The sequence below is a fragment of the Stenella coeruleoalba genome, assembly GCF_951394435.1.
Source record: "Stenella coeruleoalba genome assembly, chromosome: 2".
NCBI lineage: Eukaryota > Metazoa > Chordata > Mammalia > Artiodactyla > Delphinidae > Stenella > Stenella coeruleoalba.
Window position 1 is genome coordinate 2,163,915 of NC_137147.1, and position 144,179 is coordinate 2,308,093.

At 48.9% G+C, this 144,179-nt stretch overlaps 1 protein-coding gene across 8 annotated transcripts; it reads right to left on the bottom strand.

Moving 5' to 3' along the window:
* Nucleotides 1-2,992: 2,992 nt before the first annotated feature.
* On the bottom strand, nt 2,993-118,983 carry TRAF3 (TNF receptor associated factor 3). 8 transcript variants are annotated; one of them, XM_079913538.1, is made up of 14 exons: nt 118,767-118,983; nt 76,798-76,921; nt 76,435-76,526; nt 58,086-58,209; nt 36,602-36,847; nt 34,886-34,937; nt 31,952-32,056; nt 31,167-31,334; nt 24,036-24,116; nt 21,326-21,400; nt 19,603-19,695; nt 15,242-15,382; nt 9,243-9,417; nt 2,993-8,479 (listed from the first exon to the last, which is right to left on the bottom strand). In XM_079913538.1, the coding sequence occupies exons 4-14, from the start codon at nt 58,094-58,096 to the stop codon at nt 7,908-7,910; spliced, it is 1,719 nt and encodes a 572-aa protein (XP_079769664.1). In that variant the 5' UTR covers nt 58,097-58,209; nt 76,435-76,526; nt 76,798-76,921; nt 118,767-118,983; the 3' UTR covers nt 2,993-7,907. The 8 variants fall into 8 exon arrangements, with proteins under 8 accessions (XP_079769664.1, XP_079769666.1, XP_079769663.1 ...); XM_079913540.1 differs by lacking the exon at nt 76,435-76,526 and having other exon boundaries at nt 76,868-76,921; XM_079913537.1 differs by lacking the exon at nt 76,435-76,526.
* Nucleotides 118,984-144,179: the final 25,196 nt, after the last annotated feature.

Genomic DNA, 144,179 nt, shown 5'->3' on the forward strand with positions numbered 1-144,179 from the left:
CCTCACAGGGCACCAGGAGATGCTCAGCCCCGGACACTCCATCTCTTTTCTGTCTGCCGACGCTGGGAAAAGGAGGACATCGGGGGAGACTGACCTGGGAGCTGCCCCCGGCACGTCACTAAGCCCCCACCTTGGGGAGGGGTCCCGCAAGGGTCCAGCCCAGGCCTGCGCTGTCCTGCCTGCCCCCCCTGCCCCCTCTCCCGGTGTCGGGGGGACTCGTCACCGCCCCACAGCCTTTGTTTGGGGGGAAGTTTGTCGGGAACTTCGCAGGCCTCTGGGCCCAGAGGAGCCACAGCTGGAGGTCAGAGACCTCCCGACCCCTCTCCCCTGCCCTGGGATCGGCTGGGCGAGGACAAATGAGTGGACGAGACGGGACACACAGGGCCGAGTCTGAGGGCCGCCACAAGGGGAGCGGACCCACGGAGGCTGCGTCAACTAGGTGTTCGCGCCCCAGACTCGGCAGGCGTTGGGAGAAGGGGGAGCCTCTGGAGCCCAGGGCCACGGCCACCGCGTGGTCCCTGACTCCCGGGGTGCCTGTCTGTGGCTGGAGACCTCTCAGCTGAATGACCAGAGGCCAAGTCCAGGGCCGGCCCGCCCTGCCCAGCAGGCCGAGGTCACCTCAAGGTGCTCTGTCCAGGTGTGTCGGCACCACTGGCTGAGCACATGTTCCCCCCACCCCAGGGCACCTTCCACCCGGCCTCACGCGAGCAGAGGCGCTGCTATCCCCATTTTACCCACAAGGAAACAGAGAGGTGCTCGGTGCAGGGGGTGGGGGGGCTCTGCCTGCAGCCCTGCATCCCCCCAACTCCCGGGCCAGCCTTCTGGTCCTCAGATTCCAGCCCACCCCCCGGGGCCTGGCGGGGGCAATGGCTGCCTGGGCCTCTGGGGTCTGGCCTCCGCCCTCCGAGGCCTCCCTTGGGGTCCAAGGGTCACCTGGGAGCAAGGCCGGGGCCCGGAGCTTGGTTCACTCAAAGTCTCTGACTTCTGATCTTGTGGCCGGGCTCAGGACGCCTCCTCCAAGCAGCCGGAGCTCTGCAGGGACACACGTCCTGGGCCTCTGCGGGGTCAGCGTTGGCGCCGCTTCCCCTGGGGTGTGGGGGTGGGGGGGTTAAGAGGCCGCCGACGCCGATTTCGATCCCACAGCTGGAAACGACCCCGTGAGGTCCCAGCGGTCCCCAAACAGGCCGGCCACACTCGAGACAGCAAAGCGCAGGGTGGCTCCGGGGCCGCGCCCCCTCCTCTCCAGGCCTCGCTCTTCTTACTTAAAACAGACCCTGCAGAGCACGGGCGTCCGGGGCACGTGCGGGGGGCCGGGGCTCCGGGCACACTTCTCGGGACGGCTCGGTCCCGGGAGCATAGCAGCGTTTCTGCCCCGGCTGCTGAGGGGACAGCGGCAGCGAGTCCCCAGCTTCCCGCTAGTCCCCCTTCATCGCAGGGCTCAGAACAGGCAGCCCACCCCGCGTCCGGGGCTGAGGGAGGCGGCGAGGGTCCCTCCGCAGGCGGGGACCGGGCCGCACCCGGGCCGACTGCGGGGACCGAGGTGGGGCGGGGCCAGGCCCCGGGGAGCCGCCGGGAGGCCCCGCCCCCAGCAGCCCTGCGGCCGACCGGCGCCCGGGTCTGCGGCCTCGGCCCAGGGGCAACCCCGGGGCGGGCCCTTCATCCTGGGAGTTGTTGCCGATTCTTGCCCCGTAAGACGCAGGAGAAAAAACTCCAGAAGGGGGAAAGGATCCGGCTTCCGAAATCCCAGCTGAGCGGCCCCTCCGGGGGTGCTGGAGACCCCACGGACACGGCTCCGCGCGCTGCCCGCCCGCGGCGCCGTCCACACAGCGCGCTGCCACCCGCCAGGGGCTCCAGCTTCAGGGCTGAGGGCCCCCCAGGGGCCTCACTCAGCACCCGTGGTGGCATCAGGTCCGAGGTGGGGCGCCAGGCCTGAGCGCCCAGGGAGGAGGGTGGAGCGCAAGGGGTGCGTGGACTTGGGACGCCCCCCAGACGGAGGGACTGAATGTGGTCCCCTCTGGCAGCTCCTGTGTGTGGGGACCCCGTGTAGGAAGAGCTGGGGGCCACGGGCTCCCCTGCAGGGCTCCGGGTGCGGGGTGGGCAGGAACACTTGAGCCCCTGGGGCCCGGGCAGCACCCCTAGGCCAGGCCCTGAGCCCCTGGGTGGGAGCAGCCTTGGGGGCTGGTTCCTGCGCTGCCCCTTCCAGCTGCCCGGTGGGCGCACGGGGAGGCCCGGGCCGCAAGCCGTGACTTAGAGAAGGGGTGAGGCCGAGCACGGGCTTCGGGGGCTGCGGCGGCGACACGTGGAGGACCAGGGCAAGTGGGGGAAGGGCTGAGCGGTCCCCAGGGCCTTCGCGCTGCCTCGCGGTGCTGGAAAGCAGCCCGCGCACCTGGTGATTCGGGGGAACACCGTGGGAGACGCAAGGCTTCCTGCTCCGGGGCCTGACCGCCCGGGGAGACCGGCCCGCTAGTCCTGAGCCGGGCAGGCGCCTGCTGGCCCTGTGCCCCCAGTGTCCCCACTGCGGGTGGCTGCGTGGAAGGCGCCGCCTGGAGGCCCCACAACCACCCGCGGTGTCAGCACTGGCGGGGCTCACAGCCAGCCCCCTGGTTTCAGAAAGGAGGCAGACGCTGTCTTTCCCCTGACACGCGAGGAAACCGAGGCTCAAAGAGCTCGAAGTCCCATAGCTGATAAAGTGGCGGAAATGGGACAGGATCTCCGGGAGGATGAGGGCCCCCTGGCTTGCTCTGGACCAAGCCATGGACTTGAGCACGGCTGCTGGGTGCAAAGGCCCCGGGGACCCCCCTCAAGGTAAAGCCACCGCCTGAAGGGAAGGCCAGGAAGCCACGGCAGGACCGGTGGCACCCTCTGCAGGGGCCGGTGCAGAAAACGTATACGCAGAGCCCAGGACAGTGACCGCAGGAGGGAGGGGCCCCCTCACGGGGCCCTGGGCCGCGCCTGGGCCTACGAGTCAGTGTGAGAGAAACCAAGACTCCTAGTCAGATTTATTTGCCTCTAATCAGACAGTTTAGCATTTCAAAGTTTTGCATTCTACACCCTTACAAACTTTAGTTATTAGCATCAGAAACACAAAAACCTTGCAAGACCTCCAAACACAAATAAATACCAAATAAAACCACACACAGTATACAGTAAACAAAAATATCAAACATAATAATGCTACCAGGAAGTCAGCCATGTTGCTAACCCACAGTAACAACATGATTATTGCTGGGCAATAACTTACACTGTCCTTTTGTGTTTTTTTCTTAGAAGAGCAGAAGAACACGGGACGTGAATCACTGGTCACAATCACTTGGACTGTCGAGATGGGTCCTCACAGCGAGCGGTTATACAGATGCAATTTTTTAAAACAGGCAGGTTAAAAATAGAGAGTCAAATGAGAGATTGGCCTTCTTTGGTCTTTGTTTTGGGTAAGAGAACTGAACGCAGAGGGTGCCGTCAGAGAAAGAATCGATTCTGGAAATGCGACACAACTGTCTGCGTGGATTTACACACTTCCTTTACCACAGACGTTATTCTACAGAGAATTCTTATAGAAATCCTTGAGAATCATGCCAGCTTTTGTGTTTACCGATTAAGTCGTTGAGTTTGCTGTGGAAGTTATCTCACTGGTCTAAGGGGACTGAGTTACGACCCGATCACCACGAACCGCAGGAGTGGTGCAGCCGTCCTGGACTCCACCTCCCTCGTCGTGAGTTCACAAGACAGACTCTAGACACAGCAGCAGTGGCAGAAATGAAATGCGAGCACTGCTTGGTGCCACTCGGGCCTCCGCAAACGGCACCAGCCACCTGTGGCCTGGGTCACCCGAGGCCAGCAGAAAACGCCCCGGACGCTTCCAGGTCTGCGCCCTGCCCCCGCTGCCCCGGGGCCCTGGTGACGAGCAGCACCGCCCGACAGACAGCAGAGACGAACAACCGGGTCACCTGCCCTCACTGGAGCCTCACGCCGACCTTGTCTGACCCGACCCTAGTGGACACGTTGTACTTTGGAAAAAACACAACTATCAAGATTTGCAAACAGAAGGCAGAGCCATGGTCTTGGGCTGAGGAGATTGGGTGACAGACCCCCCCTTCATGTCACAGATGCAAAGGAACTCCCGGAATTCCCCGCAGCTCTCCTCGGCGGCCCGATCAGTAAAGATCTAGACTAGAAGTTAGAAAACAGTATTCTACGGCTCCGCCTGAGCCCTTTCCAGCACTGATAATCACTGCAAGCGAGGGATACGTTTTGGAGAGCGGAGGTGTGGGCAAGAGGCCCCACGAGGAATCTCATCTCCTGCCCAAGCCCGTGAAGACAGGCAGGGATGCTGGGGCCGGAGAGGTCTGTGTCCGGCACGGGACGATGGGCACTCCTCCACGTGCAGGCGGGAAGAAGGTGCGGGCCTGGACGGCTGGAGGGGCCAGCGCACCCCCCAGGGTGCACTCGGGGTCCTGCCTCTCCCCCCACCCCCTCGGGGCCCTGCTGTGCCTAAGGGTTCGTCCAGCCGCCCTTTCCTCTGCCTGAAGTTGCCCACGGGCTGCAGGATGCCGGGCCCACCGCGGGCGACCACCCCCATGACGCGGAGGGTCAACAGGGACGCGCGGCCCTGGGCGGCTGGGGACGCTGCAGGAGACGAGCTGCTGGGGAGAGGCTGTGCCGTCCTGGCCGGCGTCTGAGGGGCCTGGTGGAGTCGGCCACCAGGACAGGGAGGTGACAGGCGGGGGCAGGAGGGCCGCCTGGCCAAGAGCCTGGGCTCAGCTGGCGGCTGCGTTCTGGGGCGGGGCCGGGGTGGCGGGGCCGGTGGCCCTCCTCGACGGCCGCTCGGTGACCGCGCCTGACTCACTCTTGGGGGCTGGTGCCACCCTCTCGTGTGACAGGTCTTGGAGCAATTTACCCGTCTCCTCTGCGTCACCACGAACCTGGGAAACTGAGAACCCCAACCTGTAAAAAGAGGCCCAGGTGAGCCGCCCGGGCTGCTCCAGCCCCAGAGCCAGAGCCTGGCATTCGCTGGCCCCGCCGGCCTGACACCCTGGCCCCCCACCCCTGACCAGAGACCTGCAGGCAGGCAGACCCGGCCGGTCTTCATTTCCAGGACAGGCGACGACGCGGAAGCAGGGGCGCTAACCCTGCACGGGACTCGGCGTCGGTTCCTCTATGGCACTGGGGCGGTTTTGTTCTGTGCGGAATTTGTCACTCTCGGTACACGGGAAAAGTGCGTCCACACGCCGTGTCCGACACCATCACTTGTCGCTGCGGCCCTGGTGGCGGGAAGGCCCGCGGGCACCAGGGAGGCGTGCGACCCGCTACCACCAACCGTCACCGAGCCACGGCCTGAAGCTCCCGCCGCGTCCCAGCGTCCCAGCCTCCCGCCGGGGGACAGTGAAGCTGACTCCCTTGGGCTCCTGGGTGGCGGCCAGTGGCCTGGCGTCTCCCACCGGGAGGAGCTGCTGGAAAAGTCCCCCCACCAAGGGACGGATGCTCCTGGGGCGCTGCCAGCGGCCCGCCCCCAACAGGATTCCAACCCAGGGGAGGGAAAGAATTTTTTTTTAACCAGACCGAGATGTTGCTTATCCTGAATTTGTTAACAACGCCCATACTTTCCGTGAAGGGGAGGAAGTCCCTGTTGGTAACCCCTGGCCTCGGGAGAGCCATCTGAGGCCGGGTGGGGCCTGCCGGGCAGCCTCCCTCCCCTGGGTCTCCAGGGCAGAACCGGGCCCAGGCCTGGAGGAGGTCTGGGCACTTGGGGGGAACAGTGGTCCCACAGCACCTGCAGGAGGGCCCTCCTCTGTGAGCGGGGACACACGACTCCTTACTGGGCAGGACCGATGACACTGATTCGCCCTCAAAGCAATTCTGGGGTCAGAGGATGGGAAAGAAAAAGAGACGAAGACAACTGAACATCTTAACTGCCGAAGGGCAGGGCAGGTGCTTGGAACCCATGAGGTCACTTATGGAAGCCTGGGACGGCGGTGGCCAGGAGGTGCTTCCAGCAGGCACTGGGGCGAAGGCACACCCAGGGCGGAGGGCAGCACCAGAGACACGGGGGCCACCGGGCACCACCCCGCCGTCCCCCGCGTGGCCGTGGCCACGGGGAGCCCGGAGGCAGGCAGTCTGAGGTGCGCGGCCCAGCTGGCCAATTCGTGGGCGCGTCTTTTGGATGAGTGGCACAGATGCGGCGGTTCACACACATTGGTTTTGCCTAAGAAGCACCCGTCACGTGTAGCACCCATCAGTGGTAAGAGCACCCGTGGAGCATGGTGCATAGCAGGGGGCACAGGAGCAGGGCCCCGCTCTGTCACAGTTGGACCATTGAGAGAAGGTAAACGGGGGTGAGAAATGCCGCCCGGACAGGCGCAGGCTGGGGCCAAAGACCCCAGGGCCACCCTTCCCAAGAGAGGGGCGGGTCCCAGGACGCCTGTGGATCAGCCTGGGCGGCCCCCGGGGACCAGTCTCTGGAATGCTCAGAGGGCCCCGCGGCGGGTGGTGGAAGCGCCCGCAGCCCGGGGACGCAGAGGCGCAGCTCCTGCCCTGTCCCTGCCTGCGTGTGGACTGCGCAGCTCGCTTTTGGGGCCTAGAGATTTGGAATCTGTGATTAATGAAGCAGTGGAGGCTCCAGAAGCCGACGAGGGGGCCCGGCTTCCTCAGCAGGGACAGGGCTGTCTGAGGGCCCTCGAAGAGGCAAAAGGTCTAGTGATCAAGAGAAAGGTCTGGCTGAACGATCGCCTTCTGGAATTACAGCGAACACAAAGCTGGGGTCGAGAAGCAGCATGTCACATCTAAGGCACATGTACAGTATGCCACCATCTCTACGCAAACGCTGTTAACAAATGCAGCAATACGACAGGATGAAGAAACACATCTGCTGTGGCCTCCTTCAAGCACGAGTCACCTGCCCACCCCCGGACACTGGACACGGAAGGTCGGTGTTGTCAGCAATAGAGAGCTTGTCTGAACACGTGGGGCAGAATTTTAAAAACCTACAGGATTTTGTTTAGAACTCCAAAGTTCAACTAATGCCCTATTTTAGGGTGAAAACAATTATAAATCTGAAATGATGCACAGCATCTATGAGCAATTTTCCTTTCATAGTGATTTTGAAGTAGCGTCATTAACTACGACAGATATCGGAGGCTCACATTTCTAACGAGAAATAACAGCAGGTGGAATATTCTCTTTCCTATCACAAGTGATAACCAGGGTTTGATATTTTACATTTTCTTCCAAGAAATATCAGTCTATCGACGTTTTAAAATGAAATGTTTGAAGTAACAATTATCTTAGAACTTTAAATTAAAAAACGATTCTGAATTTAGAGACTTTCAAAAAAGACCTAGGTGCACTTCAGGGTCTTCTGACAGAGTATTGAAGCAGAGACCGGATGAGGCCTTAAAACAGACAACAGGCTACGTTGGAAACAGGACTGCACTCTTGAATCTTAGAATGAATATAGCAGAACTGCATATGATTTCATAAATTCTCCTTTTACTTAACATGCTGACATGTCCAGCTATCCCCAGGTATGTGCGTGTGTGTGTGTGTGTGTGTGTGTGTGTGTGTGTTCTTTTTTTGGTGTTTAAGGAAGAAAAATCATGGTTCTTTTCTTTAGCATATATGTTTTCCACCTTAATTAACTAGATCTTTAAAAATGAAAACGAAAACCTTCTCTGACAGCAGTATTTCTCTCGTCGAAGGATAAATAATTCTTCCAAGTGAAGTATTTCTAGTCTATTAGAAAACGTGTTGTGTGTGTCCTGACGCGTGGCTCCTCCCGCCGGCCCGCGGCCACCTTCTGCCGCTTCCTCCGTTCCACAAGGTCCTTTTCTGGGCGTGAGGACCTCGGTGGAGACGGCCGGTTCAAACCCCCCAGAGGAGTTGCCTTCTGCTCAATCCGCCTCCCCAGAGACTCGTCAGGGGTCTGGCAGGTCCGAAGTATCCACTATGACTTTGATAAAAATGGTATCATCTTTAATGTACGTCCCGTTTTCCAGCACAGTCTGCGCCACGAAGACTGGGCAGCCGGAAGCGATGTTCATCTCGCCGGTGGGCTTCTTGAAGCTGCTGCTGTTGGGGTCCGGCTTGAAAGCGTCCCCCAAGTGTCGCCGGGAGGACCCCTGGTCCATCAGCATGAGCGTCACCTTCTGCTTGAACGGCCAGGGAAGGAGGGCGTCGTATTCTCCGCGCATGATGACGAAGAACAGCGACAGGTGCGTCCCCTTGCCCATGCCATCCCCGTTCAGGTAGACCCTGGCGCACATCTTGTAGCCGAAATAGCCGGTGTAGAAAGGCTGGCTGTAGAGGGACAGGGTCTTCCCCATGACGGCCTCCTGCTTCCGCCGCTTGTAATCACGGATCTTCCAGATCAGCACACCGTTGTAGCTGGCGGTCTCCAGGACCTGGAACCGCAGGTCCATGTCGGCCAGGCGGATGTCGTGGACACTCAGCATCTGGTCGTGCCGGCTCAGCTGGGACTCCAGCAGGCCTGCGGCGGGCGGGAGAGATGGGCGCGGAGACACGTGACTATCACAGGGGCTGGAGAAGCCGATCCCCACCAGCATCTGAGCAGAAGAGCCCAAACTCGCTGTGGCTGCTGGGGGGTGGTGCGTGCCCCGTGGAGGACCGGAAACGCAGGCCTCGGGATCCACAGCCTGCTGAGGCGACAGCCTGGGCTGCCTGCCCTCTGGCTCACGGCCCCTGCCTCCAGCCCCCACGCTCCGGGTCAGCTGCGCCCTGTCAGGGCTTAAGCTGCTCCTCCCCCCACCCCACTCCACGTCCTTGGCTGGCTGAATCCAGCCCCACACGCATCACAGTAATCCTTGTTCTTTCCCCCATTAATCCTTCTCGTGCAGATATTCAGAATACTCGCTCGGCCCTTGAAGCAGCGGCCCCGGTGGCTTCTAGGTATCGGACACGCTGCTGGGCTCGCCGGGTCCCCTGCTGCCTCTGGTCACCTTCTGTCCCCCAGGCCTTCAGGAGCGGGTCTGGAGCACCCGACCCGCAGGCCGCCCCGCGCCCACTCTGCCACGCAGGCCTCCTGCACGGAGGGGAGCGTCTGGGCCCCTGCTGTGGGCATCTCGGCAGGAAGCCAGCTGCCCCGGCAGGCGGCGCATCAGAAGCACCGGCCGTGACTGGACGGCGCCGGCCTAAGGCAGCACGCGCCTCGCCTACCCCAGCTCTGGCCTGGGGCCCCGGGACCCGGCCAGGCTCCCCTGTCCCGGGGCCTCCCGGACCCGCACGGCTCTCACCTGTGTTCCGAGCCGCCTGCCCCGCACTCTTGTCCACACTCTCCAGCTCGGTCACCCGGCTCTGGAGCGACTCCACGCTGCTCTTCATGCTGCCTGCCTCCTCCCAGCTCTGCCGGAAGGGGCGGATCTCTTTGTCGAGCTCCTTCAGTTTCTCTGCTTGGCTGTCTATTACTCGCTTCCACATCAAAGGTGTGAAAAAGGCAAGATACAGTTAGAGCTCGCTGCCAGCGCTGCGCCGCTACCAGCAGACGCCCGCTGGTCAGGCACAGGGAGCCCACATCAGCCCGCACAGGGCATCTTACCTTAGACCCACGGGCATCTCGGGGGACACAGGGACCCAGGCCCCTAGTTCCAGGAGGGGACCGAGGCCTCGACCACCAAGTGCAGGGCACGCGGCTCCCACATCCCTCTGTCCTAGCGTCTCAGCTCAGGACTTGGAGTCACACTCATCGGCCCCGTCTGGAGGCCTCCATCCCCTGCAGGGTCGAGCGACCAGCAGAGGCCAAACTATATGGCCTCCAGGGCTAGAGGGGCTGCCCTGTTTCTGGGGCACAAAGAGTGCTCAGAACCCCGCCTGGGTCCCAGAAGAGAGAGCTGCCACCACACTGCCACCTGGCTCCAGAGACCTGGCTGCCAGCACAGGGCTGGCAGCAGGACAGGGCCCTGGAGGCAGGTCCTCGGGGCCCCGGGTGAAGCCAAGGGGCCAGTGCCTATTGGCGGGGTGGGTGGGGGTCTGTTCCCACTGGGGCAGAGCAACCCTGCTGACAAACACGTGGCTGTCGACAGCGAGGCTTGACTTAAATAATTCAGAAACCCCCGTTTCCAGAAGCACATGACCAGCACGTCTGTAACAGTAACTGGAGGGGTGGGCCTGGCGTGCCAGCCATGGCGGCCCAGTTTGTCTGCAGGACTGGCCTGCCCACTTGTTAGGTGAAGCCAGGGACCCAGCGAGTTTTCACTTCTAAAAAGAATTTGCATTTTTGAAATAAAGCTCCCAAAGGCTGGGTGGTTCAGCCCCTGAAGCTGTGGAGCGGCTGGGCCGCCCTTGAGGCTGAGCCACACAGGGGAGAGCCCCGGGGACCCGCCGAGCTCACTTCTCCTTTGGGAGACTATTTTTAAACATCGAGGTTTCAGCACCTTTGCTGGCTCGTAATAACCGTGAAGGAACAAACATGTAGGCTTGGGTTACTTTTTCTGGGTAAAAATACAGTGTTAATCTTCTTCTTTCCAAGAAACCCTGACATTGGCTAACATTTAAAAAGTAAAGACGATTTCTCTAAAGAACACTTCTTTCTACACCGATACTACTTTATTTTAAAATATATACGGTGAGAAGCATAGTTAGTTCACAAAGTCTATTTTCTGGGGACAATCCTATTGACATGAATGAACGCCCATACCCATAATGAACAGCTGTAATTTTTCTCCTGTCCTCTACCTACTCAAGTGACAAAATGACAAACTAGGCTGATGTAGGTACTAGTGAGAATAAGAGGGGAGTTAATGGAAACCTAAACGATCAGTGGCAGTTCCTTGGTGGACCTCGTTGTAAACCACGAGGACAAGCTGCTCATCACTTCCAAGCCCCCCTCCCCAGCCCCGGGACTGGTGGCGCACACAGGACAGTGGCACGAACGCATGAGGCGCTCTCGAGAGGGAGCAGAACCGTGGAGTCTGAAATGACAGCAAGGCCCCCAGCTACAAGCCAGGAACATGGAGCCAGCAGGCGGGTGGCGGGCAGGAGGGAACATGGGAGCGAGCACACGCGTACACACACACACACACAGAGACAAGGCCCAACCACTGTTTAAAAGGCACTCCTCACACAGCAAGGGAAAATGTGCTATTTTCAAACAGACCCTTCATTTGCAGAAAGGGTATGAGGTCAAAGCAGAATGCTGACCTAAATTAAGCTTTCTCTGTAAGATGCAGCAAACATGATGTCATTCTTGAAGAGCAGTCTACACTCAGCCCCTGCAGTGTTTCTATAAAAAACAAATCTTAAATGCAGGTGAGGATTTTACTAGAAAAAAGGATTCAGGAGCTGAGAGAAACAGCACAGATCACACACTATGTGAATAAACCCTGATCAGGAGACCTGCTCACAGAGCATCAGTCTATCAGTCTCATGCTCGTGCACTTAGGGCTTAAATCGCCGTCTGTCACTTGGCACCATCTGGTCACCGAGCCGATGTGGGTGGGACTCCTGGGCCCAGCAAGGGGCCCGTGGACAGAGCGCTCTCGCTCCAGCCCGGCAGAGCCACTGACTGTGGGGGCGCCCGGGAGTGCAGCTCCTGCCAACAATGCAACACAGGAATGAAGCTCACATCTAGTCACATCTAGGCTGTCTTTTTTTTTTTTCATTTTTTTTAAGTTTATTTTTTTTACTTATTTATTTTTGGCTGCATTGGGTCTTTGTTGCTGCGTGCAGGTTTTCTCTAGTTGCGGCGTGCGGGGTCTACTCTTCGTTGTGGTGCGCGGGCTTCTCATTGTGGTGTCTTCTTTTTTTTTTTTTCCTTTTTGCGGTACGCGGGCCTCTCACTGTTGTGGCCTCTCCCGTTGCGGAGCACAGGCTCCGGACGCGCAGGCTCAGCGGCCATGGCTCATGGGCCCAGCCACTCCGCGGCATGCGGGATCCTCCCGGACCGGGGCACGAACCCACGTTCCCTGCATCGGCAGGCGGACTCCCAACCACTGCACCACCAGGGAAGCTCAGTGGTGTCTTCTTTTTTAAAAAATAAATAAATTAATTTATTTTTGGCTGTGTTGGGTCTTCACTGCTGCACGCGGGCTTTCTCTAGCTGCGGCGAGTGGGGTCTACTCTTCGTTGCAGTGCACGGGCTTCTCATTGCGGTGGCTTCTCTTGTTGCGGAGCGTGGGCTCTAGGCACGTGGGCTCAGCAGTTGTGGCTCACGGGCTTAGTTACTCCGCGGCATGTGGGATCTTCCCGGACCAGGGCTCGAACCCGTGTCCCCTGCATTGGCAGGAGGATTCTTAACCACTTCACCACCAGGGAAGCCCTAGGCTGTCTTTTTAAATTGAGAAAAAAGGGACTTCCCTGGTGGTCCAGTGGTTAAGACTCCGTGCTTCCACCGCAGGGGGCACAGGTTCAATCCCTGGTCGGGGAACTAAGATCCCACATGCTGCACGGCATGGCCAAAAAAAAAAAAGTTCTTTACAAAGTAAAATAGTAAGAAACTACCCTTCCACGGCTGGCAAAAGCTAACCCACTCTTAAGTTCCACTTCCTTTGCACAACTCTGACTGCATCCCATCCGCCCTATCTGGGGCCGTCAGGAGCTCTGTGTGGACTCCTGTACAAGCCTGTCTTCAGGATTTAGGGTCGACTGGAGACTCAGACAAGGGAGGAGATGACACAGAGAGGGATAGGTCTGTCACCATCCAGGGGGTCCAGTGCACAGGGTGGGGAAGGCTCCCTGGAGAAGGTGGCATTTACAGTGCCATCTGAGGTGCCTGAGGAAAGGAAGTGGGGAGGGAAGGTCCACTCTGCCGCGGAGAGAGTGGCAAAGGTGGCAGCGAGGAACAGCGGCCAGTCACGGTGGTCCCGAACCACTGTATGGCGCTCAGGTAAACTGTCCTCCAGCAGCTGGAATTTCTAGGGTGAGGACCGAGGGGCAGGTCTGAGCCAGGCTCTGCTGAAATGGGGGGTTGGCGGGGGGAGGTCGGGAGGGACGGGAGGGAGAGCGCCACCCAGAGCCGGCATCTCCAGCCCCAGTCCGCAGGGCTGCCATCAATGTTCACTCAGAGGAGGATGGTCCAGGCCGCCTCTCAGCGCTGGCAACCATGGTGACGAACATTACCGACCCTGAGATCATGCAGGGGACGCGGTTCCATGTAGACCATCGGGAAATGGTCAGCCGTCCGGAGGGGTTTCCAGCCCGTCAGCCCCTGCTCCTGACCTCTGTCCCTCTCTTGGAATGCAGCCTACTTTCCTCCGTGCCTGCCTTCCAAGGAGGAGGAGAAGAACGCCGGCGCGGGTCACCGCCACCTGCAGACATGGCACCGCTCAGCCTTCCCCTCCCCGGGCTCCGCAGCTTGGAGCTGGATCTCTCTGACTTAGATCTCAGTGGTTCTTCAATCGTGGAAGTTTTAAAACGTGAATCACGCACAGTGGAATGATTAAATTAAATTCCAACTTTTCATGCTGGAAGTGGGGAATGGAGGAGAGGAACGCATATAAGATCTCCAAGGTGTCAGGCGAGTGCATCCATGACCTCATTATGGACACTCTCATTTTTTTTGGTTATAAATGAACCCACTACTACATATATACAATGGAATACTACTCAGCCATAAAAAAGAATGAAATAATGCCACTTGTAGCAACATGGATGCAACTAGAGATTATCATACTAAGTGAAGTCAGAAAGAGAAAGACAAATACCATATGATACCACTTATATGTGGAATCTAAAATATGACACAAACGAACATATCTACGAAACAGAAACAGACTCACAGACAGAGAGAGCAGACTGGTGGTTGCCAAGGGGGAGGGGATGGGGGAGGGATGGAGTGGGAGGTTGGGGTTAGTAGTTGCAAACCACTGTATATAGAATGGATAAACAAGGTCCTACTGTGTAGCACAGGGAACTATATTCAGTATCCTATGATAAACCATGATGGAAAAGAATATGAAGAAGAATGTGTGCGTGTATAACTGAGTCACTTTGCTGTACAGCAGCAGTTGACACAACACTGTAAATCAACTCTACTTCAATAAAAAAAACCTTTGGAAACCACTACATTAAAATAAGAATTAAATATAAGAAAAAACAACCACCCATACTCATTCTTCCTTCTGCTTTCAGTATGCCTTAACAAGTGGTTCTCTAGCATAACAGCATTTCCTGGCCTTTCCACGCACCCCTCTGAGCCCTGGCCGCCCTGCGCACAGCTGGACCTGCCTACCGGCTGGCAGCACAGGCCTCTGTCTGGACACGCTGACCAGCACCTCCGAGGCCTCGGCAAAACGCCACAGACTTCCCGGAGGAGGCTTGTGGTGTTTTACGCGACACTGTACTTTTCTGACTTGATTCAATACTTATGACTTGTATCTTTTCTACTACAACCTCATGGTTCATTGTGTTTTTCCTTGTCTCGGGACCACCACAGAGTTTAATACAAATGAAGTTAATTTAATAAATCCCTATTCAATTCAAGGCACTATAACTAATCTCAACATTAAAATGGGAGGAAAGACAATCTCAAAGATGCTGTGACTCTGAGCTATTAGAAATATTTTCTCTTCCAGATAATTTAGGGAAACACTGTAAGTACAAGCACTGAAAGACCCTTTCGGCAACATGTGATTCTCCCACGGGTGTGTGTGATGCACCCCAGAATTACCATCACCAAGGTACACTCTGAGTAAGCGGATGTGAAGACAGCGTCTAGAAGGATAATCTGTAACAAGCACCTAATGGAAGCCTGTGTCGGTAACAGAAATGAGGAGCCACATCGTAATCAGCCTTATTTATACACCACCTTTTTCGGGTGCAGCAAAGGTTTATGTGTTTATTTTGGAGGTACCTGTGGTTCACGGTGGTGAAATAAGGTGACTGTGTACGTGCATCGCTAGAAGGTTCAGAACAAAATAGTCTGGCTTCAGTTCCCTTTAGGAAGTGAAACTTTACACATAACTACTCACGAACAATATGAAATCTTAAATAATAATAATAAAACAGCTAACTTTTAGAAACGCGGGCTTTGAGTCTCATTTCACCAACAATGAACCAAGGGCACAGAGGAGAGGTGACGGGGCTGGCCCCCGGGAAAAGGCGAGAGGCGAGGGGCCTACAGTCTCCCAGGGCGGCCCGCAAACCCAGGCCACCTTCCCTGAGTTTCACTTAAGCAAGAGAAACAAGTTGCCTTGTTCGACAAAGGTCAGGGCTTTTGCTCAAATATCTCCCTGAGAAAGTCTTGGAGGGAAACGCAGATGTGTTCCCTTTTATCCAGACATAATCTTAAACTTCTTACCTGTAAATGAAGTATTTTGGATTCATTATTTCGAAGCATTTCCTTTTGTCTCTCAATTTCAATTTCAAAGCTGCATATCTGGTTGTGCAAACTCTGTATGCTCTTGTTTTTTTCTACACTTTCATTCTGCAGCAAGGAAACCTGAAAAAGAAAGTCTTCAATTAAGCAAACAAACAGTGAGTTTAATACCAATTTATAACAATTATAATAGTGGTAATTAAATGTTTACAATACAGGCCTTCTATCAGCTCAGTGAAGGAGTTCCAGGAAAAAAAAATCCCTTCACACAGGAAATGGGAGTCCTGGTAGTTTAACAGGGATCCTACAACTGCATTTCTCAGAATCTCTCCAAGAATCAAATAAGATGAGGCAAAGTGCAGCAAGGACTGAATTTCAGAATGGATGCTTTTTCAAGTTTTTGCTGAAAACTAATAAATCTTTTATCAGAGTGGCTTTCAAACTTGGACAAGGAAACATAATAGGAAACACATCCTTACACCCCACCTCTTGTGCACAGACACTTGTGTACGTGTGCATATCCCTAAAAACAGGGATCTCAAAACCACATCTGCCCTGATCACAGTGCACCCGGATACTTTCTCTTTTACTCTATTTTACTTTTGAAAATGCTAGCTGCAACCCACTAAATTATTTCACGTCCACCAGTGGGCCATACACGCCCTTTGAAAAGCTCTCTCAACGGAACGAGGGAGCACGATGGGAACAGTCTCGCGCGCTGCAGTGAGTCCTGGGGCCAGCCTCCCAGCCTCCCCGCCCCCGCCACAGAGGAGCTGCCGACGGGGGGTGCCAGGAAGGGTCTGCTGGGGGGGCGCCATTCCCAGCAGGGAACCCACCTTTGAGTCTTTCAAAGTTCCTTTCTGAAAAATAATTGGCTCCCAAGAGCCAATTTACACTGGTCTTACAAGCCCCAGGGTGAGGAGTTCAAGGGCGATCCCACCAGGCTTCTTTCTCACAGTGTTTCTACGAGGGGCATTTTGGCCCCTGGAAAGGTTCCCTCCGCCAACAGCTGTGTCCACGCGCAGATGCGGCCGCCATCCTGGAAGACGCGGAGCTCCGAGATGGATCGGAACAGCTCTACTCGCAGGTGCCTCTCTAACACCTCCAGCACCTGAGGACGGTCTGGCCGTGGGGATGGCCCACGGGCATCTCAGGACACATCTGGGTTCCTGACCTTGTCCCCTCTGAAGAACAACGAGCCTGAAGTGAGGCGTCCTTACGTTACTCAGTCTGCTCGGCAGGCAGCACCTCTGGGCGCTGTCTCAGTCTATTTTATTTATAACCAAGGTATTTATGAAGGAATACAGAACTTGCAAGATATACTTCGCTCTCCTAGGATTTCACTCAGCACAAACAGACTTTCCTCCCTAAACTACGCTGTCTCCCAGGCCCACGACCTCCTCCACGTGATCAGCCTGCAGCGCCCAGGCTGGGGCACGGGTAGCAGGCAGCGGCATTTTTGTTTTTTCTGAAATTACAATTCACTCACTCCCATCTGTCAAAGATGGACACAATTCCCAGGCTCCTTATTCTCACACCCCAAAAAAGAAATATCATGCACACGGGCCAACCTTTCTGATAAAAATCTCAGTAATATCTCCAAAACCAATGGTGATTTTTTCTGCAGCAAATCAAGCTACCTGAGGATGACGGAAATATCTCACACTGATGATCACACACCGTGCCGCATCCGACTCTTAACTTCTTAATTTAGGGACTGCCCTTAGACTGACGTTTTATTTATTTACACATTTTAATCAAGGATCCCAGCCCCTGGGTGCCTGCAGACCCCTGCTTTCACCAGTCTACCAGGTATAGGAAAGTCTACCTGGCAGGTGTGTTTCCAAGAAGCACAGTGTGACATCCACACAGCAGATGAAAACAGGGGCCCCCTCATCCCTCCTGAGACCCTCCTCACCAGGAACATCCCCCACCCCAGCCTGTTTTGGTGGGCACTCCACACTTCCCTTTGATTTAAGCTTTCCTAAAACATAAGATGGGTGTTTTTAAGCCTGGATTTTACAAAAAGTTTTTCTTTAGTTTGACTGTGAATATAATAATCAGTGTTTCTGAATCAACTCAGACGTTCTATTTTCTAGTATAGATGAACAAAATAACTCAGGAGATTCCAACTGAATAATTCTATGATGAGAAATAAATGCCCATTTTAAGAAAATACAAGTATCTGCATTCATTGTCCAGGTTTTGCTCTTGGGCCCAGTGAAGAGAAGCCAGCTCCTCATGAACACAAGCAAGGATGCGCAGGGCGGAGGCCCGGATGACCTGAGCAGTGGGCACGGAGTCAGGGAGAGGCTCACGCTCCAGCAAAACCAAGAGGACAGACGTTTCAAATGTATCAGCAGCAACTCGGCCCCCTCTCGGCCGGTGTACAGAGGGAGAAGCTCTGGGGAGGGGTGCTGGCTGTGCGGCTGTGTCCCAGAGCTTCCAGCGATGCAATGCGGATGCTTTGAGGAGGACAAGTGTGGAGGTAGCAGGGAAGGAGGACGCAAGTGACAGGATGACCCCCGCGTGCCCCACGGCGATGGCCCTGAGGACGACCGTCCTGAGAGCTGAGCGCTCGGCAGCCCAGCCCCGCTCAGTGGTTATGTAACTAGCACAGCTGGAATAACCAATTCACTTTACATGAAAGGAAGAACCTTTTAGATAAATGAGGAGCCGTATCTGGGAGAGACCAAAAGCCCTGAGATCTATGCCTATAATTAAAAAAGGCAGAAACAATGCATTCTTCAAAAAGAGGGGAAAAAAAGATTCATAGGTAAATCGTCACTGAACTCAGAGCAAATATGTGCTCCTGGGAAAGTCACAAATGATTCAGGTAACAGATTTTATTTCACTGATAAACAGAAGGCTTCTCCTGCCCCACGTGTGTACACACAGCACGCAAATCCTTTCATTGGTTCTCATCTCCAGCTTAAGCATTTATATTAAAAAAACTATTTTATGTCAGATTTAATAAACATCTTTTGATTTAAAACTTTAGACTCTTTTAAGTACATTTACATTTTAAATTGCTTGGATTTAATACTCAAAACAAGATATCCAAATCTTTACAAACCTTTAGAAAGCAAACATCAACACCCTGGCTGCATCCTAGTGTCCTCCCACCGCAAGCTCTCAACACGTTGAATATCAAATTAATTTCTTATCTGTGTACATAAGCCACAAGCCACAGCGGGAGATCCTATAACCTCCTTCTCTATCAAGTCTTGGAGGTTTTCATCTTTTCCTCAGGTAAGAAGGCCCAGAGAGCTGAGCACCACAGGACACACTCCCCAGGAAGGAGTGCTACATGGGCGGGGGCCTGCTGAGGAGTCCAGACCCCACAGCTGGGGCCCCTCGAGGAGACACCCAGGAGAGCAGGTGTGTCCGGGAAGGAGCCGCGTGGTCCCCCAACACCCATGGTCAACAGTCACACTCGCGATGTGCAACTGTCCTCTCCTCGTCTCCAGGAAGACAGAGGATGGTAAAGCAGGTGACACTGGTGACCTTCCAGATCGGGGGTCGGCAGGCTTTTTCTGTAAAGAGCCAGAGAACAGTTTTGGGGGCTGTGCGGGCCGTACAGTTTCTATCTCTGCTCATCCATGCTGCCGTCCTGGTGCAAAGCAGCCACGGATAATACGAAAATGAGTGTGTGTGGCTGTGTTCCAAAAAAGCTTTATTTACAAAAAGATGGGGTGCGGGGTGGACGGGGGTTGGAAGTGACAATCCCTGTCCTAGATCAATTCTAAGAGAAGCACAATGTGATTTTTTTTTTTTAAAAAAAAAGCACTTCATAGCTGCTTGGCAATTAAAAAACAAACAGCAAGGACTTCCCTGGTGGCACAGTAGTTGAGAATCTGCCTGCCTATGCAGGGAACACAGGTTCGAGCCCTGATCCGGGAGGATCCCACATGCTGTGGAGCAACTAAGCCCGTGCGCTACAACTACTGAGTCTGTGCTCTGGAGCCCGCGAGCCACAACTACTGAGCCCACGTGCCACAACTACTGAAGCCCACGCACCTAGAGCCCGTGCTCCCCAACAAGAGAAACCACCGCAATGAGAAGCCTGCTCACAGCAATGAAGACCCAATGCGGCCAAAACTAAAAATAAGTAAGTAAATAAATTTATAAACAAATAAAAAAAACCCCAAAGAGCAAGCTAACAAAACCACACAGCTTCATTTATAAACTCAGGATCACTTGAAGAGAATTTACTTTTTTGACAGTCTTGATGCTGTTTCTTTTATGCAAAATCCATTACTCACTATAAACAAGGTTTTCTTCTTTAAATAATTTGAAGAAAGTATTAAAAACCAACAAAAGCAGGAGGCGGTGCGTCGTACCTTTTTCTCTAGAGAGTTGCTCCATTCTTTGAGTAAGTTGACATGCTGCACCGCGGAGCTGGCCTCGTGGGCCTTAATCTGCTGGTTTGTCCCCTGCGAGAGTAAAGAGGCAACACGTTACCCAACCTCACTCCGCCGAAGTCAGAGAGACTCGTAGCCGACCTCAATCCAGCACTACACGAGGCGGGGGTGACTTATTCATGGACGGTTCACAGGGGATGTCCAGCCTCAGGAGGGCTCAGTGGCCCCTGATCTACTGTGTGCAGGTGAGGAGGCTGTTTCGAGAAGAACGGAGCAGCTCAAAGCCGAGACACTGCGAGTTCTACAACAACTATCTCGAGGCCGTGAGCTTCGCTCCTCAAGCTTCTTATCAAGGGCCTTCTTACCTACGTTTCATACTGGTAACAGCAAGAAACTAAATTTTAGATATATCATTTTTGTTCCCTAAAATTTTTTTGCGTTAAAATATAAATGGAAAATGTTTAGACACCTGCAAGTCATAGCTAGAAGCTGCTATAATAATCTAGCGAATATGTAATCAAAGTAAGATTCTAAATGATTTATTAAAGTATTAACTTACCAGTGAAATACACTGTATTACTGTTCCTAACTATCCTATGTATACTTAGAAAGTTACATACAGAACATAAACAATCTACAGAGTACATAAGATGCAGACCATCTCAGAGTCAGTAACAAGTGTGGGAAACAGTTCTTCATATATTTAACAAAGTAATTGGTGTAAGAATATAATTTGTTTTGAAACTGGAATATTTAAAAGCCAGAGAAAGCATTTTAATGATCTCCAAAACATATACTCTGTACATAGAATAGTCATATATATATGTTGATACAAGTATTGCTATATATAAACATATATATATACATACACAGAATGAATGATATATATGTACATACGACATAACAGTGGTGAGGGCTCAGTCTCATAAGAGACTGAAGCAAAGGGAAAGCTATAGTCATTCTTACTCTCAGGCTTTTTACTTTCTAAGAAAATACTGAGATGCCAATATCTCTGTATTGATTTCACAATAATGTACTGATAATACATAAAAATCAAACACAAAATACTTTAATTAGAGTATATACTGCCCTTTGATAGTTCTAAGGTCAAGATATACATTTAAATGAAAACTAATTCAAATTCACTAGCCATCTCCGATGTGTTAAAAAAACAGAAACAAAAACAAAAACCCAGGACCAGCTTTCTCACGGCCCAGGTGTGGCAGTGGCAGAGACCTCCTCTCCACATGGCCCTCCGGGCACGTGCCTGTGGCATGCACTCTGGACACACGCACGTGCGATCCTCACAACTGTGCACGGATGCACACACTGCCGAAACCACGTCCAGTTTGCCAGTGACTTACATTCAAGTAACAGCTCAAATTCCATAACTATCTACCTAGAAACCCCACCGAATGTCAGTTCTGCTTGTCCCATTCACTAACTGGCTTTGAATGTAATCGTTCTCCTAATGCATTAACTCCCCCTCAGCACAGGTGTCTACCTCAAGTCTCACGACACCCCCGGCCTGGAAAGCGAGCACCCACATCCGCTGCACGTGGCTCTCGTCACCCGTGCAGCAGGTGACTCAGTTCCATGGCAAAACTGAAAGCCCAGAGCTTGCATGTTAAAATGTTAATAGAATAACTTTCTCTCATGGTGGAATGTCAGTGACTGGGAAGGACAAATGTCGGATACTGACCTGAAAAACGCAGCCATAGCGCTTAAAACTACAGGTGCTGGGGGCATTGACACACTCTGACAAGTGTGCACTCAACTGCAACAGGAAAGAGACGTGAGTTGTGGCACGAACGTCTGCATGAAAATGTTCAAACATATCAAGGGCACAGACAGCATCTGGGCTGTACTATTACGAATGGTGTTTATCAGCTACAGGTGTGTATATAGCATCTGCTTCCTAGACTTACATGCAGTAAATATACAGTATCATCACGTGTATACACATATATACACCAATATACAGAAATACATTTACTATAACATTTCTTAAACTTGCAGTTTCTTTAGAACAAGTTGTTTTGCGACATGCTGTCTGCAGTGCCAGAATTTTAAAAAGAAAGGGAAAAAAACATAAACTGAAATGCACATTTAAAGACTATAAACAAAAACTGCATGAAACACAAAAAATAGGAAGCATTCAGGATGCAGCTGGGTCACACACCTGATATACAGCACACGAAATAGATACCTTTCCAAAGCAAGCGTACACAAGGTCTCATCACTCTCAGTACTTCTGAATGGCCAGAGATTCAAGTAGCTTTTCAAAGACCTCTAAGGTCATTCTAACAACATGAATCTTATGATGGTTACCTCCAGTTCATGGAGGACGATTAGGAGGGGCTGGGAGAGGGTAACTCCCCTTGCAAGGAAAAACCCCTGTGTTCAGCTTAAATGTCAGCAAATCATCAAATAAAGACCACCTACGGTGCCCCCTCAGGAGTAAAGGGAATTGAAATACCTACATTTTAAAGACACAGTGTTTTGTGTTAGGCTAATGCAATTTAAGGATAAGTTCTTTCCTTACTGAAGAGATTCTCATCGGGAAACTCGAGGGATAGATCTTCTTTATAGAAAGCCATCAGACCCTGAATTGGGAGAGTGGCCAGTGAGCGTGGCGCATGGTGGCCCCGGGAACGCGCTTCCCCGCGAGCCAGCGCACACGCACTCCCGGAGGCTCGAGGGATGTGTCACTCCGGTGGGTGCAGGCGGCTTCTCCACCTTCTCCTCCTGTCCTCCAGGACAAAGACATTCCTCTCCCTTCAGGTCAGTATTGAGGACAAGAGTGAGCGGCTCACAGGACGGCCCTCCCGCCTGAGGGACCCACCTGACCATGGCCAAGGCCAGCCCTGCAGAAGGTCTGAGCCAGGGTGGGGTCGTGGTGGCCGCAGAGGCTCTGGCCTGCAACTGGAGGAAAGCACCCCAAGGGTACATTGCAGGTGACGGGCGCAGAAACCCGAAAGGACACCGTGTGCGTAGTAACATCAGTTTGAAAATTTTAAAACATATTCTTTCAGCGCCATCAGTACAATCGTGAATCTGACCAGTTAACACTCCTGAGGTTAAAATCAGGGTCATGTCGAGGTTGACGCTGTTTTCAGTGCACTAACTGAAAGGGCTGTACTTTTTTCAAACTGGCTTTATCATCATTAATCTCAGAGCCCTACAGAATTTACCAGAGCTTGGGGATAAAAGCAAGAATCATCTGTAAACCAATAGCACCTTTCACCAGAAACCCAAGATAAATGCAGGTTTAAAGTTTTGTGGTTTTTTTAGGTTTAAAGATTTTTAAAAATAAAAATAACTTAGAGGCAAAATGGAGGCAGCTTTTGCCCCGAATATAGACAGTCCTGAGTGAGTAAAAGTTTAGGAAGGTACATAAAACCCAGGAAATTATTTCAACAATACAGACTCTTCGTACATTCACTTTAACAGAGGGACTTTCCAGCTGTGGAAATAATCTACGTGCGTTTCCCTGCCGCTCCCAGAGGCACATTCAGGGGCCCAGAGACCACCGTCGCCAGTCCAGACCCTGCCCTTGCCCAGCAGAGTCAACGTCCAGGGAGGGTGCACCTCAGTGAGAGTGGCCGTCGGCCCACACGGGTCCTCTCGCTGTCATGGACGTGAGAGACTGAGCTCCCCTCCCCCATATCCAGGTGTTAAATTCCAGGCTGTTGAAAAGGCTGAGGTGAGCAGGCTCCTCAGATCAGAGAACCCAGGACCAAGAGAATCGGGCGTGGGGACCGGGGGGTGGGGCACGCACCCACCGAGCCCATAGGAGCCCCAGACGGTTCCCGGAACACCAACCAGAGGGGGTCCAGGTCAGGATCAGATGCGAATCCTTGGAATTGTTCCTTCCGGATATATCCTGATCAAAATGAGGTTACTGCAAAATCCACCTGCCTTAAAGCAAGTGTGCCCGAGGGCAGCGTGACGTGCACAGCCTCTGGGGAAGGCTGCCCAGGTGCCTTCCCAGCGGCCCCTGAAGTGTGGGCACCACCCCTGCACCCACTTGCCCCCCGGCACAGGTCCTGTACAGCACGTGTGGCCTAAGTGGTTCAGGAGTATTTCTAAGTTAACTGATTTCCTTGAGATAATCTTAGAGTGATTCCTAGTTTACAGATTTAAACCTAAAAAGTGTCACCTTTGCTTGCATTGTAAATATTCCCATTTTCTCAATTCTTAATATTTTGCTCTGAATTTACCACTCTGTAGCTTTTAATTGTTTGTTTCTGAAATATCTGACTTCCCAAAACAGCATGAGGGTTTTCATTGTTTTTGTACTGTAAGTTATCACTATCACAATCTGTGAAAACCTCTGACCTCAGCCTTAAGGGAAGAGCGGGGCCCTGAAGGATCCCCAGCTCCTGCACAGGCCCGGCCACGGCCCTTACCTCGCTCCTCAGAAGGGTCTGGACACTGCACTTATGAGGGCAGGACACCACCACGCAGGGACACTCGGTGTCTTCGTGTTTCTGAAGGAGAAAGAGAGAGTGTTGCCAACTCTGAAACACAATCCACCTTCCCTCAGATCCCACCAGCGTTCCCAGCGTCCCCACAATGACCCAAGGGAAGCCCTCTGCTCACGGTCATGTCCTTGAGTAACAAGACTCACATCACACTTGGACGGGTCGCTATGTTACACAAGTTTGAGTGCTCAAAAGAATGCCTCTCACGAGAGCTACTCAGATATGACTGGTCGGGGCCACTCATGGGAGCACAGCCCACCGGAGGGGCATCCTCACGGCAGCTTCCCTCTAGCTGTGTCCCCTCTGCTGATGCTTCCCTGACACCTGCGCCCAGGTAGGCTGGGCCTTGGCCTCCCTCACACAGCAGGTGGATGGCAGGGCCCAGCCTCTGCTGGTTGGAGAGAAGGACAGTTCTCCTCTGGCTTCTCAGTTTGGGGTCTGGAAATGATGCTTCTCAAGAGCCTGAAAACAATGTGATCTCCTGGGTGTTTAAATTACTGTCCTGATCTCTGATCTTCCTCTAGTGCGTGGTAAACGTGCATACATTTTGGTGTAGCCCTTCTCTGGAGGGTACAGATTTCAGCACAGAGCCTGGATGATGGTGACTGTTCAACTCGGTGCCCCAGGCCCCTGCTGGGCACCTGTCCGGTACACCTGTCCACAAGTGAAGGGCAGGCAAGAGCTCCCACGAGGAGAGCAAACCCAAGGCTCTGGAGAGCACCTCCAGACACATGACAAAGGGCCGCTGCAGGGAGGCCGACGCAGGCAGAGCCAGACCTGCCACGTCACACAACCGTGGGAGGCCAGGCTCCCGGAGGTGGCATCCCTCGGCAAGAAGAGAATGTGGCGGGTTTTCCTCTGAGGCCCCGGGACACTCCCAGTTCTCCTGGCTGGGCCTCCAGTTAGGCCGCTGTTGAGGTGTATCTGGGGCCGCGCTGGCTGCCGGGCCGTCTGACCCAGCAGGCGTGCAGGTCAAGAACACGGCGCCCGAGAGGACACTCCTCTCCTCCGGGGAGGCCTGGAGCCAGGTGCAACACCATCTGAAGTCCCTCGTCTGGACCAGCACCCTGCGGGCTGTGCAGCGCGGAGAGGACACCTGGACGCGGCCGCTCTGCTCCGGGGCCTGGTCCCCAGAGGCCTGCAGGGCCCACGGTGGGCGAGCCCACAGCTGTCCCGAACTCAGCAAAAATCACCTGACTGGACTGAGCCTGACCAGCACCTCCCAAGAGGGGACCCCCGGCGGATGCCTGGCCGCGCTCAGAATCCCTAAGAGTTCCCAGGTGCCATCGCGCCTTTCAGGGGGAAACCTCGGGCCAAACAGCTTCTCTCTGCCTCACCTGTAAGAGGGGGCATGACCAGCCCTCCCTGAGGGCATCTGTGAGGACAGAATCCGTCACGGCCCGGAGAACTAACGTGGCCGACACTCCACGGACGCCACGCCTCCCTCCTGCGCCTGCCCTCGACCCCGCCTTCATTCACCAAGCCAGGCCTGCCCTGGGTGTCAGGGGTGGCCTGACCAGGACAAACAGATGATCACCACTGCGGCAGGGGGGCTGGGAGCGAGCAGCGGGGGTGGTGGCCTGGGAGGGCGCTCTGAGGAAGAACCAGGGGTGGGGGCAGCGTACCGGGGCGGGCAGAGCAGGGGGCAGCAGGAGGTGAGGCTGGCGGCCCGCAGGCCATTCCCATCAATAGCTTTGTGTATCTTGGCAGATCTGTGCAAGGACGTCCAAACGATGAATGTCTAGAAATGGGCTTCTTTGCCCTTCTTTCAAAGGGTAGAGCATTTAAAATGGGATTTGGGGGCTTCCCTGGTGGTGCAGTGGTTGAGAGTCCGCCTGCCGATGCAGGGGACATGGGTTCGTGCCCCGGTCTGGGAAGATCCCACATGCCGTGGAGCGGCTGGGCCCGTGAGCCATGGCCGCTGAGCCTGCGCGTCGGGAGCCTGTGCTCCGCAACGGGAGAGGCCACAACAGTGAGAGACCCGCGTACCGCAAAAAAAAAAACAACAAAAAAAGGGATTTGGAGGGGTGTTGCCAGACTACCCTGCAATCAGCCTACACAAGCCCACCCTCACTGCAGTGAGAACGCACGGCCCCAACTGAATTCTATCAAACTTTCCCATCTCTGACAGTGACCGGTGAAAAACAATGAGTATGATTTGCAATTCTTTAATGATGTGTAGTTATTAGTATCTTTTTTATGTTAACCATTTATATTTCCCGTGAACTGCCTTTCATAGCTTTTGTCCACTGCAGTGGGTTGAACAGTGACCCCTGAAGTTCATGTCTCCCTGGAACCTCAGAATGTGACCCCGGTTTAGGAAAGAGGGTCTCTGCAGATGTAACGAGTTAAGAGGCCACCCTGGATTAGGCTGGGCCCTGAACCTAGTGACACTGTCCATGTAAGAGGAGAAGACGTACAGCAGGAAGACTGCCATAAGGACATGCAGGCAGAGGTTGGAACGGTGCAGCTGCAAGTCTGGGAGCCCAAGGACCGCAACCCCCAGGAGGTGGGGAGGTGAGGGAGGGGTCTTCTCTAGAGCCTCCAGAGGGGCATGGCCCTGAGGCAGCCCTGGATCCAGACTTCTGCTTCTAGGACTGTGAGGGAACAAATTTCTGTTGTTCTAGGCCACCAGCTTTGTGGTACTTTGTTATGACAGCCAAAGGGATACACCCGTTTTCCAAAAAACAAAAAAACCTGTCAATCTGTCGATATGTAAGAACTCTCCACATATTAATGAAATCTGTCCTGCCTGTCAAAGCAAGAGTGACTTTGATACACACACAGAACGATATCACGCGTGTGTGGGCCACAAAGCATAAGTGCATAGTGAGCGCCCACCAGGGACAAGGGTGTAACCAACGCCCATCACCTGCAGGCTCCTCTCCTGCCTCGCCCCCGCCTTCTCCGACTAAAACCACAAGGCTGAACCTGCGCTTCTACTTCCTTTGCTTAAAAAAAGGTCTCCTTACACGTGTATGTGTAACAGGTAAGATACTGTTTCGTCTTGGCTGCTTTTGAATTTTGTTAACACGGAATTCCGCCTTTCAACTCTTCTGCGACCTGGCTCAACGTCACGCTCCTCAGGCGGGCGAATCCACGAGTCGCATGAGTGGACTCGTGGATTCCACTGTCACCGCTGTCATACAACCTTCCCTGCTGTGCACACTGTCCACGGGGTCCGCTACAAGTGACGTGTCTGTTCTCCAACAGATGGACGTTTGGATCGTTCCCAGATCTCTCTGCTCCTCTGGTTATGCCTGACATACCCTCTGCAGTGCATGTGCGACAGTTTCTCTTAAACATCTAGGAGAGGGACTGCTAGTTGAGAACATGCGTTTTCAACCTAATAAAATACTGCCACGTGTTTGCCAAAGTGGCTGTACCTGTACGTTACAGTACACAGTTGACCCTTGAACCTGGGTATGAACTGCGTGAGCCGACGTACACGTGGATTTTCTTCACTAGGTGTGCACTGCGGCACTACCCGACCCACGGTCGGCTGACGCTGTGGGTGCGCGACCTCGGCTAGGGGGGCTGACTGTAACGTTATACTTGTGTTCGAGACTGCTCGGAGAGTCTGCGCCCAGCCCCTGTGTCATCCAAGGGCCAAATGTATACACGTTCCCATAAAACGAGATCTTTACAATTCTTGACTTTTCACAAATTAACAGAACTGTTTAAAGAGAATAATATTCGATAATTTCTGGGCTAAATGGAAAAGAAGAGATTTTTTTCTGACACTTTAAATTCTGCTATTAGATTAAAAAAAAACAACTTGAAAATAGCTGCCGGTACCATGGTTTAAAGATAGAAAAGAAATGCTCACGTGAACTGCAATGGTCCAGACAGTCAGTGCGCTTTTTGATTTTTTTGATGGGGACCATTTTTAAAGTCTGTGTTGAATTTTTTTTTTAATTTATTTATTTTTGGCTGCATTGGGTCTTCATTGCTGCATGTGGGCTTTCTCTAGTTGCGGTGAGCAAGGGCTACACTTCATTGCGGTGCAAGGGCTTCTCACTGCGGCGGCTTCCCTTGTTGCGGAGCACGGGCTCTAGGTGCACGGGCTTCAGTAGTTGTGGCTCTCGGGCTCTAGAGCTCAGGCTCAGTAGTTGTGGCGCACGGGCTTAGTTGCTCCGTGGCATGTGGGATCTTCCCGGACCAGGGCTTGACCCCGTGTCCCCTGCATTAGCAGGCGGATTCTTAACCACTGTGCCACCAGGGAAGCCCTCTGTGTTGAATTTTGCCACAGCATTGCCTCTGTCTTCTGCTCTGGCCCCTTGGCCGCGAGGCCTGCGGGATCCTAGTTCCCCAACCAGGGACTGAACCGCACCTCCTGTGCTGGAAGGCGAAGTCCCTGGAGCCTCGGCACTTTATCAACCTGTATTTTATCAACATTGATGTATCTGTCACACCACAAAATGCAGGACAGGGAGGAAAGTCAGGATGAACTGGGGCTTCAGGCCTAGGTTAAGCAACGGCTCTTTTTAAAAATAACCTTAAGGCCTGAGAGGATGAGACTGTGAGGGTTGAAAGAACAAGACTTGGGAGCCAGATCCCACCACTGCTAACAGGGCGAGGGCCCGGGGGGAGTCTTGGCCGCTTCCAGGTGGGTGAGCAAGGGTGGATGGGTGTGGCCGCCTGCCAGCGACGAGGGCCCCAGGAGCCGGCGGCTGGCGCACAAGCAGCGAGCCCACGCAGGGCGCCTCTCACAGTTATCACAGGTGGACAGAAAGTAACATCTGCCCCAAGACACGCTGCAGCACCAACACTGATAAAACAGTTTTAAAAGTTTTCATCACAAAAGCATAGTAAGATTTAATTTAATTTAATTTGCACAACTCAGGTCCCAAACTGGTAATTACCACTTTGTGCCTCTGCACCTGCTGTGTCTCTCTCTCCTGTCTGCAGTCAACAGATTGAAGACCCAGATCAGAGCAAACGCCACCTCCTCTCCAAAGCCCTCCTGGACCCTACCAGGCCATGTTTAACTGTCTCTTCCCATACCACCATGTACATAATTGTGTATCTGACTGTCTCCCCTACCAGACCGTGAAAGGAAGGGGAGAGACTGCAATCTACTCTTGTGTGTCCTGAGCAACTAGCTCAGGGTCTGGCGCCCAAGAGCAGTCAACAAACGTTTCATGACTCCATGTGTGATGCCGTTATTCCAAAACCAATCTCTTTTAAGCCTCGGCTGGAGCCCAGAGCTGGTTACTCATAGGCTGTTTAACTGACATGCTTACACTTCTTTCTCAGATGAAAATTAATTCCTGGATTCTATCCTGCAAATAAAGGTAATTGATTTGGGGCCAGAAGCAAAGTGTAACTTTGATAGCAACATAGTAACGTGTAAGGTCAGGGGTATTGCTCATTGGGTACACCGTCTCATTCACTTGAATTTAATTCCTGAAGAAATCAGAAACACTACTGCTATTTTTCAAAGGGGAGGGCACAGTTGTTCAAGGTTATTAATAACTGGAAACGACAAGAGAATCATACAGGAAACAGATTTCACAATGGAAGAAGCCCAGGCACAGGAAAGTTATGCAAGGTAAGGTAAAATGGAGGTCGTAGTACACGTCTCATTTCATACAGAATAACCGAGAAAACTCTTCCTAAATTTGCGTCAAAGTACTCCCGAAGATCCACCAGGAATTTGACGGTGGCCCTCACGCCTGGCTGCTCTTCCACGGTCCCCTCCCACCTGGTGACCCACCAGTCGCCATCCTGCCCGGCCAGAAGCCAATTCCCAGCCCCTCCAGGCCCAGCCTCTCAGCAGCACCTGCGCCACACACCCTGCAGCTCCGCCTGCCTCTGGGACGTCACTCTCCCGACCCTTCCACGCCGGCCACGCCTTTGCTGGGCGACCTCCTCCTCTTAGTATGCTGTAAGCATCATGTGCCCCAGTCCTCTGTCCTCCGACTCTGGCCCTTCTCTCTACTCGCTCCAGTCCCAGGGCTGCAAGTACCACCTATTTACACATACCTACGGCCCAGACCACTCCCTATCCCCCCGAAAGCCTCCTCTCTTCCCCTGAGCCCCACTTCAGTAGGACGCTCCGGTTGGTCCAGCTGCTCTAGTTACAAACGCTGGGCATCCTCCAAGCCCATACTCCATAACTCGAGCCATCGGCTAATCCCACTGGCTCTGCGTTAACTGTGACCGCATCTGTCCCTTGCTCAAGGCTGCCCCCCGTCAACTTCGCACCTCGCCTCTGCTCTGTGCAAGGGGAAATCTGCCTGCTGAGTCTGTTCCATCTTGGAGCCTGAGCCCCCCGCTGCTGCTCCCTCTGCCCCAGTGCTCTTCCTGCATCGTCCTGACTGCCTCAGAAGGGCCCGCCCTGATCACCCCTCCTCCCCTGTTACCAGTTTGTCTTCACAGTACTTATGATCTCTCCCCACTGGAAGATGAGGGTCACCACTGAGACTGCAGCTCCCAGAACAGTGCCCAGCACACAGTAGGTATGCAGTAAATACGCATTCAACAAACAGACAAATACCTGAGGGGCTCTACACCACTGACTCTTTTTAAAGTTTGTCCTCCATCCCAACACCTGTTTCTCTTTGATTTACATATAAGTGATCAGATTCTAACATGCGCACAATATAAAACTGTGCCAAGATAACGGAGGCATGAAAACATTTTAAATTCTCATCTCTCTCCAGGAGAGACCGCTGCACCTCAATACTGCAGGATAAATTACCCTGTTGAAGTGATGGTTCTGTCACAGAGCTGTAAAATGATTAAGCAATCCAACAAGATTTTAGAGGCTATTCCCTGGCACAAGAGAAAAATTCTACCTTTTTTGAATAATCGGTCTTCATTTTTTGGGCACCCCAAATGGCAGTCAATCTAGGCAATGGAAAATTAATTGCATAAATCAAAATGGGCAAAACAAATGAAGCTTAACTCTGAAATAAAGTCAGATGAAAATTGCTATTTACCCCTATCTTGTCTCTTTATTTCTGTTAGAATAGTCATTTAACAAGCTATCCTGCGGACAAACGACATCTGGATGGAGTAGAAGGTGGGTGAGACAAGAAAACACCGCACCTGCAGCGTTATCATTGGGACCTGGCTTCTGCAGTGGCCGCACGTGGCCTCACGGTATTTACAGGCCTTGTCCACGTGGTCACGCAGGTCCTTCCTCAGCACCTTCTCTTTGCAGTCGGCACGGACACACAAAAGTTCCTCAAACTGGCAATCATTCTTCAAATGCACCTGTGAGACGAACAATTCAAAGTTCTTAATTGGCAAAACTCCAATCTGAAATACCAAATTCTAGCCTCTATGCAATTAAATCCCAAAAAAATGTTTCTATCTGCTGCGAGATCAGCTTTTCACAGAGAAGAGTGACAAATGTATCAAGAGACACTGAATTTCATGTTCCATTTAATGATTCCTCAAACTATATTGCTTTTGAAGAATTGAGTCAATTAACTTTTCTTCCTGGATAAATAAATGGTTATCTGCTAAGAACTTTGTTTTATTCCAATTCAAATATCTTTCCAGGATAAAATATGATACTAATCAAAAAAACATAAGAAGTTACGTGGAATTTCATGGTTATAAAAAGGAGAAGGTTTTAATGGGCCTTCCACAGTCAAAATTCAATTCAGATTTTTCTACTCTAAATAGGGTGGGGTGTTCAAAAACCAACGGACAGTTCTGCCTATGATGTCATTAAAAATAATATTTCATACCTAAATGGCTCTGACTGCTTTCATAGTTGGTTGTGTCTGAAAGATTAATGCAAACATGATCTTAAGGGGCCACATCGTACCGACCAGGGACGCGTATTTCTGGATGTAAAGCCGACACCTCACATCCCCACTTACCAGCAGGTGCCCCAGTGCTAACTGCTCTACACAGCCTCTGCCTTCGTTCCTACAGTATATCTGAAGGGCCAGAATCTCTCTCTTGCAGCAATTATCCTTAAACACCTGAAATTGAAAGTTAGCTATTTTAGAGGATTAATATTTCTCAATCTCCACATGCTGCTACTTTAGACAAGGCAAAACCACTGTAAAAATACCATGGGAACATCACTTAAGTGGGCCTCAGAAAGCATTAAGAACTATTTTAATCTAAGTAGAATGAAGGAGCCACCCCCACTAAGAGACACAATTTAAATAATAAAACCTTAACTACCGCCTTTTATTAAATAAACCAAAAGTAAGCAAGCTATACGGAACAACTGAAGATCACTTTGGAGCAGCACACATTCTGGATTAACTCTGACACGCTCAGGACGAGGACACACCAGGACCAAGTTCACACCTGGATCCTGGAGATTTCAGGCACCAGCACTGCCACAGGTGGGACCTCCCACCAAGGGACCAGGGCAGAGCCCGCTACAACTTGATGCCTTTGTAGATCCTTGCCAGAGAAAGAGAGAAACTACTGTAAAAGATAATATTTTGCAGATGGTTTGTAAAACATTTATTTTGGTTCTTGCTCCTAAGGTTATGTCACTAATAACTCATTTTTCACCAAGAAGAAAGCATTAGCCTGCTACGTAAGAAACTTTTTTAAAATTTTTATTTATTTATTTATTATTTATGGCTGTGTTGGGTCTTCGTTTCTGTGCAAGGGCTTTCTCTAGTTGTGGCAAGCAGGGGCCAGTCTTCATTGTGGTGCACGGGCCTCTCGCTATCGCGGCCTCTCTTGTTGCGGAGCACAGGCTCCAGACGCACAGGCTCAGTAATTGTGGCTCACGGGTCCAGTTGCTCCGGGGCATGTGGGATCCTCCCAGACCAGGGCTCGAACCCGTGTCCCCTGCATTTGCAGGCGGACTCTCAACCACTGCGCCACCAACGAAGCCCAAGAAACTTTTAAAAATATATGTTGCAAAGACTGCGGTTAATCCAATAATGAAAATGTTTCCCTTTGAAAATGAAAACCTCCCTTTAATTTCATTTTTCCCTTGGAAAACAAATACTCTCACTCCTTCTAACAACACAAGCTACACCGTCCTCATCCTCAGGCATTTCTAAGAAACGCCCACACGCTGACACGGTAACAGGGGGAACGCTCAATATGCCCTTCTAGACTCCACAAGAAAAGAAATAGAAACAACAGCTGTTAAGGGTTAAAAATAAACTAATTTGGAGTCAAATCTAATCCTTTGTAAACATGACTTTTTAAAAAAGGTCATAATTTTAGATATTAAAGTAAACAGAACAGGTATTTTTAACCAGTAATAAATAAGCTTCCTTTCTGTGCCATTAAGTTCCTTTCCTTTTTTTTTTTTTCCTCCTTTGGCTATGCCTCACAGCTTGTGGGATCTTAGTTCCCCGACCAGGGATCGAACCTGGGTCCACGGCAGTGAAAGCACCAAGTCTTAACCAATGGACTGCCAGGGAATTCCCTAAGTTTCTTAAATTATTTACCTTTAGGGAGAAAAAACATAGAATGAAAATATCAGAATAATAAAAGTACAGAATTTTAGAGCTGGAAAAGATCTAGTATCATTACTACAACTGTCCCATTTTACAGATGGGGAAGTGGAGGCCCCACGGTGGCCACTATCCTCAGTGACCCGCCGAGGGGTTGATCTCGGTCTCCCGGGGCCCAACCAACCCCACATTTTCCCACGAGGATCCATGGCTTCAGTCAGTCTCATTTATGATTCTTCAACAAATCTAGTAACTCTTCTTCAGCTGTCAATGCCATTGAAAAATAAGGATAGTAACTCCGCATAATGAAATCAGACACTAAAAAATTCATCTTAGCCCATTGTTTCAACCTTTTCTCCTGGTCACATTGGTTAGATACATGTTAACAGGTTAACAGGTTGCCATGTTAAGACAAGAGGTAGAACTGAGTGATTTGTTTTTCTTAAAAACAATCCCTTCCAAGCTCAGTGAAGTCTTTAGTGGCAGGTAAATGCTAAGGAAGAACAGGTGCATGGACGTTCGGCCAATTCTGTCTCTGAACCGCCCAGAGCAGGTGACACCGGATGCCCCGTCCTGGCAGCCCACGGGCACCTGTCACCAGCAACCCTCAAATCACCACACTCACCTGTGCTGCTTAACAACAAAGCCATGGGAAAACCCCGGAGTGAGAATTTTACTGTACAATTTAATGACCTACATTTAAAAAATTGTTCGGTTCATTCATCAAAATTTCAGAACCACATATTTTTATTGATATTTTAAGTACTTCAAGAACGAGTCGTTTCAAACTAGAAGTGTGCCTGGCAGGGTCTGGATGGCCACAGGGATGGGTGACAAGGGCTCAGGGCCCACGGGGGAAGCTGGTGGGCGCCCAGGGCCCCTGTGTGCTCATCTGCAGGACACGTGAGCTTTTCCTGGCATTCTCAACCACGTGGGGGAGGGAAGGGCTGAACTCTCACACGTGTCTTAATGACTTCGAGACGCTGCCTGGGGGCAGGGAGAGAGCAAATCCAATGGAACCCCTCAGACTAGCACTGCTTGAAGGTAGAGCGCAGGCATCTGGGATAAAGACCCGAGACGACAGTGCACATCTCTGCACTTTACTTACTCCTCACCCACCTGGGGGTCTTGGGAAGTGAACCCATTACTGACACAGGTGAGGAGACAGGCTCCGGGGTCACACGGCTGGGGACCTGCCCAGCGGATCTGCCCCGTCCGTCCCAGTGTTTACATGACACAGTCCCCTGTCTCGACCCTGCTCCATCAGCTGTCAACTCAGAGAAACTCGGAACCAGGGCACTGGATGCAAACTACGTAGGAGGCACTACCCAGCGCAAAACAGTGACAAAACAATTTATTAAAAACCAAGAATACCTTGTCTTTGCTGATGCCTTCTCGACACGCAGTGCATTTCGGGCTGGAGGAGCTGAGGGGAAACACACAGTAAACGTGTTAGAGTGAAAGCCACCTTCTCATCTGAACCCACTGGATACGGTGAACCGTTCACTTTAGGGTCATGTCTGCCGTGCGAAGCTCAGAGCAACCACCAGAGCTTCAGGATGCCCCGGTGAATCTGGTTTAAATACGGTTTAAATAGGAGAAAAGGGTTAAAATTCTTCTCTTAATAGTAATTTTTCATAAGGAAGTTTTTAAGCAGAACAGCTTAGATCAGTCCCTCTTGGAAAGTCCCTTTCAATTAAAGGTGAGATTTTACTTCAGAAACCAAAAGCAGCTCTCCGTGAAGGGCTCTTCAGCGTGAGTGTCCACAGCCATCGGGAAAGCCTCTGAACGGTTCTGCTCTATAAGCAGTCAGGGCTTTCTCCACAGGCTATTTCCTTCACAGTGTATTGAAAGGAAGATGCAAGTCCGTGGACGTGAACAGTGTGGGGACTTAAAGCTGACCCTGTCTAAAGAAACCACTCGTCTCCTACATTATTCTTGTCCCCAAACTCAGGACACCAGCCACTGCTCCCACACTGCCCTGTTTTGGACTTGATTCTCACCCCATCCCGGGCCTGGAAACCACCTCCTAGAGATTAAAAATAAAAACTAATTTTGAGCGCTCCCTACTGCCAGGGCCCCTGCCCTAGACAGCCTAAAGGCGCCAGGAGTCCAGGCCAGGGAGCGGCAGCAGAGGCTTCAGGAGCAGGGGGCAGGTGGGCACGCGTGCACTGGGGCCCTGCGGAGGGGCAGGAGGGCGAGGGTCGGTGCGGGAGGAAATCAACGCGTTTTAAAATAAAAGCTCACTCATTCAGCCTACGTTAATATGGAGCTTGTGCCAAACTGTTTTAATCATGGGGATCTTTTCACACCCTTAGACCCCGGGGCTGAGTGGCATCTGGGCGGGATCCCCTGACACCTGCAGAACACAGAACAGGAGGAGCTCAAGAAGCAAAGAAGGGCCGAAACCAGCAGAGCAACAGCCCCCGGCCGCTTCCGCGGCGCCAGAGTGCAGGGAAATCAGGTGCTCTGAGCCTGCTCTGCCATCACTAAGCTCCAACCAAGAGTTATTTTACCCACAAGTTGGCGAAGCTGAGTTCACTGTTGGGGACGAGTGGATAAGAGCACGGCGGGAAGTACCCAAAGGAGGGTGCCGGGAGGGAGGCTGCGCTCAGCGGCGGGTCTAGAGGAGCAGCGGGCAGCCTTGTCGGCCCTTGTCCGCTGCTGGGGACCCAGGCTGAGCACAGTGCCTGGCACCCCACTCAGGAAATAACTGTGGGATGAACGAAGGTGCTCTCTCAGCCAACGTTAGCTCTGCTGTAAAACTCCAGCCTCTCTGACACCCGTGATTCTAAATGGCATCAATGCCCAGCTGACACCCATGAGGGCTGCTGCGGATTCCCTGACGCTCACTGGATTCTCCTCAGCTTCGGCCTGGCCCACCCCTCCCATCACCCTGTCCCCCAGTCCCAGCCTCCAGGCGCTTGCCCCAAAGGGCCCCACCGTCATTTGCAGATGGGACGTCTCCTCCCCATACTTGGCCACGCAGATGGAGACCGGGCACCGGGGCCGAGACCTCGCTGGAGAAGCTGGGCAGGGGCCCCCTGAGTCTGCGGGCCGGGCCCCGGTCCCCTGCGTTGGGGCACCCACCTGAGCAGGGCGCCCATGCAGGTCTCGCAGAAGCGGTGTCCGCACTCGGTCTGCTTGGGGTTGCAGAGCACCAGGCGGCACTTCTCGCACTTGTACTTGTCCTCCACGGCCTTCACGAAGCGCTCCTTGTAGCCCCCCTGCTCGGGGACCAGGACGGCAGGCCCGGCGCCACGGTCGGGGTGCAGCTTCAGTGGGGGGTTGGCTGGCAGGGTGCCGGCTGCGTCCAGCTTTTTACTCGGCTCCATCCTGCGGGGGGCGGGGGGGGGGCGTCCATCAGAGACACACGCCGGGAGGCACAGGGTGCTGACGGGAGGCCCGGGAGAGCCAGTACGTGCGCTCTCCTTCAGCCTCGAGGACACACGGGTGCCCTTCCAGCCTCCAGCACCTGACGGAGCAGGACGCCGCCATCAGACACACCTCCCACCCAAGGACCTGCTACAAGGTGCAAACTGCATTATCAAGGCTCTTTAACTTAAAATACAGATGATACTCTGCCGTAACTTTAAATTCTATGCATCATTCTGATGTCCTGGCTGGAGCCGCAGCTGCTCTCAGCTGATTTCATTTCCTTGTGAGCCTCGCTGCGCTGCCAGGTGATGCGACCCAACCCAGGGCAGTGTCACCGCGGAGCCCAAGGCCGGACCCGCTCCTCTCACCAGCGATGGCGCCTCCCTCGGGGTCCTTCGCACTCTGCCCGCCCAAGGGCCCCTGCACTGAGCCCATGCCCTGCAGTCTTGGGAGGTGCTTCCTGGGTTTGTGGGGACCCCGTGCCCGGCGTGGGCCGGTGGAGGGGACGCCGGGCTGGGTCTCCGCGCCCTCTGCCTTCTGGGAGCGCACAGGTGGCTGGTCCCCACCTGCGAGTCCCCATCGCCAGTCAAAGTAGGGGGTGCCTGGAGACCAGCCACAAAGGCCCCAGGCTCAGCAGCCTCGGCAGCAGCGCACCTGGTGGCCCTGCAGAGAAGGTTCTTTCACAGCTCACCAGGCCTCTCAAGACTGCGCTGTGCTTCTGCTCAATTCATCTATTTCTGCTGCTGACAAAAATAAGGGCCAAATTCTTTCTCCTCACAAGGTTGCGGGCATCCGCCCGCGTCCCCACCCTGCCCTCCTCAGCCTGAGGCTCCTCGCCAGCCGGGCCCGGCCAGGCCGCAGACTCGGGTTCTGCGGGAACCAGGGCGCACCCCACCCTAGACCCCAGGGTGCCCGGGCGGGCTGCGGGCAGAGCCCAGCTCCCCCAGCCTCATTCCTCACGCCACCTCTTCCTGCCTCTCCATGGGGCTGAGGGAACGAACGTTTCGTAGCTGGGATGTGTAGGAACCACACAGGCAGCAGTACATGTGACACGTAAATGACCTGGTGTTCCAGCCACACTTGGGTTCCTTTTAACAAAATAGCACATTATCGTGCAAAGTGTGGGAGCCTCCTATGAAATCTATTTGTGAAACCAAAACAAAGAAGATTTCAAAATGACCCCAAAAGGCCAGCAACCCTTTGCTCACCAACTTGTTGATTAGAATCCTGTTCATCAAGATGCTAAGTAGGAAGGTGCCCGTCAGGGAAAAGGGTCAACCAGGAGCCGACCTGCTGCCACTGGCCGCCCCCCTGCCCTTCTGCAGAGGCTGACCCTGGCTCCACAGCTCCCCGCCGGGAACGCCCCTCCCACCTCCTCAGGGAGGCCCACCCTGGTCAGCCCCCACACCCCACCCCTTGGTCCGTCCTCCTAAGACTGCTCGTTTATGGTTGAGTCACTGCCTATCTCCCTGTGGCAGGACGCAAGCTCCCCAGCAACGCGGGTTTGGATCTGTTCTGCTGACGGACAAACACCAGGCACCTGGAATCACTAGTGTCTGATGGGTACAAGGTTCTCATCTTATCTCAACTCAAAAATACACATTTGTTGAGTTAACAGATAGAGGGAAAGGTGAGGTCTGAGCCACTCATACCAAACTGTTTCTGTGAAACCAGAAAAAAAAAAAAAACAGGAAAAGAAAACTCTTCAGATTTCACAGCTGATCTCGTAGCTTCATACCTTGCTTAGATCATAAGCTACTTGCAACGTTGGTTTAGTACTTTATCCTATAGTGCGCAAAGAAGCCGTGTGTGCAATAAAGTTTTTAGTGAGCAATGTTTGATTCGTTGGAGGTGAATTCCTAGTGCAAATATGAGAGACAATTACCTCAAGATCAAGTGAATGACAAATAATAAATGTTCCTTTACCTGTAACATGTCACACTCTGTATAGACAAATGAAGAATATAGTTTTAGATCCTTGGTTTTATAGGCTGCTTAAGATAAGCGAACGGATGCAAGCATCCCAAGAACATAAGGAGAACGTCACAGCAGCCTGTCCTGAACGGCAGAGCACAGCCTGCGGCCAGCAGGTGTGCCAGGACTCACCTGGAATGTGAGGCGCTGACGTGGGTAGCTCTGCAGCGGGCCCCAGGGGCCTCTCACAGTCCTGCTCAGGGTCCCGCATCCTGGCCCACGCACGGCCCACTCCTGAGCTAAGCTGCTGGCTGGAGAACGAGCCTTTGGGGAAGGAGGGAAAGAGGCCCTACAGTGCTCAGACAGCACGAACAAGAAAAATACCAGACCTCCTTTACCTAATATTCACAAGTAAGGACGGAGAACACTATCTAAACGGGAAATGTCCAGAACAGGCAAATCCACAGAGACACAGAGTAGATGCTCGGTTGCCAGGGGCTGGGGGAGTCAGTGCATCCACGAATGGGAACAGGGCTTCTCGGGGTGATCAAAGTGTTCCGGAATTGGATACTGGGGACGACGGCACCTTCTGTGAATATACTAGAAACCACTGAACTGGACACTTTAAAGGGGTGAATGTTATGGTATGTGAATTATATTTCAATTTAAAATCTAACCAAGAATATTACCAAGTAACTGTTTAAGATGGTTGGTTCCACTTGGGTTTGGTTAATTCGTGACATTTATACATAGTGTCATACACTTTAAAATGGAAGACTAAAACCAAAAGTGGAGGGTTTCCCTGGTGGCGCGGTGGTTGGGAGTCCGCCTGCCGATGCAGGGGACACAGGTTCATGCCCCGGTCCGGGAAGATCCCACATGCCGCAGAGCGGCTGGGCCCGTGAGCCATGGCCGCTGAGCCTGCGCGTCCAGAGCCTGTGCTCCGCAGCGGGAGAGGCCACAGCAGTGAGAGGCCCGCGTACCGAGAAAAAAAAAACAAAAAAAACACCAAAAGTGGATATGCCTGATGCTGTGGGCAGTGCCTGACACATGAGGGGACAGTAAGATTTCTTTGTAACAACAGCACCCGCTCACAGAGAAAACAACAACTAGACACGGGGGTAACGTGTAAAGAGTAAGTACCAGATTCCGGGACTGCAACCACCCAGAGGCAGACGCTCCCCTGGGTGCTCAGTGCGACTGTGCAGGTGTCCAAAAACAGCGAATGCACACAGAGGAAAACGTGTCTCTCACCAGCTGTGCTGTACACGCAAACTAACCTACAGCTCTTCCCTCAGCACCTACAGTGTATCCTGGGCACTTTTCCACATCAGCAGGTAAAGATGCACCTCGTTACCGTGAAGGGCTGCACAGCACTCCACTGCGTGGTTTACCAGCTCTACTCACGGCGAGCTAGGCTGGGTTTGCTTTATATTATAAACAAACTGCAGTGAGCACTCCTGAATGCATCTTTGTACATCTAGCCAAGCACACAGCAACCCAACTGCTGGGTCAAAGATGATGTGCATTTTAAAATACATAATCACTGCTCGGGATTTCCCTGGTGGTGCAGTGGTTAAGAATCCGCCTGCAGAATCCGCCTGCAGGGAACACGGGTTTGAGTCCTGGTCCGGGAAGATCCCGCATGCCACAGAGCAACAAAGTCCGTGCGCCACAACTACTGAGCCTGTGCTCTAGAGCCTGCGAACCACAACTACTGAGCCTGCATGCTGCAACTACTGAAGCCCGCGTGCCTAGAGCCCGTGCTCTGCAACGAGAGAAGCCACCGCAATGAGAAGCCTGTTCGCCGCAACTAGAGAAAGCCCGTGCACAGCAACAAAGACCCAACGCAGCCAAAAATAAATTAATAAAAGAGTGTGTGTGTATATATATATATATATAATCACTACCAAACATCTTTCTAAAAAGGTTGTCCATTGTATACTTCCTCCAATGGCTAGTAAACTAATAAACATTATTTTAGAGGACAGTAGCTCCTTTCACTCAAGCACTGGTGCTCCCGACTTTGTTTCGGCCACAGCCGGGTGTTCTGGAGGGCGCTGCTGGCCTTGTTGGTGAGCACGTCTCAGGTTCTTCTGCAGAGCTGTCGGCAGGCACCGCCACGCCACGCTGGAGGGCACAGCCGCCGGCCTCCTCCACGAGTGGGAAAGCCCTTCTTCAGGTGAGCAACTCTGCAGAGGTTTGCCAAAGCAACCACATTTTATTTCAACAGATAGCCGGGCACCTACAACGTACACAGCTCTGTGCCTCGTGTGCAGGGCACGGGGATGAAGGAGACTGTCCCACCCTTAGGGGCCTCTGCGGGAGTCGTGAGGAAGGTGAGCACTCCAGGGTTAAAAGGTACGAGCGGCGGCAGACGCCGAGAAACGCCACCTGAGAGGTTACAAAGGGCTGCGGACCTTCAAAACAGGAGGCTAGCACCTCTGTTTGGGGGAGATGGGGGGTTTCCTGAGTGGAATTTGTGGTATGATTCCAATTCTAGCAGAGGAGGAGAGAAGGAGGGCAGGCAGACACAGCACCGTTAGCTGGTTGTGGAGGGGAACCGGGAACGGGGGGCTCTGGGGAAGGAGCCGGACAGGCAGGGCATCCGGCCCTGAGGAGTCTGGGTGGGAAGGACGGCCTGGTGCCCCTTCCCTGAGGCAGGTCCTTGGGCACAGCTTTTGTCCTCTGGGCCTCACTTTTTCTGTCCCCGTGAAAAAGTGAAAAAGAATTACTACCCCTAATTCTCATGGCATTACCAGGCGTCACTGATATATTATACAGAGGATCCCTCTACAAACTCTGCAGCACTATACAGAGAAGATACACTCTCCACCAGCTGGGGTCAGAAGTCTGATGGGATCGCACTGTTTCCTCATCTCAGACAGCTCAAAGCCTCTTTGAAAAGCCCCTTCTCAGCAATTAGGCAAGAAAAAAAGAAATAAATGGCATCCAGATTGGAAAGGAAGAAGTAAAACTATTTCTATTTTCAGATGACATAATCTTGTGTATAGAACATACTAAGGAATCAACTAAAAACAAGCCGAACTAATATACTTGTTCAGCAAGGCCGCAGAATACAGGGTCAATATATAAAAACCAGCTGTACCGCTAGACACTAGCAATGAACAATCCAAAAATAAAATAAAGAAAATCCATTTAAAAGAGCACCAAAAAGAATAAAATATCTAGGAATAAACGTGACCAAAGAAGAGCACGATGTGTACTCTGGAAATCATAAAACGTGTTGAAGACATTAAAGATGTAAATAACGGAAAGATACCCCATGTTTACGGACTGGAAGACTTAACATACTACTCACACTGATCTACAGATTCATCTCAACCCCTATCAAAATCCTAGCTGGTTTTTCTTTTCTTGCAGAAATTAATAAGCTAAACCTAAAATTCATATGGAAGTACAAGAGACCCAGAACAGAAAAAACAGTCTTGAAAAAGAAGAACAAATTTGGAGGACTCACACTTCCTTATTTCAAAACTTACTACAAATTAATCAGGATACTATGGTACTGGAAGTTAAGGACAGATATATGGCCAATGAAACAGAACCGAGAGTCTAGAGAGAAACGCTTACACTTATGGTCAACTGATTTCTGAGCAGGGTGCCGAGGCCATCGACGGGGAAGGAACAGGATGCACTCAGGGTCGGCGATCTCACTACTGTCACAGAACAAAGGAGGCTCCACTCCTAGCTGTCCTCTCACAGCTCTTTCAGTCTGTGCTGGTGGCCACCGCCCATCAGCTGCGGAGACACCTCCCTCTTCCCTCCCAGGTGGTCAACTCAGCAGAACTCGGGGACAGAAAGTACCGCTTCATGGAGAACAGGTTGGGGGGATCTAAGACCTCCCTGGCTGATATCCTTCCCTGCCTTTCAAAAAATGTACTATGTGATATTTGACACATAAAAGAGATTATGTGCAGTATACATGCAAGGTAAGAATACAACAACAGAACCCCAGAACCCACTGCCCATTTGACAGTCACCGTCTACCTGTGTGCTCCTCCCTCAGCTATCCTCCTGCCTCTCTCCAAACGTAAATATCAGCCTGAACTTCGTATTTATAATTTTCTTACTAGCATATATTTTTCTTCTTAAACAATATACTTTTGCCCGTTTTTAACCTCATAAAAATGATATACCATATGTAGTCCTCTGCCATCAGTATTACATCTACCCATGTTTGCTGTGTATAGTAGACATACTTCATTCATTTTCACTGCAGTATAATATTCCACGATGTACTTATCTATTTTCTTACCACACTGCTTCCGGTTTTTGCTATTATGGACAGTGTGTTCTGAGGCTCTCATCTCATCTAAGTTTCTCTAGACCAGGGGATTGGGGTTCAGCAACTATAACCTATGGGTCAAAGATAGTCAGTAGCCTATTTTTGTTAGGCCCTTGAGCTTAAAATGCTTTTTAGATTTTTAAAGAGTCGAACAAACAAATGAAACAAAGGCAGCTGTGTGACAAGACTGTGCGCTGCCCACAAAGCCTAGAACGTTTACCACCTTGCCCTTTACAGAAGGAATCTGCCAGTCTCTGCCCCGAACTCTACGTCTAGAGTGCAGAGGAACGGCTGGTTAGCAAGGTGCAGGCGCGGCCAATTTACAAGCTTCTCTTAACCCACACCCTCCCTCACCAACACTGGGTATCATCAGACATCTTAATTTCTGCCAACCTAGCAGGTACGATGGTCCCTTTTCTTCCTTACTCTGATTAACTAAATAGGTTTAGCATCTTTTTGTACACTCATGGGCCACTTGTGATTTCCCTTCTGTTGAAATGCCTGATTGCGTCTCTTTTGCACTATTTAATTGGGTTATCGGTCTTTTAAAATATTGATTTGTAGGTGTTATTCATATGTTCTGACTGCTAATCTTTTGTTAGTTATATGTTTTTCCCCTAGGTTGTGTCTTGACTTCATTTATGTATTTTAATGAAGAGAAATTCTTAATTTTAATGTAGTCAAAGGTATCCTTTTAAAGGATAATCTTTATCTGTATCTCGGCCTTTTAAAAATATTCAGATTAGCTCATGGATGAGGTGATGCTGATGAAAAGGGGACGACCTAGTATATAGGAAACCAAAATAGAAAACAGCTCTGATTCCACCACAGAATTATTTTCAAAAGAAGGATATTCTGCTCAAATAAAAGTAGCAAATGTGCCACCAACTATGTCAAACAGACTCATATCGCTCGAGGAAAATATTCTTCCTAAACAAAAGATTATTCAAGACAGAGATGGACCCCGAGCAGGGCCCAGTGGGCAGGCCTGGGCCCACGCCCTTCTGTATCAGTGAGACGCTGATGTGGGCCTTAGCTGGACCGAGGCAAGCAGGGGCTTGACTCCTTGGTAGGTGCCAGGACTGGTGGACGAATGAACACTCTCAGGTTTACCGACAATCCCAGACTCTGCCAGCGATCAAGGTCACTACAAGAAGTCAGTTCTGATTTGAAGTGTAAGAATCACCTAATCACCTCCTAAAACAACTATGGCGACAGGAACGATGTCTTAAAATAAGACAATTACCCACCTATTGTGTCCTGAGGAAAAGGGAGTTCTGGATTTAGGAAAACCACCTTTGGAGGCGAATTTTTCACAATCAGCTCAGAGGCAACAACAGTGAGCACTGCTATAGTCGGATGATGATGGGTGTATCACCTTAAGACCACATACAAAGTCATGCAGAAGGACGACCACTGAGCTGAACCTGCTTCAGATGTCCTCCCATCTGTGCAACAGGGAGGGTGAAAACCTCAAGATCAGCAAAGGAAACAAAATTTCTATCTGCAGGACCAAAGTTTTCAACATCAACCAGGGAGGACACAATTTTTACTAGAATGCCCTCCAACCAACAGGCACACAAACATTAATAATAATTTATTTTATCTTTCATACTGTTTACCTTTGTAAGCCATCGTAATTCCTTTTAGAAATCAGGTGGGGTGTACATAAATTAGGCAAACTCAAAATTGGTCACAACGTTAAGAACAGACTAGTGGACTTCCCTGGTGGCGCAGTGGTTAAGAATCCGCCTGCCAATGCAGGGGACATGGGTTCAAGCCCTAGTCTGGGAAGATCCCACATGCTGTGGAGCAACTAAGCCCGCGAGCCACAGCTACTGAGCCCACGTGCCACAACTACTGAAGCCTGTGCGCCTAGAGCCCGTGCTCCATAACAAGGGAAGCCACCGCAATGAGAAGCCAGTGCACTGCAATAAAGAGTAGCCCCTGCTCGCCACAACTAGAGAAAGCCCGCGTGCAGCAATGAAGACCCAATACAGCCAAAAAATAAATTAAAAAAAAAAGAACAGACTAGTGAGTGATGTCAGTGAAAAGGGCTCAGTAAGGAATTCCAAAAGTCCATCCTTCAATAAAAGCAAGAAAAAAGCTGGCAAACTCTGTCAGAAACAACTTTTGTGGAACTCTAAAGACTAACCAAAAGCTTGCAACATTCAGAGGAACACTTAATCAAGCGAAGTCTTGGCAAGAACAAGTGAGCTCTGTGGCATTTTACCTTACTCTGGTCCCATCCTCCAAGAGGTAGTGGCCTGGAAGATAGAAGTCTGCAATCCCAGTACAGGTACTTGGTGGGGGGCTGGGGGTGGGTGGGTGGAGCAGAACAGATCTCATTTGCAAAGGATTTCAGTAGTAGGTTATGACCTATCTGGTGGCTCCCAAGAAGACCAGCTCAAATGGCTTGCCTTTACTTCACCGAACTCAGGACTCTCCCAGCGCTGAGGCAGCTACTGGTAGGGGGCAAGGGGTGTATACTGAAAACCTCTACAGACAAATGTATTAGTTGCTGATGCCTGGGGCAACCAGTCACAGCTGAGGCAAATGATAGAGAAACCAACAGGCTGACAGGAAATGCTGGGAAATAAGGGCTTTGAGAAGCACCAGCATGTTCCTGGGGTTCTAGAAGGCCAAGCACATGCCCAGGGCTGTGTGCACACTCAGGGAAGGCCTGAGAAGACTCTAAGGTCTCACCCCTGGCTGACCTTCAGGTTCCACACAAGCAGGAAGTGAATGCTAAGGCAAAGCTGTCCACTGCCTGGCCGAGCGCTGAAAACATACCCCAATACTCATACAGACCCTGTCTGAAGAGACTCCGAGATAATTCTGGTTCCAGGCACTTAAGGAAATCTCTGTCTGATTACTAGCTGACTACTATACTATTACAAAATTAGCTCACAGAAGTTATTACGCAAACAATAACTATAACAAGCAGCAACAAATACTGGGGAGAATCTGATTTCCAGATTTGCCATATTATACTATTCAACATGTCCATTTTCAACAAGAAAACTACAAGTCAGGCAAAGAAATAAGGAAGTGTGGCCCAGGAAAAAAAGCAAGTAACAGAAACTGTCTAGGAGGAAACCCAGACATTAGACTTACAAAGACTTTGAATCATTGATTTTATGTGAGTTCAAAGAGATAAAGGAAACTTTGTCCAAAGAAGTAAAAGAAATCATCAGGGACTTCCCTGGTGGCGCAATGGATAAGACTCTGCACTCCCAATACAGGGGGCCCAGGTTTGACCCCACATGCATGCTGTAACTAAGAGTCTGCATGCCACAACTAAGGAGCCCACAAGCTGCAACGAAGGAGCCCACGTGCTGCAACTAAGGAGCTGGTGAGCTGCAACTAACGGGCTCACCTGCCACTATGAAGACCTGGCACAACCAAATAAATAAATAAATATTTTTTTAGAAATTAAAAAAAAAAAAGAAACCCATCAGAACAATGTCTTATGAAATAGAAAATATCAATAAAGAGAACCAAGGAACCAAATGGAGATTCTAGAGTTGAAAAGCACAATAAAAGAAATGAAAAATTCAATAAAGGGGCTCAACAGGAGAACCAAGCAGGCAGAAGAAAGAATTAGAGAACCTGAAGCAGGTCAATTGAGATTTGAAGATAAGACAGTTGAGTTTATCCAGTCTAAGTAACAGAAGGAAAAAATAATAAAGAAAAATGAGGGCTTCCCTGCTGGCACAGTGGTTGAGAGTCCACCTGCCGATGCAGGGGACACAGGTTCGTGCCCCGGTCCGGGAAGATCCCACATGCCGCGGAGCGGCTGGGCCCGTGAGCCATGGCCGCTGAGCCTGCGCGTCCGGAGCCTGTGCTCCGCAACGGGAGAGGCCACAGCATTGAGAGAGGCCCGCGTACCGCCAAAAAAAAAAAGAAAAATGAAAGGAGCTTTAAGACCTGTGGGGCAACATCAATCATACCAACATATACATTATGGTAGTCCCAGAAAGGAGAGGAGGGAGAGAAAAAGGTGGAAAGAATACTTTAAAAGGTAATGGACAAAAATTTCCCATATTTGATGAAAAATATTAATCTGCACATCCAGGAAGCTCAACAAACTCCACGCAGGATAAACTCAAAGAGATCTACACTAATACACATTATAATTGAATGGATGGAAGACAGAAAGAATTCTGAAAGCAGCAAGAGAAGTGACTCCTTACATAAAAGAATTTCCTCAGTAAGATTAACAGTTGATACCTTATCAGAAACCATGGAGGACAGAAGACAATGGGATGATATATTTGAAGGGCTGAAAGAAAAAAATATCAATTAAGGATCCTCTATCCAACAAAACTATGTTTCAGAAATGAAGGAGAGGGCTTCCCTGGTGGTGCAGTGGTTGAGAGTCCGCCTGCCGATGCAGGGGACACGGGTTCGTGCCCGGTCCGGGAAGATCCCACATGCCGCAGAGCAGCTGGGCCCGTAAGCCATGGCCGCTGAGCCTGCGCGTCCGGAGCCTGTGCTCCGCAACGGGAGAGGCCCCAACAGTGAGAGGCAAGTGTACCACAAAAAAAAAAAAAAAAAATGAAGGAGACTCTCAACAAAATACTAGAAAACTAAACCCCAAAGCATATTAAATGTATTATACACCACAACCAAGTGAGATTTGTCCAGGGAAGCAAGAGTGGTTTAATATAAGAAAAATCAATCAATGTCATATTCCACAGAAATAGAGCAAGGGGAAAAAACTACATGATCATCTCAATTGGCGTAGAAAAAACATTTGACAAAACCAAACTCCCTTTCATTATAAAAACCCTTAGAAAACTAGGAATAAAAAGGAACTTCCTTGACATGATAAAGGATATCTATGAAAAACCCACCACATTTAATGGTGAAAGACTGAAGGCTTTTGCACTAAGATCAGGAAGAAGGGAAGGATGCATGCTTTCACCACTGCTATTTAATATTATACTCTGAAAGTTCTATCCAGAGCAATTAGGCAAGAAAAATAAATAAAGTCATCCAAATTAGAAAGAAGGAAATAAAACCATCTCTGTTCATGGATGATATGATCCTATATTTAGAAAATCCCAAAGAATTCTCAAGAAAAGCAACTAGAACTAATAAGTGAATTCATCAAAGTTGCAGGGTACAAAGACCAACAAAGAAACATCATTTGTGTTTCTATACAACAGGAACAAACAATCTGAAAAGTAAAGTTAAAAAGCAATTCCATATACAATAGCATCCAAACGAATAAATTACCTAGGAATAAATTTAACCAACAAGGGGAAATATGTGTTCACAACTGCTGAAAGAAATTAAAGAACACACCATTAAATGGCAAGATACTTGTTTGTTCCAAAACAAATCTATGTACACGGATTGGAAGATAATATTATTATGACGGCAATACTACTTGTGATGGTTAATTTTTTATGTCAACTTCTCTGGGCCACAGGGTGCCTAGATATTTGGTCAAACATTATTCTGGATGTTTCTGTGAGAGTGTTGGATGAGATTAACATTTAAATTAGTAGACTAAGTAAAGCAGATTGCCCTCCCTAATGTGGGTGAGCCTCCTATTCAGTCAAAGGCCTGAATAGGAACAGAACAAAAAGGCTGACCCTCTCTCAATTAAGGAAGATTCTTTCTTCCTGTCTTCAAACTGAGACACTGGCTTTTTTCCTGCCTTCAAACTCAAACTGATGTCAGCTCTTCCTGGATCTTGAGCCTGGCTTTTGGATAGGAACTATGCCTTTGCCTCGCCTGGTTTCAGGCCTTCAGACTCAGACTGGAACTAAGCCACTGGGTCTCCTAGTTGCCAACTTACTCTGCATATCTTGGGACTTGCCTGTCTCCATAATTGTGTGAGACCCAATTCCTTATAATAAATATCTCTACACACACACACACATACACACACACACACACACACACACACACACACCCCTTATTGGTTCTGTTTCTCTGGAGAATGCTAACTAATATAGTACACAAAGCCATCTACAGATTCAGTGCAATCCCTATTAAAATTCCAGTGGCCTTCCTTTTACAGAAATGAAAAACCTGATCCTAAAATTCACAAGGAACTGCAAAAGAGCAAAACCGTATTGAAAAAGAAAAAGAAAGTTGAACGACTCACACTTCTCAAACTTACTGCTTCAAAACTGCCTACAAAATGACAGTAATCAAAACAGCGTAATATTAGCATAAGGACAGGCATGTGGACCAATGGAATAGAACTGAGAGCCCAGAAGTAAACCCATACATCTGTGGCCAAATGATTTCTGACAAGGATGTCAAGACCATTTAGTTGGAAAAAAATAGTCTTTGAAACAACTGGGTAACCGGGCAGAAGAATGAACTTGGACCCTATCTCACTCCATACACACAAACTAACTCAAAATGGATAAACAACTAAAATGTAAGAGCTAACACCATAAAACTCTTAGAAGAAAGCATAGGGGTAAATTTTAATGATGCTGAATTTGGCAAAGGATTTTTAGATATGACACCAAAAGCACAAGCAACAGAGAAAAAGTAAGATAAAAGTGGCCTCACCAAATCTGAAAACTTTTGTACATAAAAGGACACTATTAAGAATGAGAAAAGGGGCTTCCCTCATGGCACAGCAGTTAAGAATCCGCCTGCCAATGCAGGGGACATAGGTTCGATCCCTGGTCTGGGAAGACCCCACTGCCATGGAGCAGCTAAGCCCGAGCACCACAACTACTGAGCCTGCGCTCTAGAGACCATGAGCCACAACTACCGAAACCACGAGCCTCAGCTACTGAAGCCCGCGTGCCTAGAGCCCGTGCTCCGCAAGAAGAGAAGCCACGACAATGAGAAGCCCGCGCACCAAAATGAAGAGTAGCCCCCGCTCACTGCAACTGGAGAAAGCCCATGCGCAGCAACGAAGACCCAATGTAGCCAAAAATAAATAAATAAATAAAACAAATTAAAAAAAAATTTTTAAGAATGAGAAAAGACAACCAAAAAAATGGGAGAAAATCTCTGCAAATTACATATCTGATAGGGGTCTAGTGGCCAGAAATACACAAAGAACTCTGACAGCTCAACAACAATTAAAAAATGGGCAAATGATGTGAATAAACATTTCTCCAAGGAAAACACAGAAATAGCCAATAAGCACACGAAAAGATGTTTAACGTCATCCGTCACTCGGGAAATACAAATCAAAACCACGGTGAGTTACCACTTCAAACCCACCAGGATGGGTATAATTTTTTTTAAAAAAGGTAAAATAACAAGAATTGGTGAGGATGTGGAGAAACTGGAACCTTATATATTGCTGGTGGAAACAAAATGGTTCAGTTTTTGTGGAAAACATTTTTGCAGTTCTTCAAAAAGTTAAACATGAAATTACCATGACCCAGCAATTCCACTCTTAGGTATATACCCAAAAGAACTGAAAACAGGTACTCAAACCATACCCACACACATGGTTACAGTAGTACCATTCACAGTACTCAAAAGACAGAAACAACCCAAATGTCCATCAACAGATGAATGGGTAAACAAAATATGAGATAAATATTACTCGCCATAAAAAGAAATGACGTGATGATAGAGGCTCTAACATGGATGAACGTGGAAAACATTATGCTAAGTGAAAGATGTCAGAAACAAAAGGACACATACTGTATGACTGCATTTATCTGCAATATACAGAATAGGTAAATCCACAGAGACAGAAAGCAGCTTGGCGGCTGTCCAGGGGATAAGGAGAAGGACAATGAGGACTGCCTGCTCAATGGGGAAGGGGTTTCCTTTCGAGGAATGAGAACGTTTGGCACCATAGAGAGGTTGTGATTATACAACACTGTGAATGTACTATATGCCACTGAATTGTTCACTCTGAAATGGTTAATTTGGGACTTCCCTGGCAGTCCAGTGGTTAAGACTTTGCCTTCCAATGCAGGGGGTGAGGGTTCGATCCCCCTGGTCGGGGAGCTAAGACCCCACATCACTCATGGCCAAAAAACCAGAACGTAAAACAGAAGTAATACTGTAACAAATTCAATAAAGACTTTTTAAAAATGGTCCACATCAAAAAATCTTTAAAATGGTTAATTTTATGTTCTGTCAATTTTATGTCAATTTAAAAATTATTAAAAAAACTGACCATCATGAGATACTACTTCACAGCTATCAGGATGGCTGTGATTTAAAAAAATGGAAAATTACATGCTGGTGAGGATATGAAGAAATTGGAACCCTCAAACATTTCTGAACATAAAATGGTTCATCATCCACAGAAAACACTTTGGCAGTTCCTCAGAAAGCTAAACACAGAGTTACCACATGACCCAGCAATTCTCCTCTTGCGTATAAACCCAAGAGAAGTGAAAACATATGTTTACACGAAGACTTGTACATGAATGTTCATAGCAGCAATATTCGTAATAGACAAAAAATATTAACATTCCAAATGTCCATCAAGAGATAGCTGGATAAACAAAAGTTATAAGTATCTATACATTGTACTATTATTTAGCCATAAAAAAATGAAGTCCTGATACATCTTACAACATGAATGAACCTTGAAAACTGTTATGCTAAGTAACAAAAGTCAGAAACAAAAGGCCACACATCATGTAAGTCCATATGTGTGAAATGTCCAGAACAAGCAAATCCACAGAGACGAGAAGTAAATAAGTGGTTGTCAGAGGCTGGGGCGAGGGGAGGATCATACAGAGTGACTGTGTGGAGTTTCGTTTGGGGCGATGAAAATGTTCTAGAATTAGACAGTGGTGACGGCTGTATAGCACTGTGAATATACACTAAATAAAAACCGCTGAACTGTACATTTTGAATGGTTTAAATAGTGAATTTTTTCATAATAAAAAATTGTAAAAAATTTTTAATGAAAAATAAAATGTCTAAGGAGCTTAGACACTCCAATCTCTTTCTTCATCACAGAGCCTGATAACCACTCCTCACTAACCCCAGCCAAAAAATAATAATAGCAGTAACAACATAAAAACATGGCGAGCACATTTAAACGTGATGTCATATAATTCTGTTCATATTTAGATCCAAAGAATTTGACATCATCGCACGTATTTTAATAGAAAAATTAGAAGTGGAAAGGAGTAAAACTATTAGAAGGCAATGAAAAGCTAATTAGTGGCCAAAGGAAAACTGCAAACACCAAACATGGACCCCACTGAATGCCAGTGTAGACGGTAAATGAGTGTCCACTGGAGTCAGCCACCTCTCGATCCTCGGCCGGAACAACAATATCTGCTATACGTGCAGTCACAAGAGCTAATACCATGTTCAAAGACCCCCAAACTAAAAACCACTGTTAAAAAAAAAAAGTTCCTTGGTTCTTATTATAATTCTCTAAAACAAACATATAAAATTAAAATGCTAATTTTTCCTAAAAAACCTGTGATGGTTACTTCTAATCTACAACTGCATCTGGTCATTCACACCAACCTGGAGGTGGGCCAGGAATCACACGTGTGCCCCACACGGAGGCCGATTGCCAGAAGGGGCGGTAAATAAGCAAAGTCACATCTTTGGAAGCTTCCAAAATGGGGGACTGTGGAAACCTTTGACTAGATTGCTTGATTAAAATATAAATACCTTTATTTCACTTATTTATATGTGGGTATAAAAATAGTTAAATTCTACCTTAATCCTAAAGTTTACATGTAACAATTATAGGTTAATGAAATTCTATAATATTTATAATAATGATTGTGTTGATGAAGAAAAACTATGTGAACTCAGTCAAATGCCTTAAGGAGATGGTGGAGGGGGCAACTTTTAGGGACCTACAACAGACTAAATGTTTAACAGCCTGACTGCAGAAGCAGCTCAGAGGTTACAGCACCCACAGACTGGACACACATGCCTCTGGTTAGCACCCCGGGCCACTGCCAATACCTCACTTTCCCACCCTCATTCTAGCATCAGGTTTGGAAAGAGGATGTCTGCTTCCACACACATAAAAAAAAATGTTCTGCTGAATAGTAACAACAGATACACTAGGCAAAGAGAGTGCAAAGGAAGCTACAGTGAAGGGAAAGTATGCGACCAAGGATTCCAGTAGAGTAATTACTCTATTATTATATTATTTACTGTTTGCTACATGTTTAGGTATGGATTTACTGTATTTTGAGGCCACATTTTTACCCAAATGAAAAAAGTCTCTATTTGAGAAATTCGTTTCATAAAATTCTAGTTTCTAGCCAGCTACTCAGGAAGTCCTTCTCTCACAGTTGAGGCATATCTGTACTTGGAAATACAGCAAAGAATTGGACTAGATTCCTTTCACTTTCCTCTATGCCTTCATTACCCTAATGATTTATTTTACGTTCCCTACTTTTGTGATTTAAGTTGAGCTACATTTTACTTGGAGATTAGAAACTGGAAACAAATGTACATCTGCTGACAAAAGGGTGTTCCAAGAACTGGAAAGCCCGGGGAAAACCAAAAAAGGGAAGCATCAGATAAACAAAGAAAATGGCTCCTGCCAGCAAGAAAGTACTAAACACAACAAAGATGCAGAAGAACAAGCTCAACATCAAGCCCAGGAGGGAAATTAAAAACATCATCCAAGCGATGCCAATAAAGGGAGAAGGGAGAAAACGACAGACAGACAGGTGTGCCCTGCTGATAAAAAAAGTGTTCTGGCAGTCCATATTTCTGCAAACATTTCAGCACACTGGCTCTTCTCGTGATACCTGATGCCAAACACTCTGCCGAGGGAGCGAGCGCGTGGCTAACTCGCTGGGAAAGCAAAGACAAGGGGAGACTAGATGCTTATCCAAACAAATAGGCATCTCATAATCACAGATGAAAAGCCCCACATCGGAGACAGAGAGAGGGAGAGAGACAGACGGACACAGGCATGCAGCTGGAAAAGAAGCTGATTAAAACCACAGTATAAAACTTGGTCTTTCCTTTAGGAAAACAATAGCTATTTGAGGCCCAACACTGCCAACAGCGCTTGGTTCAAATGACTTAGGATTTTCAAAACATCATTCATTCAACTCTGACTATGTGCAAAAAGGCTGTGCCTCTCCTGGCCAAGGGCCAGAGTCCTGCCATCAGGAAGGCAGGAGAAGAGCTGAGGGCTCCGTCCACCTGACAAGCAACTAAGACGGGTCCCGCACCTTTCCAAGTGGATGCTGCCCTGAGGCCACGCCCGGCCTGGAGGCTCCTGGGCTGCAGGTTGTGTGATAAGGTTCATTTTCCTGGAGCATTGACTTTACTGGGAAATACGAGTGAAAAGCATAAAACATGGCCACATTTAGGAGTGGATTACAATATTTAAACCACTTTTAGAATACAACACGGGAATTAAAAAATCAGTGGCTCTTGGCTCTGTGCTCCTTCTCCATCTCTTTCGCAGACTCTCCCATTCCTACCTGTGGTTGAAAGGCAGGAGCTGTTCAGGTGCTGATCTAGATCCCCTTCTTTCTCCTGCTGGGCAATCAGACCTGCACAGATGAGCCTCTGGCTCTGATCCCCACACTCACTGAGCTTTGAGACGACCCCTCTAACTTTGTCGCACTGCACAGGCGCCTCATGGTCAACACAGCCCAGATGGAATTTGTCATCTTCAGTGCTTCCCATTCCTGTCCAACTCACCTCTCTACCTACTCAGAAACAACCTGCTCCCATCTCAGGGAGTGACACCATTACCTGGTCAGCTGCCTAAGGCAGAACTGTCCCCACCTCCCTGATTCTGACACTCAACCATTCATCAAGACCTGTCGATTCCATGGCCTCCAACCTAATTCCCCATCGCCACCGTGGCCTTGGTTACGGGGTGGTCATTCTGTCGCTAGTGAGATGCTCTCAGGTTCATTTTACTCATCTGCAGTCTCTGCCAGCTAAAATAGTCCATCTTGAGCTTCTAGTCCAAGTCTCTCATTTTACACATAAGGAAAACCAGGCCAAGACAAGTGATGCACTTGCAAGGAAGGTCCCAAAATTACTGAGAAATCTGAAATTGGATAAAAAGCAAAACTGATGACATTTATATGCAGGAGAAACATATACTGATTAATGCCAACATATTTTTTAAAGTTAATTTTTTCCTATAGTACAGCCAACATGATGGAATACTATACAGCTGTAAAAAGGATGAGGAGAATCTCTATTTACTGCTATGCTGTGAGCTCATGATATGTTGTTAAATTAAAAAAAAAAAAAAAGGTGGAGAGGGACTTCCCTGGTGGTCCAGTGGGTAAGACTTCGCACTCCCAATGCAGGGGCCCTCGGTTCAACCCCTGGTCAGGAACTAGATCCCGCATGCATAGCGCAACTAAGAGTTTGCATACCACAACTAAGAAGTCCGCATGCTGCAACTAAAGATCCCACGTGCCGCAACTAAGACCTGGCACAGCCTAAATAAATAAATAAAATTTTTTTTTAAAAGATGGAGAAGAGCTTGTACTGTATACTACCATTTTCTAAGAAAGAGGGCTGTAGGTATACACACACACACACACACACACACACACACACACATACTTATATTACAAATAGACAAACTAAAAACAAAAAAAAAATTTAACTGTGGAGGAGGGAAGAAACAGGGTACAAAAAGATCAGGAATGAAAGCTAGATTTCTGAAAATACTTTATTTTGACTTGTAACCATGAAAATATTTTTTATAAACGTCTAACGCAAGATTTAAAAAGAAGCTATTCCTTAAAATAAAAATAAAATAAATGAATCTAACTGTGTAGCAAGTTGGTGGCGCACTGAGGAACTGGCTCAGGTGACACTAAAACTTAACAATTCGGCAGAACATCCCTAGGGACCCACCCTGAGGACAGAAAGAACTGCAGAAAATCTCAGACAGTTTTCAATAATCGTACACTGGTTGGTAATATGTTGGTGTTATTATTTTAAAACTATCACGTTTATTTTATAGGTTAAAACAAGTAAGTAATGATGTGAATGTTGTTAGGAACCAAGATTTTCAGCATAAGAGAAAAGACACATCAATACAGAATCAAAGAAGTAAAAACCATATAATCCTGAATTTGAAACAAAAATATCAGTATCAACTCATGATTAAAAAGTGTATTTCCTGGCTGTCCACCAAAAAGGCCCGGGACAATAACCAGCCTTATAGCAACGAGTATCCCTAGTGCCCAGTCTGTGGTCTCAAGGTACCGTTTTCTACAAGAGGGAACCAGAGCTGCTTAGAGAAATAGCCAATTCCAGGTCTGGGGTGAAAAAGTACAAAACGAATCCGAAACATCTTACCATTTCAGAGACCAAGGAAAGGAAGGCTACGGGTCACGTCAAAGGACAAGAAGTCAACTTAAAGAGGCTCCACTGGCAAAAGTGGCACAATCCTAGCATCCGTGAGAGTAATAACTGCAATGGATTAAACACACCACATACATTTAAATTCAGGAGTTTACACTGATACTTAATCCCTGGTCACTTTTGGAGCGGCTATGAGACCATCTCATTATTTTGAGAACCCATAAAGAGAAAGAATCAGGCATTTGTCCTACCTTTCCTATTTGAACTGTCCCTTAGGTTAACCAAACAGTTAGTATTTCAGTGAATCAAGGCAGGGAATTCCCTGGTGGCACAGTGGTTAAGAATCCGCTTGCCAATGCAGGGGACACAGGTTCAAGCCCTGGTCTGGGAAGATCCCACATGCCGCAGAGCAACTAAGCCCATGCGCCACATCTACTGAGCCTGCGCTCTAGAGCCCGTGAGTCACAACTACTAAGCCCGTGCGCTCTAGGGCCCGCGTGCCACAACTACTGAGCCCACATGCTGCAACTACTGAGCCCGAGCTCCTAGAGCCTGCGCACTGCAACGAAGAGTAGCCCCCACTTGCCGCAACTAGAAAAAGCCCGCACGCAGCAACAAAGACCCAACGCAGCCAAATTAAAAAAACAAAACAAAAAAAAAAAGGGTAGAGTAAAGGATGAAACTTATCATCATTTACAACCCCTAATGACCGTGAATCCAAGTGCCTCCTGGTGAGGGGACACACCACCACCTCCGAGTGCACGTGCTCAAAGGCTGAGCCAGTCGAACTTCTAGATCTACCTACCACCTCCCAGGAAATAACGGGATAGAAGAATGTGTTCAATGGAAATGGCAAAAGTCAAAACAGGGACACCCCCGACTACAGAACAACCAGCATGGATTTTCCAAAAAAAAAAATGCAAGGAAGAAAAGGGATAGGGTGGAGCAGTCAATTGATTAACAGAGACTTAAGAGACAGATCAGCTAAATGCAATTGTTTCGACCCTGCTTCAAACAAGCTAAAAAAAATCGAGACTACTGGGGGAAATTGAATGGTACTGTGATTATGAATAAAATTTTAAATACCAGTTTTCTTGATACTTATGAATTTATCAAAAATAGCTAGGTATTAAATCTTACTTTGCATGCAAACATTTCAAACCCGTTTCATATTCATTTTTATGTTCTAACATATTAAAGAGTTCTTAATTTCAAGTATAAAATGCCACTCAATCACAAATTAGAGATTAAAACACAGGGTATTTTGTTTCCTTTCAAACTCCTAGAGAAAGACGGTTAAGGAGCAAGCAAAAGATGCAATACTCAGCTGGGCAGGCCTCCAGCCTCAAGCCACTGGCACCTTTACTGCAGCGGCATCCTCCGAGGGAAGGCTGGGCCTCAGGGCTTTCAGAGGGCAGGCAGAGATGCATGCCGCTAACCTTGGTTTTCAAACTCATTATCGTTACTAAGACATCAGGTGTAATGTCTATCACTTGCAAAGTTTAATGCTGGTTTTAAAAAAAGAAAAAGTCAGATGCACACCAAAATACAGTGCCGTGTAAGCAGAAGACAGTCCAATACACCTGTTATAGAATGAAACTGCTAAAGCCAAAAGTGAGGAAGTTCAGGATGTTTTTGAATTTAATTACTTCACTGTCATGCAAAGCAAACAAGTAACAGCTGAAGAAGGAAATCCACACAAATTAAAATTTTCTAGTGACATACCTGTGTGTCATATGCTGTAAGAAGATGTGTCTAAGCTTGATCAGGCGGGAAGAGATTTCAATAAAGAAAAAGCAAAGCAGCGTCAGCCTTATCCTTCTTCAGATAATGTAGTGGAGTCCCTTACCTAGGAAGTAAGATACGTGGTTAACTCACATGTGGAAAATTTTAAAAACAGAATTTCAAAAATGGAAATTTCTAAAAAATTATAAAGTAAGAAGTTTAGGAGAAAACTTTTTTAACCATCTATATAAACATGTGCTTTGAATTTTCTGCATTTTTTGAGTTGAACATAAATTACAAAGTCTGGATAACTTCGGATTATCTACACATAGAAAAGCACAAGAAACATGTATGTACAGTTTCACAAGGTTATTATGAAAACACTAGTCCAACTACCACCAGACCAAGGAATGGTATACTGTTGCAACCAAAAAAAAGTTGGGTGCCTCTCTCTGATCCCAAACCCTTTCCTCCGCCTCTAAGTAACAACCACCCTAACTGTGGTTATCATTTCGTTGCTTTTCTTTAGAGTTATCACCTAGGCACGTAGCTCTGACAGTTTATTTTTGCCAGCTTCTGAATTTTACATAAACACAATCATACAGTGTGTCTTCTTCTGTCTTGCTTTGTTTTTGCTCCATTGTTGTTGCTGGCTCTGTTGTTTGTTTTCATTGCTGTATAATATTCCATCATGCAATATACCACAATTTACTTATCCATTCCCCTGTCCCCTGGGTAATTTCTGCTTTGGAGCAAATATTAGCACTACTGAGATCTTTCTGGCACAGCTATCTTAAGCATATAGGCATATATTCCTCTAGTGTATACACCTACAAGTGTGACTGCTAGATTACTGGGTAAGTGTATATTCAACTCGGCTACATAAGGCCAAACAAACTACTTCCCCAGGCGGTTGTAACAATTTACACTCCCACAAGAAGGTATGAGAGAGTTTCTGTTGCTCAACGTTTTCAAAATTTGTCACACTATTTTTAATTCTTGCTAACTGAATGGCTATGCAGTGGTGTCCTAAGAATCCTTTATTATGTAAAATTTTATAATTATTTAGGAGAAAAGCTCATGAAATTTGACAACTGCTCATGAAATTTGACATCTGACAATTGCTGCAATGGAGATTTAATTCTGCAACCAAGCATTCGTTCACTTTTCCGATGGTTACTGCACTCCCATTTCTCACCAGGTGTAACCCCCCCACTCTCAGTCCACCAGCTTCCAGAGACACTGGTTCCAACACCCAGGCACAAGGGGACAGGTGTCAGGGTGGGGGTGGGGGGCTGGCCAGTAAGAGCAGCCTATTCCCGGCCAGAGTTGTTTCATCTGTGAGCATACAACCCAAGTCAAAATGAATCGAGTCTTTTCTTCCTCCTCTGGGACTTAAAGAGATTTTCATTCTTTCCCAAAGAATCTGAACATGAGCACATGGGAGTGAAGAGGCTTTCTGAGAATAGAGCAAAAATGGAGGAAGATGCTGGGGAAGAAGCTGACTCAACTGCAGCCAGCCCTGAGGCTTTTCAATTAGGTGATCAATAAATCCCCCTTTGCTTGTAACAGCTAAGGTCCAGGGACATCAGAAATAGCCCTCACTGACATCACTCATTATAAAACATGTGTTGTTTTGTTTTGTTTTGCGGTACGCAGGCCTCTCACTGTTGTGGCCTCTCCCGTTGCGGAGCACAGGCTCCACACGTGCAGGCTCAGCGGCCATGGCTCAGGGCCCAGCCGCTCCGCGGCATGTGGGATCTTCCCAGACCGGGGCACGAACCCGTGTCCCCTGCACCGGCAGGCGGACTCTCAACCACTGCGCCACCAGGGAAGCCCGATACATGTGTTTTAATCTACTCAGTAAGCCGCAGAGATCAATTAAGGTAACACACGATGATACACACACACACACACACACGCACACACACACACACGCACACACACAAACACACACACACACACACACACACACACACACACGGCCTCAATGTTATTTCAATCACATTTTGTAAGTCAAAACAGTTTATCACCCAAACTTGAACTACAGTTCTTGCCAAATGTTAACTCTGAATGTTTCTTTGGCAAGAGAATGAAAAATCAATAGCTGTAATTTATTTGTCCTTGTCTGCTATAAACACTTCACTAATTATATTATCCCTATTGGGTTTTAGTAACAAAGTTATGATAACCTCATAAAATAAATTAGGTGTTCCCTGGTTTATTCTGAGGAAGTATTTGGATAAGATTGGAATTATTTCTTCCTTGAAAGTCTGGTGGAATTTAACAATGAAGCCATCTGTGCCTAAAAAATTTTAATTACTGATTCTATTTTTTTGATGGTTATAGGACTAGTGAAGGTTTCTATTTTTTCTGCAGCTACTTTTAGAAAGTTACATTTTTCAAGAAATTTGTTTATTTCATCTAAATTTCCAAATTTACTGACATGATGCTATTTCTAATAATGTTTTATGATTTTTTATAGTCTACTGAATCCAAAGTAGCTTCTCTTTTTTCCTTTCTTTTCATTGATTGTGCCTCCTCTTTTTTTCTCCCTTATCTCACCAGACGTTTGTCACTTTTACTAGACTATTCAAAGAACCAATCTGGGTGCTTTGTTGTTCTTTTCTACTGTAAAATTTCCATTTGCTGAATTCTGCTCTGATTTTCTTCCTTTGGGCTTTTTGGGGTTTTTTTGGCTATTCTTTTTCCAATTTTTAATTAGAGTGATACTTAGCCTACTAATTTTCAGCTTTTCTACCTTTCTAAAGCTATAAAATCTCTCTCCATGGACAGAGAGATTTGGCTGCGTTCTACAAGTTTTGATGTATAGTATGTTCATTTTCAGCCAGTTAAAAGCATGTTCTAACTTCCATTATGTCATCTTCTTAGAATATTTTAAAAATATTCCTTTATTTTTAAGCTCTTAGGGATTTTATAATTATCTTTTTGTTACTGATCTATAGCTCAGTTCCACTGAGGTCAGAGATTATAATCTGTATTATTATAATCTTTGAAACGTATTGCACTATGGCCTAGTATTGGTCAATTTTTAGAAATTTCTTCTATGTGCCTGAAAATAAAGTATACGTTGCAGGTTTTGGAGGGAATGTTATTTATACGTACATCAGACCAAGGGTATTGATCCTATGCAAAACATCTGTGCTTACAGAATTTTTAAAATTTTTGGCCTACTTATTCTATCAGTTACTGAGACGTGTGTTGGAATCTCCACGGTAACTGTAAATTTCTCAATTTTTTCCTTGTACTTATGCAAATTCTAGTTTGGATACTCTGAAGTCATATTATTAGGCTTCTCCACATTGAGAATTATGATGACTCTCTTTTGAATTGAACCTTTTACCATTACAAACCGTGACAGAGACGACAGGTTGACCGAACTTCCTTCTTCTACTTCCTGGGCACAAAGCTAGATTGTTATTTCCCAGCCTCCCCTGCAGTTTGGTTCTTACCAAGGTTTGGTTATACGACCTGGGCTCCCCCTAACAGAACGTGATCGTAATGTACCCCACCCTCAGGCCTAGCCCGTGAATACTGGTGTGAGTGTCCATACTCCCCCGAACGCAGAGGCTCCTGCAGAGTATTCCAAGTCCTAAGAGATGGCAGAGTCACAGGCAGAAGCAGCTGAATCCCCAGATGACCATCTGGAAAGCAATCTGCCAAACAGGACTGTCGGTACTGGACTTTGTGTAAGAAACGAATTTGCTTATAATAAACTACTGAATGTTTTGTTATAGGAACTAGTTGCCAACTCTATTGAGTGAAATGACACTCATCTCTAGTACTGTTTTTTTTGCCTTAAACTGTATTTTTTCTGACACTATACAATCTTGCTTTTGGCTAGTGTTTGCATAGTTTATTTTTTTCATCATTTTTCTTTCAACATCTCTTAATCCTCATGTTTTAGGTGGGTCTCTTATGAACAGTATACAGTTGGATTTTTAAAACATCTTACTTGATACCCTTGTCTTTTAATTGGAACACTTAGCTATTTACACTGGAAGCAACTACTCACATTTAGGTTTAATTCTGTTATTTTACCAGGGGCTTCTATTTGCTCCTTTTGGATTACTTGTTATCATTCTAGTCCCCACTCCCCAGTAATCTGGAAATTACACATTGTTTCTATTCTTTTAGTAATTGCTTTAGAAATTATAATGTACAGGTTCTTACCGAAGTCCAATGTTAATCAATATATTTACCCTTCCCTTGGACAGCAAGGGCCTCAAAATATTAACTCCATTCACCATCTTTCCAACTTATATTCTACTGTTGTGTGTGTATGCATGTGTATACCTTTCTGTCATTATTGTTTTACACAATATTCATTCATTTTTCTAAAAAAGGTACAGGATTCTTTCTTCTAGTGTACTGAAGCTGTTACCCCGAGTCTTTTTGGCTTTCGCTGCCTGTGTTGAGAAGTCTATTACTGCTCCTTTATGGGTAATCGTGTGTTTCACTGTGTGTCTGGGTGGATTTCTTCTTGCCTGTCCTGCCAGTCATTTGTTGAGCATCTTGGATCTGTGGTTTGGCTTCTTTCAGAATCTGTGGAAAATTTTCAGCCATTATCTCTTCGAATACTGCTTCTGCACCATCCTCTCTCCTCAGAACCAATTATACATGTGCCAGAGCTCACTGTTTCCAGTCTCCGGCCTTCCCTTTGTGTTTTCCACATTCCCATCTCCGTGTTTCACTCTCGTTTTTCTTCTTTTGATCTGTTACTGTGGTGGATTACATTGATTGATTTTCCAATGTTAAGCCCATCTTTCATTCTTGAGATAAATCTGATCATTATGTAACATCCTTTTTATATGCAGCCTAGCGGATTCTATTTGCTAAAATTTATGGAGGATGCTGTGTATATCACAAATACTGCTTGGTGGTTTTTCCTTTATTATAATGTCTCTGTCTGGTTTTGCTTTCAGGATAAGGCTGGCCTTACAGAATGAGACAGGAAGCATTCACTTCTCTTCTATTTTCTGAAAAAGTTTTTGTCAGATTCAGTATTCTCTCTTCTTTAAGTGTTTAATATTTATCAGTGAAGCTATCTGCGCCTGAAGATTTCTTTGAGGTAAGGATTTTAACTACAAATTCTTCAATAAATATATAGTTATGCTATACATTTGTTCTTGAGTGAGCTTTGGTGGTTTATGTTTTTCAAGGAGTTTGTTCATTTTATTTAGGTTGTCAAATTTATTGGCATAAAATTCTTCACAATATTCCTTATTGCCCATTTAACGTCTGTAGGATCTGTAATAATGTCCTTTTACATCCCTGATACTGGCAATTAATGTTTCTTTTTTCCCCACTGATGAGAGATTTAGATATAATATACATCTGCAACTCATCACAGCTTACCTTCAAATAATATTATACCACTTGAGACACAGTAATACTGTACTTCCATTTCTCCCCTCCCAACCTTTGTGCTATTGTTATTTACTTACCTCTACAAGTATTATAAATCCCAAAATACATTGTTATTTTTGCTTTAAATAATCAATTTTAAAAAGATTAAAAGCGTGAATATCTGCCAATTATTGACCATTTTTGGTTCTTTTCATTCCTTTGTGTAAAAATTTCCATCTGGTATCATACTGCTTCTACTTGAGCTTCCTTTAAAATTTCTTGTAGTTGTAGTTCTGCTGGCAATAAATTCTGTCAGCATTTCTTGGCCTAGAAGTTTTGACTTCACTTTCGTTTCTGAAAGATATTTTCACTGGGTACAGAATTCTAAATTAACAGGTTTCTTCCTTTCACTGCTTTCAAAACAGCACTGTTGTCTCCTGACTTACACAGGTTCTGGCCAGAAGTCTTCTCACGTTAATTTGGTTCCTCTGTAACATGTCCTCTTTTCTTCTTGCTGCTTTTTAAGATTTTTTTCTCTTCATCACTGGTTTTTCAGCAATTGGATCACGTGGCACCTTGGTATGATTTTCCCTGTTTGCTCTATTCGGGGTTTGTGAGCATCATGGTTTGCAGTCTTCAAAAAATCTGGACATTTTTCAACCACTATTTCTTCAAATACCATTTCCATTCTCTCCTCTTCTTCTAGAACTCCAGTTACACATATCTTGAAACAGCTGATTTTCTCTCACAGGTCACTAATGCTCTGTTACTTTGTTCAATCTTCTTTATTCTTTGTACCATATTTTGGATAGTTTCTACTGCTATGTCTTTTTTTAAAAAATAAATTTATTTACCTTATTTATTTATTTACTTTTGGCCGCGTTGGGTCTTCGTTGCTGCGCGCGGGCTTTCTCTAGTTGCAGCGAGTGGGGGCTACTCTTCGTTGCGGTGCACGGGCTTCTCATTGCGGTGGCTTTTCTCATTGTGGAGCACGGGCTGTAGGCGCATGGGCTTCAGTAGTTGTGGCTTGTGGGCTCTAGAGCGCAGGCTCAGTAGTTGTGGTGCACGGGCTTAGCTGCTCTGCAGCACATGGGGTCTTCTCGGACCAGGGATCAAACCCGTGTCCCCTGCGTTGGCAGAAGGATTCTTAGAACCACTGTACCACCAGGGAAGTCCTCTATTGCTGTGCCTTGAAGTTCACTGATCTTTTCTTCTGTACAGCCAATTTGCTGTTAATCTATTGTATTTTTCACTTCTCTATTATATTTTTCATCTCTAGAAGTCCTAGTTCAGTCTTTTTCATATCACTCACTCATTATGCTCATTCTCCCCATGAATATGTACAACTTATTTATAATAGTTATTTTAATGCCCCTGTCTGCTAATTTCATCATCTCTGTTATTTCTGGGTTTCTACTGATTGATTTTCCTCCTGGTTAATATCATATTTTCTTGCTTCTTTGCATGCCTGGTAATTTTTATTAGATGCTGGACACAAACATTTTTACATTGCTGGGTGCTGGATTTTATCATATCCTTTTAAATATAGTTGGGGCTTTGTTCTGGGAATGCAGTTAAGGTACCTGGAATCAGTTAGGGCAGGTCTGCAGCAGTCTTTTAGTCCAGGGCTGATTCAGTCCCATTACTAAGGTGATACCCCTCTGAGGAATCTACCTGATGCCCTAAATGAAAAAGCTGCTCTGAACCCACCCTCACAAGATTAAAAAACAAGCTTTAAAAGGACCTAACTGATACAACCCTGGGTGGTGCGAACACAAACTATCTCAGCTCTGTGTGATGTCCAAAAAGTGTTGAGTCCACTCCTTTCTGGTGCTTCTTTTCCTGGCTTTGAGGTGTTTGCTCTGATGGACGCGTAGATCAGCACTCGGCCCAAATCTCAGGAGGTCCTTCTGCAGATCTCTGGAGTTCTCTAGGTAGCTCCCTATCCCGTATACTTTGCCCCTCAAATTCTAGCTGCCTTGTGCTCTCCAAACTCTGATCTCTGTTTTGCTACTTCAGTAAGGCTAGTGGACTCTGGTTTTGCTCTCCCTGTCCTGTAATGTAGAAACTGTCTCTAGACCAGGACTGGTAAACTATGGCCTGAGGACCAAATCCAACTTGCTACTATTTTTATAAATAAAGTTTTATTGGAACACGTCAATGGCCATTCATTTACATACTTAGTATGAAAGCAGCCACAGACAAGCCATGGTTAAAAGTTATAATTTTGATGAAGAAATAGTCCAGAACTCATGAAACTCAAATTCATTTAACAATCCAACACGCTGAAATTCACGAAGCACCCTCACACACTTCCCTCCCCACTCTGTCCTTCTGACCCGGCCCTGGGCGTGAGCCTACCTCCCCCAGCGTGGCTCAGCAGGCCCTCCTCTGCCGAGAGCCAGCCTCCCTCAACACCAGGGTGGGCTTGCAAGCTCTGCTCCACCGGTGCCCTTTCTCCTCCTGTGTTCATGCTCCTTCTCTCCCACCCCCTCCACTGTCCTGTCAGACACTTCATCCCCAAGGATACATTCACGTGCCTTGAAATCTTCTATTCACACTAACCCTTAGCACTTAACGAGGTGCCAGGCACACACGGCAAGCACTTGCTTGTTGGGGAATTAAACTCCTTTTAATTAAAGTGGACTTAAACTCGCATATTTCTGTGAACCTTCCCTTCCCAGGGAGAGTGACCCTCCTCAAACCCTGGTCTGTACTGTACGAGGAGGATGCCCATCACAACACGCACAAGCCTGTACCAGCCTTGCTTCCTCCTCCCTCCCACCTGACTGTGAGCCTCCTGAAGACACAGCCGTGTCTCCGTCAGGTTTGTGCCCTCAGCACTCAGAAGGTGCCTGTCGCACAGGAAGCACTCAATACACGTTAGTCACAGTTTTTATTAGTTAGTATTAATTTAACCTTGTAGTTATTCATTTATTCCTCACAACTCTACAAATACCTTTCTCCTTTTTCCACTGCATTGTAGAGATGAGAAAATTGAAACACAAAGATTCAGCAACTTCGCAACATTACACATTAGCAAGTCGGGGATCAGTGTGCCCCTGGAACCCATGTGCTTAACAACCGTGTCTCTTACCAGATAGACTGCACCAACAGAGGTGTGCTCACTGACTCAGGATGTCGTGGGAATCAATACAGATTTATGCTGCAAAATCGGATTTGCCATTTGCACACTCAAATTATCTTTAAAATGTTATCCAGGAGACAGCAGAAGCAAGAAGAACTACAATCCTGCAGTCTGCGGAACAAAAACCACGTTCGTAGAAAGACAAGATGAAAAGGCAGAGGGCTATGTACCAGATGAAGGAACCAGATTGGACTACAGAAAGACAACTAAATGAAGTGGAGATAGGCAACCTTCCAGAAAAAGAATTCAGAATAATGATAGTGAAGATGATCCAGGACCTTGGAAAAAGAATGGAGGCAAAGATCGAGAAGATGCAAGAAATGTTTAACAAAGACCTAGAAGAATTAAAGACAAACAAACAGAGAGGAACAATACAATAACTGAAACGAAAACTACACTAGAAGGAATCAATAGCAGAATAAGTGAGGCAGAAAAATGGATAAGTGACCTGGAAGACAGAATGGTGGAATTCACTGCTGCGGAACAGAATAAAGAAAAAAGGATGAAAAGAAATGAAGACAGCCTAAGAGACCTCTGGGACAACATTAAAGGCAACAACATTCACATTTTAGGGGTCCCAGAAGGAGAAGAGAGAAAGGACCTGAGAGAATATTTGAAGAGATTATAGTTGAAAACTTCCCTAACATGGGAAAGGAAATAGCTACCCAAGTCCAGGAAGTGCAGAGAGTCCCATACAGGATATGGGAGAAACATTTCAAGGAGAAACATTTCAAGGAGAAACATGCCGAGACACACAGCAATCAAACTGGCAAAAATTAAAGACAAAGAAAAATTATTGAAAGCAGCAAGGGAAAAACGACAAATAACATACAAGGGAACTCCCATAAGGTTAACAGCTGATTTCTCAGCAGAAACTCTACAAGCCAGAAGGGAGTGGCATGATAAACTTAAAGTGATGAAAGGGAAGAACCTACAACCAAGATTACTCTACCCGGCAAGGATCTCATTCAGATTCGATGGAGAAATCAAAAGCTTTACAGACAAGCAAAAGCTAAGAGAATTCAGCACCACCAAACCAGCTCTACAACAAATGCTAAAGGAACTTCTCTAAGTGGGAAACACAAGAGAAGAAAAGGACCTACAAAAACAAACCCAAAACAATTACGAAAATGGTCATAGGAACATACATATCGATAACTACCTTAAACGTGAAAGGATTAAATGCTCCAACCAAAAGACACAGGCTCGCTGAATGGATACAAAAACAAGACCCATATATATGCTGTCTACAAGAGACCCACTTCAGACCTAGGGACACATACAGACTGAAAGTGAGGGGATGGAGAAAGATATTCCATGCCAACGGAAATCAAAAGAAAGCTGGAGTAGCAATACTCATATCATATAAAATAGACTTTAAAATAAAGAATGTTACAAGAGACAAGGAAGGACACTACATAATGATCAAGGGATCAATCCAAGAAGAAGATATAACAATTATAAATATATATGCACCCAACATAGGAGCACCTCAATACATAAGGCAACTGCTAACAGCTATAAAAGAGGAAATCAACAGTAACACAATAATAGTGGGGGACTTTAACACCTCACTTACACCAATGGACAGATCATCCAAAATGAAAATAAATAAGGAAACAGAAGCTTTAAGTGACACAACAGACCAGATAGATTTAACTGATATTTATAGGACATTCCATCCAAAAACAGCAGATTACACTTTCTTCTCAAGTGCGCACAGAACATTCTCCAGGATAGATCACATCTTGGGTCACAAATCAAGCCACAGTAAATTTAAGAACACTGAAATCATATCAAGCATCTTTTCTGACCACAAGGCTATGAAATTAGAAATGAATTACAGGGGAAAAAAACGTAAAAAACACAAACACATGGAGGCTAAACAATACGTTACTAAATAACCAAGAGATCACTGAAGAAAGCAAAGAAGAAATCAAAAAATACCCAGAGACAAATGACTATGAAAATGCGACGATCCAAAACCTGTGGGATGCAACAAAAGCAGTTCTAAGAGGGAACTTTACAGCTATACAAGCCTACCTCAAGAAACAAGAAAAATCTCAAGTAAACAATCTAACCTTACACCTAAAGGAACTAGAGAAAGAAGAACAAATAAAACCCAAAGTTAACAGAAGGAAAGAAATCATAAAGATCAGAGCAGAAATAAATGAAACAGAAACAAAGAAAACAATAGCAAAGATCAATAAAACTGAAAGCTGGTTCTTTGACAAGATAAAATTGATAAACCATCAGCCAGAAAAAAAGGGAGAAGACTCAAATCAATAGAATTAGAAATGAAAAAGGAGAAGTTACAACAGACACCGCAGAAATACAAAGCATCCTAAGAGACTACTACAAGCAACTCTATGCCAATAAAATGGACAATGTGGAAGCAATGGACAAATTCTTAGAAAGGTATAACTTTCCAAGACTGAACAAGGAAGAAATAGAAAATATGAACAGTCCAATCACAAGTAATGAAGCAATGGACAAATTCTTAGAAAGGTATAACTTTCCAAGACTGAACCAGGAAGAAATAGAAAATATGAACAGACCAATCACAAGTAATGAAATTGAAACTGATTAAAAATCTTCCAACAAACAAAAGTCCAGGACCAGATGGCTTCACAGGTGAATTCCATCAAACATTTAGAGAAGAGCTAACACCCATCCTTCTCAAACTCTTCCAAAAAATTGCAGAGGAAGGAATACTCCCAAACTCATTCTATGAGGCCACCATCACCCTGATACCAAAACCAGATGAAGATATTACAAAAAAAAAAAAATTACAGACCAATATCACTGATGAATATAGATGCAAAAATCCTCAACAAAATACTAACAAACAGAATCCAACAACACATTAAAAGGATCATACACCATGATCAAGTGGGATTTATCCAGGAATGCAAGGATTCTTCAATATATGTAAATCAATCAATGTGACACACCATATTAACAAATTGAAGAATAAAAACCATATGGTCATCTCAATAGATGCAGAAAAAGCTTTTGACAAAATTCAACACCCATTTATGATAAAAACTCTCCAGAAAGTGGGTACAGAGGGAACCTACCTCAACATAATAACGGCCATTTTAAAAAAAAATGTTATCCAGTAGTCCAAATTCCTCCCTGGTCTCTTGAGGAACTAAAATAATGACATTCAGCAACTTGTCCAAAGTCAGAGTCACCAGGACTGAAACCCAGGTCTCACGGACCAGCACTGCCTCCGTGGTAGCTTGTTCACGATGGCTCTGACACCTGTAAGCTCACATCCTGGGCAATCACCTAATACCTTAGCAATAAGCAAAATACACACCTCAAAATTCCCAAGACATCGGTGATGCCTAACAGATGCATTTGTCCTTTTTTTTAAACCAAGCATCTTTTTTCATTGCTTTGAATTTCAGCATTGACATCCCTGGGTTGATGTATTCCCTCAGGACTAACAAATGACACTCACAACCAGATGCACCAAAAAAAAAGCACCTTTAGCTGAACCAAGTAAGGCCATTTCAGACTTCAGGGAAGGTTACTGAGACCTTGGCTAGGCTAAAATGAATTTTCTCACATCATTTAAATAATCATTTGCTTAGTTTCTAGCCACTTTAATATGAGAATTGACCAGAATTATTCTGCTTACTTTTGAAAAGCATTATCCAAATGGATTTGAACAAGGAGGAGGCAAGGAGCTACTTAAGAATGAAGTGACGACCCCACGCTACCGGGTAATAGAGTTAAAACTACCCTTGGGTAAAACACGCCATGGTTTGTAACTACAAGGCAATGGTGAGTTTCGTTTCGTTTCTGGCCTTGTGATAGGTTTCTCTGAAGTCTTACTCACCTGAAATCATGACCAAACATCCATTACCACTGCATACTTACTTCAGTCTTAAAATACAAAATGTCAGAAATATTTTGACAGAGTCAAGTTGAAAATTTAAGATATCCAGTGATATCTTATCACTGTGATCTCTTTGAATTTAATATTCTTCATGCTACATAAACCCTCTAGAATAAATCTACTTCCTAATCAAATGTGACCCCTGCTGCTAAGATTGCTGGATCCACCAGTACAAAGTTTCCTATGTGGCATCTGACTGATCATATTAACTTAAGAGTTATACAGAAGCATGAAACCTTTCCAGGTCACCTTGAAATTTTCATCTAATTGTTCTTTCAAATAAACTCTATTCTGCAGTGCTGGCTTTGGCTTAATATAGTTATGGTTCACTGCAGTTTATTCAGTGAATTTAAATAGAGATTTGTTATGCAACACCAAATCCCTTAGGTTTCCCCCAAAATTAATCAATATTTTGAACACAAAATATTCTGTCAACACCTTTTATACAAATAAAGTGCCTACATTAATAAAATCTTCTATCGGAATAATATGAAAATAAATCTTTATTTGTAGGTTAAAGCAGTGCTGCTAAGCGACGTCAGCACAGACCCAGCAAGTTGGGTCAGACCCAGCAAGTTGGCTCCCTGACGAAGCGCAGGGAGCGAGCGCCTTCGTGCTGGGGCTCCGCAGCGCCCGGCACCACACCCTGCACACAGCACCCGGCTGAGTCCCAGGTGGTCCGGGGCAGCTGGGACAAAAGCTAGGCTTGTCTGACCCCAGGGGCCATAAGTGCCTGATAAATATTTTTGAAGGGTAGGTCCCTTCTCACAGTCCAGCACCTGTCATGAGGAAAACGAAAGAGAATTTCCTATAAAGAATCCACAGCACCAGGGCAGGTTTTACTAGTTTCTCAAAACTTCCTCATTCTCCTCAAAAATCTCTATCCTTAAATTAGAAGGGTCCATTTGAATCTGCTATCCCTACAATATATTCGTCCACTTACATGAATAAGAACCTGAGGGAAGAGCAGAAGAAGGAAGGACCCATACAAAGTCATCTGTTCTTAGTAGTTTCCAACTCCTTGGAGGAGGAAGAAAATAGAAGTATTCAATCATTTGAAAAAATAGGAAGTTAGTCATGGAAGAAAGATTTCTTGGTTGAATGAGAAAACACTTGAAAACTTCCAAGACTGCCCCACAAAGGAAAGGTTAATGCAGAGCACGACAACCCCCTCAGAGGGAAACTCTGGTGCCCAGTCTCACTGGGAACCCAGCATGCAGCCTAGAGCCGCGGTGGCGCAGGCACCGTGCCAGGAGCAGGGGACAAGGAGGGCAGGGCCCTGCCGCCCAGAGCTGCCGCCTGGGGGAGGGACACAAGTAACTGTGGGTGGGTGTGCGTGCACGAGACGTGAAAACTGCCCAAGGGAAGCACGTGACGAATGCGCCAGCCACACCCCGCGTGGGTGCAGGGAAGGCCTCCCTGAGGAGAGAGTGTCTAAGGCATAAGCTGAAGGATCGGTAGGAATTAACTATTTCTGAAATTCTCAGATTAAAAAGTGGCTCAGGGGCTTCCCTGGTGGCGCAGTGGTTGAGAGTCCGCCTGCCGATGCAAGGGACATGGGTTCGTGCCCTGGTCCGGGAAGATCCCACATGCCGCAGAGCGGCTGGGCCCGTGAGCCGTGGCCGCCGAGCCTGCGCGTCAGGAGCCTGTGTTCCGCAACGGGAGAGGCCACAACAGTGGGAGGCCCGCGTACTGCAAAAAAAAAAAAACAACAAAAAACTGGCTCATACTGAACATCAACTCAATAGCTCATTCTATAGGTTTTAGAGGGGGAAAAAATCCCATATAATTCTACGGTATCTAACTTTTTGCTATACTTCTGCTTGATTTTAATGAGTGTGTATACATATGTATATATAATGAGTGTGTATACATTTATGTATATAGTAAGTGTATAACGTATACATAAACACACTAACATATATTTAGCACAAGGATGTAAATATATATACAAATATAATAAAATACTATACTGATAAATATTAGTGCTTGATAAATATTAATTGAATGAGTGGGTTGCTGGCCAGAGCTTAGAAAATGTGTTTGTTAAAAAGATACTTTTCGGACTCCCCTGGTGGTGCAGTGGTTAAGAATCCACCTACCAACGCAGGGGACACGGGTTCGTGCCCTGGTCCAGGAAGATCCCACATGCCGCAGAGCAACTAAGCCCGTGAGCCACAACTACTGAAGCCCGCGCGCCTATAGCCCGTGCTCTGCAGCAAGATAAGCCACTGCTACGAGAAGCCCCCACACCACAACGAAGAGTAGCCCCCACTCGCCGCAACTAGAGAAAAGCCCGCATGCAGCAATGAAGACCCAACGCAGCCAAAAATAAAAAATATTTAAAGAAATAAAAATAAAAAGAGATACATCTCAGGAATTCCCTGGTGGTCCAGTGGTTAGGACCCCGCGCTCTCATTGCCGAGGGCCCGGGTTCAATCCCTGGTTGGGGAACTAAGATCCCACAAGCCGTGAGGTGCGGCCAAAAAACAAGAAGAAAAGATAAAAAAGATGCTTTTCTTCTCACACTTCTTTCCAAGCAACAAACTAAAACCTGAACAGTAATTCACTTACACGCATTAAATTACATTTCAAAAATATCTTTATTAAAGGGGATACAGGAGCTGTTTTTCCACAACTCATAACAGAAGCCTTGTCCTAAATTAATATTATAAACAGAATTTTTAGATGAGCAAATCTGAATGTAGAAAATGAATTTGCTCTCCAAGACCTGTAGCTGCAAGTTGTAACAAGCCACACTACTCACGATGATGAATGACAAAACTGTCCAGCGTTATTAGACGCTCTGAAAACCCCAGGCAGAATAAAAAAGGGAGCACTCTTCTTGTGGGTTTGGACTTAAGGTTCCAAGCTAAGAAAGATTCCTATACTCTGGGCAACAAGACCCATGGCTGGCGTTGGAGGATGAAGGTCACCCCGGGAGGCTGGACAGGAGCCCAGAGGCCAGGGCTCAGACGCTCCCCTCTGGGGTGGGTTTCAGGGAAACAGAGGGCTGGCAGGGAGGGACTGAACGAAATAATTTCTTGAGGTTTTAACATTTCACAATCCATGTCTTCCATCATCGAGAGTATCAAGGAGGCGTGTCTTCACGGTGCGGCAAACCCAAGCTGCATCCTAACCCTGTCTCTGTGAGCTGTGCATTCAGGGACAAAAGTGGTCACTCAGAAGACAGAAGTCACCTCGTTACGCAGATGTCCTACGGTCCAGCTCAAGCCGCAAGGGAAGCACGTGACAGGGGGGCTTCCTCCGATCTGAGGGTCTGAAAACCCTTGCAAAATAACCCCAATTAATGAATTTGCCTGTGAAATGCCATTTTGTAACATATGCAGGGCTGTGAAATTTTGTCATTTTTAATTGAATATCATTTTTTTGACAAGTCAAGATACTTTCTTTCTTCAATTGAAGTAATTTTTACTCTTCTAAGCCAAAGAACAATTTAAATGAGATTATACTGTTGAATTCATTGTTAGTCGATCACAGGCTTCCAACACCAGTGCCCGATGCACGTACCATAAATGAGCGGCTACTCCTCGTCTGGATGTGAACAGGGGTCAACAGTTCGAGAGTGTGTCGGCTTTTTCCTCTGGGGCTTTATCTCCTCTAAACTACCTGGGGAACTGAGCACCTTGTTGTTTACTAAGGCGCTTGCTTTAGAGATCTGATTATTAGGCTCTTAGGTAAGGCACCTAGGTTACATGATTCCTCATTAAAAAAACCCACAGTGTTTCCCAAGATTTGAAAGCAGGAATGTTCTCCACCTGAAAGGTTACTTCTAAGGCTCCTGATGCAGCTCTCTTGAAAGGTAATTTAATCTCACATAAGTGGAATGATGCCTTGGGTCCTGGGCTCTTCATGCAGGGCCAAACCGTTCCAGATTTCCCCACATTCTACCACATGCCTCTAAGCAATGGGGTCCAGAAACTACTGGACCTACCCACTGGCTTTACTCCTTCTGTCCTCTTGGCTCACCACCTCCCCCCCTCCCCAAACCCGCGACAGCCCTATCACTTTTCAGGGGCTTCGGACGCTGCTGAGTTCCTGCTGTGTATGTACCGAGTCAGAGGTCCAACGCTGAGGGGGGTGCGGGCTGCCCTGCTGAAGCTCTCCATGCCGGGGCAGCAGCCAGGGGCCGAGAACTAGCTGTCCCGACGGCCTCGAAGCCTGAGCAGGAGACGGGAGGCACAAGCCACGTCTGCGCCAGGACCACTGACCAGGCAGGGGGATCAGATGGATCCGTGTAGGCCAGAGGCAGGCAAACTTGGGTCCACCGTCTTGTAATTAGTTTTGCTGGAACACAGCCATGCTCACTGGTTTACGTATGTCCTACAACAGCAGAGACCCAGGACTGGCCCACAAAGACTAAAACATTTACCATCTGGCCCACTACAGAAAAAGTGTGCTGACCCCTGGTCTAGGCTGTCAGCAGCCCTTTCCTCTTTGGGCCATGCCTCGGCTTCCTTCCGCCCAGGAGGTCAGCTTTTGCATGTGCACGCACGGAAGGGAAGAGCGCACACCCACGGGAGGGCAGGCAGGAGCGCGAGTGTGTGTGCGGTACGCACAGTGGGGGAGGAGCGTGGTCTGAACCTGCCCCTGCCCAGCAAACACCCTGTGCTCCATTCTCCTCTGACAGGGACCCAGCCAGAGATGTCCTTCCCACTGTAGCACAGTCTCTGTGCCTCAAACGCTTTCCTTACTCCCCTGCCATGAAAACCCAGTTCAAGGCCCACCTCTCACCAAACACCCAGGGTGAACTCCCGTGCACGTAACAGATGCTCCAAGCGCTGCAGCCAAACCCAATTCAACCTGCCAGGTTATCATCTTCCGCTTCCATTTGAGTCCATGTATCAGCAGACACGGGCCTGAGTGCCTACTGGGTCCTAGACACCCAGCACCACAGTTTAACGTAATGCATAGGAATCCTAATCTTTCATTTGTCCTTGTCTGTTGAATAAATTATATTAAGAGTCTGACTATCATTTTGAGGTGATAAAAATTGTTCTGGATGAACAACTGGGAATATACTAAAAACTACTGAACTGTGCACTATAACAGGGTAGAGTTTATGTTATGCAAATTATCTCCAAAAAGCTGTTATTAAAATTTTTTTCTAAGGTTAATCATTTTTTCAAAAACAGTAATTTCTTAAGCTTTCGACACCCAGCATGTAATAAAATGTCATGTCTAATATCGATGAATGGAAACACTAAGGACTGCAGTAAGTAGGCTTCGTAATAAGTCACCCCAGCGTGGAGTGGCCTAACCCCCAGTCGCCACGTTCACAGGCTCTGCAGGCTGGGGCTCTGCTGGACCGGGCACAGCACGCCTCAGCTGGGAAGCGAGAAAAGTGGAACACCAGAGTCACCTGCCCGGCCACTCACTCGCCGCTCCCGGGAGGCTGCTGACTGGGGCCTCAGAATGGCTCCTTGGGGGCCTTGCCATGTGCTCCCCCTGCCCGAGCTAGCTGGGCTTCACAGCATGGCTTTCCCCACAGCAAGTGTCCCCAAAAGAGAAGCCAGGCAAAAACTGAACCTTTTTTTTAAGACCTAGCTTGGAAGTCACACAGCATCACTTCTGCCCTACTACTGGGTGAAGCAGGTCACACACCTGGCCCAGGTTCCTAGAGAAGGAACAGAGACCCATCTCCCGGCCAAAGTCCCACTGTGCGACAGTCCACAGGACAGGAGGTGTCACTGAGGCCATTTAGGAAAATACAGGCTGTAACACAAGCCCAATCTTCTTGAAGACTGGCAAATTAAAAACCCGGGTGAAGCGGCATCTGGCATACCAAGTTATATTTCAAGCCCTGTGAGCTGAACCTCATTACTTGCAATAAGTTGTGACTTGTAAGCTGCACCTAACATTGCTATGTTGTTCTGTCTTAGTAAATACAGTATCGTGACCTTGATTCGATAGGTGATGATTCAGGTTCACCCCTGGTGACTGCTGGGCACTTAGCTTCGCTGGAAAATACCGTAGGCAGGCGGAAGTGCAGCTGTGGAGGAAGAATTCATCTCGACACCCAGGCTGCGTGCTCCGGTGCACCCGCCACTAATCTCTCGGCACAGCACGCGGCCTGCCCTCCTCCACCCCCATCCCCAAAGTCTTCAGCACAGTGAGCAGAAGCTGCTCAATGACTGATGGAAGAAAGAAGGAAGGGAAGGTAGGAATGTTTTAAATGACAAATTAGGGGGTGCTAGTCCAGTTATCATGATAGGCCTCTTTTCTGTAAAAGGAAAGTGAAGAACGGTGAACTGAGAGCAAACCTCTTCTGTCAGGAACGCGATCCTGAGGAGGACAGAGAGCCAGGTTTCTGATCCTAGATCTGGTTCTCACCGCTTTGGGACCTTAACCAAGTGGCATAGCTTCTCTGGGCCTCAGTTTCCTCATCTGTAAAATAAAGGGAGTGAATTAGATGAAGATTCCTAACTGAGGCCTGTAGGTGAGTCACTGCAACACACCCACTGACGGGAGAGGTCAACTCTCCTTCAAGTTGAAAGTTCAAACTGTATGATCTAAATGTTTGTTAACAACAGAAATGAGCTCTCTGCAAGGGTGAACTGTCCTCCCGAACCAGTGCGGCTAAGCTCAGGAAAGAGCCTCAGCAGCCGGCCTTGTCCCCAGGGCTGCCCCAGGCCTCAGCCCCCCAGGCAGCAGGTTGTCTGGGCGCCTTTTGCAAAATATTAGCCAACAGATACTTCAGTCCCACGCAGTCAAGATATCAATACAGTTTACATGCACAGGGCAACTGGTTTTCAAACAAACTATGCTACACATATTTCTAACACCAGCAAACGATCCTTTGGTAATGAAGAGAACAGGCCTCCGTTTATTATGTTCACAAGTTTGGCACTTTGAATGTGGGTCTCTCTAACTTGGGCCTCCCCCTCCAAAGCCAGCCATCCTGATATCCTGGAAGCAGAAGTAGGCGGGGCCCCCTCTCTGGAAGTCAGGCTCTCCTGGCGCCCTGGGGTGTGCTGCTGGAAAGAAGCTCTTCAAGTGGAGAGAGCTCTGCCGGAACCTCACGAGCACACAGGGCTGCGACCATGCTTTGGGCATGTCGAGGACTGCCAGCCCCCAGGAGGCACGGACGTGCCAGTCCATTCCGTGCTGCCGCACACGGAGGGCTGGGATGCTGCACGCACACAGGCTAGTCCCCAACCTCAAGCAGAAAACCACCTCTCAGCCACAGTCTGTTGCCAGGAACCAAGAGACCAAGGCAGATGTCACCAGAGGAAGAACTGGGCCGAAGTGACAACTCTGGTAAATGAAGAGAAAGGATGTGCTGCTCAAGGGAAGCTGAATTTATTTACCCTGATCATGAATGTAGGCTCTCAGCTGGAACATCTCACTCAAAATGCCAGAAGGTTCAGAACCCATTCATAAGCTTTTCAGAACGCATGCAGTCGCCATGGTAACCATGACATTATATTTCTAGGCGTTGCACATATAAATTACCACCCGTAATGCATTTAATACAGTTTGGGGCCACCAGCTCATAGAAAAATAAATCTGAGCTCTGACTCTCAGCCTGCCTCTTAGATAAACAAAGCAGAACAGCTGGAGGTAGCATCCAACTCACCCCGGGATAAGGACGGGGCTGCACACACTGAAGATGCTCATCTGAAGGCAGATAAGAACTAAGGAAATCAGACTTCATCAGCCACCACCATATGGTTGAGATTTTGTAAAACAAAATGTTCCACACCAGATGCATGAAACTGTCGTCGCTTAAGTTAAAGAAACAAACATACTACATCCATAGCTGTATCTCTGGAATTCGACCATGTTGAGCAAGTCAAAGAAAAAGCAGATCTCTTTAACGAACATCTTTAATTTATTTAGACGGCATTTGTCAACACAAATAAGGTAGTTGTTCAAATGTCCAGACTGTCTTCAATAAGAAATCAAAGTTTTATTTCTCAGGTTCAGGAGAGATCTACTCAGTCATAATTCTTTACCTTCATCAGGGACACTGATAAACATTTAAAATACACATCATTCATGGTTTTTAAAGTCCCTTACCTTCTCATAATCCACCATGAACACAGAGAAGAAAACAAATACCGTGCACAGCCTGCAAAGGCATCGTCAGCCTCACATCCCCAGGCAGCCCACTGCATCGGGAACTTAACGGAGCTGCTGCAGGACATGTCTGTGCTGGCACCGTGTCCACAAAGTTGCCTCTGTCCGTATCACTAAACGGCTAAGTCCAGGGGAGCACCACCTTCATTACCCCCTCCTTCAGACTGCAGGCCACAGGTAGCAGCTGTGAAGGGGAGCAAAAGACCTCCCCGCCGGTTGCTGCCATATTAACAGAGACTTTGGCAACCGCTGCATTGCAGTCTTTCTGCAAGCTACCAACCTCAGAAGCAAGAGCGCTGGAGAGAGACTCTCCAGCACAGAAAGCTGCCTTTTGAATGACAAAGATTTCGTAGAGATCTTTTTAAAAAATGCTGCAAAGACCTTGGGGGGAGCATTTCTAGATTTCCAACCTGTTTCCTAAAGGCTGACTAGTTTGTGGTTTTCACTGGAGGATTGCTTTGACAATGTACTGTGCCGTGTGAAAATGCGGAAATTAATGAAATGTGCGTGATGACACACCATCCTTAATGCTCAAGCAGTCCCGGTGAGAATCCTGCACACCTGCTGCCTACCACCAGCTTCAGAGCCTGACGGAGGAGCTCCGGGGAACCAAGCAGGACTTTCACTCCAGAAGATGCGAGCGCAGCAAGCACTTCTAGTGCCTCAGTGGCAGCAATCACCTTGAACGCTCAGCTACCTTCACAGACAGCGCACTTGAAATATTAAACCACTGCCCGTACAACCAAACTCAGAAAAAGACACTTAAGATAGTGGCATGCTTACTAAGTGACCTTTCATCTTCGTTGCTTTATTCCGTTTATTTAGTGAGCATTAATTAACCACGTGCTATCTGTGAAAGGACATGAGTAAGGCCGAGCTCGCTGTCCTGATGGGGAGGGGCTCTCCAGTGGGGTGACACACGGAGGACAAGTCATTCCAGGCTTGAGGACTGGGATGCAGGGGAGGGCAGCGCAGCCGGGGAGACGGAACTGGAGCCGATGTGGGGTTCCAGGGCAAGGTTCTACGAGGAAGAACATCTAACAGGAGCTAAAGGATGTGCCCCCCACTGAGAAACGGGGAGACATGGGGAGAACACCCTCAAAATGGTGCAGCGTTCCTCGGCACGTGCCAGTGAGTCACCAGCGAAAGCGCGCACAGGCTCCGTCCAGAAGTCCGTCAGACCCTCACGGCCGCCCAGACAGACACCCGAGCACCTGGTCCCTGAAGCACACACTCGCCCTGGGCGCACGGCCACCAAGCGGACGTGGCAGATTCTGAACGGAACAGGGCGGCCCTGCACCAGGCCCCTCAGGACACAGCAGCGGTCCCCCCGTGGCTCTAGCCACCACCTCCCAGCGGGGTTACCGTGGAAGCTGCCGAGCCCGACGCTGACCAGGTAACGGACCGGGTGAGGGAACCAGCAAATCAAGGACCCTACTACTGGCCACTCCCCCATCGAGCGGCAGGACCCGGCCTGGCCCATGGCTTCCCCACAAACAGCCCGCCCTCCTCTCGAGGGAGAACCCTGCTCTGCCTTCCCTCTGTCCCCCACTCCCCTCACTCCTCAGGCTCCGGAATCTTCTCCTCCAGGAAGTCCTCACCGGCTCCCTTCCCACCCCCAGCAGCCAGGACCTTCCCACTGGGCTCCCATCGCCCGAGTGGCGACCACACTGTAAGGAAGGGACACTGCGGATCTGCAGCGCCCAGCACGTCCCCGGCGTGGCCGGCGTCCGTGCAGGGGCCCCACGCGCCGGCCCCCTGCTCCACGCCGTGAGGCGCTCCCGCGTCCCCTCCTCCTGAGGCGCAGAGGATCTCAGCTACAGGCCAGGTGGGAGGCCCAGGAGTCACACCACCCCGCTGGGCTCCACAGGCCACAGCCTCACCACAGGCACCCCTGGAGAGCAGGGCGCCTCCCTGGGGCTTCACTCGGGGCAGCAGGAGGGAGCACATTTATGGACCTGCTGCAGCTCTCCCACCCCATCTCTCCCCGGAGAGGCGCGATGTGAGTAAATGAATATCGCAGACCAAACCAGAGGCACCTCACGCGGGCATTCCTGACTGGCACGAGGTGGATGATCAGAAGGGAAGGCAGGAAGAGACAGCGCGAGGACATTCCTCGTTGCTTTACAGAGACCCACTAGAGTGGTTTAACGGACGCAGAGGAACTTCCATGAAACGCCTCCCGGCACATTTAGGCGCTGGCCAGGCACTCCCCCCAGATGCCGCCTTTCAAACCGCGGCTCAAGGCGGCTCTCTGCGGCCGCTGTCAAACCACTCCTCAGCTCCTCGGAAACCTGAGCCTGGGTCGCCAGAACGCGGGGCTCCGGCCCGAGCGGGCTCTCCCAGGAGGGTCTGGGGGAGCTGGCAGGGGTCTGATCTCAAGACTCTGTGCTTCCCGGACAAGCAATCCTCGAGGTACGGGAGGGGCGACAGCGGCCCGGGGCTGAGACCCCAGGCCCAGCGCTGAGAGCTGCGTGGGGTGGGGTTTCGAGGGCCAGCGGCGGCGGGCTGGGGGGGGGGGGGCGGCCGCTACGAGGCCACACAGCACCCGCCTCCCAGGTCCGCCATCTGAAAGCCAAGGGCAGCGAGCCAGGCCCAGCAGCGCACAGAGCCAGGCCCCGCCTGCCGGCCCGGCAGCGGCTTCCTACCGTCTCCACTGCACGCTGAGGCGGCCGGACTCAAAGACGAGAAGGAATTTTTCAGGTGCACCGCCGGGGCGCTCAAGCAAGGCCGCCTGGCTGTGGGCTCTGGACTTTGCACAGCCCTCCTGGTGGGGCAGGGCCTGCTCTCGCACACCCTGCTCCCTCTGACGCCGGCTCCCAACCGGCCGCTCTCTTTCCGAACCTGCAATCTCTTGTCTGTAGGAAAGGAGTAACACTCATCCTACAAACCTCACAGAGTTGAACTGATTAACTGCTTTTTTTTTTTTTTTTTTGCGGTACACGGGCCTCTCACTGTTGTGGCCGCTCCCACTGCGGAGCGCAGCCTCCGGGGCCATGGCTCACGGGCCCAGCCGCTCCGCGGCATGTGGGATCTTCCCGGACCAGGGCACGAACCCGTGTCCCCTGCATCGGCAGGCGGACTCTCACCCACTGCGCCACCAGGGAAGCTCTGATTAACTGCTTTAATGCACGCGTAAGGTTCCTGAAAGCATAAGCTTCTCAAAATGTAAGGCACAACTGTCACAAGATAAAGCCAGTATCCACAAAGCACTCAATAATTATTTTTCCAAGCTTAACTCTGTTTAAATACATGATGAGAGACCTGAAGGGCTCTCCCCATTAATTGGAATGACCACGGCACAACCTGCTCCTTTATTAAAGAGCAGTAATGAAATTCATAACTAACTCAGGCAATTAGCTAATATTGCTAATGTACGTTTACATGAATTTGATACAAATTATGGAAACATCCCTATAGGTCTCATTTGGATACTTAACAAAATGCTCAAGAGTATCACTACTATCTTACGGTGTTTACTACTTCAAAAATAGACACAACCCAGTTACCAAAATTACCGTAAGAAAAGCCAAAGGAGTGAGTGTATACTGCCTGAAGGGAAAATACACAGACAGACAAATCACTCCGTCACTCCCTGTGCTGCTGGGGCCGAAGAACAAAGGGTGTCCCCAAGAAGAAGCAGGGAGAAGAATACAAGAAAAATATCAATATAAAATACAGACAAGAGTTAGCTGGCCTGGATGCAGAACAGGCTTAATTCGCTGCAAGAAAATCTAACGGGACACTTATTTGATAAGACCCTGTGATGGGATCTGATCTTAGGAAAGAAGGATATTGCATATTCTGGCTGCTTCTCCAGGCCACAGGGCCCAGGGGCTTCCAACATGAAACAGGAGCGACCAGGTCACCAATAAAGGCCCAGTTACAAGAAGTAAATCCTCTCTACAAATTTAAATGGGAACCTGAACAGTAAGTCAAAGCTGGTGCAAACCCCTCTAGGTCTACACCCAAGAGAAACGAAAACATCTGTCCTACAAAACACCTGTACATGCATGTTCCGAGCTGGACTATTCATAACAGCCCAAAAGGGGAAACAACGCAAATGTCTATCAATGGACTTAACGAATACATAAAACGTGGTGCATCCACACAAAGGAATACTCTTCAGCCACAAAAGGGAACAGCCTGCTGACACGTGCTACAACACGGATGAAGCTCGAGAGCATGATGCTAGGTGAGAGCGCCAGACACAAAAGACCACACACCGCATGCGCCAATTCACAGGAAATGTCCCAAATAGGCAACAGTTGCACAGTACTCTGTGAATATACTGAACGTCTCTGAACTGGACGCTTAGAAGAGGTGAACTCTATGGTATGCGACTACCTCAATAAAGGTATCTTTTAAAAAGAAGACACAGTCAAGCAAAAGGCCAAACATCTGATAGTTAATTAACATCACTTAATGAGATGCAGCTCACCAGCTCAATTAAAGAAATAAAAAAGGGAACACGTTATAACAAGTCTTCATTTTGCCCCCCCCAAAATGCATTATTTTGGGGGTGCCCCTTCCAAATAATTGTAAATAAGCTTCTCATTGTTCAAAACAACTCATAAACATTTCTGGTAACTCTTTCTCTCCCCCAAATCTCACAGTTCACCCATTCTGTACCAAAAAAATTGATTTTAGATTTAATGTAAAATATAAATTACACCTATATACAAACATAGCACTTTTAAACACAAGGGTGGATGACCACTAGAGAAACTACCAACCCCACCACCATCGTCGAAAAGGACTCATTAGTTCTTTCTACTATGAAATAAATATGAGCACTTGGGTTTTTAAGACCCAGAAATATTTACAAGACTTGAAGTCAATACAGTCGAAGAAAACACACACAGTGGCAGCGGCTGAACATAAAACTCATAAAAACAAAAACAAGCCTATGTACGAAATAACAGATTTATAGAAAGACTACATCCTCTACACCCAGCAAAAGAGCTCCCAACTCACTCCCGTTGCTGTGTGTCCATCTCAAAGTTTTCAACAACCCAACCAACAGAAGGCAACATAGCCACCTAAGCACAGTTCTGGAATTGGCTAAAACCGTCATTACAATAACGTGTGTTTCTATTTTCCGCAGGAAGAGAATCATGTCTACTCACGGTTCACAATGAGTCAATCAGTGTGTAAAATATTTTACATAATGGGAAAATTTATTGTGACCCAAAAGTTCAGCGTGTTCTCATTAAGTTACCAGAAATTACAGATGTGAAGATACTTCTGTTAGCTTAACCAAAATCAAGAAAAGAAACTTCTTTAGATGTGCACACATTCTCGGTTCGGTAGATCTAATTCTTCTTATGCTACTGTGTTTCAAACTACTCCGGTTGGTAAATCCGTAGTTTAAATACCGAATAAAGAAAATGTGCATGTTGACAACATAGGTAATTTTAAACTGGTTCTGACACTGCGTCTCTTGCTACCTAAAGAGCTAAGCAATGTCAAAACCTGGCAGAGATGGCTTCGGTTTTTGCAAACACCCCTATGGTGAAATGGTTTTTCCAGAATTATGATACCATCTAATGTGCTAATTAATGGAGCCTTCCCATTGTGCCTCACTGTGAATAAAAACGTCTGTGGAAAATCTTACATGCAGTGTTGCATCCACTTAACATTTTCTCATATGTTACATTCAGTGGGTTTTTTTTGTTTTGTTTTGTTTTGTTTTTTTAACAACCCCAGGAGGAAAAAACACTTAAGTAATTAAAACACACACAACTTTTCTATTATGACCTTTTAAAAACCCTTAGTCTCCTATGATACCCTAAAGGCTACACTGGGAAACTGATATGTTTATATATGAAATACAGATGCAAACATTTTAAACTACATAATCTATTGATACACACACTCTAAGAAATCAAATATTTCCAATTCTATAAACGTAACACATCTGTAGCAAAGATAATACCACAGGATACTTTTTATGTTATACATTGGTCCCCCCAAAAGGGTAACTATAAAACACGAGGAGTCTCTTTTTTTTTTCGGTATGCGGGCCTCTCACTGTTGTGGCCTCTCCCGTTGCGGAGCACAGGCTCCGGACACACAGGCTCAGCGGGCATGGCTCAACGGGCCCAGCCGCTCCGCGGCATGTGGGATCTTCCCAGACCGGGGCACGAACCCGCGTCCCCTGCATCGGCAGGTGGACTCTCAACCACTGCGCCACCAGGGAAGCCCGAGGAGTCTCTTTTAAACCCTGTTAAATAAATTATTTGCAAATATTAACCACAAAACTCTGGGTGATGCCATCATTAATCACTCATAAAACCCCAGAATGAGTCTTGAAGGAAATTTTTACAATACAAACGCTATTCTTAACTATCTTAAAATATATCGCAAAAGACCGTTCTCACAAGTCTTTTTGAAAACTATAATATCTCATAACATCTGAAAGACTGAAAGTGTGTTTCTGATTCAGTGTCATGGCTCATTAAATCTGAAGTCCAGTACCTTGGACAAAACTAATTCTAAATCTTTTGGAAGAATCATCTTTAATGTATATGTTCAGATAAGAGTTAATACAATCTACGTAATTTATCAAAGACCACATAACAACTTCAGATACAAAGTGACACCTGCTTCAGGTACAAACGATTTCACCCTGTATCCTTTTCAAATGCCTGAAATCCACATGTCTAGACATATTTCAGTATTGGCTCTTTGGTTTCTAATTTAAAAAGGCAAGCTTTCCTGCAGCCTGGCAATTAAACAGTTTTTCAAAATGCAAAAGCACCATCTCAGAAAGCAGGTAAAGCTTTTTAAATTAAAGATTTCTATTTACGTCAAAAGCTCACCCTAAAAACATCAAAATAAAACTATACTCACATTTTAAAAGTCAGAAAACATATATTAAATCCACCCAATGTTGAAAACTTTTGGCTCAAGAGGGCAGAGTGTGAGCGTGCAGACAGGCCACCCCAGAGCTGAGGGCCTCAAAGTTCTCCACCCAGCCGTGAGGCTTGATTCGCAACCGTGGAGGGGAAAGAGGTACACAGGGTCTGGAACGGAAGACCACGTGCCGTGCAGCACCTCGTCCGAGCCTCCCTCTTCCGCCCTGAACCTGTGGCCAGGCGGCCAGGCTCGAGGGAAGGGACCCAGGATGATGCAGGACAGCCACCACCTACACGCCCCGCACCGCGGCATGGTGCCCCGCAGCCAGCGCCTCGGGGGAGCACACTTCTCGAAAGCAAGGGCGGGGGATGACAGCAAAGCCAGTGACCGCCAACGCTGCCCTCCCCATGTGTGCTCCGCACAGCACCCCAAGGGAGCACAGGCACTGTGTTTTCCTCTTTCCCAGCCCACTTGGCACAAATGCCTGAAAAACAGACATGCACCCAAACAGGTCCACGGTCCCTTATCTGTGATTCCGAAATCCCAAAAGCTCTGAAAACATGTTCATAACACGCCCTGGCGCGGTGTGGGGCTCCCACAGCCTCTGTCCCACTGGCCGCGAATGGTCACACACCTGCTGCAAAGATCTTAGTGTCTGATTACACGGTGCTGCCTAGGATGTTCCACGATGTGTGTGTGGTCTATTCACACATTCCATTCTAAAATCTCCAAAATTCCAAACTCCAAAACACCCCAGCCCCCAAGAGTAGCAAAGGATTGTTAAATGACAACAGGACAAGCCCTGGCGGAAACAGGGACACATGAGCCCCCTCGAATGGCCAGGAGACAACAGCAATCTGGATTAAAAGTCTAGATTTACATACACGTTTGTTTGTTTTGCAAACTTTCTGGGCACGAGTGTGCCAGGCCCCTCAGCAGAGGCTGGATATATATAGCAGGCTGAAAACAGGCTGCAGTCCCTGCCTTCATGGAACTCGGGGAGTACTGAGCAAATGCTCCCCGTCGCACGTGGCAAACACTGCCGCGGTCAGAAGGTGCCCATGCAGACCCTCCAGCGGAGCCATGCGGAGGGCGGTCAGGGAAGGCCTCTCCTCCAGTGCCCGCAGGAAGCCAGCCTCGGGAATGGGAGCGCTGCTCTGGAATTCAAGACAGGGCGAGGGAAGGAGCAGGCTCCACACGGCTGTCCAGGCGGTCGTGGGAGAACTGGGAAGCAAGGGGCATGTGACCTAGTCATGCAAATAACCTCCAGGTACAAACCAAGCTGGCTCTAAGCCTCGGCCATCTCATCTGTCAACAGAGAGGGACCAGAACGCTGACGTTCCACACGCTCCCAACCCCATGAAGCCAATCCGACTGTGCGCAGCACTTTCTACTAAGGAGGCTGAAGGACCTAAATGGGGAAGGGGGACTTAATTATACTAAAACTGTATAGAAAGGAAAGAAAGCAGGCAATGCGATAACTAGGAAAGAAGATGAAGAACTTTTCATCAGTGCTGATTAAGTCCCGTAGAAGGCTGGCTAACAGCACTACACTCCCGCAAACCACTCTGCCAGAGTGAAAAGATGCACAGCACAGCTGTTCATCACTTTGTGAAAACAGGAAAAGGTTCACTCAAACGTCCTTGGAAGGTGTGGCACTTCAGGGGCCCTGCCTTCCTCCACACCCTTACCTGGGAAAGGGGTGGAATCGAGGGCCGCATTCCACCTACAGACACCCCGTGGCTTCCCGCGTGGCCTTCCCCGCCCAGAATGCAGCGCTTGCCGAGCAACTATTAAGATGCACCAACAGAGGGATATTTGGAGCAGCTGCAAAAGCTCTACTAAAGATAACAAAATGTGTAAGTGAATCCCAAACTCTTTAAGGTTAAATACTCACTTGGGCGAGATTTAACAGCGTAACGATAGAATACAATAATGAATACAAAATACACCCAAAGGCACGGGAGAGAGAACCCCGAGGGTAAGCATTCTGAGGCAACTTAACTTCTGTGAAGTCTCAGGTTTCACATTAAAAATTCATACAAATTTTACATTTAACCCCACAACATCCTACAACACCCCTTCCCTCCTTGTCACTCTTAGCTTTTGGAAACAGAGGCAATCTTTTCTCATCCTCCCATGTCCAAGTGAAAGGCCTGCCGGTCTCCTTTGCCTTCTCTCCTGATCCTGTGGGCAAGGCCTCACCCTCCACCCTGGCCCTGGACCAAAGCCCCTGCCACCTCAGCCTCTCTCCAGGGCCACTCCCACCAGTGCCCGAGGAAGAGGCAGTCTATCCCAGCTCCCCACCCCTATCTTTCTGTTCACCTAGAGCAAACTCTTTCTAGGAGTTGTCAACACACACATCCCATCCTCCCTTAACTCGTACCCGCCACGCTACAGCAGCTTCCCAACACCACGCTTGCCGAAGTCCTCAAAGACCTCCAGGTTCCCAAATCCAATGGTCAACTCTCACTCGACCTGCTTGATGTCCAAGTAGCTTTGCCTGACTCCAAAAATGTCTCTCCAGCCCCACCTCCCCCGTGATTTCCAGGCGGGTACATCTCATTAACAACTCAACATCTCCACGTGAGTACCCGAAAGGCACTTCTGAACTCCTGGTGCCCCCTGCCCTCTGATCCACCTCTAGCAATCCCTGGCTCCATAAATGGCACCATACAATTGCTTAGGTCATAAAAGCCTCCCCTTCCTCACATGCCCCACACCCAGTCATCAGCAAAGACTGTCAGCTCCATCTTCAAAACATATCCCCAATCCAACCACACTTCTCACCAAGCTCCAGCCACAGTGGCCTCCTTGCTGTTTCTAAAACACACATACTCCCACTTCAAAGTGTCTGAACTTCCCGACCCCTCTACCTAAAAACCTTCTTCTCACAGATCTTTGCATGGCTCCCTTCCTTCCTTCTGTTTCAGCCCCTGCGTCAATGTTGCCTGCTCAGAAAGGCCTTCCCTGACCACGCTGCTACACGCCAGCCCATAAGCCTGCTTCTGTGTCCTCCTCACATCGCTCTTTGGCATCCACTGATACAGTTCACGGTTTGTTGACGATCCCTCTCCCCCATTAGAATATAAACTTCGAGAGGGCTAGAATCTGGACTCATTCATCACTGTTTCCCCAACTCTTGGGTCAGAACCCAACTTAAAGCAGGGGGCTCAATCAATATCTGTTGAATCTGTTTGCAGCCTTACTGTGAAAGATTTTTCCGTTAATATGAAACATTCACTCACTTACTCAGCGCCGTAACACAAGGGTTGCATATACCCTTGACTCAGAAGGACAGCAAACACATTCTCAAGTCCTCCTTATGAACCCTGTCCTGGCAGCATCACAGGCGGGCAGGAAGACCCGGCTACGAGGTTACCCCTCACGACGCTGTAAATGGAGAAAACTGGAAACAACCCAAGTGTCCAACAACAGAGAACTGAATCAAGAAACTCTGACACAATCATACAACCACCAAATAATCAACCAAATTGGATGCCATTCTACTAAAAAGTACTTCCAACATAAATATGAGAATCAAATAATTTTAAATCTAGTAGCCAACTTAAAAAGGTAAAAAGAAACAGGTAAACTTATGTAATGTATATTATTTAATCCAATATAAAATTTTATAACTTCAATATGTAATCAATATAAAAAATTATTAGTGAGATATTTTGTGTTCTTTTTTTCCACACTAACTCTTGGAAATCTGTTGTCAGTTTATACCTACAGCACACCTCAATCTGGACTGGCCACATTTCATGTGCTCACTAGCCACACGTGACTCAGGGCTACTGTGTTACAGTACAATCATAGACTAAGAAAAAAGAAAATGTTCATGACATAGTAAGTGAAACAAAGAAAGTTATACGTTGCAGAAATCGATCCTAAAATGCATAAGGGAATGCAAGGGACTCAGAACAGACAAAACAATCTTGAAAAAGAGCAAATGTGGAGGATTCATGATACCCAATTTTAACAGACATATAGATCAAGAGCATAGAATTTAGAGTCCAGAAATAAGCCCTTACATTTGTGGTCAATTCATCTTTTAAATCCTTTTAAACATTATTTATTTTTAATCTTTATTTTTTCGGGGGGCTGCGCTGCGTTGCATGTGGGATCCTAGTTCCCTGACCAGGGATCGAACCTGTGCCCCCTGAAGTGGAAGCACCGAGCTTCCACTTTAACCAATGGACTGCCAGGGAAGTCCCCTGTGGTCAATCAATTTTTGACAAGGGTACTGAGACTGTTCGATGGGGGAAAGAATAGTCTTTTCAACTAATAGGCAATTGGATATCCACATGCAAAAGAATGAAACTAGACCCCTACCTCACACCATACACAAAAACTAACTCAAAATGGATTCTAGGCTAAAGGTAAGAGCTAAAACTATATAACTCTTAGAAGAAAACAGGAATAAATCTTCCTCATCTTGGATTAGGCAATGGTTTCTTAGATATAACACCAAAGGCACAAGCAACCAAAGAAAAAATAGATAAACTGGATGTCATCAAAATTAAAGGACACCATCAAGAAAGTGAGAAGACACCTCACAGCATGGAGAAAATAGTTATAAGTCATATATCTGATAAAAGAATTGTACCCAGAATATGTAAAGAACTCTTACACTCAATAACAAAAAGACAACCCAACTTTAAAAATGGGCAAAGAATAAACATTTTTCCAAGGTAGATATCTAAATGGTCAATAAGCACACAAAAGGATGTTTAACATAATTAGTCATCAGGGAAATGCAAACCAAAAACCACAATGAGATACCATTTCACACCCACTAGGATGTCTAAAATAAAAAAGATGAACAATAACAGTGTTTAGTGAAGATGTGGAGAAACTAGAACTCTCATACACTGCTGATGGTAATGGAAAATGTCCCAGCTGCTTTGAAAAACCGTCTTGCAGTCTTTCAAAATGTTAAACATAGAGTTACCACATGATCCAGCTTTGTTTACAACAGATACAAAAACTTAGGTTCTCACAAAAACTTGACAGGATTGTTCACAGCAGCGTTATTTATAATATCCAAAAAGGGGAAACAACCCAATGTCCATCAACTGATGAATGTATAAACAAAATGTGGTCTATCCATACAATGGAATATTATTTGCCTATAAACATGAACTACTGTTATGTGCTGCAACATGGATGAACCTTGAAAACATGCTCCACGAACGAAATCAGACGCAAAGAACACATATTGCATGATCTCGTTTGGATGAAATTTCCAGAAATGGCAAATTAGTAGAGGCAGAAAATAGATTAATGACTGCCTAGGGTTGGGGGTGGGGGAGAATGAGAAGTGACAGCAAACGGGTACAAGGTTTCTTTTGGGGATGATGAAAGTGTTCTAAAATTAGAAAGTGGTGATCATTGCAAATTACTGAATATACTAAAAATGACAGAATTGTACACTTTAAAATGGTGCATGTTATACGTGAATTACATCTCAATAAAGTTATTATTATTACTATTTTGCGGTACGCAGGCCTCTCACTGTTGTGGCCTCTCCCGTTGCGGAGCGCAGGCTCCGGATGCGCAGGCTCAGCGGCCATGGCTCACGGGCCCAGCCGCTCCGCGGCATGTGGGATCTTCCCGGACCGGGGCACGAACCCGCGTCCCCTGCATCGGCAGGCGGACTCTCAACCACTGCACCACCAGGGAAGCCCTAAAGTTGTTATTTTTAAAAGCATATTATAAAATGGTGTTATATAGAATAATTCTATCTTTATAAAAAGAAAATATATGTGTGCCACAAAGACGGCTTAGAAAAGCATACATGGTAGTGATCTGAGCGGGCAGAATGAGATTTACATTGTTCATCTTTTGGTTTTAATACATGATTTTCCTAGAACTGAATGGGCATTGCTTTTTGAATAAAAAGGGGTGTTTTTTAATTTTAAAAGAGTGTTTTTAAAAGCTAAGAATTATTTAACTATATTCCTATTTCTGTAAAAATGCGTTAAGATTATGCCCCCAAAGGAGGCATGAATGATACATACCAAAATATTAACAGTGGTGAGGCAATGGAAAATATCTACATTTTCTAAATATTCTACCATGACTACAATGGCTTTTTTCTTAAAACAAAGACACATACGCACGCGCACACCTCTTTCAGGACGCCAGAACTCCAGTATGGGGGCAGTGTGGCTCTCGGGAAGCTCAGCAAGAGAGAGAGGGTGTAAGCGGATGGTGGTCGCGTGGATGAACCTCTTCTGAAGCGAAGTCCACAGGGACCCGTGTATTTGTTGCTGACTCCAAGGGGGCCAATTTCCCAGGCAAGGTGTCCTGGGGAAGGGCAGACTGAGTCACACGGCCCCACTAAGGGTGGTGGCTGCACCCCAAGACCACGGTAGATCTCAGGGGCACGGTGTGGAGGGAGGCTCTGGGTAGACAAGCCCAGGTGGGGGTGGAGCCTTGACCTCCCAGGACTGGTCAGGACTCCTCAGGGATAACCCTGGTGCAAACAAGACCTTTCTGAAGGGCTTGGTTCGGAAAAGCAACTGCTATCTGGCTAGAGCAGCATATTCTTTACAATGTTAGCCCACCTGAGCAACTCTGGACAAAGCCAAGAATCCAATCAAGAGGTCAGAAGGAAGGCCTTCATCAACTTCTCACTCTGAGACCAGGGTTCCGACTTCCGCAAAAAACAGTCCACATGCCAATGGTTCCCTGTTGGTGAGGGCTCAGAATCGATCAAGAGCACCCCTCCCTTGCTCAGAAGAGAACCAACAGAGAGCAAGCATGAAGGACGCACCAGGGAGAACCACAGAAACACAGCAATTCTAATAAGAACCTGCTGTAAAAAAAAAAAGAAAAAAAGAAACACGGCAATTCAGCATCCCCCTTAACGATCAGGCCACACTGCACTCTACTGCAGGTAACGAAGTACAAGGTACAGGACGTGATTCTCACAAAATTATCTACGTGCACACGTACTGAAAAGGGAGTCAAAGACTGTACTCCTATATGTTTATAGTGGGGGATAATGAGAAAATTTATTTTCTTTATTTTTATCTTCACGCATTTTCTCTGGGTGCACACACTTACAAAGTTAGGATACCTCTACCCAGCTTTCCCCTGGGAGACCCCCTTCTGGAAACAGATAACTGTAAAGGTTCTGCCTTCAGAGAAGGTCCATCATTGGGAATCCAGACGTCCACCCTCATCAGGGCACCTTTTCTACTTTTTACCTCTCAGAGAATACAACCACACCTGGGCAGGCTGACAGAGCACAGAAAATTGAAATCCTCCATGCAGAAGTTTAACAGTGGAAATACACATCAACTTCAGCAAGAATTTTTCCACCTTTCTAGAGATTCTTTCAAGTTCCTCAATTTACGTCATCACTGAGACTTCACCAAGGTCTGCTGCTGATCAGGAAATGTCAACAAGTATGAAAAGCACATCAACCAATCTTCAGCCTTAAATCAGGAATTCTGGACCCAAGTTCACATCAACTGCCACAGAGTCAGTGGCCTATTAAGCGATACAATCACCTCTAAAGAACTATTTTGCAGTTTAGGAGAGCATGACTCAGGGAAAAAAGGACTATTATTTCAAGTTCTCACAATTAACTCTAATTGCAACACTGACGTTCTCTGACTCAAAAGCTTCTGAGGGCTCACGACACACTTCAGAGTTGAGTTCAAGCTTGCTGGTATTTAAGATAAGCCATGCCCTTTGCCCCCGCCCCTCCTTGCCCAGGTCCCAAGACGTTCTTCGCCCACCCTAAGCTCCAACCACAGCCCACAGCACCGTGTGTGATTTACGGTCCCTGTGCTCCCCACCCCGTCTTTTCTCTCACCTTTGGCCCTCTTGCAGCACAACATCCCTGCTGCCCTGAAACTCAAGGTATTATTTATCCTGTAAAACGCCTGCTCAAATTTTAGTCTTTATAAAGCATTTCCTGACCCTTAAACCAAGAGTCAGCAAACTCTTTTCTGTAAAGGGCCAGAAAATAAATATTTTAGGGCCTTCCCTGGTGGCGCAGTGGTTAAGAATCCGCCTGCCAATGCAGGGGACACAGGTTCGAGCCCTGGTCCGGGAAGATCCCACATGCCGCAGAGCAACTAAGCCCGTGTGCCACAGCTACTGAGCCTGCACTCTAGAGCCCGTGAGCCACAACTACTGAGCCCACGAGCCGCAGCTACTGAAGCCCATGCACCTAGAGCCCATGTTCCGCAACGAGAAGCCACTGCAATGAGAAGCCCGCACACCGCAACGAAGAGTAGCCCCCACTCGCCGCAACTAAAGAAAGTCCATGTGCAGCAACAAAGACCCAACGCAGCCAAAAATAAATAAATAAAAATAAATAAATAAATAAATAAATAAATATTTTAGGCTTTGTGGGCCACTGATGGTCTCTGTCACATACATATTCTTCTTGTTTATTTTTACAACCTTATAAAAACCTAAAAACTATTTTCAAACGTGTAGTTTTCCAACCATGGTTCTAAGCACCATCACTCCCACGCTGTGCTCTGACGTCCCACACCATGATGCCTCTGCCTCTGTCACTACCATGATTACTAATACTATCCCTCTATCACACCCTGTGCACTGTTCTGCTTTGTCTAACTGTTCACACCGTCTGCGTGTCTGCCCCTCCTCAGACTACATGTTCTCTGAAGGCAAGAAAACTCTATTTCTAACCCCCACAGCACCTACTATAAAATACTAATACATATAAAGTGCTCTGTCCATGAATCTTTTAAAATGATTGTTTTTGAACAGCGTATGCTGAATTTTAAATTGCTTATTCAAGCATTTTCCATCACAAGTAGCCGAAGCACTTGTTTTTGGTAAAGCAGATTTCTAATGAGCTTCTTGAACACGTGAAGATTGCCTGGGGTTTGATGTGAACCTCCTTAGCTTAATTTCAACTAGATGAACTTCTAAGCCAAACTGAGGTTTATTACCTTCAAAGAGCTGCTCCTGTCCTCAAAGGTCTTTAAAATTCTATGCTGTGAAAGATTTTATCATAAAACATAAAAATAATCCTCACGTGCTATACATTCGGTTTCCAGGAGATACGTAATCCTCAATTTTATTAACAAGGTCAAAACAATGCAAATTGAGACCAGGACTCGAATTTTTCTAGAAACAACAATCAGTTGTTAGAGGATGTATTTCTCCCTCAAGAGGACACTGTACCTTCAGTATTTCCAGCTTATTACTTCTTGTGAAATAGCTCCCTGTCTGGGATCCACCTGCTGCACAGAGTCAGAAGTTTCTCTGTGACCAACAAATCATTGCACGTAACTTCTCAGACATTTCCTTTTCTCAGAGGCCACCTGGGAACCCCTCTAACTCCTGACTAGTATGGGCCTTCTTTCATACTCATTTTCCATTTGGAAACTTCGGACTTCTCCAGCAGCAGCCTGTGGCACAGAAGGGACAAGGCCAACTGGCCCCTCTGTGCCCACTTCCCGCATCCTGCTCTTCCAAAAACCTGAGCCAATCTAATACACTATTACTCGGTTAGGGACACCTGCAGCGTGCATTGTTTCATATCTAACAAAACAAGACTTCATCTACCTCACACATGTCTTAAGGACCAGTAGAGCATATACGTATACTACCTCAACTTCCCTCCAACACCGATTTGCATGCTGGAGCAATTATGCCAAAACCGTGGCACTACTTTTCCATTTCCTTTTTTTGTAGTAAGAAAGGCCTACTAACTCACAATGCTTCACTTCAAAAGCTTAGCAACAGAGTCGGTACACGGCTATCTTTCTGTGCTGTGTGAACACAGGGTGGAAGGTAAGCCGGCTGCAGGGATCAGGGAACCCCCAGGAGGTGGGGGCACTGCCACCCCACACACCACTGCCTCGGCTCTTTTAATACTCCAGAAGGTGAGGAAAAAATAACTGACAGAAAAATCCCCTATGCAAAAACCCCAGCTCTGCAGGAAGGAGGGCGGGTACCTGTGCCTCACCCACTCCTCCTCCAAGAGCACGTGGCCAGGTGAGTGATTTCTCATCTAAACATGGCCAGCGTGAAGGACACAGCCCTGACGGTGGCACCTGCAGGACACAGGGCAACAGGACTCCAGGAGGCGGGGCAGGAAGGTGGGCTCCGAGCCCCCTGGAGGAAGGGGGACGAATACACGGGCCAGGCAGGCAGAGTCCAGAGGAGAATGGATGGGGCCTCGGGCCAGGCAGGGAAGAGGCCTCTTTTGGGAAGAGGCCCACGGGAGGCTAGACTGTCCAGACTCGTGCAGGAAGGACGGTACAGGGCCTGGTGAGGAGGACACTGAATTTCTGGAGAGCAGTGGGAAGCCACTGGAGGGTTTTCAGTGAAGGGCAGGAGGCAACATGTGCTTCTAAATGATCTTTCTGGCCACTGCACGGAGAAGGGCCCGGAGTGACCCAGCAGAACTAATCAGGGGCCATCAGCAAGAGGTCTGGACCAGGCTAGGGACCAGGGAGGTGGAGAAAAGCAGGATGTAGGACTGAATGCCATGGACCCAACGGAAGGAAGGAGAGAGAGGGATCAAGGAATGCTCCCCAGGCTCCTGGCTTGAGCAGGTGGGGGGTAGGAAGGACTCGAGAGCTCTGCTGAGGACAGGTTAAGTAACATGCAAGTGAAAACACTAGGTAGCCTCAGGTGTGTCTGGTCACTCCCTCTCAGGGCTCAGGACAACACACCTCCTCCTCCTGCAGGGGCTGGTCATCCAGCTCCTCCCAGACCAGCCACGTGAAGTGTCCTGCTCTTGACCCACCCCATGCCACCAGAGCCATGCTCCTCTGGAAGCAGCATGTGGACTTCCCTGTCCGTCCTCCAGCGCTGCCTTACAGCACAGGCTTCACGACAACGGTGCCTGGCACACACCGCGGACGCAGTCATCGGTTGTTAACTAAATACTTGGGGCCAAATCTAAAGCTCAGAGAGAGCTACGGGTTAAAGACACAGATTTGGGGAACTTGGGAACCACAGCTGGAAAATTATTTTATTTTTCTCATGGTACCTACGAAAAAATTCCCATTCAGCTGACCAAAGTTTCAATGCAAATTGTGTTACCTTAAAAAGGGTTTCCAACCTGACCTGATGGACATCTGGGCTTCTGGTCCCTCTGCTAAGTATAATACACACTTCTAGTAGAACCTCACTATATTAAAAAGGTTTGTACAACACAGGCAATATAGCCAATATTTTATAATAACTATAAATGGAGTATAACCCTTAAAAATTTTAAATCACTGTTGTACACCTGAAACTTATCTATAATACTGTACATCAAATATACCTCAACGAAATAAATAAATAAGGTTGTTTTAATTCTTAAGATCTTATTTCACGGCTAAAGACTGAATTTTGGTAGAAAGCACCTCACCTTACAAAAATATTAAATCTTAACAGTCATACATCACCGGAAATCAAGAAAAGAACATCTCTGAAGAACTTCTACACCAGGGTTTCTCAGTCCTGGCACTCCTGATAATTCTTTGCTGCAGGAGACATCCCGGGCACCGTAGGCTGTCCATGGGCCCCTACCCTGTACTCACTAGATATCAGTAGCACTCCCCAACCACCCCCAGCAAATTTCCAGACACTGCCAAGTGTCTCCTGGGGGACAAAACTGCCACCCCCCTCCCCCAGCTGAGAACGACTATCCTAGCCCAAATGGTCTTTCCATGTTATTGACATAACCAAGGAAACAGGGATAAAATTCTATTAAGTTTGAACCGCTCACTTAAAAACTGACCCAACTTACATCCTCTAGGGAAACTGAAAGCAAAACAGATACTTACACGCACGCACACACACACACACACACACACACACACACACACACTGGTGAGGTTTTGAACCATGTCATCAAGAAATGCTGACATTTCCTTTGCAGAGTCTGAATCTAAACGCAAGCTTCTCTGGAAGGGCTGCTCACACTCCGGGTGAGGGAACCCATTCATCAAGCCTCTCTTTTTCTGCAGGATGAAGATCCCCCCTGCGTCGGCCAAGGCCCTCTGAGACACACATGAGAACACGGGCTTGTGGAGCTGTTCTCACAGATGTACAACTGGGTGGAAGCACGGAGGCGGCTGAATGCAAGCAGCTCCCCGGCACCTCTTGGGCCCTCCTTGCTCATCAGCCAGGAGCAGCCAGCAGACAACTAGGCAGTCCTGGCTCCAGGCCCCCGTGCATCGCATCCCCGAGGAGGGCTGTCTGCAGCCCAGGGGTGAGTCTCTCCTCAGGGGGCTTCCAGCACCCCGGATTCCATGGACGAGGGGAAGTGACAGTCTCACGTGGGCTTTCTCTCTACCTGTCATTGCTTTTACGCTCACTGCTCTCTATAAAAAGTTAGTAAGTCTTACACACTTTAAATCACTGGAGACATTGTAGTATCAGATTCCCACATCAGTTTACCACAGAGTTTTGAGGTTTTACCTTTTTCCTCCCATCTTAAAGAGCATTCACACACACAGTAAGCACCCAGTGAGTCTCTCAACCTTCCAGATGAACCCCAGGCGTGACTGGTGATGGTGGTACTTAGCTCAAAGTTTTTAATAAGCTCAAAAGTGGTTGCCAGTTACCTAAATTATCTAAATCAAAAGGCACCAGATATACATGGAGAACAAATAGTCCCTTAAGGGCCAAAAGAAAAGAAAACTGAAGATAAGTAGTTAAGGGATTAACGATGTGTCAATCTCAACACAGACTCTGCTCTGCCCAAGGAAGGTCAAAACCTCTCCTCGTGCCTCTCAAAGTGCAGAGGTAGGTAAGGGGGCCTTGGGAACACTGGCACATTCTCTTGTCCCAGAGGGTCAGCTTTGACACACAGGAGGGTTTTTTAGTGTCTGTACCATTAGAACACATGTTACATAGGAAAACGCACAGGCTGCTTTAGAATGCCGCACCCCGGCCCTCTTGTGACGCGTGGTACATGCCACAGGTCCACTCTTCTGTCGCTGAGGGGCCTCACGGCGGAGATCCTGGGACACGCTGCTACTCATCATCCACCACTGTGCACCGAACACGGCCCACATGTCTTCCTAGCGTCAGTCATGGATCAAAGGAATCCGACCAACACACCAGAGAACCCAAGGCTCTAAATCTCCAGAGAGAAAAATCAGTAAAATGGGGAGGGGGGGCTGTTTACAAAGGCACACAAGTTAACATGCTGTTTCTCTGAACATTTAGCCAACTGTTCCAGGCCATTTCATAGGCTCACCTCCTCCAAGCCAAGAATTGTATTTGGGGCTTCCCTGGTGGCGCAGTGGTGAAGAATCCACCTGGCAGTGCAGGAGACACGGGTTCGAGCCCTGGTCCATGAAGATCCCACATGCTACGGAGCAACTAAGCCCGTGTGCCACAACTACTGAGCCTGCGCTCTAGAGGCCGTGAGCCACAACTACTGAGACTGCGTGCTACAACTACTGAAGCCCGTGCACCTAGAGGCCATGCTCCGCAACAAGAGAAGCTACTGCGATGAGAAGCCCGTGTACCGCAACGAAGAGTAGCCCCCCATCTGCCGCAACTAGAGAAAGCCCGCGCGCAGCAACAAAGACCCAACGCAGCCAAAAATAGATAAATTAATTTAAAAAGAAAGAATTATATTTGTGCATGTTTCTGTGGTACATGCAGTGGTCATCAAACACTTCCCAAATGACAGGACAGGCTGAGAGAGATGGAGGCCAGCCAGCTCCAGGGTTCAGGCCCTTCACCACCACAGGGCCCGGCCCCAGGGGTCTCCTCAGGCACACAACACCTGCGGGAGACTCCATCAGTCAGAAGCGCACAGGTTTCTCGTGCCCAACAAGAATCCCCTTCCTCTAGAAAGGCTGCCTTCTGACACACCTTCTCCTCTTGGCTTGAAATGTTATTAAATAGGTGCTTTAAAAAAAAACTTCCATGTTTTCTATTTCCAGGACTAATTCCTAAGCTTTCTGCCAGCAGGGACCATGTTATAGGCAGATTTTTACTCCGCTGTGATATCTAGCCCAGATACATGCACAGAGTAAGTGATAGATACCCAGCTGCAGATTCAATTTACTTCTGATTTGTAGAAGATATTGAATTATCTGAAGAATAAAGCCTGGAATACCAAATGTAAACGTGCTGGGGAAACAAAGGAACCGAATGGGGGAAAGTGTAAATCCATAAATGGCAGAATTACAAGAGCATTAGTAGCTGTATCTGTTGGGTGCCTGCTGACTCTGCCAGGAGTTTTACATACATACTCACATGTTAATATGATGCATACTGACTCCCTATAACCACCTGTAAGCTGAGTCCCTGCATATGATGCATACTGACTCCCTACAACCACCTGTAAGCTGAGTCCCTGCATATGATGTATACTGACTCCCTATAACCACCTGTAAGCTGAGTCCCTGCAGCTCCACGATCCCTTACCCCAACCAAAGCTAGATGTGTTTCAGAGTTCAGAACTGTTTGGATTTTAGAAAGGAAATATTGCATATATTATATATTACATAACACTCCCAGTGAAGTCTGGGACAGCAGCCATAAGAAAACACATTAACTAACCGTCTGCAGTGAAATACAGGAATATTCATACCAAGTGGAATAAAGATTATGAAAAGCATCAAAACAGTTCAGGCCAGGTTTTGGCACCAAACCTATGACAAAACCATTCCATTGTCAGAGGCTCTGTGGCTTCAGAATTGTGGCTGAGAGACTAGGCGCCCACATTATCGTCCTCACTGTACGTGCAGGGGCCCGACGCTCCGGAAGGTCAAGTGACTTGCTCAAGTTCACTCTCTGCACCAAAGCCTGTCCATCACCCGAACACCCTGCTGAGAAGCACCCTGGGACTCAGCAGGTGTGAGGGAGGGCCTGTGATCCTGCATCTCTAAGGACAGGAATCATCCTTTGGGGAGAGAGAAGTGAGCTCCTTCTACTAAACCACAGGCTCTCGGCCCTGCTGAGGGCACATCAGCGTGATATCCAGGAAATCTGATTTCTGGAGCCTTAACTGACTGAAATAGTCTGAAGTAAGGCCCCCAGCTTTTGTGGTTCTTTCTAATAATTCTAATGTACAGCTGGGATGCAGAGTCGCTGACATGAAACCATTAAGAGAAAAGAAAAGAAAGCACTGACAACAGAAGCCTCTGAGAAGGCAGCCGGCAGCTCAGTCAGGAGTTCCACTTCAGAGTGCCCACAGTCCATCAGAGGAGTCTGAGAGGCTTCCAGTAACGACCAGGAAATGTTATTAAGTTCCTCAGGGATGGAATACCTCAACCATGCCAGGCTCTGTGGGTCACAAGCATTCTTACCTCCTTTGAAACCAATGAAATCCGAGACATACCACACGAAAGGCCGAGTCCTATGGGGCAACCACACATCAATTCAGAATCAAGAAGTACTGCTGCCCGCCTGCCAGCAGGAACAGTTGGCAGAAAAGGATGAGAAACGAAGCTGTCACGCTTAGGCTGCTGCTATACTATGGGTATGAACTCGTGAACGGAGCGCACACACCAGTCAAACAGTGGACTTTAAACTTCGTTCACGAACCCTCAGACTGAAAGGGACATCAGTGGTCCTGCAGCCTGCTTCTCCCTGCTCTAACTCCCTGCTCCTCCCTCTAACACGTGAGGACACAGTGAAAAGGTGACAACCTACAAGCCAGGAACAAAACGCTCACCTGGAAACTGAACTGCTTGGCACCTTAATCTTGGACCTTCAGCCTCCAGAACTGTGAGAAATAAGTTCCTGTTGCTTAAGCCACACAATCTATGATATTCTGTTAGGACAAGCTGAGCTAATACGTGTCTCTTTCATGAAGCGTAACGTCCCAGGTTGAAATGAGCAGTCTGAATTTCTTGAGAACACAGAGAGTGTCTCAGTATTTATACACACACACATACACATATACACACTTACACACACACACACCCCTAGCATGTAATAGCATGACTGGCATCCATGAAGTGCTTTATAAAATTTGCTGACTCCAGAAAGCAGGCAGAGAGGGAACCTACCTCAACACAATAAAGGCCATTACGACAAACCCACAGCTAACCACTATACACAACGGTGAAAAGCTGAAAGCATTTCCTCTAAGATCAGGAACAAGACAAGGATGCCCACTCTCACCACTTTTATTTAACATAGTTTTGGCCACAGCAATCAGAGATGAAAAAGAAATAAAAGGAATCCAAATTGGAAAAGAAGAAGTAAAACTGTCACTGTTTGCAGATGACATGATACTATACATAGGAAATCCTAAAGACACCACCAAAAAACTACTGGAGCTCATGAATGAATTTAGTGAAGCTGCAGGATCCAAAATGAACATACAGAAATCTGCTGCATTTCTATACATTAACAACAAAAGATCAGACAGAGAAAGTAAGGAAACAACCCCATTTATCATTGCATCAAAAAGAATAAAATACCTAGAAATAAACCTACCTAAGGAGGCGAAAGACCTTTACTCTGAAAACTGTAAGATTCTGATGAAAGACACTGAAGATGACACAGCAGATGGAAAGATATATTGTGTTCTTGGATTGGAAGAATCAATATTGTTAAAATGACTGTGCTACCCAAGGCAATCTATGGATTCAATGCAATCCCTATCAAATTACCAATGGCATTTTTCACAGAACTAGAACAAAAAATTTTCTCTTAATTTGTATGGGAACACAAAAGACCCCAAATAGCCAAAGCAATCTTGAGAAAGAAAAATAGAACTGGAGGAACCAGGCCTCCTGACTTCAGACTATACTACAAAGCTACAGTAATCAGAACAGTATGATACTGGCACAAAAAGAGATCTATAGACCAACTGAACAGGATAGAAAGACCAGAAAGAAACCCACGCACCTATGGTCAATTAATCTACAACAAAGGAGGCAAGGATATACAATGGAAAAAAAGAGAGTCTCTTTGATAAGGGGTGCTGGGAAAACTAGACAGCTACATGTAAAAGAATGAAATTAGAACACTTCCTAACACCACACACAAAAATAAACTCAAAATGGATTAAAAACCTAAATGTAAGACCAGATACTATAAAACTCCTACAGGAAAACATACGTAGAACACTCTTTGACATAAATCACAGCAATATCTTTTTAGATCTGTCTACTAGAGTAATGGAAATAAAAACAAACAAAAAGTGGTACCTAATTAAACTTAAAAGTTTTTTCACAGCAAAGGAAACCATAAACAAAACGAAAAGACAACCTACAGAATGGGAGAAAATATTTGCAAACAATGTGACCGACAAGAGATTAATTTCCAAAATATACAAACAGCTCATACAGCTCAATATCAAAAAAACAAACAACTCAATCAAAAAATGGGCAGATGACCTAGACATATCTCCAAAGAAGACATACAGATGGCCAACAAGCACGAGAAAAAATGCTCAGCATTGCTAACTGAGAAATGAAAATCAAAACCACAATGAGGTATTGCCTCACACCAGTCAAAATGGCCATCATCAAAAAGTCTACAAATAATAAATGCTGGAGAGGGTGTGGAGTAAAAGGAACCCTTCTGCACTGTTGGTGGGAATGTAAATTGGCGCAGCCACTATGGAGAACAGTATGGAGGGTCCTTAAAAAATTAAAAATAGAGTTGCCATATGATCCTGCAATCCCATTCCTGGGCATATATCCACAGAAAACTATAATTCGAAAGATACATGTGGGACTTCCCTGGTGGTCCACTGGTTAAGAATCTGCCTTCCAATGCAGAGTAGGTGGGTTCGATCCCTGCTTGGGGAGCTAAGATTCCACATGCTGTGGGGCAACTAAGCCTGTGTGCCGCAACTACTGAGCCTGTGTGCCACAACTAGAGAGAAGCCTGTGTGCTGCAATGAAGAGCCTGCCCACTGCAACTAGAGATCCTGTGTGCCACAACTAAGACCCAACACAGCCAAAATAAATAAATAAATAAATGAAAAGATACATGCACCGCAATATTCATAGCAGCACTATTTACAATAGCCAAGACATGGAAGCAACCTAAATGTCCATCAACAGACGAATGGATAAAGAAATGGAATACTACTCAGCCATAAAAAAAGAATGAAATAATGCCATTTGCAGCAACATGGATGGACCTAGAGATTATCATACTAAGTGAAGTAAGCAAGACAGAGAAAGATAAATATCATATGATATCGTTTATCTGTGGAATCTAAAAAAAAAAAGATACAAATGAACTTATTTACAAAACAGAAACAGACCCACAGACATGGAAAACAAACTTATGGTTACCAAAGGGGAAAGGAGGAGGGAGGGATAAATTAGGAGGCTGGGAGTAACACATACACACTACTATATATAAAGTAGATAGGACTTCCCTGGTGGCACAATGGTTAAGAATCTGGCAGGAGACACGGGGTCCATCTCTGGTCCGGGACGATCCCACATGCCATGGAGCAACTAAGCCTGTGTGCCACAACTACTGAGCCTGCACTCTAGAGCCCATAAGCCACAACTACTGAGCCCATGTGCCGCAACTACTGAAGCCCGAGCACCTAGAGCCCGTGCTCTGCAACAAGAGTAGCCCTGCTCGCCACAACTAGAGAAAGCCCAGGCGCAGCAACGAAGACCCAATGCAGCCCAAAATTAATTAACTAATTAATTTTAAAAATGAATAAAAAAACCAACAAGAACCTACTGTATAGCACAGGGAACTATACTCAGTATTTTGTAATAACCTATAAGGGAAAAATATACATATGTACATGTAAATAACTGAATCACTGTGCTATACACCTGAAACTAACATGACGTAAATCAACTATACTTCAATATATTTTTTTTAAAAAGTTTGCTGAACTAAACAAAATTTGGTCAGTGTTCATTTAAATGTTGTTTTTCCTTATACACTTTACACGCCCACACACACACACACACACACACATACACAACTGAGCACTAAACTCAGCCAGGCACCCAGTAGATAAACATGTGCTGACATGGTGAATGTTTGCTGGACATATCCTCTATTTTCTCTTCCCTGGGCTGAAAAATGTCTGTTCCTTTAGCCTTAAATACCATATTTCATTTTTCTGGTGAATTCATTTTTTAAGGCTTACTATTTTATTTTCACAACAACCACGACACTACTATTCCCATCTACCATGAAAGGAAACAGGGGTTTCAAAGGTTAAATAAGTTGCCAGAGGCCACAAAGAATGGCGGGTCTAGCTCGCTGGTCCCTACGCCTACTTGAATCTTGTCCTGCCACGGCAGGGCTTCTACTGGCGGGAGGCCACTATCCCCCCACCGCCTCCAATCCAGCCCCTGGCCCGCCAACAGTGGTCTCCATGTAATTTAGAAACTTTTATGTCTGCAGTGTTATACTTAGAAGAATAGAATGTCAAAGCTTTAAGAGCTCTTATCTGTCATTGTGAATGCCACTGCCCTCCTGACCCCCATCCTCCCTGCCTTCGTTACCAGCCTTCCCAGTCCTCAAGTCTCACTACCCTTCTTTAGCCCCTGTGCTAGTCACCCCTGGGCCACAGTCACCACATTCTGGCAGAGAACATCCTGAAGGTGATAGTGAATGAAAAAGGTAAGTAGTATCAAAAGAAGCATCCCCCAAAACCTGCAGAGAGCAGTTACTTTCTCCCTGATGAAATGGCAAAGGCCAGCAAATTTTGGGAATTCACAGAAAGGACAGAGTAAGAAATGGGCACCCCATACCAAAAAAAAAAATTGTGTGTGTGTGTGTGTGTGTGTGTGTGTGTGTGTGTGTGTGTGTACACATAAAGTTTCACATAAAACTTTACTATAAGAGACCTGAGACCATCTAGACCAGAGGTTCTTACAACAGGCACGAAGGCAGGGGGTCCAGGAGCTCCCCGGACTCCCTGAAATTCCATGCATCAGTCAGTCACTCCGGCACATCAACCACGTAAAGTGGCTGACTCTCTTCATTCACGTCTACTTTGGACAGAAGGTTACATGCCCAGGGGTGATGGGTATCTGGGAACAAAAGCAAGTCACATTTGGGAAACACAGAGCTGGGCAGCTCCTGCTGTGCACCTCTGGGCCCGGAGGCCTCAGGGCAGCACTGTGTGAGTGGGGCTCTCTGCGCAGGGCGCAAGCAAAGGGCGCACGTGGGACATAGCTCTGCCCCCTCCACCGTATTAATCCCGATACCTGGTGGCTCCACTGGAACAAAGATGCAGATTCCTTGCTCATTATTTAATTCCACACCCTCAGTCCCCTCTGACCTCATCATATGTGCTCCCACTCAAATAGTGTTGCAACAATCCGCTGAGATAGGCGGAGAAGGTTGATATACAGAAAATGAGATTTCCTATTGAACCAGTGCATACACACGTCTTGCACATGCTGTCAAATTATCCCACCCTTTTATACACAAACAGCTCCAACTTTATTCTATTACATCTCTAGGGGATTTACTAGAATGATCTAGGGTGAAAAAAGGATATTTAGGATATATAAGCTTACTAATATATTCTCAATGAAACTTTAAGAACAGAGAGAATTACAGCACTCTTCAAAATGAAAGTGAAGTTTTCAAATAATTTTTTAAATGAACTAATAGGAAGGGAAAATTTATGGACTCAAAGTTATACTTGAAAAACTCCTGGCAAATAGATGATCAAGGATGCCTGATTAAATAAAGCACACATTTCATACAAACAATTACCATTTCATGAATGGGTGTATTTCAAAAGTTTATTCATGAATTCTTGGTTCAGAATACAGAATGCACTTTCTCACAGAAAATGGGTAACACACAACAGTTGGTGTTTCCATTTTAGCCCACAACAGCCTCTCTTAAAAAATATATACAATATGCACATTGCTGACAGCACTGTGGAATCTAACCACCATACATGTAGTGAATTAAAGACAGTCACAGATTCCTTGACACTCCTCTTACCAAGAGGTAGGCTCTATGTCCCCTCTGCTTAATCTGGGAGCACTCTGGGGGTTCTTCGACTAACAGAACACAGCAAGAGTAACACTACACTGGGACTTCCCTTGGTGGTGCAGTGGATAAGACTCCGCGCTCCCAATGCAGGGGGCCCGGGTTCGATCCCTGGTCGGGAACTAGATCCCACATGCATGCCACAACTAAGGAGCCTGCCTGACGCAACTAAGACCCAGCACACCAAATAAATAAATATTAAAGAAAAAGAAAGAGTAATGCTACACCGATTTGTCATCCCCACTTACTCTCCTAGAGCAATCACTCTAGGAGTCTACAGCTGACATGTAAGAAGTCCAACCACCCAAGCAGAGAGGCCACACGATGAGGCCCTGACACTATGTGGAAAGTGAGGAACCACTAAGCCTGGCCTTCCAACCATCCAAGCATGTGAGTATAGCCATTCTGGACCCTCCGGACCAGACCAGAGGCCAGATAAATACCAGTGAGAGCCCTCAGTTAATGCCACATACAGCAGAAGAATCATCCAGCTGAGCCCTGCCTGAACAACCCACAGAACCATACTATCTAATAACAAATTACTGTTTTAGGTCACAGACGCTTAGGATGGTTTGTTACTCAGCACTCATTATCTGGAACAATCTGTGGCTTTTTCAGGAAACGACAGAAGCTCCAGCACTGGCATCAGGAATAGAACCCCTTCCTCCATTCACCACTGGTGGACACAGAGTTATGGTGGTGATATCAGCCAGGATTTTCCTAGGTATTAGCCATTGGGGCAGCCTCATTTAAGAAAGCAAGGAGGTATGTGGTATGATCATCACTGAAGAGTTGTCCTGTCTGCTTCAAAACCCTCCTAGAATTCTCTATACACTACTGAGGACAGGTTTCAAAATTCTGAAGAAACACAATGTATAGTCAAAATGCAGCTGGTACCTTGATACCAAAGCCAGACAAAGATACAAGAAAGGAAAACTAAAGACCAATATCCCATATGCACATAGATACAAAAATTCTCAACAAAATAGCAAACCAAATCCAACAACACATTAAAAGGACTCTGCGCCATGATGAAGTGAGATATATCCCAGGAAAGCAAGGGAGGTTCAACACACAAAAATCAATTAATGAAACACACCACATTAATAGAGGAAGGAGGAAAAAAAACACATGATCATATCAATAGACACACAGAAAGCATTTGACAAAATTCAACAACCTTTCATCACAAAACAATCAGTAAACTAGGAATTTAAGGGAACTTCCTTAACATGACAAAGGTCATTTATTTTTTGAAAGCCACACATAACTTCATAATCACACTGAAAAGCTTTCCCCTAAGATTAGGAACAAGACAAAGATGTCTGCTTTCACCACTGCTATTCAACACTGCAGTAGAAGTCCTAGCCAGAGCAATTAAGCAAGAAAAAGAAATAAAAGGCACCAACATTGCAAAGAAAGAAACATACTATCACTATTTGCCAATGACATGGTTCTATATATAGAAAATCCCATGGAAAACTAATAGAGGTAATAACTAAATTCAGCAAGATTGCAGGGTATATGATCAACACACAAAAATCAGTTGTGTTTTTATACACCAACAATAAAAAATTCAAAAAGAAAATTAAGGAAACAATTCCATTTATAATAGCATCCAAAAGAATAAAATACCCAGGTATAAATTTAACCAAGGAGGTAAAAAATTTATATACTGAACCTAAAAAATCTTGCTGAAAGAAATTAAAGGTGTTGGACTTCCCTGGCGGCACAGCGGTTAAGAATCCACCTGCCAATTCAGGGGACACGGGTTCGAGCCCTGGTCTGGGAAGATCCCACATGCCGCAGAGCAACTAAACCCATGTGCCACAACTACTGAGCCTGTGCTCTAGAGCCCGCGAGCCACAACTACTGAGCCGGTGAACCACAACTACTGAAGCCCACATGCCTAGAGCCCATGCTCCACAACAAGAGAAGCCACCGCAATGAGAAGCCTGCGCACCACAACGAAGAGCAGCCCCCACTCGCTGCAACTAGAGAAAGCCGACACGCAGCAATGAAGACCCAACGCAGCCAAAAATTTAGTTATTTATTTAAAATAAAGAAATTAAAGGTGTAAATAAATAGAAAGCCATCCCATAGTCATGAATTGGAAGACTTAATACTACATGGCAATTCCCCAAAGCAGATTCAATGCAATCCCTGTCAAAATTCCAATGACCTTTTTACAGAAAGAGAAAAACTGATCCTCAAATTAATATGGAGCTACAAGAGGTGCCAAGTAGCCAAAGCAATACTGAAAAAGAAAAATAAAGTTGGAAGACTCACACTTCTCAAACTTACTACGTCAAAACTTTCTACAAAGCTACGATAATCAAAACAGTGTGCTACTGGCAGAAGGACAGGCATATAGACCAATGGAATAGAACTGAGAGTCCAGAAATAAATTCAAACACCCACAGCTAATTTATTTCCAACAAAGGTGCCAATACCATCCAACGGGGAAAGAATAGTCTCTTCAACAAACGGTGCTGGGACAAATGAATAATCAAATGCAAAAGAATGAAGTGGGACTCCTACTTCATTCCAAATACAAAAATTAACTCAAAATGGACCAAAGATCTAAATGTAAGAGCTGAAACTATAAAATATAGGGGTAAATCTTCATGACCTTGGATTTGGCAATGGATTCTCAGGTTTGATACCAAAAGCACAAGGAACAAAAACAACAAAATTAAAAACTTTTGTGCATCAAAGGACACTATCAAGAATGTGAAAAAACAACCTACAGAATGGGAAAAATATTTGTCAGTCATATATCTATTAAGGGTTTAATACCCAAAATATATAGAGAACTCTTACAACTCAACAAACATGTCAAAAAAAAGACAAACAACCCAACTAAAACATGGGCAAAGGACTTGAAGGGACATTGTTCCAAAAAAGATGTACAATGAAAAGATGTTCAATAACATTGGTCGGTCGCTAAGGAAATACCAAATGACAATGAGATACCATTTTATATCCACTAAAATAGCTTTAATCAAGACAAAACAAAACAAAATAAATGTTGGCAAAGATGTGCAGAAATTGGAACCCTCGTACATTGCAGGTGGGAACAAGTTAGACACAGAATGACCACATGACCCAGCAATTCACTCCTAGGTATATCACCCAAGAGAAATGAAAACACTGTGTCTACATACAAACTTGTAAACATTATTCATAATAGCCAAAAGGTAAAAACGATCCAAATGTCCAACAGTAGATGAATGGATAAATAGTGATATATACAAACAATGGAATATTATTTGGCCAAAAAAAGGAACAAACTACTGATACATGCTACACCTTGGATGTACCTCAAAAATGTTATGCTAAGTGAAAGAAGCTAGACACAAAAGGTCACGGGCTGTATGATCCCTTTTATATGATATACTCAGAACAAGCAAATCTATAGCAACAGAATGCAGATTAGAGATTATCAGATTAGAAGAAAGGGGGGATGGGGAATGATTACTTAATGGGTACAGATTTTTTTACAGAGTGATGAAAAAGTTTTGAAACTAGAGCGAGCTGGTGGTTGCACAAAATTATGAATACACTACATACCACTGAACTATACACTTTAAAACAGTTAACTGAACATTATGTGAATTTTGCCTCAATAAAAGAAAATCTCGTTGGACTGTAGTTTATTGATTGATTGATTCATACAAATACTTGAGTATCTAACATACTCCAGGCACTCTCCTGGTAACTGGGTTACGGTGTCGAAAAAAAATTTTCTGCTATGAATTAAGAAAGCAAGGTTAAGAGACTAGAGAGTGATAGCATGGGCTATTTTAACTAGGGTGTTCAGGGAAAACCTCCTAGAAGAGGTGATATTTGAACAGAGATTGGAATGAATTTAAGAATATTATTCTGCTAAATAATGGGAAAAAAGTACTAAAATGTAATTTTTTTTTTTTTTTTTTTTTTTTTGCAGTACGCGGGCCTCACACACTGTTGTAGCCTCTCCCGTTGCGGAGCACAGGCTCCGGACGCGCAGGCTCAGCGGCCATGGCTCATGGGCCCAGCCGTTCCGCGGCATGTGGGATCTTCCCAGACCGGGGCACGAACCCGTGTCCCCTGCACTGGCAGGCGGACTCTCAACCACTGCGCCACCAGGGAAGCCCTAAAATGTAATTTTTAATTTATCAAAAATCATATGTAAAATTTGTTTTTCTAAAAAAGTGAGGGCCTATCTATAGACATTTATTCCTTTTTTTGCAAATACACAGTGATTTTTAGTTTCCAGATATTTTATTCTTTGTTACAAATAATTTCTTGACAGTCCAATAATGTGCTTCTTCTACCCCTACTTGTCATCCAGGGCCAGGCCATACTCCCAAGAGAGCCCATCATTCACTTTGCTAACAAGGCATGTTCTCCCTTTAGGGAATCGCTCAGGAAAGGAAAGAGGGAAAGGAATTACCACTCATGCTATGCTAGGTTCTCACATTCACTCACATTCTCACTTTCGGTCCTCACAACTACCTTTTCACAGATGAGAAAACTGAGGTTCGGAAAGGATAAAGAACTTACTATCATAGTTAGCTAAAGGAAGGACCAGAATTCAAATTGGGTCTGACTTCAGACCCATACTCTTTTCATACATAAATTGGTCTAAGATGGCCTAAGTACATCTTAAGCCAGACTGTGAAAATACGATGAAGTGACCCTGTCCTTAAGAAGCTCGTCATCTAGGCCTCAGTGTCCAGCTGTGTCCCCTTACTCACGCCCTCCCTGGAGCAGGTACAGACGGCTATGAAACAAGCCCCCTCACCTCAGTCCAGCCATCACGACCCTTCCTGGTTCCGTGTTCAAAACTTTACAGTGGTTCTAGCAGAAGAGCCATGTAAAATCTTCTCCAAAATAGCCAATGACATAATTTCCCTGCTAATTGTGGAGAAGGCTTCATTGCCTTTAACTCGTATTCCCATAAGCAATCCGCAGTTATAATTAAATTCCAGATGAATGGGTGGAAAGCTGCCTATGCTGGCTGTAACCAGCTCTCTACAGAGTGACCAGGCCTCCAGGACTTGTTCACCACTAACGAGCTAATATTTGCAAAACCCTGTAAAAATATAATGACTAAATTCTATCATTATTACTAGACTACCGGTTTAAATGTAAATTAAGAGAGAGAAAGGAGAAAGAAAACACATTAGTAAGTCAAGTTTGGGGCCTTTCCTCGGCGAGAACCACAGAGTAAAGAACGCCTTAACTGAACTTATTAAAGGATGTGGAATGCAATGTTGCTGCTCTAAGAAAATAACTCAAAACAGAGAGACGAAATGGAGCACCGCCTGGAAAAGTCAGTCGGTACAGGCAAAACAGGTGCTGGAGGAGAGGAAAGGCCGCATGGAAAATACATGCTGGGGCTTCCCTGGTGGCGCAGTGGTTGGGAGTCCGCCTGCCGATGCAGGGACGCGGGTTCGTGCCCCAGTCCGGGAGGGTCGACGTGCCGCAGAGCAGCTGGGCACGTGAGCCGTGGCCGCTGAGCCTGCGCGTCCGGAGCCTGTGCTCCGCGGCAGGAGGGGCCGCAGCAGTGAGAGGCCTGCGTACCCCCCCCCCCCCCACACACACACACACACTCTATATATATGCTGGAAAAATACACAGTGTCTTTTTAAAAGCACTATATAGCAGCAAAACTAAAACATCTAGAATCTGAAAGCAAAACTAAAAAGTCTAGAATAAGAACAAAATCTAAAACCGGATTGTAATTCAGCTTAAACTGACCACAGAGCACAGTGATGAAAACACGAACTCTATGATAGAGCCCAACAGGCCCGATGCTCTTCCTTTTCCTCATCTGTAAAATGGGGACGATTCTTCCCTCAAAAGTTAGGCTGGCACCAAGGTGGCACCCCAAGGCAGGCAGTTCCCTTCTCCGGAGCCCTGTCCCCTGAACGGCAGCCACAGGGAGCCTCTGCAGGCTCACAGGTCCCCTGACACGCTCCTTCCTTCTGCGCACGCTCACCCTCCCTTGGAAAACACCTCCGCACTCCCACAGCGCCTCTGCCCCACCACCATGGCACCCACCACACTGTGCTGTAACCAAATGGTTCTTCTGGCTTACTCATCTCACGGAAGCTCCTTGAGGGTAGTGATCATATGCATCTTACTTTACTTTTTAGCTTTGGCAACTAGCATAGCTCCTGGGTAAGTTCTCAGAAAAATGTGTGTTGATTAAATAATTCAATTATCCCAAGTTGGAATTAGAGGCCAAGCAGCTTCCCTGGGGCCAATCTTGGAAAAATGAAGACTGCAAGGGGAAAAAAAAAAAAACCCAAAAAACCACTACTCTGGGTGAATAGTCCCTGCTTTGCCAGATAACGATCTGACTTGGGAGAGTTACTTACGCAAACACTCTGAGCCTCAGCTGCCTCCCATATAAAAAGAGGGAACTCAACTAGAAAATCTCTACAGCCCCCACCGAGATCTGACACGTTATGTTTATATTCTAAGATCTTAACGCTCTTACTCCATTACATCTCAACCCTCTATTACTATGAAAATTGACATCAGTAGAAGGCTTTCTTGTCCATTTCATTCATAAGAAGCAAGTCTGTACATGGTGCTATCCATCCCATTTTACAGATGGATAAACCAACTCAGAGAGGCCCAGCAGCCTTGCCCCGGGTTGTTCTGCTAGTGTGTACAGAGGGCAGGACTGGGATTCAGATCTTTAAAGCTGGTGCCTTCCACCATGCCCACACTTCTCAAGTGAGGGGGTGGACAGCCCCAAGGACACATGGTAGGAATGCCAGGGGACCCCTCACAGATCCTAGGGAAGCCAAGGATGAACACAACGCATCTTCTGGAGAATCGAATGTACTCAGAACCTGGGGGGGACATATTACTGAGTACAATGTAAAAGTCCTATTCAATTTTAAGATAAAACTTTAATGGGCTTAGACTCCTATCGAGGGTTTGAGACATACTGCACTAAAACCATGCCATGCCCTTTCTCACACAAAAAAGCCTTCCGAAACCAAAACACTTAATTTACCCTACAATAACATTTCAAACATCAGGCTATGCACCCACGAAAGTTAAAATGTCAAATGAAGCCTCCCATCTTACAAGCCCCCTAACGCAACAAACCAGGGAGCTAAGCGCCATCAGAACAGGGGACGAGAGGTGGGGGGAGCGGAAGCGCAGTCAAGGGAGGCCAGCTCCAGGGCACACCCACCTGCAGACACGTATGCCAAGCCACATGGAGCCACTGTGTGGGCATCTGTCACACCCCTCTTCCTTCCCAAACCTGCAGATTCTGAACACAAACATTGACGGAGGGTCAGTCCACCATGTGCCAGGTCCTGGGGGGGAGTGGGGGCCTGACCAGCACCTCATCACCTCAAGCGTATGCAGGCCTCCTATTGGACATTAACCTTCCAGGGTACAAAGTTAGTCTCTGAAAACCTTCACTATCATTATGACTCCCGGAAACTAATGTTTTAGTATTTTGATGCTACTGTTGTCCTAAAGATGACATTATCCCAGTTAGTCAATTTAGCTTTTCTCTCCACTTAAAGAAACGAAGTTTCCAACAAATACGCTTTTAGGTTTTGCCATAGAATCAGTGTTTTAATTGGAAAGGAAATCAGGATATCAGAACAGCAGGCATGATATCTTTCTTGGTAGAATGGCCTCATAAAAGTTACCAAATAACCTCCATTAAAAAAACATGGAGGAAAAAAAACATGGAGTCGGGAATTCCCTGGCGGTCCAGTGGTTAGGGCTCTGCGCTTTCACTGCCTAGGGCCCAGGGTTCAATCCCTGGTCAGGGAACTAAGATCCCACAAGCCTTGCGTCGAGGCCGAAAAAAAAAAATGGAGTCAAAAACCAGCATGGAGCAAACGCTCGGAAAAAGTAAACCATGAAATGAAATTACAAGGCACTTTTTTATTTCTTGCGAATTAAAGAGATTTAGGTCATTTCAGCATGGATGACACAGCAGTAGATTTGGGGGGAAATCTACATTTACACCCCTCCCCTCGCCACCACCTTTTTTTTTTTTCCGGTACGCGGGCCCCTCACTGTTGTGGCCTCTCCCATTGCGGAGCACAGGCTCCGGATGCGCAGGCTCAGCGGCCATGGCTCACGGGCCCAGCCGCTCTGCGGCATGTGGGATCTTCCCGGACCGGGACATGATCCCGTGTCCCCTGCATCGGCAGGCGGACTCTCACCCACTGCGCCACCAGGGAAGCCCGCCACTACCTTTTGATACTTTCTACCTACAACGAGAAACATCAGGGACAGCAAAGTGCTGCTGCCCAGGTTGGGGCCCACTGCTCTATTCCCCACCATAGACCAGGCCCATCGTGGGGCAGACCTCCCGACTGCCCCGAGCTTGAGCTCCTGGTCACAAAGGGCCTGGCAGGAGCCAGAGGACAGCACGGGAAACATCACCACCGGAAACCCACTGACCAGTAGCATCACCAGGACTGTATCTACTGGCAAGAAGCAACAGGACTGCACATGTCAGATGCCACACTACCAAAACAAAGCCAGGAGGGGGAGAAATCCTCTTCTTGCCTTTCTCAGGGCCCTGCAAGAGGCCCCGGATGGGCCCATGGCACCTGCCTTCCCGACACTGGGTCTCAACGCCCACTCCCCAGAAGACTTCCCTGGCTACCCCCGCCAGCCAGGAGCTGTCCTTCCCTTTCCTGAACTGCCACCATACTTCCAGTCCTCTGCACAACCCACTGATTCACGTTAGCCTACACTGTATGACTTTTCTAGCTTCTTCCTAGTGGGTCTTCACCCTCTAGCTGAGCAGCCAGCTCCCTGAGGGCAGGGTGGTGAAATCATTCTTCCTCACCCTCCCTGGCACAGGCTTCAGTCCTGGTGCTACCTCAGTCAAATACCCACTGGCATCTCCTTCACCACGCACAGGGGCCAAGATGCCCCGGACTTCTGCAGACCATGCCCTCAAAGGCAGGTGCAGTATCTCCCTCAACTTAGCGCAATAACTAGAACATTATGAGAACTCAAGGCACATTCATTGAACATCAAATTAAATGAGAAAAAGACTCCCAAATCCCAGTTAACGATCTACTTATCTCGAAGAATACAGAATTCAGCAAGAGATTCCCACCTGATTTCCGGAGTTGACAGAAACCAACACAGTCACCTGCATTTATGACATCTCACCACCTGCCAGCCTCACCCCAAAGTGTCTGCATAGGGAGACAAGCAATTCTGGCCCCCAAGAGGTTTTCATGCTTAATGATAAAAAATCTCACCTTCTCCTTCCTAGACTGGTCAGTCCCCCACCCCTCACTATGTGTAGAATAGTGCTGTGCAGACCAGTTAGTAAAGGCCCTCCAAAATGGGAAAGCCATTTCGTATTTTTTAGATTTTTTTATGAATAATAGATATTACACAAGCACATACAATGTTTTCTGTTTAAAATTGCATTGTCTTCTACGTCCATGAGCTCCTTTGGACCCAAAGTCTGCTGCTGTGGCACAAGACACCCCATCCCCATTCACCTCTCTCTACTGCCCTCCTGCCCGCAGGCATCCGGCCCTCTCTCACACTAGCTTCGTTCCTTCTGCCCGGAACTAGTCGAAGCATCATCTCCACATTTAGGCCTCGGCTGCCTCTCCCTGGTCGTCTTCCAAATCCACTGGCCTCACCTCCTTCTTTCTCACTTTGTAGCTCTCTTCCTAGTTTCTCTCTGTATCTGAAGTCAATATTATGACTCTCCTTCCCCAGCAAAAAATAATAATAATAATAATTTTTCTTCCTCTATAAACACTTGTAAAGAAGCATGTGGGGGGGGGGGTCCTGATTCCATGGAACTGATGCAGAGGCCTTGGCCGTAAGAGATCTCCTCTGCTAAGTTAATAGTTCTTAAATTGACCATCACAAGGAAACTCAGCTATTGCATAACAGTTGATAGGTTAGATCACTTGCCGTTTGGAGAGTCTTGCTCTGCAAAGATGAGAAAATAGAGACGGGCAAATTTAACGCAATTTCCTTTGCTTGCTTGCGCTAGCCTAGACTTGCAACACCGCAGTGACAGTCTTTCTTGAAGTACAGCTTTAACATCATAAAAAAGGACTTTAAGAGAGTGATAAATCATTCTCATCCTTCAGCTTACTAGCACATCTATCCTGACACCGCCCACCCCCCCCCCCCAAGGCCCTTCTCGCTTTGCACAGTGAACAATTAAAGGGATTCTAGCAGGGCTGTTTACGGAATCAAAATCCCAAACACAGGGGAGAACAGCAAGAAGCAGCTCAGATGTTTCAGTTAAACCAAGGACTCTCTTCGAGGCACGAACAAGAGCAGGAATATTTTGATGGTATTAACAGAAACAACTGGCCACTGCTATTGCCTGTTTCCAGTGGAAGGTCTTTACACCCTGCTTTACAAGGAGTGAGGCCATCTTATTAATTCCAAAATTAATGGATAGCATCCAAGGAAAATAATTGGTCTTCTTCCCCTCATAGAAAAATTCACATGAACGTCTGAAAAAAAAAAAAAAAAAAGCTGGAATTCTCCCTGCCAGCTCTCTGCTTTCCCGGCTTCTGCATTGTGACAGCTGGAACAGATGGCGTCTGGGTGAGACACCTTACATCTTAAACGTCATCCCTGATAAGGTCTGATTTTAACTAGTGATGTGGGAATCCCAGGTCTGTCAGGGTTTCTGTCCTGAGCACCTACTCACCAGATTTCCAATCTCATGTATTTTACAGTTTTCACACTGATAAGGCTTATTTTTGTTTTGGCCAAAGAATTTTTCACCTTGGACTAATTCTCAGTATACATATTGTCACCACACGGTGAAAACACAAGTATTTCCTTTCATTTGAAAAACGAACGTACACTCTTTTGCCAGACATCCTACATATGATGCAGCCTTTTAAACAGGCCATTTTCAAAGATGTGAAAGATATTAGCACCAACTGATGGTCCACCTGGTCGTTTCTTTAGATAAGGATTTTATAGACATATACAAGATTACAGAACACAACATTTCCAAAAGCTTCACCAGCAAATGCTAGGGGAAAAAAAAATTATGGCTCCTCCTCAGTTGTATGCTGTGAATGTAAATTAAGAAGCGGCGACAACGCTACTCAATACAGCCTTTATGACTCCACAAAAATAAATGAATAAATAACACACACACACACACACACACACACACACACTCCCCATCTCATTCTGAAAACTGATTCACGGCTTAATACGAAAAACATGAAATAAAATTGCTTCCTTCAGACAGGAATAAAGACGCAGACGTAGAGAATGGACTTGAGGACACGGGGAGGGGGAAGGGTAAGCTGGGACGAAGTGAGAGAGTGGCATGGACATATACACACTACCAAATGTAAAACAGATAGCTAGTGGGAAGCAGCCGCATAGCACAGGGAGAGCAGCTCCGTGCTTTGTGACCACCTAGAGGGGTGGGATAGGGAGGGTGGGAGGGAGGGAGACGCAAGAGGGAGGGGACATGTACACGTATAGCTGATTCACTTTGTTATAAAGCAGAAACACAACAATGTAAAGCAATTATACTCCAATACAGATGTTAAAAAAAAATTGCTTCCTTCAAATGGACAATTATATGAAGGCTTCTTAAATTTCAAAGCACGTCCACAACACATCATTCATTTCCATTTTGCTGCTATGTTTTCAAGTGAAAGGTAAAGAATATTCTTCCACACGGAATTCTTTCTAAAGGCCTAAATATTAAATAGATGTCCCCAACGGGGTGACAGTGAAAACGTGGCAAAGTGTGCAGGAGCAATTAACCAAAGGCGGAATGTGTGCATTTCGCCCCAAACTGGATCCCAGTACCCGCCTGCCACCGAGGCCACTGCAGCTCTCCGATTATGAATCAGAGGTTCATCTGCAGAGGAATGACTCAGTATAAACTTTTAAATAATGGCTTTAAAAAAAAAAAAAAAACCTAAGCCAACCCAGGGTGAACACGTTCGGCTATGTAGACACCCTAATCGGTCCGCTCCTCACCCCGCAACACACAACCTCGCAGGAGATGCTGATTTCTCGCCACCCCGATGGGGGGGGGTCACGTTTCCAAGAGGCCTCGGCGCCCCGTTTCCTGAAAAGCTGCGGGAGCCCCGGCCCGCGGGCCCCGGCCGGGCCGGGCCGGAGGACAAAGTTTCCCGAAGTTGAGGCGTCCGGGGGGCGGGCGGGCCCGGGCTGGGGCTGGGGCGAGGCGGCGCCGTACCGGGCACTCGCCGCCGGGCGCCGGGCCTGCGCCGCCCCGGCCCCGCGCCGACCGGCCCCGGGCCCGCCCGCCGCCGAGGGCGCGGGATGGAGCCGCCGGGGATGGAGCCGTCCGCCGCCCGCCACCCGCCGGGCCCCTTACCCGCGTCCGCGCCGCTCGGCCGGCTCAGGGGCGCTGGGCGCGTCCTCCGCCGCGGTCCGCAGCGTCCTGCTCCCCGGGCAGCCCCATGTCGGGGGGCGGGGAAGGGCCGGCGGCCGCCGCCGCCGCCGGCTGGAAAGTCCCTGCTGGGCTGCAACCCGGCTCGCGCACGCGGCGGCCGCGCCGCGCCGCGCTCCCTCGCCCTCACGCACCCTCTCGCAGGCACTTCCTCTCGCGCGCTGGAAATCCCCGCCGGCCGCTGGAGCGCGCCCCGGCGCGCGCCCGCCCCGCCCCCGCCGCCAGGCCCCGCGCGCGCGCACGCGTGGGAGCTGCGGGAGCCCGCGAGCGCGGCCGGCCCCACGGGCCGCGGCCCCGCGCGCACCCGCCCGGCCCGCGCGCACCCGCCTCCCGTTGCTAAGCCCTCCAGCCCGGCGCCAGTCGGCCGGCCTTAGCAACGGCGCCACGGCGCGGGCGGGGGCGGCCTCGGGCGCCCCCAGCGCCTGCCAGCCGCCGCGCGCCCTCCCGCCCCCCCCCCCGCCGCCCCCCCCCCCCCCCCCCGCTCCGCGCGGCCCTCACCCCGGGCTTCCACCCCTTTCCGGGTCGAAAAGCCACGCGAGCCTCGTGGGGGCCCGAAAGGTGCAGGTCCCCTCGCAGTCGGGAGCGATGGCGTCACCCGGTTCAGCAGGGCAGCCACTCTCGGTCACACGCACACGGACACACATTCAACACACAGTCTCACACAACTACTCACAGACACAGGCTCAGACACACTCAGCCAACATGCGTTCTTACACACTGTCCCTCACACTCAGACACACATGCTCACAAGACATGCATACTCTCACAGACATGTTCACACGCTCTCGGAGACACACTTGGTCACAGACACGATCACGTGCTCTCACACTTGTACACGCATTCACACACCCACGCTCCCTCACACCCATGCACACGGCACACTCTCACACATACACACTCGCTCCTACACTTGTTCCCTCTCGTCCGCACGAGCAGGTGGTGGAGCTGAAGGAGACTTGCGACATCTGGGCCCTGATCGCCTTCACTAAGCGGGGAGCTGTCTCAGCGTTGGTTTGGTTGGCATTTCCTTGCTCCCTGGGGTCCTCCCACACCCAGGAAGTTGTGTCTTGGTCAAGTGCGAAGAGTGTGGCCAGTTTGCCATAAGCTGGCCTGGGGCCCCAGGACAGAGATCCTGCTGCCCCGCGCACCCCTCTCCTCCCTGGACCCCATGCCTTCAGGGGCGTGTGCAGCCTCCAGAGCCAGGGCACTTACTTCTCCAGGGGCCTCGGCCCTCTGCCCCCCCAAATCATGAAGGATTCCCCATGGTCCTCTAAGACGGTGTCCAGTCAGGCTGGGCCTGGCAAGATGGGGCGCAATGGCGCAACGGCCTGTCTCTGCGAGGCTCCAGGCCAACCAAAGAGCAAGGCCACCTCTGCACAAGTTTACAAGTTAACAGTGAGGAGATGGAATGATGTTTCCTTTTTCTCTGCTCAGGAAGGCTCATAAAGACCCCCAGACCAGCGCTGAGACCTGTGTGACCAGCTTAAGCCAGGCTCCCTTCTTATATTTCTCCAATGACTTGTTGAATAGAGGCAGGAAGTCCAGCATCTCCTCTGGAGACTTCCTCTGTGGAACATTCCAGAACCCTCGACAGTCCACGGCTCTGGCCCCATCAGCCCGACTGGTACTTGTTCTCCAGCCACAGAGGTGGGGACTCGGCCAGGGTACAGCAGCGCCCCTGCTTGGGCCACTGAAAGGGCACAGCTGAGTTCAGACAGAGACCCCAAGATGGCTGTTGTTCCCCCAGCACCCATGTCAGGGCGACAGCCAGCCCCAGCCAACCCTCTCACACAGACTCCTGGGCTCCAACCCGAACCTCGGTCACCAGATGAGCGCCTCCTTCCTTCCCTCTCCGTGGCTTCCTCTCCAGAGCTTTGGGTGTCCTTTCCTGCCTGTCAGAAGCCGTAAAGACCCTGCCCTCAAAGGGCAGGGTCCACACTGCTTCCCACACCCCCGGCTCCCAGGCCTCTGTGTATCCGCCCATCTCCTCCCAGGTCCCCAGGCCTGCTCAGGCCACAGTCCTGGGACACTCAGCCGGGTCACACTCCCACCTCCTGCCTCACACTATATTGGGATCTTTTCAAGACTTTGCCAAAATCAGAGTTTGCCAAAAATTCTCTAGGCTGGACTATTCTTGGTTCTTTTAAAATAAGCAACAAGGTAGAAGTTTCAAAGACCCGTCAGAGAGGTTTTCTACAACTCGTTTTATCCTCTACCAAAGCAGTATCAAGCAGCATTCAGAATGAATAGATTCAGGTACAAGCCGTGGTTGAGCCCTCTGCTGGGGAGTGAGGACCTGCTCCTTCTCTTCTTCCCCTTCCTCCCCCTTCTTTCTTTCCTCCAACCGTCTGAGCAGTTCTGGATCCCCTGCTTTGGGGAATTGGAGGGGGAGCAGCACAAAGAAGTTTGCCCCAAACAGGGCAACGGCTTTGGGGGCGGGCGTTCTGTCCTCCGCAGTTTCGGCCGCTGGGCAGCCGTGATGAGCAGCGAGGAGAGCCAATCACAGCTCTCCTCGCTGCATTTCAAAGGCAGAGCTCTCTGTTCCCTATGGCAACGTGTAACAACAAGCTGACACCATTTCTGGACAAAGAAATTTCTCGCAGGAATTTATGTAGCATTACGTGTTCTGTTTGCTGCATTTCTGGGAGAAGTGCACACAGATATTAGAGTGACTCAAGTACAATGGCTCAGAAGCCATTCCTGTCTGTCTTCCAGAGAGGAGGAGAAGGTATCCACTGTTTAGTGTAAGGGGTCTTCAGGCCTACGAGAGGGGTTTCATCAGATCTCTCCCCGAGTGCGATGATCAGACACGCAAGTGACACCTCCCCACCCTGAGACCATCAGCTCCCGTGGTTCTGTCTCGGGCTGAAAAGTGCTAGCAACTTCTCCCACCGAAACATATGAAATACCACCTCAGGTGGGCCTTGGCACCTGGCAGAATCAAAAAGAGTTCCACCAATTGTTCAGACAGGTGGCTTCCAAACTTTTTGAATACACTTTGCGTTACAAACCCCTTGTGTATAACACATGTGCATTTATACACACACATATGTAACAAGGCTTCATCTCAAACATGGGATGTACTCTGTTATTTTCTATTCCATTCCATTTATTTTTTAAATGCTGCTTGTGACTCTCTTAACTCACTGTTGGTTCATGACCTGAAGTTTGAGAACACTATCATAAACTAAAACAGCTGCTGAAGGTGGTGGAAGTGGCCCGGCGTTTGGGGGTGGTCATCGTGGGAAAGCACCCCTCTCCCTCCTGCTCCATCGTGAGTGTGCACTGCGGTGCTGGGCTGCAAAGCCAAGGACTCCAGCCCCCCTCCCCTGCCCAGCCCAGTCCTTCAAGTAGACCCTGGCTAACAGCAGAGGTGCCCCTTCTCCGGACAGGGATGGCCAAAAACAAATGCAGAGGAAATGGGGCCTGGAGAGGCCCAGGAGGCCTAAGGGTGGGTATGCAAACACAGCCACGGGTTTCCTGCAAGTGATGAGAGAAGGGAAGGCAAGGTGGGAGATTTGTATAACTGGCCACAGAAAGTTTTAATTTTCTCTCATTTCTGTGGGCCTCTTGGGAAGATGAAGTTATCCTCATTTTAGGGAAACCTGGTTTGGGATTTGGGTGCACGCTCACACACACACACACACACACACACACACACACACACACACACACACACACACACACACACACACACACACACCACCAGCAGCTCTGGCACTTCCCCAGTCCTTCAGCAGTACATGAGCCCCAGGTAAAGGCCAGCTTCCCACAGGCAGCCTTGACTAGAACCCCAAACCCACACTTCGCTTCCGAAAAATAAATTCAACTCCACCAAGAAAGGGGGACACTTTACTGCAGGCCCCATGGGAGACGGGGAGAGGGTTGGCAGCAAGCTCTCACAGCAAACTCATGAAACCCGTGAGAGGCTGAGCGCCTGCCTTACAATCCCATTCAGAGGCTCCACCTGCCTTTGCGGTCACCGTCCCTCTCCCCCAGGTGGGCTCCTCATAGCCTCTTTGTCCCCCCACAACTCAGCTCCGGCCTTAGCTGGCAGACCCTGCTCGGCACACAAAAGCCAGTGGCTGGTGGAGCAGTGCCCTCGGGGGACCCAGCTCCTCCCACCCCGGCAGCACCCAAAGTGAGCTCTGCTCCTCCCAGCACATTAGAAATGAGGGAGAAGGTTATCGGGTCCAAATCAAGTCTTGGATTAACGAGACCAGCTGTTTAAAGTACAAGGGTTCTAAATCGTCCAAGCTGCAATATGCCATCTAACTACGAACAAGTGCAACTGCGGTGCCCTTCCTCCTCTCTCCAGGCTGGTGAGGACAAGCCTGAAATATCACATGATGCTGGATCAAAACAGCTTACTCCACCTTCCCCTGGTCCCTCAGTTCATTTGGTCAAGACCTGCTTGCTGAGCACGACCCCTGCCCAGCTCTCTGCTAGCATGAAACCAACGAACCGCTTGTCCTTTGGGAGTTTACCTTCTAGCAGGTGTAGACCAAATAAACAAATCACAAGCGAATCTATAACAAGAGCTGCGACCAAAGCTAGAGAAGAGGAGGGGAAGGAGGGAGGCCTGGAGCAAGTGGCCGAGGGCTGACGGATCAGGTGGCATCTGAGCGTAGGCCCGAAGGGGGAGAGGAGGGTGGCATGCGGACATCCATGGGCAAAGCATCCGGGCAGCGGGAACAGCATCGGTAGACACCCTGAGGTCAGTGAGCATTGGGGAGGCCAGTGTGGCTACAGCCAGTGAGCAGGGGAGAGTCACAGAGGCTGGAGGTGACGTGGGGCTTTGGGGAGGGGTGGAGACGCAGGGCCTTGTGGGTCATCACCAGGACTTTGATTTTGCTCCGAGGTAGGGGCCCTTGTAAAGTTGATTGATAGCTTGCGTTCTGCCCAAACTAACCCTGCGTTTGATCATACTTCATTGTCCTTCAGCCAATAAACATGTGCCGGGCACTGGGCAAATCCATAGGGCGGGGCGTGACTTTGCCGCGTGGTGGACGCGATCACAGCCAAGGACGCCCGGCTCTGGCAAACGGGCACACACACAGGTGTGAGCCAGCAACCAGAAACACAAACCTCCTGGGCGCCGGGGTGGGCGTGTGGTGTGAGCCCTCGGGCCCAGTGACCCACATCCGGGACTCTTCCAAAGGAATAAGACCAAACGCCAGGAAACCACTAGGTACCTCCCACCTTGAAAGCCAGAGAAAGGGAGTGGGTATCACCCCTTGTCTGGTGGCCATCAGGGTGGTGTTCTAAACCCAGCCAACGCTCAGAGTGCCGCGTTTGCTATCGGATGGGGGCGAGAACCCAGAGCACACTGCCTGTAGGCCAAGCACCGCTGTCCCGTAGGCCAGGGCTCTGGCCACAGCACTGCTGTCCCCAGAGAGCGGCCTTTGCGGAGCTGCTCTCCGTGGCCGAGGCCCTAGGAGGAACCGAGGGGCCGTGGTTGTCACCTCAGACCCCATGGCTGCCCCTTGCTCACCTGTTCCACCCACACTGGTCTCCAGGGAGCCTCCGTGGACCCAGGCTGACTCACCCTCAGGGCCTTTGCCCACGCTGTTCCCTCAGCCCAGAATGCTCTTCCCCCAGCTACTTACATGATTTACTCTCTCTTCCTTGGGGTCATAGACAGTTGAGGGGATTCCAGATCAAAGATTCGTTCCCAGGACTCACCACAGTGCACCTCCAAATGGGCCCCTGGCCTGACACGATGCCAGGGACAAGCTCCCCAAAATACCCCAGGGATGAGTCCCCTTGGAAAGGTGAACAGGAGGAATTCACTCGAGCAGGAGAATTCTAGAGCAGGAATCAAAAAAGCAGAACTCAGCTCATGACTAACGAGCTGTATGATCTTAGGAAGGCACTTTACCTCCCTGGCCCCGGGTTTCCCCTTTTGCAGAACGGAAATATGACTGCCTGCCCTACCCCAAGGGGGCTTTGAGAAGGCGGCTGAGGCCAGTGGGGACCATGCAGCCAGTGTGTCCCTGAGAGGTGTCATGATACCCAGAAGGCAGGCACAGGGCTGCGTTTCTGATGCTGTTGCCTTCATTACATAAAAAGGATTCACCCAGATCTCCGGGGAGGGAGGGATTGTTTTAATTTCAGGTGTCCGTGATCAACTACCATGAGTAACCGTCACATCTGCCCCACTGTTTTTCAGGGACGTTACCTAATGCTTTCTCATCACACTGTCGGGGATGTTAAATTGACGACAAACTTGCTTATCAATTCCCTGAAAAGTGTTTTCTGAGGGATTGGTCCTCAGACCTACGCTGTGGATACGACGAGCTGTCAGAATTGTGCCAGCCCCTTCACCTGGGATGTGGTGTTTTCCAAACTGCAGTTTGTAATCTACGAATTGGTTGAAAACTCAGTTCAGTGGGTATGACCGGCATCTTTTTAAAAAATGAAATGAAATAAAATAAAATAGGAAATAGCAAAATGCTTCTTACTTACTAGGTCGGTGTCGTTTTGTGAAACTTTTGTTTTAGTTCTGCATGGGTACACACAGCTAAGTTTGTCTGTCCTGAGGTAAAATGCATTTCTCGTTGTAGGTTCTGGTGCAGACGTTCGAAAAGCCACTATGCTAATGGAAACATGAATCGAGTGTATGTAGTTTAAAAGTTATTTTCCTCACGTGTGCTGACACATCTGTCTCGTGTGCCCTGCCCGTTGGAATTTCCACCCACTCTGGGTTGAAATACTCAAAATTAGTAGCATCTGGGTTAATGAGGTTTGTTATATTCAAAAAATAAACGATGGTGCGGTTCACCTTGCATGCGTCCTTCTGAAGAGTCCTGAGCGGAGGACCCTGGGCCCGCTTCTCTGTCCACTCCACTGCCAGAGGCTTTGGTCCACTTGGCCAGTTCCCTCACTCTCTCCTTGGTGGAAAGCCCTGGGCAGCCCTTAAAACATGTGGCTAAGTGAATCAAGGCAGGAAGGAAGGGAGGGAGGCAGGGAGGAATGAGTGGACCATCTGCCCCAGGCCAAATCTTTCCCGTCCACTTCATGTACCTCCAGTTTTGCTTCATCAGTAAGCGGCCCCCCACTCAGGACTCTGGCCTGCGCGTGGGTTCGGGGCTGGGGCCACCTCCAAGCCTCCGCACAGGAGAGGTTTACCGTGCGGTCGTCTGTCTAGAAGAGCGTGCGAGGGCTTATCTTGAATCCTCATTGCCAGCGCAAGCGCAAGTCCTCTGTTTAACGTGTGGATTTGGGGCAGATCTGGGGTTGTTGAAGGTTGGGGGTCTTTGGCCACCCCTTGGGCTCACCACTGAGGGCGGATTCAGAGGAAACCCGGGGCCTGGCATGCGCCCGCCCCAGGCCGATCAGGAACCCGCTCTGGAACCCTGCGGATTTCCCGTCTGGGGGAGCTCCACCCAAGCAGCTCGTTGTTCTTTCTTCCCAGGTTGTGTGTGGGGCAGCCCAGTTGTACTTGCGTCTTGTGATTCACCTCAAACATGTGATTAGAAAGCCAGATGCAACCGAACTTGGGAGCAGTTTAAGGCCTCGAGCATAAGCTGAGGCCGCTGGGGGGTGAGCCGGTGTGAAGGGATACAGTCCAGCCCATCCGTCCACAGTGGGGATGGAGTTTCCAATCTGGAGGCCAGAAGGGATCTAATTAGCCCTGCAATGGCCGTACCTCCTCTGTCCTGGGTGACAGGATAAAACAGCAGATTAACAAACTCAGGCTCTCCTTACCGCTCTGGCTAATCTATTGCTCTAAGACGTTCATTTCCATGGATGATTTGCAATGTAGGTGATTTTTCAAACTACCAAGTTTGCATTTCCCTCTACTGTTTTTCAACATGGACCCAAATAAGCTCATTTCACAGCGGGGAGGCTAACACTGCTATGTGCTGATACCTATAATGACAGCCTTGGGGCTTCCTTAAGTAAATAATTACTTTCTTTGTAATTAGCAGGCTACCTCAACACCCTGCTTCATCAGTCTAACAAAAGCTTGCTAAACACCAGCTCGATGGTACTTCCTAAAGCTGGGGAGGCAGAGCCGGCGTTAGGAGCCGTGAGGACATGACTAAAGGGACAGGACTGGTGCAGGTGTCCACCTGGGCTCTCTCCTGACCCTTTGGCCCAGGGCCCGGGTGTCTTGGGCCCATCCCTGCACCTCTTAGGTGGTGTTCTGGGGGCTAATAAGAGCCAGCAGCCAGTTTACGTCAGTGGGCCAGAGCTCAGGTGAGACCTCCCCGTGAAGTTGCCCCGCGGAGGTGAGGCCCGCGGGGGTAGGGGACACTCAGGCGCTTGGGCCGTGAGGCAGGGCGGCTGCCCCAATGGCTGTGTTGACAGGAAAGGGCCTTTCCTCCCTTGCTGTTTCTTTTTGAGTATGAGGCAAACTAAAAAATTTCCCCACAGATGGTTAAGGAACCAAAATCGGACGCTCTAGCTTTGGTTTGGGGATTTTATTCTTCTGACGGAACACTTCATTCTGCAACTCCAAATGCAGAAACTGCGCAGCCAGGGCCCCCCAATCAAGGCTTTTCTGGGCAGCGGCTTCCAGGTCGCTCCCCGGAAACGGTACCGTGGACCCTGGGCTTCCCTTTGACCCTGTCCTCTCCGGGAAACAATTTGAATAGGCCTGCGTCTGTCTGAAGTCACCTGGGTCGTTAGGAAACGGGACTCGGGTAAATGTGGCGTCTCTTGAGTCCCCAAAGAAAACAAAAAGTTAGAAAAGGATTAAGGAAAAGTCCCCCAGTTGGTCCAGAGCCTTGATTCCACTTCTTCTCCCACCATTTTTAAGGATAAATAAGATGGACTTTGCCCCAGGATCAGTAAAAATTAACATCCACTTACGTATCTCTGAAATAGTCATTCGTTCATCCACTTAAAATGTTTACTGGACACTTGAGGAATGGCATCTACCCCGAGTCTGTTCCACTTGTAAACCCCCAAAGGCTGCCCAGCCCTGCGGGGGGGGATCGCAGCACCCCACTCTGTGAGCCCAACTCATGCTGCTAGTAACTGCCTTTGAAGGCATCTCCCCGAACCCCTCTTTAACCTCGCTCTGTGCGAGCTTCGAGCTTCATGACCCCTGGAATGGACTTGGAAACGAGGCAGCCATGAACTCGCTGAATGTGATTTCAGAATCGTGTATTGTGAGGTTTTTGCCCCTGGACAAGGGTCCAGCTGTCACCGTATTGTTAGAAGACCTGAAACCCTAATAATGCAGTAGAATCTCTGACATTTGCCCAGAAAACAAGACATCCTAAACGTACACCTCCTAATACCTTTTGTAATTAGGCCAAATCCAGTAGCATCGTTCAGCTACACACATAGACGTTGGGATCTTTCAAAACTGCTGGGATTGGGCTTCCCTGGTGGCGCAGTGGTTGGGAGTCCGCCTGCCGATGCAGGGGACGCGGGTTCGTGCCCCGGTCCGGGAAGATCTCACATGCCGCGGAGCGGCTGGGCCCGTGAGCCATGGCCGCTGAGCCTGTGCGTCCGGAGCCTGTGCTCCGCAACGGGAGAGGCCACAGCAGTGAGACGCCCGCGTACCGCAAAAAAAAAAAAAGATTCAAAAATGCTGGGATTTCCTCCAAGCCATTCCCTGCCACTCACAACCCCTCACCACACCTTCCTATCGTCCGCCTGCCCCTCACCATCCCCACAACCCTCCCCTGCTCTTCCCCCCACCCCATCCCTCCCACGCCTGCCACTCACCATTCCTCCCCCATCACTCCTCCGCCAGCCACTCTCCCCGTACCATTCCTCTATCCACCACCTCCAGCCTCCTGGGTGATGAAGGGTGTCACTCATCCCCCAGACCCAGCTGCTAAGCACAGGCTAATGTGTGGGCAGGCTTTGTGGCTGGGAACCGATGTCAACGCCTCTAAACCGCATCCTAACCCTGAAGGCTCTGACCCCAGGAACCAGCTCTTGCCTGGCCCTTCCCCGCTCTCCCAGTCCTTGAAAACTCTAGGTCCTCTTGTCTTGCAGAGTTGCACTCCCAGGATTACGGATCTGCTCCAACAGGCTGGAGGGGCACACAGCAGGCGGAGAGCATGCCCAGACAAATTTCGGGTCCTTTGGAAATGGGCGTGCTTCCAGAGTTTCCAACAGAGAAGACCTTTAACCGACCCCAGCACCGTCCCTTCCGCTGGGCAACCGCAGAGGCACCTACTGTTCTGGAAATTTCTCTCCTGCATCCTCTAGTGGAAAGGAGGTTAGAGGGGCAGAATGGCTTGCCGGAGACATGGAAGATCTGTCTGGCTAAAGACATGAGGGCCCTGAGGTGTAGGAAGTTTCACGAACATTCATGGACACTACTGTGAGCTAAGCAGTTTGAGAGGCTCTGGGGGTGGAAAGACAAATGAGACTAAAAGGCCACACACACACACACACACACACACGGTGACCTGTGCAGGACTGAGAATGGAGGACCAGCAGTTTGGACACAGTAGCCCAAGTCCCGGGGAAACCCCATCTTATCTGTGTTCCTCATGATGATAGGAAGATGGCCACGGTCTAAGAAGATCAGTGCACAAATAGTTAGATAAGAACGTAGGGGCTTAGACAACAGCAATCATTTTATTATCTCTCACTGCTTCTGTGGGTAGGAATTTGGGAAAGGTTTAGCTGGGTAGGGTCTCTGTCGGGCTCAGTCAGATGATGGCAAAGTGTGAACAGCGCGGGGCTGGCCGGGCATCACTCCAGGCGGGGCGCCTGGGCTCCCTCATGACTCGGCAGCCTCAGGGTCGACGGGCAGGCTGAGGGCTTCAAGAGCAGGCTTCCAGTCAGCACGGCAGGACCTGTATCGCCTTTGATAACCTTCCACTAGAAGTCACGTAGTGTCCCTTTCGCCATTCCCTGGTGGTTACAAGCTAGTCACCAGCCCACCCAGATTCAAGGGGAGGGGACATAGACCCCACCTCTCAACAGGAAGAGTGTCCAGGGCACACTGTGGAGAAACATGGACCCATTGGCTGCAAGCCCCGCCCCCCAGGCAGAGCGGAAGAATATAAACTGGGGTGCGTGGCTCTCATGAGCTGAGGCCATTCTCCGGAGGAGAAGCAGCTTCGCTCGTGGCCAGCACGCACAGCAGCTGGGGAATGGATACACCAGCCCTGTAAAGGTGGTCTGGGGGGACTCTGTGGTCGATTGCAGAACAGGCACAGATCCCACCTATCCCTGCATCCATGCCCTTTTGCACTTGACTTGGTTCTTTTTCCATCAAGAGGGGTCTATTCCCCACTCAGGTCTGGGCTTGGCATGTGACTTTCTTTGCCCAATGGGACATGAGCAAACATGATGCAAGCAGAGGTTTGAAAAGTACTCGTGTATTGGTTTATGCTCTCCTGTGGCACTTGGAACCCTGAGAGTATGGGAACAAAAGCAAGCTGACTCCCAAAGGGCCACATGGAAGGGAACCAAGGCATTCTGACCAATAGCTTTCACCTGCCTTCGCCTGCCAGAAATGCGTGTCAGGCTGTCCTGAATCATCCAACCTCAGCTGAGCCACATAAGTGAGCCCAGGCAAGACCAGTAGAACCACCCGGCTGAGCCCAGCCCAAATTGCCAACACACGTCATCAAAGGCCAATAAGGGCTTGTTATTTTAAGTCACTAAGTTTCTGGGTTGTTTGTTATACATCAAAGCTAACTAATACAGGCACCAATAGTGTCCACTACAACAAGAAAATTTTTTAAAGAAAAAGAAACATAAGGAACAGAGACTTCCCTGGCGGTCTAGTGGTTCAGACTCTGTGCTTCCATTGCTGGGGGCATGGGTTTGATCCCCGGCTGGGGAACTAATATCCCACATGCTGCATGGCACACCAAAACATTTTAAAAATTAAAAAAAAAAGAAAAGAAACATAGTGTCCACTACAGAAATCTAGCTGCCCTAAAGGCATGCTAACCCCCTATAACTGCAGGGATGGAGAAAAAGAGGGATTTTCTCCTAGGTCTCGTCCTTGGCCTTCTGACCCTCTGACCCTCCAGCATGTGACTCACACTGACCTGCAGAGATGTCAACCAGGACTGTTCCCCGAAGAGTCAGAGCCCCCCACTCCATAAATGAGGCCTGTGGCCCAGTTAGAGACTCTGGAGCTCCTGAGGGTCCTGGAAGCAAATAGGAACCAGCCCTTGAGGAATTCCCAGAGCAATGCCTCCAAGCCCATGCTTTTTGCCTTTAGGTCTCTGACCTCTGGGGCCCCAAACTTCAGATTTGGGTAAAAGTCAGGGTCACTGGGTCACAGCTTCAAATTAGATCCAGGGAGCTCTGCCAGCAGGTTTGGAAAATGCCAAGCTGCCCCTTGTAAAATATGTTTTGGGTTTCTTGGATAAAGATCTCAATATTAAACATTAAGATTTTGCTATGATTAAATTCTCACTGGGCACAAGGAAAGAGCTGTAACTACATTTCAGTGTAGCACTGGACGGGATTTTGTGCTTTTCCACTAATTTTTTTAAATGTCAAGGGTATCTGTCTTTTCTTGTTGTCGGTCAGAAGGTGCTTTATTGAAGGGCGGGGGCTCCAACATCTCGCGGCAGCTACAACTGGATCTCGCGGAACGCCCGCTTCTCCACCAGCTCCACTTTGTACTTGCGCTTGAACTTGGCTCGCTCCCGAGGCTCCATCATGTTTCTCCCCTGGAAGCTCTTGAACCGGTCGCAGAGGATGTTGCCCTCAAGGCTGCGAGACACGGACAGGGAGGCCTCAGCGGGTGCCAGGCAGAAAGGGGGTATCTATCTTTCTTCGAGGACTCAGCCTACGGCAAAGTTCAGGTTTAAAAAGACCCAGGGATGGACTTATGAGACCAAGAAGGAGAGGCAAAAATCTAGACTTCAAAAATTATGAAACTGCTAAGTTTTCAGTTAATTCAAAAATCATCTCAGTGGAAAATTTTGTAAGCTTTCCATGCATAATCAAGGAGATCTGGTTTGGAATTGCAACTGAAATGAACCCTTGTAAGCGCTTGCTTTCTGAATAAAATGACCAACCTCAGATCAAAGGCTCTGGTGAGTGATCAGATCTCATTACAGAGAACCCAAACAAAGGACCAGCTTACGCTGTAACAAGTAGGCAGGTCAAACCCTCCCCCTCCCCTTCCCAGCCCTGTCTGCCTCTCTCCCCGGCCCTGTCTCTCAGCCAGAAAAGCAGGCAGAAGGTGCAGTCTCCAATTTTATGGAGCAATGAGATTTGCAGTAAATATTTATCAGCTGTTCGGTAAATACAATTAAATTTCTGGCAGAGCTTTGCACGGCTATTTTATTAGAATTAGCTAAGGCTTACTTGCAAGTCTAAGTGGACACCACAGAGTAAAGCAGTGTAGACATTCAAGTGCAGATGAAAAACGGGTGCTGATCACAGCAGGAGGGCAGTGTCTTCCCACCTCTGGGAGAAAAGGGCCTGGTCAGGGAGCCAAAGCCACAGCAGATGCCCACACACAGTGCCTTCTATGCCCTCTGTGGGTGGGCACCGTCATCTCTCCCCAGCACGGTGGCAGGGAGGAAGTGGGCCTGCAGGTACCCTCCCAGGGCAGGGCTGGGAGCACCTACTCCAGGACCCTTGTCGCCGTGATCTATCCAAGGTCCCAGAGCCTCTAGACAGCACAGCCAGAACCACGACCTCCTACCCCCCACTCCAGGGCTCAGAACACCCTGACCCCCCACCCCCGGTTAACCCTTGCTTTCACCTCGTAAAAAGGACTTTCGCCCAGCGATGCCGCTCCTGGGTATCTACTCTAGAGGAATGAAAACTTCCGTCCGTGCAAAAGCCTGTATATGACTGCTCCCTGCGGTATTAGTCACAGCAGCCAGTAGCTGGAGGCAGCCCAGCACCCAGCAGCTGAGGACGGGATAAACACAGTGTGGTGTGCCCGCACCACGGGGTATTGTTTGGCAGTAAAAGGAGCAAAGCGCTGACGCTTGCTACACATGGATGGACCTCGAAATCACGATGTTAAGTGGAAGATGCCAGACACAAAGGTCTACGTACTGTAGGATGCCAGTATATAAAGTGTCCAGAATCAGCAAATCTACGAGACGGAAAGTAAACCAGTGGTTGCCTGGGGCGGGCGGGCGGGAAACAGGGGGTGACCACTGAGGGGTGAGTGGTTTCTTTTGGTTGTAGTGAACTTGTTCTAAAATCGATTGTGGTGGTAGTTGCACAACCTTGTGAATATACCAACAACCACTGAATCGTACACTCCAAAAGAGCAGATTACATGGTATGCAAATTACATTCAATTTTTTAAAAAGGCTTTCGCTGGCCGGGTGTGGGTGACAGTAGGAGCTCTGGGTCCGAGCCCAGCTCCCCCACTTACCAGATGTGGAGCTTCGGGTGACTGGCCTCGGCCTCTGCCCTCCCGTCTCCCCAGCTCCGGAGCTGCCGTGGGGATTAAGTGAGCGACTCTGGGAGCTGCGTTTGGGTCGCACACAGCTTCTAGGCGAGGGGGCCTCAGGCAACATGCAGTGGAGGTCCTTCCAGTTTCCAGAAAGTTCTAGAAAGAGCCTTCTCCTCCCACAGGGACCTCAGACTGACCCAGACACAGGCAGAGCACAGCGCCACCTGAGGGTTTTGCCACAGGTACAACTGGCTTTTATGACAGCCTTCGGCAGAACAAGCACGGGGACCTGACTAACACACAGAGGGGGCCGTCCGTGCTGACAGAGCCCACTTTTGTTCTGGGTACCAGGCCCTGCCCCGTGTGCCTCAGATGTAAACTCTGATTGGCTAAGCCAATGGTTCTCCTAGCCAATGACTGGCTTAGCATAGGGCATGTGACCCAATCCTAGCCAATGAGATGTGGGGGGCTGGCTTCTGAGGGATGCTGGGAAAGGTTTCTTGGCTGATAGAAGACAGAGAGCAAAGATGACTTTTTTCCTTCTGTTGTTTGGGTCTGCACGTGACACCCAGAATCGTGTCAGCTGCATCGCAACCATCTGGGGACTCACCTGAGCACGGCAGGGCAAAAGGGTCAGAGAATGGCCCTTCAAGATGCCACTGAGGGGTGAACCGCTCAGCCCAGAGCTGCCCTTCCTGGGAAAGGACACACGGCTTTCCTTCTCGTTTAATCCAGTTGGATCTGTTACTTGCAGTAAAGTGTCCTAGCTGACAGTGGATGAGGTGCAGAAGACCCAGTCTGTAATGATGAGGGGGTTTCGCCGATATACGGTGCCTGATGTCAGCAGAGGGGTGGCAGGTAGGCATGTTTTCCAAATAGTTTCCAACTAAGCCACTGAGTTGTTTTCTCCTGGAGACACATGCTTTTCTTTCCAGGGCGTGGCTGCAGAGAGTATATGTCTTCTCCTTCTGTGATTACTACCTGTGCTGGGCTCTAGGACTAGTTGCTAGAAAAGAAAAAAGACGCCTTGCTTACGTGGGAACTTTGCCATAGTCCCTTGAAGTTTTCTTTGCGGACCTGATCCTCGACACTGAACAAGAGAGCATGTCAATCCAGTGACACTGGGACCTTGGACTCTTCTCAGAGGCACCCGAGAGGTCTCCCTGGCTGGTCCCTCAGGGAGGAGCTGCCGGGGAGAAGGCTCTGATGAGGCCTTCGAGAGATGTTTGCTCTGGCCTGCAGCTCAGGGTGGTCCCGTTTAGGAGACTGTGGTCTTGCGGACCCTGGTCTGTCCCGGCAGTCAGGAGGCTGGGGCCAGTCCTACCTCTGCCTCAGCGTTTCCTTGTTTACGAAGAGGCCCAGAGGATGTCCACCTCCCTCCCATCACAGAGGTGCTGTGATTCCACGATGGCAGCGGCAGGTAAGGAACAAAGGGCCACTTCTCCTTCTTTTGGAGAAGAATCCATTCATTCATTCCTTCATTTATTCTATGACATTAGTTGGGTTTCTTAGGCTCCACAAAGGCAGCAGTGGTTAAACTGCTTCTCAGGACCAGCTGGGGCCATCCAGACTGAGGGGGCCGTGAACCGGAGATGGGCTGGGGCAGAGGGACACCGGGGTGTCGTGCATTCAGGACACAGAGGAGCAGCAGGAACCCCCTGGGGTCGTCGCCAGCTGTGCTGGGAAGGTTGGGAGCAGGTCTGAATCCTGTCTGTGGGCTCCAGGCAAAGATGGCTGAGAGAGGAGTGACGGGATGCTCACATCCCTTTTAGGAAGGGAACCCTGGGCACAATGTGGACCGAGACAGCCACGGGCAGAGTGGCTGGCTGCTGTGACCGACCGGGCCTGGGGACAGCAGTGCTGAGGGTCTGCAGCCGGCAGGTGGGAGGCTGGGATTGATCTAAGGTGGGCTAGTCTCTGTCATCAACAGGATTCGGTGACCAGCTGGCCATTGGAGGGAGAAGTCGGGTGGATGCCGAGTTTCCAAGGGCTCCAGCCCAGGCGCCTGGGGCGGGAGGTGCGGGGAGGGTGGGGCTGTCACAGGCTTGGACGCGTGCAGTTTGAGGCTCCTGTCCCAAGTCCCGGGAGACCTGCGGGAGCCGCGGGGACGCAGGGGTGGTGGAGCTCAGGGCTGGGAGCCTTTGAAGTGCAGACAGGGGACCCAAAGAGAAGGAAATGCACCCACAGGGCCCTGGCCAGGCATTCCTTCTCAGCAGGAAGCAGCGTTGTGGCCAGAGGCCTGGTGAGTCCTCAGGGCCCTGAGCCTCCGTCAGTTTCCATGAGCCTGAACACCTCAGAGGAGGGAGGAGAGAATCAGGGGAGCAGAAACAGGTCCCGGTGATGCACACAGCCAGTGGACATGCATCCTTTCACTTGGGGCAGTAAAAATAACTCAGGCGCAGTGTCTCCCCTGGGTGCTGAAACGCCCCAATTTCAGAGTGGGGTAACTTCAGCAAGAGTGAGGTGAAGCCAGCTCGCTGGGCGAGCGTCCAGGTGCCCTCAGGCGGCCGCCGGGATTCTGGCAGCTGGTTCCACCCTGGCCTCAGTTTTCCCATTATCGACTGCGATTGTCAGAACTGCTCCCTCCCATGATGTCACCCAGGGAGCAGCCCTCACCTTTGACCTTGAGGCCCCAGGTGGGAAGATGAGCCTCGGCCACTTTCAAGCCCCCGCTTTCCTCTCACTCCTGCCTCCGAAACCCGGCCTCCTCTCCAAGCTGCCAGCAGTGATTTATAAAGATTTAATAGCTGAGGGGTGTAACGAGAGCTTAGATTATTAAGATCTCTTTTCTCTTTGAAAATATCTCATGAAGTATTCTCTTAATTAAAACTAAATTCCACCTATCAAAATAAATGAAAAGGCGTGTTTGGCTCTGAGGTGTCCTCAAGCGACTTCTCGGGCCACCAGCCCTCTTCTGTGCACTCTGTCCCCAGAGGAACTGGCTTAAAGTCCTGGGCTTTGTAAATCCATTGTCCCCTTCTCTCAGGCCAGTGCTGTTCACGATGACACTGGCCAAGTTACTGACCTTCCCAACATACCACCGTCCTGAATATACACAGACAGGCCCCAAAAAATCATGCCGACATCATCAGGTTGACACCAATTGTCCAGTCCTAAAATAAGGGTTTATACATATTCTGAGAATGCGATTCTGTCTGTACTTAGGAGGTGGAATTCAGCCTCGCTGGTTGACGGTGAGCTCATCACCTCCAAAAGCCAAGAGCTTGGAGAACCCAGACCCTAACCCCTGGGGCAAGCAACGCCCGGCCGAGTCCCGTTCTGGTAAAGCAGGGGCAGCCGCTTCTGTGCGCAGCCTGCCGGCCTGGGACCCTCCCAGCACCCCGACGGCTGCGCAACTCAGTCCTTCCGAGAACCCGCCGCCCGCGTGTCACTCTGCCGCAGAACACGCAGAGCGGGTCCAAACGCCTGAGGAGGTAACTGAAGAGTGCCGGGGGGCTGTGTCTGCCAGCCGGAGGAGGGACGTCTGAGGATGAATAAGACAAGGTCGCTACCCTTAAAGGGCTTCACTTTAGTGGGGAAACAGCCAACGTCCAGTGTGGTCAGTACAGGTGGGGACCCGGTGCTGGGGGCCTGGGGCCATCACAGGGGCTCCCCAGTGGGGGGATGCCTGAGTGCAATCAGCTGGCCAGGGATGTCCAGGCAGAGGGGAGGGCGTGGCAGGAGCAAAGGGCTGGAGGGCGCGCTGGTGAATGTCAGCGAGCAAAGGCGTGGAAGCTGGGGTTGATCCTGGGGGCCCGGGGGAGCCACAGAAGGGGAGGCACCTGGGCAGACGGACACTGCTATGCATCCTGGAGAAGGTCCCTTGGGGGCCGGTATGGAGGACGCACTGGTGGGAAGGGAGTGGAGGGCGGGAGCAGCTGTGGGGGAGGCGTCTGAGGACCCGCCCTGGGGAGACCGCACATGTCGGCAAGCAGAAGGCTCGGGCCTGGGGAGGTGATGGAGGAAAAATAGACTGGGCCGATGGACGAGGGCCTGGCGAGCCAGGTGGTGCTCAGGGCTGGGGTCTGCTGAGATGGGGGCCCAGGAGAAGTCGAGGACTGTGGGAGAAGGGCCAGGCGGGGGCAGGTGCTGGGGAACAGCAGAAGAGCGAGTTTCCAGGACAGCGTGCTTAGTCATTCAACCGCTTCCTTCTCAGGGCCTCCAGGGGTCAGGCTGTGTGCAGGGGGGTCCACGTGGGCCATCAGCACCCACGTGTCCCTGTAGCGCATCCAGACAGGAGACCTTCACTAAAGTGTCCCACGAGCGAACATGAAACCACGAATGGGACAGGGTCAGGGCCCTCCAGGGAAGTCCAGGGGCCTGGCAGGGCTTTGCTGAGGTGAGCCGTGGCTGAGCCAGGAGGAGGCGGCGTCCTGGAGGAGGGGACGGCGCCCGAAGACTGTGGGGAAGAACCTGGAGGTTATCCAAGGGTAATGGGGAGCCCCAGAAGGCACCCCATCAGGGCGCCGACGGGATCCAAAGTTTGCACTGTGAAGAGAGCACCTACGTTAGATGCTTCTGACAGGCTGTGCACCGCACGACGTCAGACATCTAAGAAGGTACTGTTCTCAATGCAGACATCTCAGCCCTGGGTACAGCAAAGGGACGCGTTCTAACTAAGCAAAATTACGGCCACTTTCCATTAGATGGAGTGAAGGGTCTAGAGGAAGGGGGGGCCTCTTTCCGAATCATGCCTAGGGGTCACTGGGGGGCAGCACAACCACAGCCGCACATGCCAAAGGGGAGAGTCCAGAAGACCTTGGACAAAACCAGTTCTCTGGAGTGCGGGGCCCAGAACCCGCAGGGCAGGCAGCCAGCTCCCGGGAAGTGGGGAGGCGGGGCCGGGCCGGAGGACCCAGGACAGGCAGGGGTCTCGGCAGCAGGGGGGTCTGTCTGGGGCGCGGAGGCCGTGGGCCTGGGCCCGGGTTGGCAGGGAGAACACGGAGAAGAAGGCTCCGCCGAGAGCGAGGGGTCCAAGGGGGGTGAACGTCTGGGTGTGGGACTGGGTGTCGGCTCCAGAAGGTCCCCAGGTGGCCTTGACCTCCAGCCCACACGTGACCCGGGAGGCAGGCCACATGGACGGCCCTCAGCCCCAGGGAACAGCTGAGGGCCCACCAAACTCTCAGTTATGAGAACGTTCCAGCGACGCGAAGCAGGCAGGCCAGTTTCTCTGGGAAATAATCTAGAGCACTGACTGTGAGGGTACAGGCACACCTCGTTTTATCGCCCTTTGCAGATACTGCGCTTTCTTTACAAGTTGAAGGTTTGTGGCGACCCTGCGTCCGTCAAGTCTACAGGCACCACTTTTCCAACAACATTTGCTCACTTCACGTCTGCGTCACATTTTGCTAATCCTCACAATAGATCACACTTTTTCATTATTGTCATGGTGACCTGTGATCAGCGATCTCTGATGTGACTGCCATGACTCCCTAAAGGCTCAGATGATGGCTAGCGTTTTTTTAGCAATAAAGTACTTTTAAATTAAGGTATGTACTTCTTTTACACCAAGGCTATTTATTGCACAGTAGTAATAGACTGTAGTATAGGGTAAACATAACTTTTAGATGCACTGGGGAACCAAGAAATTCACGCGACTCACTTATTGCGGTATTTGCGTCACGGTGGCGGTCTGGAACGGAACCCGCAGTATCTCTGAGGTCTGCCTGTATAATTTTTGTCTATGAGTCTCGATAAAGTTATCTTCATTTTGAATTGGGAGAAAAACCATGAACACTCATTTCTCCTGTGTTGTCTCTGGGTGAAAAGAACGCTCCCTGAGCCCTGGGTGTGCACTGGGTGCTCACCCCTGCCCCCAACCCCTGCGACCCCTTGGGGCACCCCAACTCCCCTCCCACCTCAGCCTGTACCCCACCCTCCAGACCTGTCCCCAACCTCTGGACAAGGAAGGCGTGGCCCTCGGTTGTGGCCCCAGCCTCGGCCCAGCTGGCCCTTCCCGATTCAGACCCTTGTAGGGATAGAGGGGGGGAGGTAGTGAGGGGACACAGGAGCCCCTGAGTGTGGGTCATAAGAGAAGCCATAGAGTGCATCTGAAAAGGAAGAGCGTCTGTCCACTCGACACTGCTAATAATAATAGTGATGATGATGATGGTGGTAGCCCCTCCCCCAGCTCACTCTGCCCAGCTCTCTGAGTGCACCTCATAGTCATCTCACTTGATCCTCACTACTGCCCCGTGGGAGGTTCCACCATCTCTGTTTTCGAGATGAGAACAGTGAGGCCCAGAGAGGGGAAGTAACCCACCCAGGGTCACACAGCCCCTGAGTGGTGGAGCTGAGATCTGAGCGCAGCTGCGGGAGCCTGGGCCTCCCGCTCTCACATCACAGCAGCTCCACCAGTGAGCCCAGTTCTAGGACAGGCTCACGACTTAGCAAGTACACATGGTGCCAAAGCAGGCACTTTCAGACGGGCTTGTCTGCATTCTCGGCCCCTGACAACCCTGGGACGGCTCCTGGGGCCTCAGGGACGGCACTTAAGAGCCCCACCATGAGCCCCGGACGCCTCTCCCCCATCCAGGCCCTGATGGAGCTGCACTGGGATGTCTGTCCTCCTCCACGGAGGTCGCCCTGTGACCACATCCTTGTTCCTGATCACGGGAGACCTGGTCTCGGGGTCTCTGAGCCCTGGGCAGGTGGCTCCCTGCAGAGTCCGCTCTGTGGGGCCCTGGACCGAACTGCTGCGGCTGAAAAGCAAAGGCTTTCGTGGATCGTTAAGTCTCTGGGCGTTTTGCAGGAGCAGACGTCTTTGTCAGCATCATCACCTTCCTTTCCAGGCCGCATGGCTGAAGCTTGCACCTGGCCAGGCCCCAAGGCCCAGATCTGATGTGCTCTCTGGGTGGCCCTGTCCCGAACCCCAATTTCTGCGCAGCCGTACTGAACAGTGCTGGACAAGGCCGGGTCCTGTGTCAGGCCCGCCCCAGCTGAGCAGTCTTTCTGGCCCCAGGGATCACGGGTTTCTCTGAAGCCAGGAAGGCCGCCCAGCCCCTCCCAGCGGTAAGTGCTAGAGTGTTATCATCAGCCCCCCCCCCACCTGGCTCAGGAGCCCCTGGATAAGTACCAGCTTCCCCCCCTCTGATCGGCCATCCCAAGGTGTGTGATACACGATTTCTCAGCGTCCCCAGCAGACTGAGCCCGGGAGCCTGCACGGGTGACCAGCTCCATCACTCTGCCTGCGCCGGCTGTGTCCAGGCTCCTCCTTGCCTCCCGGGATCTGCTCAGATGAACTGCTTGGACCCAAGTTCTTATTCACTCTCTGCTTTCCGGGCACTTGACGGGCCGTGAGACCTCTCAGAGCCCCAACTTCCTCACCCGCAGGGGGGCATAAGAGACCTCGTGGCCACCTCGGGAGGTTTGGGAACCGACCCCAGCGTGGCCTGGGCTGTGACCGCAGGGCTCCGGGCCCTGCAGACTCCAGGGAGGGGGACTTCCCTGGACGCAGGCCCGTCGTGTCTGCTTACGCTGGGCGCGGTGCAGGGGTGGGGCCGTGGCAACGGTGGCAGCTCGGGGACGCGGGCAGCTGGCGCACAGGGCCCTGCTTTGCTCACGGCGACTCCGGGTTAGGAAGGCCTGTGGCACCTGCAGCCCCGCGGTGCGGCCTGGTCCAGATGTCGGCTCGGCCCTGCCGCCCAGCTCTGGGGAGAAGTCGCTGACCCGGAGAGCGGAGGGATGCAGGCCCGAGTCTGCAAGGACGAGAGTTCTGCGGGAAATCTCACAGGCTTTCCTCCAGGCCCTGCAGGGACCTGCAGTCCTGGCCATGCCGCCAGGGAGGGGAGGTCTCTGGGGCCCAGAGAGGCTGGGGCACAGTGCTGTACAGCGGCCTTGGAGCCGAAGACACTAAAAATAGCTGGGGCCTTGCCACTGAACCCACTTCACCTGGCCGCGCGGCAGGTCGGGGGTTGGGAACAGGCCCCCAGCACGGCGGGCCTGGGGAGCCTCCACCTCACGGGGGGCTCACCCTTCAGCTGCAGCCCGGCGGTGGGACCCTAGGTCCTGGAGCTGAGCTGCAGAGGGAACGAGGGAGGGGGGATCCGCCACCCTCAGGGACCCTTGTCCGGCAGGGCCTGGGAAGCAGGCCTCATATAATGAAGGGACAGGCCACCCCAGCTTGACGGCCAACCACAGTCCCTGCAGCCCCAAGGCAATGCCCTGGACTTCAGAGCCAGAGCTGGGGTCCTGGTCCCTGTGTGACCGTGGTGTCCCTTAACTCTTGGGGTGCAGTGTCCTCTCCTGCACTCAGGGACCGTGAGTCTGCCCTCACAGGGGGACAGGAATGGGGGGGACACAGGGAGCGGGCAGCTCAGGGGGGCCAGGGAGGACCCAGTCCCCTGTGGGCTACATTTCTGGGGCCAGGGCGGGGAAGGTGGACGTGAGCTGGGCCAGCGGATGGGCGAGCTGGGCATGAGCACCTCAGTCCCCCGCACAGAGGGGACAGAGGCCGGGCCCCCAGCCCCGGGCCGCCAGGCCCGCCCTGTGTTCCCGCATGGCTGATAAGAATAAGCTGCCGCCGGATGGTATTTCAATCCAAAATTTCTAAGAAGCAACATGTTCTGCAGGCTAAAATGGTTCGGTCACCAAAATACAGCAGCCGGGGCGCCAGACGTCCGGGGTAGAAGGCTGGCCTACAGTCTTTGCTGTCCAGCTCATGTCTTCAAAATATCGCATCTCGTGGACTATTCCTGGCGTGGCCAGAGGGTACAGGGTTTGCGGTCGGCTTCCTTTTTGTTAGTAAGTGTGAGCAGCCGGCTCCCAGGCTGGGCTCAGGGCGCTGCAGCACCCGGCACCTGGGAGCAGGGTGCAGGTGCTGTCCCCGTGCCCCCTCGAGAAGCCGGTGACTTGCAAGGCTAATCTGGTGCTGGAGAGAGCGACCACAGCCCAACCCTGTCCCTGACAAGACTGCTGCTCTCCCTCCAGGGTGGAGAATCCACTGCGCACCCACCACGGGCACCCCCCTCGTCAGGTCCCCTGCGGGGCCGCAGCATGCCACCTGTCACACAGGAAGCTCCCTGTCCGGCACAGCTGCCTGCAGGCGGGAGCACAGGCCCCAGGCTGCAGCCAGCAGGGGTGGGCACCTGGCTGGGTGTGGAGGGACGGACAGGCTGGAGGGGAGGGCAGGGGAGGGGGCGGGAGAGCCAGCATTCCCCTGCCCACGGAGCCTCCCTGAAGGCCCTGTCCCCTCACTGATGGCATTCTGCCAGCTGGGCAGGACAGGGGATAGAGCTGGCTCACCTTGGTCCTGGGCAGACTGTCGCCCCGCAGCCCCAAGCCGGCCAAGCAAACAGCCCCGCCCGCCTTCCCTGCCCGGGCGAAGGCCTTCTGAGCAGACCGGGGCGGCTCTGCCCTCCAGGCACGGCATGTCTGCTTGGCTGCTGTCACGAAGCATCAGTCTGGGGTAAAGGGCCCAGGGCTGGGCAGGCGCCCCTTCTCTCGGGGCTCTTGGCGCAAGACTGCTGTCACTGCTCACCTCCTCGCCTGGTGCACAGGACGCCCTAAGAGACAGTGGCCCTGCCTTGCTGGTGACTGAGCACGCTCCCTGCGGTGGTCCAGCCAGCCTGCTGGGACGGCTGCCCTCCCCCGCCTCCTGCCCGGCTCGGTCCCCGGCTACCCAGCTCTGCGGCACGGCAGGGGCCAGCCTCTGGGGCTTCCCCACCTCAGACCCATCTGAAGAGCCTGCTCCCGCCTCGGGTCATCCTCCCTTTGTGGGAAACACAAACTTCCCTCGCTCCCGGGGCGGGTTTACTTCCCACCGGCTCTCCCAGGGAGCCTGGACAGGTCCCAGTGGCGGGACAGCGTGCGGAGCAGCGCCCGCGTGCTGTGCACCCTCTTCCGCTGAAGCCTCCCCTGCCCCGGGGACCAGGCCCCACTAGTGAGTCACTGCCTGCAGGCCCAGGATCTAGGCTCCAAACGCTGATGGTCCAAGCGGGATGGAGGGTCCTCGGGGTCACCAAGGGCACGGCGGCCCACCGGAGGGGGGTACAGGGCAGGAGGGGCCGCTTGGGTTTCACCAGTGGCTCTTCTCCTCGGCTTCCGGGGCTGCCACCTGCACCTGATGTCCCTCGAGAGTGGACTGAGGGCCAGGACAGGGATCTGCCCCCAGAATTCTGAAATCCCTGTGCCCGGTCCCGAGAGCCACCACAATGGCTTCTTGGGGACTTTGTACCCCAAGGCTGCTAGGGAGTCCTGGGAATGGCAATGTCCCCAAAGGCACTGTGCCCCCTTCCCACTCCCTCTACATGCACGCAGGCCCTGGATACCTCCAAGGTTGCTTCTGGAAGTCCCTGGAGCCCAGGGCCTCAATGAGTTCACCCTCCAGCCAGGCAGCTCCCTGGAAGGCCGTGTTCACTGTGTGGGCCTCGCTTCACCTCCCCAGGGAACAGGCTGGGGCAGGCATTGCTGCTGAAACCATGCTTGACTGAGGGGCCTGAGCTGCCCCTCCGCTGCCTGGGCCCACAGGGAGGGCCCTTCCACAGCTGGCCTCCCCACCCGTGGAGGAGAAGCCTGACGGCCCCTCATCCTGGCAACTCTTTCCCCCAGACCGGGAGTCCCAGCTGGGCCTGCCGTGGCCCAGGTTGCTCTGGCCACGTGGACGGGACCTGAGTGCCGGGGCCATGCCTGCCGCTACCGTCCAAGCCCTTGGCCAGGCCATCGCTCCTCCGTCCCACAGACGCCCTCCGCTCCAACGCGGGCCCGCCTTGGAGACCCAGCAGGCTTCTGCCCCATCCACGCTGCATCTACCCTGCCCCACGGCACTGACGGTTCCAGGGATGGGGGACCTCAGAGGCCCGGAGAGGCACCCGTCCTGATGGGTGTTGGCAGGGAGGGAGGCCTGGTGGGAAAGCCTCCAGACCACAGGCCCTGGAGTGACCCGGGGCTGGGCGGCACTTCCTGCTGCAGGATTCTCCAAACCCCCGTCTCATCAACAAATGGGAGAAATGACCACTGCTGGGAGGAGGAAGCCACGTGAGATGACTTACCAGTCACCGCGCAGGCTCAGAGGATGGGCTCAGGAG

What these genes read in the sequence shown, in the direction of transcription:
- TRAF3 (XM_079913539.1), bottom strand. An exon ending in TCCCAATGATAACGCTGCAG is followed by an intron (nt 24,117 to 31,166) that starts GTGCGGTGTTTT and finishes TTTCTCCTTCAG; the next exon opens with AAACACGAAGACACCGAGTG. An exon ending in AGACCCTTCTGAGGAGCGAG is followed by an intron (nt 21,401 to 24,035) that starts GTAAGGGCCGTG and finishes TTCCTGTTGCAG; the next exon opens with TTGAGTGCACACTTGTCAGA.